The 144,179-nt window shown below is 38.2% G+C and overlaps 1 protein-coding gene across 3 annotated transcripts; it reads right to left on the reverse strand.

Annotated features, from left to right (window-relative positions):
- Positions 1–825: 825 nt before the first annotated feature.
- Positions 826–119,354, reverse strand: LOC120525109 (polyunsaturated fatty acid lipoxygenase ALOX8-like). 3 transcript variants are annotated; one of them, XM_039747127.1, is made up of 15 exons: positions 119,272–119,354; positions 101,254–101,329; positions 54,666–54,867; positions 51,066–51,147; positions 47,191–47,313; positions 46,897–47,000; positions 34,657–34,829; positions 33,696–33,839; positions 26,395–26,598; positions 25,591–25,677; positions 21,188–21,357; positions 15,425–15,546; positions 8,484–8,584; positions 4,804–4,974; positions 826–1,542 (listed from the first exon to the last, which is right to left on the reverse strand). In XM_039747127.1, exons 1-15 carry the CDS (start codon positions 119,298–119,300, stop codon positions 1,363–1,365), a joined length of 1,968 nt encoding a protein of 655 aa, XP_039603061.1. In that variant the 5' UTR covers positions 119,301–119,354; the 3' UTR covers positions 826–1,362. The 3 variants fall into 3 exon arrangements, with proteins under 3 accessions (XP_039603061.1, XP_039603058.1, XP_039603059.1); XM_039747124.1 differs by having other exon boundaries at positions 119,216–119,345; XM_039747125.1 differs by lacking the exons at positions 101,254–101,329; positions 119,272–119,354 and adding an exon at positions 73,702–73,900.
- Positions 119,355–144,179: the final 24,825 nt, after the last annotated feature.

The raw sequence follows: 144,179 nt of genomic DNA on the forward strand, positions 1-144,179 counted from the left end.
ACAACCAAATTTTGCATACAAGTACTAGATAAAAATGAATAGATTTCTAAAACCTTTTGGGCTAGTTCCGCTAACCGGAAGTGGTACTTTACCTTTTATTCATGCAGCTGCAGAGTCCAATTTATTCAACTGTATTTTTATAATAATCATTCAATATATTATTCATTTGATTTGATTTCTTCTTGATGGTTCTTCAATGTACATAATATAAAAATATTATTATTGTCTTGCGATTTACTCCTCAAATATTCATCCCCGTATCGGAGTATACGAGAAAGTCTAGGGGAGACCACTCCCGATTTTTCATTTAAGTGTTACAAATTTTTCTGTTATTAACATTTACAGTAAGTATTTTATTGCTCATGACACTGAATGTTAATAGAGCATATTTGGTTTTATTGTTTTGTTTTTGGAGGTTTCCTGTTAAAGACTTCAGAAATCCTAGTTTGGTTTTGGTCATTGTGTTGAATGTATCTGATCAGGCCTGTCTGACACTCTGATGATTGCAAAAGCATGACTGGTAAGTTGCTCTGTAGTTTAAGATTTCTTTGTGAGTAAATAGTTTAGCAACATTTTACAATAAGTGCACGTTATTGTTTACTTACTACAGTATATAATTCTGGTTACAACATAAAAAATTGTATAGGTTTATATAATATTATGTACCTCATTGCATAATTGCTTGAATTCAAATATATGCAGTTACTTCTACTTCTACTACAGATACACAGTTAGTACATAGTTGCAAACTTAAGTACAATATATGACATAAATACTATGTACTTACTTACTGTGCAACATAAATACATTTTATAATGCCCTGTGTTATTCATTTATCATTTCCTTAATGTTCTCAGTAGCTGCTGCCAAGTTTTTGATCTCTTCACATTTGAAAGCATTTAGTGCTTATTCTTCACGTTCTGACAGTTGTCATACTGTACAGTTAAACTGATGAAAGAATATTTTAGGCTTGGCCATTTCCATGTACTTATAGATGGGAGAAGCCTTTCATCCCAGATTCATCATAAGACATCTTGTAAAACTTGACTTAGATCCCCATCTCAGCGTTCTGAGTGGAGAGTGTTGCATTTTGACAGCAGAAAACTACCTAACCTGGAAAAATGTGAGGGGAAACATACAAGTTTAAATTATGACTTATACTTTTAGCATTTATTTATTTATGTAAATGTAACATCATTGTAGTCCTACCTACTAATAAATTGTGTATTGGTTTGATTTAATTCGATATAATATGGCTATAACAAAGAAACAATGACTAAATCATATCTATCTTTGACATATTAAGATTTGTTTTCTGTCTCATGATAATTAGTTACAGAGAGCACATATTTTGGCTTCATTTCAAATAGTAACACTGTTCTCGATGAGGTCCGGTAGCAGGTAAGTGTAAGGCAGCTCCATGCCCTCATTTCTAGTCATGATTTCTGAACTAAGCTCCTTCAGTTCTTTCTGGAATTCTGAGAAGAATGTCTGGGGAGTCTCCTCGATGAAAAAATTATCAGGATACTGGCCAAGTGTTACCTTAAGGGAAATTGGCAACAGAGAAAATAATTAGAGTGGGTAAGAAGCAGTGGAAAGAAAACTGAAAAACATCAAAGAAATATACAAACATTTCAGGTGCTTAACCTTGAAGTAAGCACCTTTTTAAGGCAACTTGTAATACTTGAATTTACACATTGCGGTGTTATTGCCTTGTGAAATTCTTTACACTTTGCCATGTTGTTATTCTACCTAGCAATACAATTCAAAATACAATGGCTTGACGTTCCTCACAACTGCATAGTCATTAGGCCCCTCCACTTAGGTCCAACATACAAAGTTACATTGACAAAATCTAGAGACGAACAAATACAAGATAAAAACAACACAATAGAACCATAAAGAATGTAATTTAAAAAATCAAAATACAAAATATCAGAAACAAGGAACTAAAAAAATAAAATGAATGAACACCAGTCTTGGCCAAACCTTAATATCTAACCCTAAAGTCTGGGAAAAGAATGGCTATATACACAAGTCTGAGATCATTACTGTATTCTGTGTGATGTTGCCTAACATCTCCCACTGGCGACCCTTAAGGGCTTCCAATTATTACTTAATGGATCTGACATGCCCACTGTGCCAACTGTCTATCATATCAGGTACAAAGGGGATACACATTATGGGCCTTGTTGGTGCTGTCTGTTACATTGGGGGACTCGTTTTCAAAAACCTAGTCGTCCACTATCATTGTCAGGTGGAAACAATTTTGTACATCTGCCTCAGTCAAGATCATTCACTGCCCGCAGTAATACAGTCTCTGTGGAGCCTAAGATTTCTTTTAAAGATTTACAGAAGAGGTCTCTTTCTGATATTGAGGAGACCGTGGAGTGCTGAACAGTTTCAACAGTATTCCTCCAACATGGCTTGTGTAGGAATTGGATGAAGAAGGGTTAAAGTGATATGATGTGCCACATAGCTGTAGCAGAGAAAGCCTAGGGGACACATTGCATACATTAGAAAAATGGTTTCCTAGTTTAAAGAGACCAAAGTCAAAAACTTGCATGGAGAGAGGCTGCAAAAACATATTGCGTTTGCTGAATATAAAGCATATAGCAATGAGGCAATGTTTTTGATTTGGAAAGACACATTGAAATAAAATACTAAACATACTATATACTGTTAAGTACAACAGTAATCATCACTTTCCAAAACCACACAAAGAACAACAATAAAAAACACACATAATTATTAAGTATAATATTTATTAGGTTATGTTGAATGATTTTTAAGGTGAAGATGTTGTATCTCACAACTTGTGGGCAAGTATTAATTGCATTGCAATATGTAAACATGGGCGGCACAGTGGCGCAGTGGTAGCGCTGCTGCCTCGCAGTTAGGAGACCCGGGTTCGCTTCCCGGGTCCTCCCTGCGTGGAGTTTGCATGTTCTCCCGTGTCTGCATGGGTTTCCTCCGGCGCTCGGTTTCCTCCCACAATCCAAAGACATGCAGGTTAGGTGGATTGGCGATTCTAAATTGGCCCTAGTGTGTGCTTGGTGTGTGGGTGTGTTTGTGTGTGTCCTGCAGTGGGTTGGCACCCTGCCCAGGATTGGTTCCTGCCCTGTGTTGGCTGGGATTGGCTCCAGCAGACCCCCGTGACCCTGTATTCGGATTCAGCAGGTTAGAAAATGGATGGATGGATATGTAAACATATATCCTGCAGTATTTTTGGATGTCTTTTGAGGCACATAGTTTCTCAATGTATGACCTTCCACAGAAGGATGAGAAGAACCTATGGTATCTTTTAAAGATCACTCATCCTTAGAGCCCTCACATTGCACTGTCGGTGACATATTCACATCTGTCCAAAGTTGTCAGGAAAAAGAAAGGTATGTCTTACTCTCAACTAGGATAGTCTGCACCACAGGTACTTGTTAGAAAAGGACAGATATTCTCATTTTAAAAAGTGCTTCTTGTCTCACTTCACAGAATCCTGATATTTTTTCATCTGTTGCAGATCTTCTTGCTTAAGTAGACTTCAGGAGACCCTAACTATTTGCTTGTATTTTCTATCTGTAACATAAACTTGAGGCTTTTTTTCAAATCAAGAAAAAGTTTAGTCAATAGAAATGTATACTGCTCCACTCTGACATATACTTATAGTGATTTTTTAAATCAGACAAAGAAATTAATGGGACGTGGCAGTTTATGCGTACATTTCAGAAATACTCCACAGACACCAGTAAAGAAAACCTGAACCAATCACATAGGTAATGTCAAAGGTATGCCAAAAGCATAACTAAATTCATATCAAATTAAAAAAAGAAATCGATTGGGGCATTTTTGTGTGCTTTGATTCTTTTTGATTATTGTTGTTAGTGGAAATTGCAGATTAGCTTTGTCTGCACCAGTATTGTTGACAGTGCACTCACTCAGTTTGAAAATTTGAGTCTTTGACATGTACAGTAGCTGGACCAAGAATATTAAGTGACTTACATGTGATGCATCCCAGTTTACCATTATAAACTAGCAGCCATTTGTAACATTTAAAAAAAATCAACCTGCTCCTTTGTCCAGCATTGCAGATGGTCACCTTGCTCCGATCTGGCATCATGTTAATTGTGGCTATCAGAATTGTTTTGCCATGATGAACAGAGAGAAGGGTATGATAAGGGATATGTGTGGTTCACAGAAATACTGTAGCTTGGTTCTACATCTTTATTCATTTTAGTTAACAATGAAATTCTGTTTCCATATGCAGAAGCTTACAGTACACTGCTGCAAACATGCTGAGCAATTCTACACTGCAAACAGTGTTTATCTCCCAAAGGCTAAACTAACCAATCTGAACTCTCCAGGCTTCTACGTTACCAGATTTTATCCATCTGTGAATTAATATGGTACTTACAGAATTATTTTTTTCTTATGTATCCTTAATAGATTTGACACACAAAAAAGGTGCTGTTCATTTTAAAACTGCAAGGTGCATAACCAGCACTAGGGGTATCATTGCGGGTTAGAGAGTAAGGAGATGGTATGAGGACACAAGGGCAAAACAGCAAGAACTGTAGAGCAGGACCTCATTCAAGGCTACTCCCATTTGGTTTTGTTAATTTCACATTGACTGCTGTTTAGAGGCTATTTAGAAAAGAACAGTCAAAGAGGGGATTCACTCATGAACACTTTCAGTAAGAGCTTAGTCTCTGATTGAGTGATTATTTGGAATGAAACCTTGCAGGAACATATTTAAACTTATTGAACAGCTATTGCTAAAAGCTCAGTTGATCAAGCAGAGGCACTCACATAATCCATGGATTTGCGTGTAAGCAGCCAGAGCACAGAAATTGCCTTGCAGGTACTCTTGATGTTGGCCAGACTGTTGAGTACATCCTTCTTGGTGATTTGTCCCTTAGCAGTAGGAGGCGGTCGACACATTGTGGGAGGAGCATTAGGCATCCAGCTGAAGAAGTCAAACTGCAAGAAGTGCAGAAGTGAAACATTCTTAAAGTGATGATAAAAAGAGAGAAGGACTAGGTGGGTGTCAGTTTTATGCTTTTACTTTACAATCCACACACCAAGCAGCAGTTTATTTATTGGTAGCTAATCAACTCCCAGATTGAAAAACTAAAGGTTGCAGATTAATTTACAAAAAAATGAAAAATGTCTTTGCCTCCTCCATACCTGATTTATATAACAAATGAAAAATGTTTGGCTTGTAGAATTATTTCAGTTTCAGGTTTCCTACTAGATGTTTAATTCATTGATTAGTTTCAGTTTACTCAAGAATAGGATTGAAAAATGACTGAATGATTGTGATACTGTCAATGTGTGCCATTCTAAAAGGCATTTTTGTTAATAGCACAGTACAACCCAAACTCCTGTTGTGTTATATTTCTGTGTTTTTTTCCCCAGCAGCAAGTTTAATAAAAGAGAATGACAAAGTATAAGACGCTGCATATGCTGATCAATTCTACTGTTATCTAAAGTACATTAGCCTTCCTTCTTCTTATTACTTTAGTGTTGTTGGATTGTGCCCTTTTCATAAAAACAATGAAAATAACTGAATGATCCTAGCATGACTTTTGGTTGAATCACCTGTCTGTGAGTATTAATGAGTCCTTTAATGTGCACTTTGTGCCACTGCATTACTTCCAGGCTGTTTTCTTGCACATAGGAAAGACTTCTGTGTTACTAGGAGCTTTAGGATCAAAAAATATTAATTTTTTATTAGGCTGCACAGCATTAATTTCTCTAATACTGAGGAGGAGGGAGTGGGTGGCTCCAGAATTGTGCCTGTTCCTAACTTTGTCATTTGACTTAACATTATAACCAACCATCAAATCCTCTAAAGCAGTGCTTCTCAAACTTGGTCCCGTGGCTGCAGGTTTTTGTTCCAGCCAGCTTCTGTTTTTAATTGGACTCCAGGGCTAATTAAGTGAATTGTTATTTCCCAAGTTCTGAGTTTTGGGAACAATACAGAAATTAGAAAACTAAGTTTGTAAAAAAAAAAAATTAAATGTACCTAGCGGTTATATGGGAATAATGTACTTTTTTCTTTTAAACAATGGTTTCATCTTGATTTTCATTCTACTTTTCTAGGTGTTCTAATTGTTTAATTAATCCTTTATTTATTAATTAGTGGGTCTGACGCTAAAGTAGTTGCAGCCTTTGATTATTCAGTGTTGTTTGCCTGGGTGTCTGCTCTGCTCATTTTTAATTGTCATTAATAAGCTACAATGAAGGGAAAAAACTGCTCAGAGAAAGGGCAAAATATAATGAAATGAAAAAAGAGAGTTAAGTATTTCAATCTATAGCAAAACCAGAAATATTTCTAAATGTCTTATAAATGTAAAAATTGTGTTGTTGTGCTTTTCTGAATATAGAATAAAAGAAAAATAATACCAGCTAATTAAACAAGCTCAGTGTTATCAGGTGTTGCCACTGATTAGGAATCTGGTTGGAACAAAAACCTGAAGCCACAGTGAGCCCCCAGGACTGAGTTTGGGAAACACTGAGCTAGAGTACGGGTGTCGAACTCCGGTCCTCGAGGGCCACAGTGGCTGAATGTTTTCATTCTAACCATCTTCTTCATTAGTGATCCATTTTTACTGCTAATTAACTTCTTTTGCTTTAGTTTTAATTAACTTGACTTGGGACCCTTAGTTGTCTCTTTTTCCTTAATTAGTAGCCAAACAATAATGAGACCCAAAACGAACCACCACATGACCAGCTCACCTGTGCCCATCACACAATATTTGAAAATAAAGAAAGGCGAAGGTTTCAGTAAGGTTGATCTCTCAGGTCACCAAAACATTTTGAATGTTTTCTTAGAAAAAACAGAAAAATCAACAGATTTGGAAATGTCTGCTCTGGCAGAATAAGAGCAACAACAAGCCATTGAATTAAATAACGGGCTTAATTAATGGCAAGAATCAGCTTCTCATTAAGAGACTGGTTGAACTGAAATTGTTTGGAGTTTGAAATCCTAGTTTAGCTGGTCATCTGTTGGCTCGCTTCATGTCTCATTTCTGTTTGGCTGTCATTTAATGAAAAAATAAATCAATTCAGAGGACTGAAACCTTAAAAACAGGGCTATTGAAATGAAGGGAAAAGAAGTTAATTAGCAGTGAAAAAAACTCACTGATTAGGAAAAGGGTTAGAATGAAAACCTGTAGCCACTGCGGACCACCAGACCAGGAGTTCGACACCCCTGCTTTAGAGGTTTATTTTTTCTAGGGATGCTGCTGACTGGAGTTTTTGTTTTCTTCTTGACATAGCTCAACAATAATATGAAAGGACATATGTTGTTAGAATCCACTCATGTTATTAAGGGTGAAATTGCTTTGATTTACAAATGAATTCAATCTTTATGTGTATGTATTATGCAATTAGTAATTTTTAAAGTTTGCAATAATATTTTGCTTGCAAATATGTTACAACACTATAAGCCTTCCCTCAGTGAAGGGCACTATATATAGATAAAATGTATTGAATTAAATTAACGTGTTCCTAAAAACAAGCATAGCCTTAGTTTATTGTTCCTGTTGAATTCCTAACATTAAATCTATACAGTATATATATATATATATATATATATATATATATATATACCCGATCTGCATACTGTCAAATAAACGAAGCACACGCCGTGGCGCAACTTAAGAGGCTTCGCTGCTGACGCCCGAGGTTCGATTCCCGAGAGGGGGTGCAGTGAGTGTGTACGCCTGATGAACCCAGAATTAGGGGGAAACACGTGTTGCATACTCTTTTGCATTATTTCACAGTAAAAACTATTTCAACCATTCTATGATCTGCTTCTTGCAACTGAAAGAGGGCACCGTGGCGGACGTTAGCCGACTTGCTGACCAACCACAAGCATTACCTGGCAGGTAACCACTCATACAATCGGATTGTGATTCAGACTACGAATGCCTTGAATGTAATTACCCCGATCTACATACTGTCAAATAAACGAACCACACGCTGTGGCGCAACGTGAGAGGCTTCGCCTCTGATGCCGAGGTTCGATTCCCGAGAGGGAGTGCAGTGAGTGTGTACGCCTGATGAGCCCAGAATTAGGACGAAACACTCTTTGCATTATTTGACAGTAAAAATTATTTTACCCTTATATATGTGTGTATATATGTAGATATATGTGGATGTATGTGTATATATATGTATATATATGTGTATATATGTAGATATGTATGTATATATGTATATGTATATGTATATATATATCTTTATGTGTGTGTGTGTGCGTGTTTGTGTGTATATATATATATATATATATATATATATATATATATATATATATGACAGCAACACTCATAACAGTAACAAAACAATTACATTGACAATTATGTTACGTTATTTTTAAAATGTTTCCTTTTCTTTTTCATTAATTCTTTAACACACTACATCTCCGCTGCGAAGCGCGGGTATTTTGCTAGTTATAAAATATAAGGCAAGGCTTTTCCCACCTGTCCATTGTTAACGGCTGCATGCTGGACTGAGCAGGTGAATATAACCATCGTAAGAAACTTGATGAGCTGCTGACTAGCGTCAAATCTCTTTGGTATTCCTGAAAGGAAGGAAAAGAATGTAGTCATGATAACAGGTAAATACAAATTACCTGTAAGTAAAGTTTATGATCTGAGGAAACATACATGCATATAGCCTTGAATTGTGAAGTTTTACACAATTAGAAAGACATCTTGAATATATTATTAAACAAATAGGGTGATACAATTGCAAAATGCCTCATAACCCAAAAACCTGGATTCAATTCAAAACCTAATCACTATCTGTGTTGGGTTTATATGTTCTCTTTGTTTGCATGTTTATTTATTTATCTATCTATTTTTTTCTGTACACTCTGATTTCTTCTCACATCTTAAAGATAAATGTATCAAGTAAATTGGCACCTTTAAACTGTATGCAACCTGTGATGGACTGTCATATCATATAGAACCCTGTAATGTGTATAGCAGAAAGGAGCTTAAAGGATAAGTTTGGAATTTTTCAAGTCAAAGTTGTTTCTTCACAAACATGGTACAGTATATATACATTTGCAAGGTGAAACTGTGTTATTAAGTTAAGCATTTTTATATAAATTTAAAAAAATACATAGCTTTTCCAGCCATTTTATAATGGAACCTAATGGGGCACAGTTTGACTGGAAATTTAAGTCTAATATCTTATCTAGAAAGCTGTCAAGCATTGATCCTAGTCTTGAGATTACAAACACATTGTACAATAGCTTATGCATATAATTTTGGAACAGAAAAAAACACTGCTTTGAGGTTCAGCCATTTTTAAAAGAAGACCAGCTGTGCGCACCACCTCAGTGTTTGTCTTTTTCTACAACAACGTTTCACTCCCAGGTTTGTGGTTTCCTCCCTTAAGACAAAATCACAGTAAACTGTTCATGCAACATACTTATAGTATTCTGTTGATTTACTTCCATATTTACAGTGGTGTGCAAAAGTATTCAATTCCCTAGAAAGTCAAAATGATTTTCTGCATGACAAAAGATTGGTACACATATTTATCCATTCAGCATTTATAATGTGAACTCTTATGCTGTAACAATATCTTCCAAAGTCAACATAAACCATTTTCTATAGATATTTAAGAAGGAAAACTCAAAGTTAGTGTTTGCATGAGTATTTAATGCTTTGTGTTTTGGAAGCTCCAGGTGAAAACACCTTCTACAATCACTACTGGTATCACACAATTGAACAGAAAACAGCCATACTTCAATAAAAATAGTACCAAGAATGTGTGATAAAGTCATTTCTAGATCCTTTTTGCTGTCACAAACATACAGCAGAGACACGGAGGGCATATTTTCTTTTGCCATTTCAAAGAGGATGTAATTAGTAAATGTTTAGGCTTTTGAGTGGTTACATTATAAAATGCTAGGACAGACAATATATATTTTTTAATTTATAAAAATTGTTCAATCCTAGAACACAATTTAGAGTGGTAAATGCATATATGCATTGTTTGTGGAAGAATAACTTTGATTTGAAAAATGCTGAAATTATCATTTTAAAAAGTTTATATATTTGTACAGTATGTATTGTATTGATAAAAGCAAAATGAGTCCAAAGTGGGAAGACACCACCAGGTTATTGCCTGATGTAGACAGGAATGACTTAAGCTGGAACAAATGTACATTTGGTCCACTCAAGAAAAACCGAACCCCACCTGTGATTGTTATTTTTTGTAATTGAGTTCATACAAGGGACGTTCAAAAAGTTTCTGCACTTTGTTTTAATTCTGTTTATTAAGAATTTCAAAAACAGAAGTGTGGTCTCGTCCATTGTGGGAGATGGACATCTGAAGTGGAGCTCCGTTAGCAGCGGTGTTATTTTTTCTATTTTTTCTTATTATCCCAAGGTATCCCGTATTTACCCAACCTGAGGAGGTTCTATTACAGTATATGTAAGCATATATAAACATGATTGGTAAGAGAGGAGCTCAGAAAGGAACGGAAAAGAAACCTAAAGCTACATCCAAGCCTAGACAGGCAAGTCCAAGTTCAAGGAACGGCCTTTTTTTTTTTTATTTTATTAATTTTATTGGAATCCATACAAAGCAATCAAGTTTTTACAAAAAGAAAAATTATGCTAAGAACAGATCGATCCCCACCCCTGAGAGAGAGAGCAAGCCAAACGGCGTAAAATTTAAGGCTTGTAAACATACCTAAATTAATAAATTCTCTGTGCCTTATGAACTTATTTTAAAATATTACTGATTAGATCCTGCCATGTTTTGAAAAAAGTCTGTACGGATCCTCTGAGTATATGATTTTTTCCAATTTCAAATAGTATAACACATCAGTTTCCCACTGACTTAAAAGAGGAGAGTTTGGGTTCTTCCAGTTTATCAGAATAAGTCTGCATGCCAACAGTGTAGTGAATGCAATCACAATTTGTTTGTCTTTCTCCACTTTAAGCCCCTCTGGAAGAACACCAAACACAGCTGTTAATGGGTTAGGAGGGATTGTGAGTCCAAGGCTGTCTGAGAGGTAATTAAAAATTTTTGTCCAGAATGATGTTAATTTGTTGCAGGCCCAGAACATGTGACCCAGTGAGGCTGGAACTTGGTTGCAACGTTCGCAGGTTAGATCATGCCCTGGAAACATTTTGGAGAGTTTTAGTCGAGACAGATGTGCTCGATATATAATTTTGAGTTGTATAATTGTATGTTTTGCGCATATGGAGCTCGAGTGAATTCTCTGCATTGCTACTTTCCACTTTTTTTTTGATATATTAATTGAGAGATCTTTTTCCCAGTGTCCTCTTGGATCTTTGAAAGGGAGGGATTGTAAAATGATTTTATATATTGTAGAGATGGAGTCTAAGGGCTCATTTATACTTCACGCGACGCGACGCATGCTGCAGCGGACGCTCCTGCTACGCAAGCGTTGAAGTGTTTATACTTGCGCCCGTACTTTACGTAAATCTAGAGGAGTCCACCAGGTGGCAGTGTGAGATATTATCACGGTGAGAACATGTTCGGCTTCTCTGTGTTGTGAATTGCCTAAAACACCTATTAAATTCCGATAACACCTTACCGCAATATCTGTGAAAAGGATGTTTATTGATTAAATCCATCAATCCAGGGATGTGTCCATTCCAACAAGCATTTGGCACGACTGAGAAACAATCCCTGGACGAGGTCTCCGCTCATCGCAAGGTGAATACAAGCACACATACACTAGCGTCATTTTAGCGGCACCAAATCCCCAAATCTGCTTATCTTTGGAAGGAAACCGGAGCACAGTGTGGAATACAAGCAGGAAATACCAGCAACGTAACTCCCTGCGAGACAGCAGTGCTATTGCTCCGCCACCGTGTCACCACCATGTGTGTAATTATTAACAGTATTCATTATTTAAATGAAATTATATGTAAAATGTAACATACACACTTCAATGCATTCCATCATGAAAGTGATATCAAGTATGAATCTAAAGATTCTAAATGTGCAGAGAGTTGGAATATCATACATTTAATTTGTTCTGTGTGGTGATCTTTTGCTGCTTGCCGCAGCTGTCAGGTCCAAGAAGCTCGTAGCGATTCAAAACTGGGATGACGTTTACGACCGTCTGCTTTAATGATAAAGTAAACTACGAGGTTAAAGTGGACATTTCGAGATTAAAGCCGAAATTTCCACTTTAATCACAAAATACACGTTTTCACCATGTCCTTTATTTTTTTCTCAGTGGTTCAAATATAACACTATACATTATGTTGCTGTTGTTAAGTTGTAAAAATAAAAAAATTAAAAAAGACGACACAAAAGATGGTATGTGAGACTTTTAAAATGTATCGTGTCATTACATTCGGGAACTATCAACATGTGACAGAAAGCCTCTATGCCGATCCTACGGGATGGATGCTTCGATGTGGTGAAGCCAAATGCCGACATACAAATGCATTCGAGGTGCTTTTATATTCAAGCGTCGCATATTCCCGATCGTAATGACACGATACATTTTAAAAGTCTCAGTGCCGTCTATATTTTTTTTTTTTGCAACTTCACATCGGCAACATAATGTATAGTGCTGTATTTGAGCCACTGAGAAAAAAATAAAAGACACGGTGAAAACGTGTATTTTGTGATTAAAGTGGAAATTTCGGCTAAATGTCCACTTTAACCTCGTAGTTTACTTTATTATTAAAGCAGACCATCGTAAATGTCATCCCAGTTTTTCATCGCTACGAGCTTCTTGTACCTGACAGCAGGTAAAGTAAAAAAATAAAAAATAGACGGCACAAAAGATGGTATGTGAGACTTTTAAAATGTATCGTGTCATTACGATCGGGAATATGCGACGCTTGAATATAAAAGCACCACGAATGCATCTGTATGTCGGCATTTTGCTTCACCACTTTGAACCATTCATCAAAACAGCAAAGCGCGCACATCGATCCCCGAAGGATCTCCATAGAGGCTTGCTGTCACATGTAGATAGTAAACAGAGACTCTGACGCCACGCTCCGACTTTTAGCACACTCGCCCCGACTTTTGCTGGTACTGCAACTCGCGCACGCGTCGCGTTAATTTCTGAAGACCTGCTCAGAGGACGCGTGAAATGAACGCTGGGAACGCGTGGCAGCCATGATGCGGACGCGTATGCGTTCTGAGCGTGAAGTATAAATGAGCCCAAAGTCCTTAAGATTGAGCAATATTTTTTCCAGCATGGATGAGGGTGCAAGATGAGGAAAATCTGGAAGGTTCTGTTTAACAAAGTTCCTGATTTGAAGATAGTGAAAGAAATGTGTAGCTGGAAAGTTAAATTTGGATTGTAATTGTTAATAGGATGCAAAGACGTTGTCTATATAAAGATCTCTAAGCAAGTTAATTCCAAATTTTTTCCAGATATTAAAAACTGCATATGTTTGTGAAGGTTGAAAGAGATGGTTCTCTTGCAGAGGTGCCACAGATAGAAGCTACTCCATCTTAAAATGCTTTCTAAATTGGTTCCAGATTCTAAGTGAGTGGAGCACAATTGGGTTATTTGTATATTGCCGATAACGTGTGTTTATTGGAGCACAGAGCAAGGAATACAAAGAAGTACTGCAGGATTTTACTTCTATTGCGGTCCATGCCTGTGTATGTTCTTCTATTTGTGTCCAGGTTCTTATCGCCTGTATATTTGCTGCCAAGTAATAAAACTGGAAGTTAGGTAGAGCCATGCCACCTTCTGCCTTTTGTCTTTGTAGGGTCGCTGTCTGCAGTCCTAACAGCACTAACAGAATTTCAAAAGATTTCTGGTCTCAGAATTAATTTGAATAAAAGTGTGCTCTTTCCAGTGAATTCTCAAGCATACAAAATTAGACTGGACACCTTCCCTTTTATCATCACAGGTCAGTTTAAATACCTCGGGGTAAACATCACAAGTAAACATAAAGCTCTTTATTAACAAAAGTTTGCCGTCTGTATGGAAAAAATTAAGCAAGACTTGCATAGATGGTCAACCCTTCATCTCACTCTAGCTGGAAGAATTAACATTGTTAAGATGAATATCCTTCCTAAGCTTCTTTTTTTATTTCAAAACATTCCAATAGACATCAATAAGTCATTTTTTAAGAAGTTAGATTCAACCATAACCTCATTTATTTGGAATTCAAAACATCCACGTATCCAAAGTGCAACCCTACGTTACCAGGGTAAGATCCAACCTGCGAATGCTGCAATCAAGTACTAGCCTCACTGGGTCACATGTTCTAGGCCTGCACCAAATCAACATCATTCTGGACCAAAATTTTTAAATGCCTTTCAGACAGCCTTGGTGTCACAATCCCTCCTAACAGCTGTGACTCCCAGATGGGCTTAAAGTGGAGAAGGACAAGCAAACTGTGATTGTCTTTACTACACTACTGGCATGCAGACTTATCTTGTTAAATTGGAAGAATCCTAACTCTCCTCTTTTAAGTCAGTGGGTAACTGATGTTTTATATTATTTGAAATTGGAAAAAAGCAAATTCTTACTTAGAGGATCTGTGCAGAAATTTTTCAAAACCTGGCAGGATCTAATCAATAACATTTTAGAATAAGCTTTTAAAGCACTGAGGAAGCAGATACTCTCCCCATTTTTTTTCTTCTCCATTTATCTTCATTCACTTATTAATTAATCTATTTACTTATTTTTACTAGCTTTAAGTTTTATTCTGCTGCCCATGCTCTCTTTCTCAGGGGTGGGGGTTGATTTGTTTTCAATCCTATTTTTGTAAAATTGATCTATTTATATGGAATGTTGTGTGATTTCAATAAAATTAATAAAAGTAAAAAAAAAAAAAAGAATTTCAAAAACAAATTACATCACTTTTCTACATAGTCACCTTCATTTGCGATGCAATTTTCCCAGCATCATACCAACTTTATATTGTCCAATTACTATTCCTCCTGCCCTCACCATTTCCAATCAAAATATAAAAGTGTGGAAACTTTTTGAATGTCCCTCGTATATGTGTCAGAGTGTCCAGAATTGGTCAAAGGATAGAGTCTAATATAAATCAGGATGTGGTAAACATTTCATGCTAAGGTAGATGTAGATGTTGAAATATAAGCCAGGCTATCTATTCAATCATTTTCTGAACAGACAAGGAATTGGAATCTACACTAGCAGCCTTAAATACACAATAGGGACCAGTCATGGATGGGAGTGCAGTCCAGAGCAAGACATTCACCCATCCATTCTCATTCATACCACACAACAGTAAAATTGTCAATCCACCAAGAAAGCATATATTTGGCATATGAAAAGTATCTTGAGAAAACCTATGTGAATACATAGAAAATGAGCTTATTAAATAAATGCCTAAATAAGAAGAGTATTGGTGATTGCCAGGACTAAATGCAGGGATACTGTTAGCAATAATGGATAGTAGCAATTGTATCTCACCTGTTTCACTTCTGCTTAGAAATCCCTCTGTGAAAATTTCTTTAATCCATTCTTGCAGCTCCACATCATGCACAATGTCAAAGTTACGGGGATAGTAAAAATTAACCATCTTGTCAACAAACCTAAGAAGAAGAAAAAGTGCAGTCACTCAAAAAATGTTTGGTAACATTTAGAAAATGAGAAGCATGGCAGGAGTTTGGCAATTTTCCAATACATCACCAACACACCTTCATTCATGAAGATCATTCTCCTATCTAGAAATAAGAATTAGATAAAAGTCATCCTAGTTTTTAAGATAAATTGAGTTTGTGCAATGACAAACATAAATCCAAACTGTTTCCTGCATGAGAAAAGCTTAAATTTAAGAATTAGAGGACAGGCACAAATCTTACACAATCCTGACTATATAATAGTTATTATAAAGTAATGAGAACAGTGGAAAGTCAGTACTTTGGTACTTTGAAGGAAGGTCACATGGGAAGATGATTAGAAGTCACCATTTACCATTTAAGTTTAAGATGGAGATGAGAAGTAAAACAAGGCAAGATTATCTTGCCTTGCCTGACCGTTGCCTCGAAAGCTTGCATATTGTAATCTTTTTAGTTAGCCAATAAAAGGGGTCATTTTGTTTGGCTTTTCTCTACATTCATCACGACTAACATGGTACAACACCCTTATTAAGTATGAAGAAATTCATATACAGTCACATAACTTTTTGAGATGGTAGACAGATTCTTACTCTACATGATGATGGCATGTGGTTTATTCTGTTGTCCCGAGGTTAGATAAATCAAAGGTTAACTGCTGGCATGTCATTTCCTATAAGAAAAACACTGAAAGTAATTTCAGAACATGGTATGTTTTGAACAATTTTTGATAATTCAATGAAATCTTTACATTATAGGTAAGGTACACCATCTAAATACATTGACCAGTGTAGTACTAACCACATTGGACTCTGAGGTTCGATGCCAGGAAAATTTGAAAATTCCCCATGAGAAAGCCATTGGGAATAGTAAAATGATTTTAAGACATAAGAAAACATGCACTTTTTGAGGTTCATTATTGTGTCTGGTAGTATTGAGGATAAAATAGCATTGGCCTCTTTGTTGGACTTGAACTTTGGCATGTTTCATTGTTGTTATTCTTTCAATGACAAGGCTTATAAAAGGTTTCAGACACTGTTTTTGAAAACCCTTCATGATGACAAAGTGAAATATTTAAAAATGGAGTGTATAGATTTTATTAGCACTATGTTGGTGTTTTGGTCAAGCCAGTGCTCCTTGTTCGATTTCAGAAAATTTAGGATATCCCAGTTTAAGATAGACAGATCGGTAGGTAGACAGTACATACTTTATTTGACTCAGGGAAAATTTGGCTTTTCACAGAAGCTCAATAAGTAAGTAAGTAAATATTTAAAGAAAGAAAGAAAGAAAAAAAAGAAAGAAAGAGAAAGAACAGGTAAATATAACCGTGATGACAAAGTCAATGAGCTGCTTAAGAGTGCTAAAGCTCTGCGGGATGCCTGTAATGGAGCAGAAAAAAAATAGTAGTACAAAATCTTTTGATCACACTTTGTTATGGTCATTCACTTTTTAGCTAGGATACATACACATACATGGACACCAGGATGATTATTTGTGCCATGGCTAATATATTGGTCAGCAGCTGTTTTTGTGACTGATGATTTAGTCAAAAGAATTGCATCTGAAGGGTTGTTGGGAACAGAGTGTCATCTGTTCAGCTTGACGTTTTTCAGTTGCAGCCCTCACCAGGGCAATTGCCTGGAATGTGAAGTGAAGTTGTTGTCAGAGGTTGTCGTAGAAGACAAGGGTTTGCTGGCATACCAGCCAGGATGGATGGTTCCTTATCTGGCTGGGATGCCTTGGTAATGGACGGTTTGAAGGAGACTGCCACCTGGGGCCATGTTCTCTATTAGTATAAAAGGTGGCAGCAGCTAACTGGTGATTCGCCTATATAGGCACCTGCAAGCCTGCATGGTAATTGGAGTTCCAATGGGCAGCCCTGCTGGGTCTTGGGAGCCACCAGAAGGAAGATGTGGGGATGGTTTTCTCATTTTAGAGAAGTTCCAACTGACTCAGAAATGCTTCCTGGACACCATGTGGTAGCATCGGAAGAGTTTGGTATTAAAGGAGGCACCTCCTTACATGGAGAGTTGAAGTCAGGTGAAGTAAAGACAAATCTCCCCTAAGAGAAGCGGAAAAAGAAAGAAAGAAAGAAAGAAAGAAAGAAATACAAGGCTTAAAAGATAAATGTTTCTGAAATTCAATGTGTGAGTGGATACTTTTTAGATAAACCTAAAACATGAGATGAAACACCTTATTAATGATATTCATGTTATATACAGTGAGTGCTTAACAGATAAGTATTGAGTGTGCAATTATCACGAGTTTGAATCCAGAAAATTAATCATTTAGTGTTGTATGTAAAGCGTAGAATATTAAAATAGTAATGTAGCTATTAAATCCTAACAACCAATGAGTCTCAGGAGTGTACACTTCAATAATCAAACAAACTGCAAACCACCTCCCAAAACTTCTATCACAATTTTTGTTGTACTTTTTAATAATTGCCAGTGCTAAGGGGTTGAATATTTTTCAAATCTTGATTCCTATTCAGGCTTGTAAGTTTAGTGTTTAGCCTATTTGTTTTAAAACAAAAAGGCTGAACACAAGGGATTTATTCCCATTTTCACTGCAAGAAGTTAAAAATGTTCTATTTTTACCTTTTATTTACATTTTTATTTCTTGCTTTGCTAGCCATTTAGCATATCTTTTGATTTTGTACTGTCTGGGGAGCTCCTCTTGGTGTTAATTTCTTGTAAAAAACCTTTTATTTTGTTGTGGACAAATATAGACCTTGGTAGGCAGAACACTGCTGTTAGTTCATGATGTCCACTGGACCTGGAACTAGCAGTGCCTCAAAAGATGGAATTATCAGTATATAGAATTTATTCTTTGTAGGTCATGTTGAGTAAATGGACTGTTGTTGTTAATGAGATGCTGTATTTTCTCGATGATAACTGATTACCTTAGCCCACATGTTATTTGCTGCTGTGTTCTAGTTCTGTTTTTCCATATTTAGTTTGATGTTTGTAGTGTGATGTACTACTTCATGTTAAATTTCTACAGGACGGTAGTGAGACCGGCTATGTTATATGGGTTGGAGACCGTGGCACTGACCAGAAAGCAGGAGACAGAGCTGGAGGTGGAAGAGTTAAAGATGCTAAGATTTGCATTGGGTGTGACAAGGATGGACATGATTAGAAATGAGTGCATTAGAGGGTCAGCTCAGGTTGGACTGTTGGGAGACAAAGTCATAGAGGCAAGATTGTGTTGGTTTGGACATGTGCAGAGGAGAGAAGCTGAGTATATTGGGAGAAGGATGCTAAGGATAGAGCTGCCAGGCAAGAGAAAAAGAGGAAGGCCTAGGAGAAGGTTTATGGATGTGGTGAGAGAGGACATTAAGGTGGTGGGTGTCACAGAGTAAGATGTAGAGGACAGAAAGATATGGAAGTAGATGATACGCTGTGGTGACCCCAAACAGGAGCAGCCGAAAGAAGAAGAAGAAGAAGAATGATGTAGTACTGTATACATTGAATCAGATGTTGCTGACAGGGCTGAGAACAATCCTTCCAATTTCTTTTGCTTGTCTGTTTTGTTTCCTTCCTTTTATTTTGCCCATCCCTCAGTATTCATGGACTGAAAGATAAAAAAACCCTTCTCCCTAGCAGGACCAGTAGAAGGAGACATTAGGGCAGTGCCTAAACATATACAGAAAAATTTCAGAGACATTGAGGCAGCAAAAATGGTAGTAGAGGTCTGCAGCCAGACCCTTAGCATAATGCTTGTGTGGGTGTAAGATACAGATGATGTACAGACTCACATTGAATATGTAGGTTTTTCTGATTTTTGGAGGAGGTTATTCTTTCATATTGTAGCAATAGCCTGTAAACTGCTTTTTGCAAGTCAGCATAAGGAAAACAGATAGGTTTTGATTATGGAAGTAGGGAACAAGAAATTAAAAACAGGAACAGGAGAAGGGAAGGGAACAGGAGAAGAATATCATTGAGGTTTATGAAGAACAGCAAAGTATGGGTAGTAACAACAACAACATTTATTTATATAAGATGTTTTCATACAACAATGTAGCTCAAAGTGCTTTAAAAATGACTAAAAGAAAGTTACAAGAAGAAAAAACAATCAAGATTAAGCAATAATGTAAAATAAATAGCAACAAAACAAGGTAAGGTCAGATGTCTAAAACTAGCAATTTTTTATACTTAAGTGGTTCTTTTGACAAATTAAATCTGATTCGAATTTATATGCAATTACAATATTTAACACCTTTTTTTAATTAGACGTGACACATTGTAGCAGGTTAATTAATAAAGTATCTATCTATCTATCTATCTATCTATCTATCTAATACTGCCACCGTATGAATCCAGTGTGCTGGGTTGAAATACCATGCAGGGTTATTGTTCTTGTGGGGCTTGCATGTTCTTCCTGTGGTTGTGTGGTTTTAATAAAGGTTTTCTAGCAGGAAAAAATGGCAAATCCAAAGTGGCCTGATTAGGAGACTGAGGATGTACGTAAGTAGGTCCTGTGATCGACTGGCCGTTCCTTGCCTTGAGTGCAGTGCTGTCAAAATAAGTTTCTGAATTGAATTAAGAAGGTCTGAGAATGTTATGTTATGTATGTTATGTGTAAAAGTTGCCTTTTGTGGTATTTTGAATTATTATTATTATTATTATTATTATTATATTAATATTAATATTATTGTTATTATATCCGGGCTTTATTTAAAACTATTATCCTGATTCCACACATTATTCCAAATTGAAATAAAACTACAGTATGTTTTTCAATTTGTAATTACATATTTATTGAACGGTTTTGTATACAAAAAGTATATACTGTATAATATGTGTCACTGTTTTGTATTTCATATTTTCTTTTACAAAAGAATATACAAAATAATCAAGTATATAGGATGGGGTCACAAACATACACAATGCTATGTAAATTATTAAATTTCAAAAATTTGTTCCAATCTAAATTTATACAAATGTGGCCTTTAGCTAATAATGAGACATACTTGTAACTGGGATTATACTGGCATATTTTTTATATTTCTTCAGTGCCGTTAAGCTTTGTTGTTATGGGTAAAACATAGAAGCCATTTTGTTCTGTTAGCAGAACATTTTTTTTTTTATTTGATTTAGTGAACAACCTAATGAAGAGTACTACAAAAAGGAATTTCGATTTGTGACCCTGCAATCCTTTCTTTCACACAGAACAATTTACATTCAGCAGCATTTTATTTCCAAAATATGCTTTGGAATAAAAATTTAAGGCGGTACAGTGGCGAGGTGATAGCGCTGCTGCCTCGCAGTAAGGAGACCTGGGTTCGCTTCCCGGGTCCTCCCTGTGTGGAGTTTGCATGTCCTTGCCGTGTCTGCGTGGGTTTCCTACAGGTGCTCTGGTTTACTCCCACAGTCCAAAGACAAGCAGGTTAGATGGATTGGCAATTCTAAATTATCCCTAGTGTGTGTGTCCTGCGGTGTGTTGGCACCCTGTCCAGGATTGATTCCTGCCTTGTGCCCTGTGTTGGCTGGGATTGGCTCCAGCAGACCCCTGTAATTAAGATTCAGCGGGTTGGAAAATGGATGGATAAAAATTTAAATTGTGAAAATATTTTTTTTGCTAAGAAATGAAACTAAAAGATGAAACACTATACCGGTTAATGATTCCCCACAGCCTAAGTCCATCGTCTCTGTAGTAATAGTTGGGGACAGTTTCCATATCACGATCCATTATGTCATCTGGCAGACAGAGGGCAGTGTAGGTCAAGGACGTAAAGGCTTTCTGTAGCAAAATGAAAGCTCCGCCACTACCGGTGCTGATAGCCTAAATATAAACAAATGGCAAAACTAAGACACAATCTTGGGTTTTCCATTTCAACAAATTGCAATAAAATGATAATCATGTGTTTAACTTTATTAAATCTGCTTTCACACCACAAATACAAGCAATTAAATGCCAGTAATGTTCAGTGACCACTATTCACAGTACCAGCCAATTCAGATTTCTAAAACCTTTCTCATTGCATCAGTAGAGATATCAGAGTACATGTTACAGAATAATTTATAGTTTTTAGGGGTAGAAGAAAAAAATATTACCTCTTAACACAAAAGGGCAGAGGCAAAAATTCCCCCAAAGTGATGGATAATGAAGAATTGAATATGTATTAATGTCACTTTCATAGCAGAACTCTACTTTGTCATTCTGATTCTGCCTAATGTTAGGCTTTTTTACCACAGAAATGGATGACTTTTGTGTTCTCACCAACTGCTGTTAAACCAGCTGCAAACTGAAACGTTACCACTACCACCAACGCAGCAGTCCATAACTATTAAGCAGTCTACCAGCTATTGAAACATGGAAGTTCCATTGACCTGAAACAAAATATATGCCGATTATATACATTAAAGTATTGCAGGGTCTTAACTTTCCCTCTCAGTAGACCTTTAAAAAAATGTATTTTTGCGGTGCCAGTCAACAAAGTATTACATGTGGGATGGTTAATCTCTTTGCTGATAGTTGAATGAATAGATTATTTAGGTAGTTAACAGGCTGGCTACTGTTATCTGAAATGTTTAATTACCAAAACAGGTTGGAAACTCTTATAAATGCAAGTCAAGCAGTCCATAAGGTGATAGTTATCCCTCTCCAGTTTTACTGATATCAGTCACTGTGCAGGTGTCACTCTTTTTTAAATGTATATTGATTAAGCTCTTAAATCTAAGTGGCCGGAGATGTCAGGCTGCCAGCTATTACAAGCTCTTCATGTCTGAGGGGTTCTTATGGATCACTGACTGAAATCCAAGGTTTTGAAATGAAAATACAGCAACATTAGAATTTTCCCATTTTTCAAATAAATCCTTTTAGTTTAATTAATTTCATAACTATAATCCAAGATTGCACTAACAAGTGGCTGTTGGTAATAGACATTTAATTATTTCTTAACTTGTATTAAATGAACAAGAGTTTCTGAAAAAATAAGCTATACAGTGGAAGACCTTGGGTATGACAGTATCGAAATCAAATACTCAAAGATGTTTTCTCCTCATGGGTTTGGGTTTGGATACAATGTATGCTTTTAGGAAAAGTGTGATATCTTTGAAACCTGAGGATTGATCAAATCATTGAAAAATGATTTTCAATAGACGTCTCTTCATTATGCTGAATTTAGATTTTTGTGAACCTCTGGAACCTCCTGATGAGACAATCTGAGAGACAAACAATCTTGACACTAGCTGGACTTGTGATTTATGTCTAACCCAAATGATGCATCTATTAAAACATTACTCAGGGAATAGGATTCTCCTCCCTCTTTTTTACTCTTAAAAGTTTCACACTGGCTGTTGGTCTTCCTCTCTTTGTCTTGGGTTGGGACTTTTAACTGGTACAAGTAAGCAAGAGCACATTACCCCAATTTTGGCTTCCCTTCACTAGCTTCCCATTCATTTTCGAATCCATTTTAAGATTTTTAAATTTGTTTTTAAACCCTTTAATGGTTGTGCTCCATTTTATTTGTCTGAACTGCTGCACCCTTATGTACCATCTCGCTCTCTCAGGTCAGCAGACTAGATGCTTTTACGCGTTGCTAAGACGATGCAAACTCCCAGGTGATCGGGCTTTTTCAGTTGCAGCTCCAAAACTCTGGAACAATTTGCAGTTGAACGTTAGGCAGGCTCCTTCACTTGCCGCCTTTAAATCTTATTTAAAAACACACTTTTATTCCCTGGCCTTTGACCCAGTGTGAGTTGTTGACTGGGACCGTAGTTGACTATCTGTGTACTTTTTTCTTATTATGAATTTCTTCAACTCTTATGTGTTTTTGTTTCTTTTACCATTTTGGTTATTGTGTGTCTTATATGTTGGGCTTCATTGTACAGCATTTTGGTCAGCCCTGATGTTGTTTTTAAAGTGCGTTATAAATAAACTAGACATTAAGCCCGTTACTATAATGGGCGCTAGAACATTATTACATAAACATTATTAGGAACAGTCTATATTAAATTGCAAGGGACCTTGACCTCATTCTGTTTGTTGTCTTAATTTTTTTGTTAAAAATATTTTTGCAAGAAGCCTAAAGTAAAAGTAAAATAATATTAAAAATAGAAACGTATATGACAATACAGTAAGTATAATTAATATTGCCTTAATGTAAAACTTTATAACAATCTGTAGTACACAGTATCTGAAGAAGATATTTAGGAAAATGTTTTTATTTTTTTACCTCAGGAAATTTTTCAATAAAATTTCATTATAGACAACATTTTTTGTAAACACTCTTGTTCAGGACCATCTACAACGTTGACAACAACATCTGTAAAACTTCTAACTCTTGATAATGCAACATATAACTGACCGTGGCTGAATACTGATTCTTGCAAGTAAATGGCAACTTTTTCTAAGGTTTGCTCTTGAGCTTTATTAATTGTTATGGCAAAGGGTAATGTAACTGGAAATTGTCGCCTTCTTATAGTAAAGGGTAAATTAGTAGAGGAATAGAGCCAAATCAATACGGGGAATATTCTGACGCTCATTTTCTTTTTTCTTCAATCGATCTATTTGCTCGTATTTTTCTTTGTCTTTCAGCCTTTCTTTCGTTGATGTTTACTTGCTGAGCTGACCGTTCTTCCAGGAGATGTTGCTTATATACGATTTGAGTGTGTCTTTGTCCTACTTGACGTGTCCTTTTTTTTGGGTGGCATTTTGTTAGTAGATAGTTAGTTAGTAAACATGCCCGGGGCAGTATGTGTGGCGTCTCCCCAGCAATGGATTTTATGTGCGCGGCCTTGACTATCCAATCAGCACGCTCCCCAGCAATGCTGTCCTTTATTTGCTTATCATGCGTGGCTACACCATTCACTGTGTGCCCAGCTTCCAGTGTGTGTGCGTCCACGATGCCGGTCGTGCGTGTCGCACCGAGCCTCACGCATGCGTACTTCACCAAAAGACATAGACACACACAGACACCTGGACGTACACAGGGGTTTTATTAAAGAGGATAATAAATAAATAAATAAAACTAATTTAGTTTAGTTAAGTTTAACTGTTTGTATGGAATGTTACTTACTTTTAATAAATTTAACAGAAATAATAAAAAGATAAAAGAAAAAAAAAAATAAAACATTACCCAGGGAAAACTTAAGCAAGCTTTCCTCACACAATAGGCCTTCACTCTTTGTTTTTATATTTGCTTGTGACACATTAAAAAATGGGCTCATATTTATATTGGGAAGCAGCTTAATGTTTTTTTTTGTGCTCAGAATATTGATGTCAAGTTCAGTAATCACAAAAAAAAAAAAACACTTTTAAAAATTAAAAGAGGGACAAGGACAGATTATCAACATCAGTGCAGCCCAAGGCACCTGACTGTCCACCCAATCCTGAAAGGGTTTCATTTCAGTTTAAAAACTACTGATGCCCACACAGATTGGTAAGAGAGGTCAGACAGATACAGTAAGACTCTGTGGAGAAAGGGAATAAGATAAACTGAAAATTAGGAATTAAGATTAGTGGCATGACACGGACCCCTCGCCAACCAGTTCTGAATCAAGTGCAGGGCAGTTTGTTACTTTTCTATATTGGATCCATTCATCTGCCCTGCCAAAGTTCAAGTTTGGTTAGATTAAAGACAGAGGACTTCCAGAAGTTTACAGAGAGTGAATCAGGAATTTCAAGCGAGAGGCTAAAATGAGTTGAGTAGAGATGGTATCCAGACAGAGTAACCTTCACTGGAGAAAGGACAAAGTAAAAGAAGAGAGATCCAGAGCAACTATGGATTTTGAACTTAAAACCTTTTGGCTTAATGCAGTGCTCACTGAGTCAGTGTAAGCCTACTTAATGCAATAGTGGAGCAAGCAATGTAATCATTTCCAGGATGAATCTGACAACTGCCTAAACAACAAAATGTCTGACCAGGCAGCACTTTAAAGGATCATGACCCATCACCCTCCACTTAATTTCTCATTTTCCCCAAACTAATCAGATTGTAGTTAGAGATATATGCATTCATTTAGGTGATATAGCTGCAGCACAATAATAAAGTAATGTGCTTGTGATTCTGACCTGATCAAAAACTCCACCCTTGCCCAACAAACGTTTCCTTGCTAAGATGTTAATCTGCAGAGTGTACCTCAAATGCGGCATCAGGAGCTGGAAAAAAAAAAAGAAAAATACACACAAGTGTTGTTTTCTTTAAACAGAATTATATAAAGTTGTCAATTAGTGAAACCAACATAATGCAGTTCTGTGCTATGAGATCAGAACCCTGCCTAGCAGCACTAGGAACAGGGCAGGAATCAACCCAGGACTGGGTGCCAATAATTCACAGGGAAAACTCATGCTCACACTTAACCACTCACACTGGGATCATCGAAAGCTACAAATAACCTAACATCTTTGGGTTGTGTGAGGAAAATCAGATTATCTAGAGAAAAAACAACAGAGATACAGGGTAATATGACATTAAAATATAATTTTAAAAGAAAGATATGCCCAGATAAAACTGAAGAGACTGCAAACACAATGCTGTTCCGTCTAAAAATAAAACAGTGAACTGAATGTTCATAAGGGCTGACTTTACAGTTAAAATTCATAAAGAGTGCAGCAGGGTTGTCAATAGTGTGAAAGACTAGAACTGTTATAATATAATCATATTAAGAGGTTTCATGTAAAGTGTATACACAAAAGAGGAGGCTTTCATCCATGACTTGAACATGATATTCTATGGGCTACCTTGGAAGATCCTAAGGAAAGATTACTTTATTTATAAAAGTGCTAGGCTGTGCTGATAGGAGACATACTGTAGCACTTACCTGACAAGTTCTGTACATGCCATAACAAATATGAATGTTCTGCTTGAATGCATACCTTGAAGAGTGGGTGAACAGAGGGAAGCTGGCGATACGTTGCCATACAGAAGACCTCTGCCAGTAGGTGAGTATGCAGCAGATGAGAGACCAGCTGGTGGTAGCTGAAATCAGCGGAGCGAGTGTACATTTTTGCAAGCATCCAGTCATGCTCTGGGTCAGATGGCAGAAACACTGGGTTCTCTGGACCAGGTCTCTGCATTAGCTGGGTTGAGTTGAAAAAAACAGAAAATAGTTTCAATTCTAATAACAGTGTAAAACATCAGATGTCTGGGTACGGAATGGCAACCAAATGAAGTCATGCATTTTTGCACACACTTTTTGAATCAGGTCATGTCAAAGAAAAATGAATTAGGTATTACTAACAGACAGATTGGCTTGGTTTCTAAAGAGCTGGCCTTAGATCATCAGGTTGTAGATATAATCTCCACATATTAAATAATTGTCGTTGTTCTCTTTACATATGGCAATATGACTACTGCTACTAGTAAATGTGCTTCTCATTGTAAAAAACATGTCTATGTTGTATGGAGTGGAACCATAAAGTGCGTGCACTTTAACAACCTGATTTGAATGTTCTAAAGTGAAGAATCTGTAAAATCTCACAGCATTTTAAAACTCCTTTTAAAAATGGGCTAAGCAGAATTAGTCTATTAACAAAATGGCCATTATTTAGCTCACTGTTGTCATGAATTTTACTTTTAGACTAGGAATAATTTCCATCCATCCATTTCCCAACCCGCTGAATTCGAACACAGGGTCACGGGGGTCTGCTGGAGCCAATCCCAGCCAACATTGGGCACAAGGCAGGAACCAATCCCGGGCAGGGTGCCAACCCACCGCAGGACACACATTCTCTCTCTCTCTCTGATCCCTAGCTGGCGTTGGGTCTAGATCAGCTCCTAAGCCCATATACTGCTGTGGGTGCCAATGGTTTTCAGATCTCTTTCACAACTCGCTTCCATGCATGATGATCGTTGGTGATTGTTCTGGCCTCGTCGAGATTTATTATGCGATTTCTGATGTCATCTTCGACCTGTTTTAGGTCCTAAGCCCAGCTGAAAAAGGAGGAGGGTGGTCGCCCTGCCGAAGTGACCAGAACCGGGAAACCGGGGAAAACAGGCACAAAACCAATGGTCAGTTCTGAATCAAATTCTTCTTTTAATGCAGGACACACACAAAGCCCAATTTAGAATCGCCAATCCACCTAACTTGCATTTCTTTGGACTGTGGGAGGAAACCAGAGTGCTCAGCGGAAACCCACGCAGACACAGAGAGAACATGCAAACTCCACGCAGGGAGGACCCAGGAAGCGAACCCGGATCTCCTAACTGCGAGGCAGCAGCGCTACCACTGCGCCACCGTACCGCCCAGGAATAATTTCTTCCTTATTATTGTTTATTTAAAAAAAACATTTTTTATAGTGTTATGATTTGTTATTATTTAATTGGTACCATCATTCCAGTTCCATCTTTGTTTCATGGTCATAACCATGTCCTTTGTGGTAACAATGCTTGTTTCTGGTCATGTGTTTTGCAATCAATTCCAGTTCACTCAATGATTTTAAATTATACTAAGTGTGCAATTCAGCATCTCCAATGTGCTAATTTTATCCAAATGTATATATATGTGGTTCATCATGTATGAATTATTATTTTAAAGCAGTTCCTCTAACTTAAGGCTGGACAGATTAGACCGGACCATTATTGTATCGTATTCTTTGAGAGCCCCTAACCTGGAAGGTGGGAATGGAATACAGCTACAGAAAGCTTTATTTTTGTTTAAATAAAAGTCATGCTCTTAAAATTGAAAATGTGACTCTTGTTATATTGGCCAATTGGTCTACAATTCAAAAGTGCGACCCTTTGTGAAAGGGATTACAAGGTTGTGGGTTCCTTTCATTTTACCAGAGGAATTGATTTAAAAATATTTTATTAAATAATTTATGCATTTTGCACATTTTGACTATACAAATGGATGATCTGAGGTGGATTTTGTGGCATGAGTAACTTGAGATGTTCTTTCATGGACGTTTTTGACTATGTTTGATGTCGTCCGGCATTGGTCACATCCCGCTTCCACTTAAGCATAAACTTCATTGCTCCATTCTGCATTAAAACATGAAATTACATTTTTTTCTTGGGCATCACTACACACCACATGGGGCAAGTAGTAACATTTAAAAAATATTATTTTTAACCCTCTAAGAGAGTCTAAATTGAATAAACATAAATTCATATCAAAACTCAATGTTTTTCCTATTATATCCAATCATGTTGCATTGACAAGTGTAGAAGAAACAGTAAATCGGTTGAGCCTCGGCTTAACAATGTCCGCCACCAGTACTGTTAGCCAAAAGGGTGCTGGCGGAAATTAGGCTACTGTTGGCCGAAGAAGAAGAAGGAGAAGAAGAGGGGGGAGACAAAGGCAGCAGTAGAGGAGGAAAGTAAAGAGAGTGGAACTGAGGGTAGGAACTTTGAATGTTGGCAGTATGACTGGTAAGGGGAGAGAGTTAGCAGATATGAAGGAGAGAAGGAAGGTTGACATATTGTGCGTACAAGAGACTAAATGGAAGTGGAGTAAGACCAGGTGGCTTGGAGGTGGATTCAAATTGTTCTATCATGGTATGGATTGGAGGAGAAATGGGGTAGGGGTTATTCTGAAGGAACAGTATGTCAAGAGCGTTTTGGAGGTAAAAAGATTTTCAGGTAGAGTAATGATTATGAAGCTGGAAATTAGAGGTGTGATGATGAATGTTGTTTGTGTATATGCACCACAACTTGGGTGAGAAAGAAGATATTTGGAGTGAGTTGGATGAAGTGATGAACAGTGTACCCAAGGGATAGAAAGTGGTGATTGAAGAGGATTTCAATGGGCATGTTGGTGAAGGGAACAGTGGGTACAAGGAGGTGATGGGTAGGTATGGTGTCAAAGAGAGGAATAAAAAGGTCAAAGGATAGTGGATTTTGCCAAAAGGATAGACATGGCTATGGTGAATACGTATTTTAAGAAGAGGGAGGAACATAGGGTTACGTACAAGAGTGGAGGAAGATACACACAGGTAGATTACATCCTATGCAGAAGAGTTGGTCTGAAGGAGATTGAAGACTGCAAAGTGGTGGCAGGGGAAAGGGTAGTTAAGCAGCAGAGGATGGTGGTCTGTAGGATGACACTGAAGATCAAGAAGAGGAAGAGAGTGAGGGCAGAGCCAAGGATCAAAGTTAAAAAAGGAAGACTGCAAGGTTGAGTTTAGGGAGGAGGTGAGACAGGCACTGGGTGGCAGTGAAGAGTTACTAGATGGCTGGGAAACTACAGCAAATGTAGTAAGGGTCAAGTAAGGGACAGCATGAAGGGTGCTTGGTGTGACATCTGGAAAGAGGAAAGAGGAAAAGGAAACCTAGTGGTGGAATAAAGAAATACAGAGCAGTATACAGAGGAAGAGGATGGCAAAGAAGAAGTGAATAGTCAGTGAGATGCAGAAAGTGTACAAGAGTACAAGGAGATAAGGCGCAAAGTGAAGAGAGAGGTGGCGAAGGCTAAAGAAAAGGCGTATGATGAGTTGTATGAGAGGTTGGACACTAAGGAGGGAGAAAAGGACCTCAACTGATTGGCTAGATAGAGTGACTGAGCTGGGAAAGATGTACAGCAGGTTAAGGTAATAAAGGATAAAGATGGAAACGTACTCACAAATGAGGAGAGTGTGTTGAGCAGATGGAAAGAGTACTTTGAGAGGCTGATAAATGAAGAGAATGAGAGAGAGAAGAGGTTGGATGATGCAGAGATAGTGAATCAGGAAATGCAATGGATTAGCAAGGAGGAAGTAAAGACAACTATGAAGAGGATGGAAAATGGATAGGCCATTGGTCCAGATGACATACCTATGGATGTATCTAGGAGAGATGGCAGTGAAGTTTTTAACTAGATTGTTTAATGGAATCTTGGAAAGTGAGAGGATGCCTGAGGACTGGAGAAGAAGTGTACTGGTGCGGATATTTAAGAATAAGGGGGATGTGCAGGATTGCAGTGACTACAGGGGGAATAAAATTGATGAGCCACAGCATGAAGTTATGAGAAAGAGTAGTGGAAGATAGGTTAAAAAATGAGGTGATGATTAGTGACCAGCAGTATGGTTTCATGCCAAGAAAGAGCACCACAGATGCGATGTTTGCTCTGAGGATGTTGATGGAGAAGTATAGAGAAGGCCAGAAGGAGTTGCATTGCGTCTTTGTGGACCTGGAGAAAGCATATGACAGGGTGCCTCGAGAGGAGCTGTGGTATTGTATGAGGAAGTCAGGAGTGGCAGAGAAGTACGTAACAGTTGTATAGGATATGTACGAGGGAAGTGTGACAGTGGTGAGGTCTGCTGTAGGAGTGACAGATGCATTCAAGTTGGAGGTGGGATTACATCAGGGATCAGCTCTGAGCCCTTTCTTATTTGCAATGGTGATGGACAGGTTGACAGACAAGATTAGACAGGAGTCCCCATGGACTATGATGTTTGCTGATGACATTGTGATCTGTAGTGATAGTAGGGAGCAGGTTGAGGAGACCCTGGAGAGGTGGAGATATGCTCTAGAGAGGAGAGGAATGAAGGTCAGTAGGAACAAGACAGAATACATGTGTGTAAATGAGAGGGAGGTCAGTGGAATGGTGAGGATGCAGGGAGTAGAGTTGGCGAAGGTGGATGAGTTTAAATACTTGGGATCAACAATACAGAGTAATGGGGATTGTGGAAGAGAGGTGAAAAAGAGAGTGCAGGCAGGATGGAATGGGTGGAGAAGAGTGTCAGGAGTAATTTATGACAGATGGGTATCAGCAAGAGTGAAAGGGAAGGTCTACAGGATGGTAGCGAGACCAGCTATGTTATATGGGTTGGAGACCGTGGCACGGACCAGAAAGCAGGAGACAGAGCTGGAGGTGACAGAGTTAAAGATACGAAGATTTGCACTTGGTGTGACAAAGATGGATAGGATTAGAAATGAGTATATTAGAGGGTCAGCTCAGGTTGGACGGTTGGGAGACAAAGTCAGAGAGGCGAGATTATATTGGTTTGGACATGTGCAGAGGAGAGATGCTGGGTATATTGGGAGAAGGATGCTAAGGACAGAGCTGCCAGGAAAGAGGGAAAGAGGAAGGCCTAAGCGAAAGTTTATGGATGTGGTGAGAGAGGACATGCAGGTGATGGGTGCAACAGAAAAAGATGCAGAGGACAGAAAGATATGGATAAAGATGATCCGCTGTGGCAACCCCTAATGGGAGCAGCCAAAAGGAGAAGAAGACAAATATACAGCAGTACCACAAATATTGATTTGTTTATTTTATAGAAAAAGATATAGTGCATAGGTGGTGAATGTTGTGATTGCAGAGCCTATATTTTACTGATCTTTAATTTTTTTGCCATAAAAAGTCAAAAGATGACAAAAGTGCAAAAACAGTTTTAGGAGGAAACCTTTCTATAAGGTAACATTTCACCCAAAAGTGAAAAATACCTCTTTGGTTTGTAAATAACATGCATAACACACTCCAGTGTGACAGTAACTTGTTAAAATCAGATAACAATTATTCTTTACAAGGACAAAAACAGCCAGTCCTCATATATTGGCTTAATTTATAGATGGTACATATTGTAACAGATATTATAAGCCAGTGCATTTAAAGATAGTACAGGTTGATAGTTTTCAGGTCATTATTGTCACATATGCTGAGTACAGTGAAATTCTTAGTTGCATGTATGAATAATCTGAAATGATTATTCAATTAAATTTAGTTCAGACTGTTTTCTGTATAGCACTCTGAGCCTACACTTAACAAAGAGTGCTATACAAAAAACAATCTGCACTGAATTGAATATATTCACAAACATAACAGTTTAAAACTGATTAACATAAATGGATCGAAACAATATATCTAAAAAATACATATAAATATATAGTGACACATGCGCATCAGTGGGTCACCTTGCAGGCTCTGCGATGTATGTAGTACCACCTGCCAGTGGATACTGTTGCTAACCTTATCACTGGTTTCTGCTTCCTCAGCTCATAGAAAATGCCCCCTGAGGGCAATTCACTCTGCCCCTTCCGAGACAATTCCTGTAAAGCTGCGTGTTTCTCATTGAGTCAAGCTAACTTTAAAGACGGAGCTCCCAATGTTTCCCCCTCGAACCCAGGTTAAACTACCATCTATCTATCTATCTATCTATCTATCTATCTATCTATCTATCTATCTATCTATCTATCTATCTATCTATCTATCTATATATATCTATCTATCATATCTATCTATCTATCTATCTATCTATCTATCTATCTATCTATCTATCTATCTATCTATCTATCTATCTATCTATCTATCTATCTATCTATCTATCTATCTATCCACACTTTACTACTAAAATATAGCCAGTTGACAGTGGAGAAGACAAAAACAAAACTCTCCACTAAGGCTCCACAAAGATAATAGCATTTAATATGATAACAAGAATTATAACAATACAGGGGGATTATTAACAATTCTTAGTATTTAAATAAAAATGATCCAGTAACAAATGGAAGTAATAATCACAGACACAAAATGAACCTAGTATATATAAATAAGCAAATATTTGGTTTAACATACTGTAGATCTTTTCTGTAATAAACAACATCCCCTTATGGTTTGCAAGTATGGGATATTTGTTCACATACATATTTCCAACACACGGAGAAATGTCATATTTATGGACTCATATGTGGTCTCACTGTACGTTAGTAATATAGTTCAGTACCTTAGCCAACCATTTATACAATGCACTATGTAGTGACTGACTGGCGGCTCAATGCCAGTAAAAGAAATCCTGGAGTAAAAATTTGTCAAATTATTGCTGTTACGTTGCTCATTCTTGGCATCACCTTAAGAATTACTGTACGTTTTTGCAGAAGGTAGTTATTAGCTTCACATAAAATATTTATAAGAGAAACAATGGAAAATAATATAAGATTTGTTCTCTTGAGTTATTATTTAAGCCTCCAGCATTTAAGACAAAAGCTGTCACCTCTCTCTCTTCATTGCCTACTGTTACTATATGTTATAATTGTGAAACATTACTCCAAACCATCATTCAAAGCCTATTATTCTTATTATTCTAATTGTCATTAATCTGATGCAGTAAGATAACTTCACAACAAGTTCAGATGAACATTTTTACGTATATAATGCAGGCAGCTTAGTGGTGTCATGAAGACAAACACAGTGAGGCACTGTGTCCAAATGCGTCTCCAAATGGCAGTTTATCAGACTGAGAAGTAGAAATGAAGCACATACCTGAATGGCAATGGGCAGCATCTGGTTATTTGTGTTTTTATATAGCAAACAGATTGGAGCTGGTAAGTACTGCTGATCTCTATTAATTACGTTTGCTTTTATGCCATCGAGTAGTTTATAATCCACCAAGAAAATATTACCTTTCTGTGAAACAAAAGAGAGCTAAGGACTTCTCTGACAAGTGCATGATAACTGCATTGAATACAACATTAGCATATAAAATTCAAGTAAAACACAAGAAAAGTATTATACACAGTAATAAAAGTTGTACAACATTAATAGTTTTTTTAGTTTTAGTTGTCAATATCTGTTTAAAGTTGGTGAGTATACTGTGTTCTTAATTTATTTAAATACAACAGGAAAGTTAGATTTGCAAATAGCAGCTGGGTTGCCAGACACCTGGAAATTAAATGAATTCAGGAGAAACTAGGCAGAATTCAATACTGGACAAATATTGTATGTTTCAAATGCAATTTAATGCTAACCATTTTTATGTTTTACATTTAGGAAGAAAACATTAGAAATTATTACATTATGTCAAGTGGACCTTGAAAGTACTTGTACTTATATCATTTTTGTCTTCAACCATACACTTTTATTAATATGACTAATATGATGTGGGGTTATACTGAATGATGGCTTGGTGACATGTACTTAATCAATTTTATAATTTAGCTAGCATTTGTATTTCGAAATCATGGGCCAATGTCCATCCTCAGAACTCAAAGAACAGATTACGATCATATGTGGGGAGGAAACTATGGTCAACACTAAGGCTGCAAGTTAAAGAATATGGAGTATACAAGCATTCACATTTAAATTACAATATATATGTAAATGTTATCAAAGAATGCATTTACTTCAAGTCTGGATAATGTCTCCAGTTTCATTTTGTTCAACGAAACACTTTTTTCAAGTGAAATTATTTGTCAGTAGCAGGATTTCATTTTATACAACTTACCTTTATCTCATCATGCAGTGATGTGCCTTCCTCCAGGAAAGGTTCCACCATTTCATGTCTGACACCAAAATTTGGTGGCAAAGCATTACACTTCTTGATAATAGTGGGGTTACATCCAAAGAGATACTGGCCACCGAAGAAGTCATCCTCATTCCAGTGAGTTTGCACATAGTCTGAGAGGTAAGAGAATAAAAGCAGTTAAAAAAAATCTCTTTGTATTAAATACAACTTGAATCGAAATGAGGTGACAGCAGTAACAACTAAATAGCTTATTTTTAAAATCTGCTAAGCCCATCTTTTTTCAATCTGCCAACACTAGGCCAACACCATCCTGCCGATCTTGCTCAGAATAAAGTGGATTTGGAATACAAATGGATTGATTTACCTCTTTTGGATGTGGAAAAACAACAGTATCAGAATGAACAGTAATGCAGGCAATGAGTGAACTGCTGTTCTTCCTATGTTGAGTATTCCACATCACATTAACCATTCCACTGCAACTAACTGGATAGCTAGCACATTGCCTTTGTAGATTTTGCAGGGGGGATGAACTCCCTAAAATAGGTTATATTACATTAAATCTAATGCTAATCCAAAAATACTCCCTTTAAACAGGAGGCAGAGGAATAAACACTTTAATGATGGTGGACAAAACACTTAGATTGAATTTTAATACTGATATATATTTTTGAAAAGAAATAAAAGAACAGATATGAAAGCAGCACATCAACCCACATCAACACCATCAAACAAGAGTTTCTGGGACAACAGAACTACTGCTCAAAATTTTGCTCAAGTTTTCACTCTTAACCTGTAACTAGGTGACCTGATTTATACCCAAAAGCTGGACCTACTGTATGTGTAAATATGTGAAACGTTCATATGTTTTTCCATCTATTCAATAATATCAAATAGGAAAGTATAGATGGGGATGAACATGTAATAATCATCGCGGACTTCAATTACCCAAATGTTAATATGGCTAATCTTACAAATTGTGGAGTACAAGAACAGGATTTTTTAGACAAATTGCAGCAAGTTATAACTCCAGCACTAACCGTAGTGTGTATAAGAGCATAAGGGCAGTCTTTACAAATGGTACTAGGGAAGGTAAAAGGCAGTTAGACGACTACAGAAGAAAAAGCAAAAGATTAACCAAAAAGATTCTTTCAGTATTTTAGTAGTTAAAAATGAGGCGGTGAAATGTATCAGAAGTACTCTAAACTTGTATTTTTCTGAAATGTTCACATGAGAAGTGGAAGCTGTAACAGGAACTACTGAGGAGGTACTGAGTGATTTGGAAATCATAGATGGAGAAATACTGCTTAGATTAAATAGCTTGAAATCCAACAGATCACCAGAGCCAGATAACATTTAACCTTGAGAGCTTAAGGAGGTTAGAGAGTGCATATATAAACTCTTGACACATATGTTTAGAAAGTCACCGTACACTGCAAACTATTTACTATTTGTAACAGCAAATATTATTCTTTTATATAAAAAGTGTCATCAAGCAGAACCAAGTAACTATAATTCAGAAAGCTTAGTGTGCATCACAGATAAATTAATGGAAGGAATTATAAAGGAAAAGGTTGAGCATCACATGGTGAGAACAGGAGTGAAATGTCAACATGGATTCAGACAGGGTGGCTGTGTTTTACTAATATGCTGGAATTCTATGAGGAAGCAACACAAGCATATAACTAGAGAGGTGCAAATGATATTATTTATCTTGATTTTCAGAGAAATTTGATAGGGCCCCACATGACAGACTGGGCATCAGACTAAAAGAAACGGGAAATCAGGGCATAGAGTGTAAACGTGTGCAAAATTAGCCAAAACACAAGGAAGCAAAGGGTTAGAGTACCAGACGATTTATCAGAAGTATGCTGTTATGAGTAGTGTCCCTTAGGGGTCAGTGCTAGGGATGCTTCTTCTTCTTTTGGCTGCTCCTGTGAAGGGTCGCCACAGCGGATCTTCTTTTTCCATATGCTCCTGTCCTTGCACCTTGCTCTGTTACACCCACCACCTGCATGTCTTCTCTCACCACATCCATAAACCTCCTCTTAGACCTTCCTCTTTTCCTCTTAAATGGCAGCCTCATCCTTAGCATCCTTCTCCCAATGTAATCAGCATCTCTCCTCTGCACATGTCCAAACCAACAAAATCTCACCTCTCTGATTTTGTTTTCAAACCATCCAACCGGAGCTGACCTTGTAATATCCATCCATTTTCTAACCCACTTAATCTGAACACAGGTTCACGGGGGTCTGCTGGAGCCAATCCCAGCCAACACAGGACACAAGGCAGGAACCAGTCCTGGGCAGGGTGCCAACCCACCGCAGGACACCTTGTAATATACTCATTTCTAAACTTATCTATTTTTGTCACACCCAATGTAAATCTTAACATTTTATAATTCTGTCACCTCCAGCTCTGTCTCCTATTTTTTGATCAGTGCCACTGTCTCCAACCCATATAACATACAGTGGCTTGTATCACTACCATCCTGCAGACCTTCCCTTACACATTTTCTGATATCCATCTCTCAAATTACTCCTGACACTCTTCTCCACCCACTCCACCCTGTCTCCATTCTCTTTTTCATCTCTCTTCCACAGTCCCTGTTACTCTGTACTATTGATCCCAAGTATTTAAGCTCATTCACTTTTGCCAACTCTTCTCCCTGCATCCTCACCATTCCACTGACCTCCCTCTCATTTAAACACATGCATACTGTCTTGTTCCTACTGACCTTCATTCCTCTCCTCTCTAGAGCATATCTCCATCTCTCCTGGGTCTCCTCAAACTGCTCCTTACTCTCGCTACAGATCACAGTTTCATCAGCAAACATCATAGTACACGGGGACTCCTGTCTAATCTTGTCTGTCAACCTGTCCATCACCACTGGAAATAAGAAAGGGCTCAGAGCCAATCCCTGATATAATCCCACCTCCACATTGAATGCATCTGTCACTCCTAACGCAGACCTCACCATGGTCACACTTCTCTCGTACATATCCTATACAACTCTTACATACTTCTCTGCCACTGCCGACTTCTTCATACAATACCACAGCTCCTCTCAAGGCACCCTGTTGTATGTTTTCTCCAGGTCCACAAAGATGCAATACAACTCCATCTGGCATTTTCTATACTTCTCCATCATCATCCTCAGAGCAAACATCACATCTGTGGTGCTCTTTCCTGGCATGAACCCATACTGCTGCTCACTAATCATCACCTCCCTTCTTAACTTTGCTTCCACTACTCTTTCCCATAACTTCATGCTGTGGCTCAGTAATTATATCCCCATGTAGGTACTACAGTTCTGCACATCCCACTTATTCTTAAATATCGGCACCAGTACACTTCTCCAATCCTCAGGTATCCTCTCACTTTCCAAGATTCCATTAAACAATCTGGTTAAACCTCCACTGCCATTTCTACTAAACAACTCCATGGTCCCACAGGTATGTCATCTGGACCAACGTCTTTTCCATTCTTCATCCTCTTCATAGCTGTGCTTACTTCTGCCTTGCTAATCCATTGCACTTCCTGATTCACTACCGCCACACCATCCAACCTTCTCTCTCTATCATTCTCTTCATTCATCAGCCTCTCAAAGTACTCTTTCCATCTTCTCAACACACCCTCCTCTCTTGTGAGTATGTTTCTTTCTTTATCCTTTATCACCCCAACCTTCTGCATATCTTTCCCAGCTCGGTCCCTCTGTCTAGCCATTCGGTACAGGTCCTTTTCTCCCTCCTTAGTGTCCAGCTTCACATTCAACTGAACATAAGCCTTTTCTTTAGCCTTCGGCACCTCTCTCTTCACCTTCTCTTCTTGTACTTTGTCTACTTTCTGCATCTGTCTCTGACATTCCCACTTCTGAGCCAACCTCTTCCTCTGTATACTCTCCTGTATTTCCCCATTCCACCGCCAGGTTTCCTTTTCCTCCTTCCTCTGTCCATATGTCAACCCAAGCACACTTCCTGCTGTCACCCTTACTACTTCTGCTGTAGTCGCCCAGCTGTCTGGTAACTCTTCACTGCCACCCAGTGCCTGTCTTACATCCTCCATGAACTCAACCTTGCAGTCTTCCTTTTTCAACTTCCACCATTTGATCCTTGGATCTGGCTTCATTCTCCTCCTCTTCTTGGTCTCCGTCATCCTAAAAACCACCATCTTATGCTGCCTAACTACACTTTCCCCTGCCACCACTTTGCAGTTGTAGCGACTGGCCTGGACACAAACAGGCAGACACGTTCAACTCGCCCAACACATGTTTATTTGTGAACTCCATTATATACAAGGTGCACCACAAACCGCACAAGTCCCCAAAGTCCTTGCCACAGCACCAATGCCTTGCTTGAGACTGCCTCCTTCTCTCTTTTCCAGCTCTAGTCCACTCCTCACCCGACTCCAGCCATCGTATGAAGGGAGGTGGCGCCTTTTATACACACCCAGATGTGCTCCAGATGCTTCCCGGCAATCTCCCACCGACATGCCCCCGTGTGGCAGAATTGCCGGCTGCATACCCAGAAGCAGTCTTCCCCCTGGGCTCCAAAGGCACAGGGGTGCACCCTGGCGGTGACCACGGGCCCCTACAGGGTTGAGCTTCTAAGCTCTGTACCCATGGCCCCCAAAGGAACCAGGGCGGTCACCCCCACATGGTCTGGGGAAGGCATAAGCCCTCTTCTGGTCTTCCGAGGCGTCCCGGCCGGGTCGCCACCCCAGCCATCTTTGACACAGTCTTCAAACCTCTTCAGATTAACCCTCCTGCCTAGGATATAATCTACCTGTGTGCATCTTTCTCCACTCTTGTACTTAACCCTATGTTCCTCCCTCTTCTTAAAATACAAATTCACCACCGCCATGTCCATCCTTTTTGCAAAATCCACTATCCTCTGACCTTCTTCATTCCTCTCCTTGACACCATACCTATCCATCACCTCCTCGTCTCCTCTGTTCCCTTTACCAACATGCCCATTGAAATCCACTCCAATCACCACTCTCTGTCCCTTGGATACACTGTCCATCACTTCATCCAACTCACTCCAGTAATCATCTTTCTCATCCATCACACACCCAAATTGCGGGGCATATGCACCAACAGCATTCATCTTCACACCTTCAATTTGCAGCTTAATAATCAGCACTCCTGCAGTGGGTTAGCGCCCTGCCCAGGGTTTGTTTCCTGCCTTGCATCCTGTGTTGTCTGGGATTGGCTCCAGCAGACCACTGTGACCCTGTAGTTAGGATATAGCGGATTGGATAATGGATGGATGGATAATGGATGGATGAATGTACAATCATCACTCTGTCTTACTCTTTTCACCTCCACAACGCTCTTGACATACTGTTCCTTCAGATTAACCCCTACACCATTTCTCCTCCCATCCACATCATGATAGAACAATTTGAACCCATCTCCGATTCACCTGACTTTACTTCCATTCCATTTAGTCTCTTGCACACACAATATATCAACCTTCCTCCTCTCCTTTACATCAGTTAACTCTCTCCCCTTACCAGTCACACTGCCAACATTTAAAATCCGTACCCTCACTTCTACTCTCTTTATCTTCCTCCTTTCCTCTTGCCTGTGGACATGACTTTCCTACACTTCTTCTTTGACCAACAGTAACTCAGTTTCCACCAGCACCCTTGTTATCCTGGGCCTCGACCAATCCTATATGGGAATCTGTATTGTTGTCTGCATATTTCTGGCAAAATGTTTCACTGGATGGATGCCCTTTCTGATGTAACCCTCCCTCCCATCAAGAAGGCTAACAGAATGTAAAGTTATATAGCATGATGTGCAGAGAACAAGTTAAAGAAGATTATGGTTAAGCTTTATAACACATTGGTGAGCCTTCAAACTAGAGTGCTACTGTATGTACAGTTTTGGTCTCCGAACTCCAAAAAACACACAGCAGTGCTAAAAAAGTCAAAAGAAAAGCAACTAGGCTAATTTTGAGACTGAGATGTATGAGCTACGAGCAAATATTAAAGGGGTTGAACCTTTTCAGTTTAAACATCCCCAGTGTGATGGGTGTCATGATTCTGAGTTTATTTTTAGTTTTATTTTGTAGCTTTAAGATTTATCCATTCAGGTTAACACACGTTGCTCTTGGTTTTCTCATTGTTACTTGGTTTTCTCATTGTGAAAATCACCATTTCACCATTCTATGTTTCTATTTTGTTTGCAAGTTAAGCCATTTTATGTGGTCTTATCAAAGGAATAGCTGTCTTGTTTACTGTTGACAGTGCTGTTGCTTGTCAAGTGACACAATTTTGTCAGCTGTCCTATAAATACTATAACACCAGATTATGTCGCTTGCAGAAATTCTCAAATGATTTAACACTTATGGGGTGTACCAATAAGTGGGCTGAGATATAGGAGGTATAGGATTATAGGAGTGAGGTGGAGAACTTTGTTTCTTGGTGCAGCCCTGTGGTGTGCTGGGCTGGTAACATCATTTCAAGAGAGGCTCACAGAATCAACACGTTAATTAAAAGGGCAAGCTCAGTTATAGGATGAACTCTGGATCCCAAGGAGGTAGTAGCAAAGTAAAAAATTAAAACAAAACACAGTGCCATTATGAAAAATGCTGCATATCTCCTATCTGACGGACTAACAGTGAGGACTTTTAGCCAATGAATCATTCAGCTGAAGTGTGTCAAGAAATGTTACTGGTGCTTCTTTAAACCAACAGCAATATGCCTACATAATGCCTCAATGGGACTTGAACTGCCAAATCAGAAGTTTTCCTTTCTTTCTTTTTAATTTTCTTCCTTTTCAGTTATTATGATGTATGTTCAGACTATAGTGTGTGTGCATGTATGTATAGATTTATTTATTTATTTTAAGCAAAATTTCACCCTGGATACAAAGTTCTGCCTAGTTTGTATTTTGGCTTTGATATTTGGTTTCCTGAGCCAATCTTACTTTTTTACCATGATTATTTTTTGATCTTTGCTATTTTTTTTTAATTGTATGCCCATTTTTAGTCAGCTCCTATATTTAGTTTTGCCCTTGAAGACTAAAAATAAAATTAGTAAATCTTTTGCTTTTGTAAAATTTTATACAAATCCTAAACTTTCTATCGACTTCGTATTAATTCATTTCTATGTACTTATTTGGTTGATGCCATTATCCATGGTGACTAAAAACATTTAAGATATGATTTGTTACATTTCTTTTGGTTTTCCAATTAGTACACAGGCAGGTGAATTGATTTGCTTATGGCTATAAAGTGTCTGTAGTGGGATGTGGCAGAAATTTTAAGTTATAAGCTTTACCCACTGCACAACACTGCTTGATTCACAGCAGCTACTGAAACAGTCAAGCAGAAGCTTTAAATGTAGTATGTGATACACACAAACACACACACCCTCATTGAGGGGGGTGAGGGATGAGGAAAAGCGAATGCAAGTGAGCTGTGATGAAAATTTATATTTTATCAAAATACACTATACACAGGGAGACTTTAACCTAGAGAAAAATGTATAAATTCAACCAGGGAGGTCTGGTCAGGTCAGAATGGCTCACCCACTATACAACAAAATAGCTCAGGATCCCAGTTGGCAACCCCTCAAGCAGACATATGGTCCAGTCCCACCCTCTGGAAATGACCATCTATCTGCTGCAGCCAGGTGTTATTTGGGTGTCCCCTTGGCCAGGTCTAGTTGCTCAGGTCCTCAGCCCTGCGAGTTCGATCACCCTCGGGGAATTGCGCTACATGACCATAGTGCCCTAACTAATGCTTGCTCATAATGCAGGTAATGTGCCTCATTCGGGACTCCATGAGCAACTGCTCGATCTTTTGTAAAGATAACGAGAGTGCCACACATCCCTTTCTAATGACTTCATAACCCCCCTCTCTCCCAAACCATCTACTGACGTCATAGGAAGAGTCACCAGAGACATGAATTTCACTACCGAGGTAAGTAAACGTCTAAACACGGTTGACACTCTCAGACACACTGCGGAAGGCTATGTCCAAGAGGTAATTAAAGGCTTGTAGTTTTTATCCTGGGCATTCACAAGCCCAGACACTCAGACTGTTCACTCAGTCTCTTGAGAGCCCCGATCAGAGCCTTCATGGACCCTGCAAAGATCACAGCATTGTTGGCAAAATCAAGATCAGTGAATCTTTCTTCATCAACAGATGCCCCACAGATGGTGAACCTCACAACCCTGCCCAACACTCAGTCCATGCAAGCATTGAACGGGGTAGGAGCAAGAACACACTTCGGTGAACCACAGAATCAACTGGGAAAAACGCAAAGGTTCTGCCTCCAATTTGCACAGCACTTATAGTACCAGTGTAAAAGCTGTCCATGACATCCAGGAACTTTGGGGAGATGCTGCAAAATCTCAGGGCAACACAATCAACTGAGTTGCTTTACAAAAATCAATAAAGTCTGCAAAGAAACTTTGCTATTATTTGCATTTGTGCTCAATGAGAACCCTCAGTGCCAGGATGTGGTCGATGGTAGACTTCTTGGGCTTAAAATCAGACTGCTCTGGTCATTGTTAGGTGAACAAATGATCACAGACTCTATTGAGGATGACCCTAGAAAGTTGCCACAATCTAGGTGATCACCATTCCTTTTCCAGATAGGGACGATAAGTCCCATTTTGCTTTTAGCTAGTATGACACCCATCTCCGAAATGGAAGCAAAGATTACTTGCAATGCCAGGAGGACAGCCTTACCAACAGCCTGGAGAAGTTCTCCCTGGATACCACAGATCCCGGCAGCCTTCCCTATACTCAGTTGGTTTACCACCTGTGCAATCTCATTGAGATTGGGTGGTTTACAACTACTTGGAGGATCAAAATAGAACCGTGGACCCAGAGATGCCCAATGTCCCACGAGGAGGATCAGCTTTAAACAGCTGTCCAAAGAAGCCAGACCCAGTGAGTCACAACTACAGTGACATAAGTAAGGACTGTTCCATTACCTGCCCTGACTGCAACTCTCTGAGGAACAGATTCGGATGTGCGTAATGTTTTGATTCCTCTGTAAGCAGGATGTGGGTTACTAGACCATAGATGGTGTGTCACTTGCTCAAAGATTCCTCTAACAAATGCTTTCTTATTTGCCCTCAGAGCCCTTGCAGCTGTCCTTCTCGGTTCCCGGTACAGATCGAAGTTGCCATCAAGCCATGCACTGAGACTCCTCTGAATAAAATCCAGGAGATGAAAACCCTCCTTCTAGGAACACCTGCAACACTAACACAAGACAACCTTCAGCAACCTACAGGGTTTTGTCACAGAAGGTCTCCCATATCATATTAGGATAGGCTGTCGCAACCAAGTCTGCAAATTATACTCACAAACTGCATTCAAATTCATTAGAAACAACCTGATCTGTGAGTCTTGTCAAGTCCTCCCTCATTCTCCTACTAGGTGGAAGCCCACTGGACCTAATCTAGAGTAGTGACAAGTCTGTGGTCAAAAGTCATAAACCCAGCACTTCTGTAGACCCTGCAGTTCTGTAGGAGCCTCCACCATCTGCCTATAAGCATGTGATCAATCTCCTTCGCCACACCACTAGTCCAACGATACAGCACAGGGCGCTGGAACCAGTATCCAGCGATCTGCAACCCCTGACCTTTTGCAAAGTCAAGGAACAAGGAGATACTTTCACCACAGTCTCCAGGACCATGGGAAATGACACAGTTCTCATAGCCAGCCCTTTCAGTGCCATTGGTCACATTAAAGACACCGATGACCAGAGCATTGTAACCTGTGTTACATAACACACCATTGGAAGGAGCTGATCCACCACAGCAACAGCTACTCCTTAAGTATGACAGCCATCAGAGCAACCAGAACAATAAAAGGTGTACCCACCTACAAAGATCTTTCCAGTCCCAGGTCTGCATACCTCAGAGAGTGCAGTCACTGAAATGCAGAGTTTATGAAGCTCCTCTGACAGCAGAGGAAGATGGTCATCATGCCGGAGAGACAAGACGTTCCACACGCCTACACGGATGGATAATTAGGACCCATGCGCTGCTGTGCAGTGAGTGACACCTCAGCACCACATCAGTTCTGATCCCCAATAGGCCTGACCCTATTGGTTTTCCAGCAGTTTTGACTATTCCAGGGGTGAGGCTCCCAAGGGCTTTCCCTTATCCCCTTCATAATTCAAGAAGCCTTCCTGTGAGTGGCTGCAGCAGAGCTACATCAAGCCAGATGAATTTAACTGTCATACCCAGGACTAAGGACCAGAAATTATATAAAAGGATCTACAAGCCAGCACCAAACAAATAATGTTACTTTGGGGAAACATTCAGGTGAGATTAAGATTGTTAAATATAATAGATAAGTTTCTATTCATTTTTGGCTATCCTTATGAATGAACTGCTTATTTTGTTTATTACAGTAACCATATCAAACCCACTAAAACAGAAAAAGAAAGTTAATTTGTGTGCACTTTTACCAGTTTATTTGTATATTGAATTTACAGGCAGAGCTGTATCACAGTAGTATAACTAAGGAATTGAGAATAATTTTGTTAATGTATATTTTAGTACTACTTTATTATGATCAGACACAGATCTCCACATTTAAATATTAATAAAAAAATAATAACATAATGCTTTTCTTCTTTTTTCCTTTGCCATGGGAAACATTTTTTAGTTAAAATTAGGTGTAATTTTGCTGATTGCTTTATAAATGTAAGCAGTTTTCAAAGGCTTCATATACTGTAATACAGGGTGAATCAAAATTATGTTAACATTTGAATGGCAGAAACAATTTACTCACAAAACATACTTCATATGTGCAAGATGTTTTACAGGAATATCTCAACCTGTTCACCATTATGTTCAACACATGTACCATATGTGGCACATAAATTGTCCACAGAAATTGTATGTAAGTATATACATAGCAGTACCATTAGTGTTAACATAATTTTGACTCACCCTGTATTATTAAATGAGGATTACCCTTGTTAGTTAATTTTTTCCCATTTTTGTTTAAATACATTGAGCTTTAATGAATCAACAACAAGTTAAGCTCCCATTAATTTATTAATTGGTTCCATGGTTATGGTGGTCCCTTTGTACTGCAAAAGTCCTACAATATTTTGAAAGGGCTGACATTTTTAACCAAATCCAGTCCAACACCCCTTGTGAATGAAATACGATATTTACTTAGGGCATGGTTGGCTAGCTTGAGTAGACAGAAAACACACAGATCTCTTGCCAGACTTGTACTTCATGGCACATTCTGTATGCTTTTTTTCTAAATGGAGTTTTTCGATAGACTACCATTTAAACATTTCAGGGTTAGAAGTAAACTGAGTATGAGCAGTTGTTTTGTTCTGTAGGGATTTCTAGGACAAGGTAATTGCCAAGATGGCACAGAGTAGGGAATTATCTTAATAAATATCTCCACAGGAGACAAAGTAAGAGGGTACCTAGACTTGAATCATAGGCGGTTGTAAACCTTGTCTGTAGGAAATTTGTCTCAAAAGTAAAAATTCAGGAAAGATCAAAGCAAGGTTGAGGCAAAGAGCGCTGGCTAAAACCACTGAATGATGGGTAGCAATATGCATTTCTCAGCCAAAAAAGCTGAGAACAAGTTTCCCCTTTATGTGTGACAGAAAACAGGATACTAATAAAAATCTTTCACTCCATTAGGTTGTAGCTCACTGATTTTGATGACAATAGATGAGATTCTTATATGGTTTGCAGGTTGAAGGGCTCAGGGATGACAGAGCATGCTTTGGCCAATAGAGAGTGTGAGAAACTCACCCTGGCATTCCTATACCCATTAGATGGTCCTTGATCCCATAATGTGAAAATCAGAGCTACTTTGAGTCAATAGTCACAAAGAAAGTTGGGACAATAAATCAGATTCAACAGAGCTTAAAGGTGAAGATGAGAAAGAAAATGACTCAGTTGTTTTGGTGTAAAGAGGTGGAAAAGTGGGGAAGTCACTCTAGTTGTCAAACAGAGTAATCACCTGTGAAGGTGGGGAAAAAAGGGTAAATGGGGTTTCTTTGTGGGTGTTCATTTCATGTATTGTGATCTCCCTCATCTGACACCTTCATTGCGTATACTTGATTTACAACCTATAAATTTCACTTTTGATACATTTGGACTGGTTTTGCAAAAAAATCAGCTGTTGAGAGAAGCTTTGTTACTTGATATAGAATCCAGTTTCTAAATTCTGATATAAAATGTCAGATTTCTAGTATTTAAGTCCATACCTGACACTGAGGTCTTGCTATGTGAGAATATTTGGCCAATATCCTCCAGGTTTTTCCAGGCTGCACTGCGTTTACTCACACGTGTCAGGTTTAGTTCTGCTAAACTAGAGGATGTGTACAAGAAATAAACAAAGAAGTAAAAGAATATGAAGCTAAATTCATTACAGGACAAATAAGCTGAAGGATGGTTATTTAGAATTGTGAATAATGGAAAGATACAGTTTTAAACCAAGTCTATAACAAAATTACATCATATGATGGCAAGAAGCCTCCAGAAGATAAAATTAGCCTTACGCAGACTTTGAATTGAAGAAAAAAGCCATTGATTTGGTAAATGAAAATTTCAACTCTGATGGAAGATCCATTGGGTTTTCACTTTGGATATGTCCTGGTATGCCAGGTGTAGCATGGCTCCACCTTTTAAGCAAATAAACAGAAAACAAAATGATCAAAACAGTTATAAGTTATATAATAATAATAATAATAATAATAATAATAATAATAATAATAATAATAATAATAATAATAATAATGTACCAAAGAGGTGAGAGATATAGCCAATTAGAGACATGGGGCATACAGTGGGTCAGAATGACTAGGCCATGGAGGACAATTTAGCCTGGACATTGGGATACACTCTGCTCTTTAGGAAGGATGCCATGTAATCTTTTATGATCATTGAGAGTCAGGGCCTCAGTTTTACATCTCATCCAAAGGATGGCTCCATTTTTACAGCACAGTGCCCCCTTCACTGTACTGGAACACTAGGGTCCACAAACAGACACCAGGGTAAATGCAACCTGATAGCCTCATCTAAACATCTTCCAGCATCAAACCATGCTTTTCCTAGATGGTCTCCCATTCAAGTATTGGCCAGGCATGAACATGCTTAGTTAGCATCAGGTGGATGACCTGTTCTAAAGTGCACGTTGTAGGGCTGCTGGAAAAATTTTCATGTATTAGTTTGAACAGTGAGAGTTTCTTAAACCCAAGGTACTCATCCATGTTTTAAATTTAGATGCATGAGTCTTCACCCAAAATATCCAAAGTGGGTGTGAAGCCTTCAGACATTAGCATGACTCCAACCAGCCAGCCCAGATAAAATGCACCAAAAGGCAGCCTACTTTGCACATGAGCTGTTGGCTTTGGCCTGTACAGGAATAAAATGTGCATAACTCTCAAAACTCAAAAATACACTTTGAATTGTCCCAAAGTACACTCATAATGTTTCACTAGTGCTAGTAGAGACCAAGGCAACAATAAATCTTATAAAAGAAGAATTCATAAACAAAAGTATTAAATGCATAAAAAGAGGCAATCCTAAGCAAATACAACCCTAAACATTATTCAGAAATCAGAATCCAAAAAACAGAAGCAAAAGAGTTGAAAAGCAAGTAAATATAAGGAACCAACAATAATCAAAAGAAAAAAAAACCCACCCACCACTATGTGCACACAGTGTGTTGCAGAAGCCCTGCAATTCTCATGAGTCTTTAAGGGGCTGGGAGCTGACTGTCAAAGGCAATTGACTGGTGGCCCAGCCTCTTGTGGAACAACCCACAAAACACAAGGGTCATGGCAGAACAAGCATCCACACAAAGAAATCAAACAATAAGCAAAACTGACATAAAGACAATGTTAAAGTAAATTATAATAACCAAAGGACCAAATATTAAAAAAGAACACAAAAAGGGAATTTAAACATAAACCAGGGCTTAAACATCAACAGTAATGGAGAATAGATAGTGGATGTTACATCAAAAGGTTGCAGGTTTCTATCTTCACAGTGGGCCCAGTCTATGACTTTCTCCAGGACAATTGACCTGTCAACACATCTTGACATCTTGTAGACATGGGGAATTTATTTCTGATTTATAACATGATGTGATGTCAGCTAAATATAAACATACATCTCTTGGAGTTTTATGACACAATTAATGGATAATCAAAACAATTCAAGTGAAGAGTAGGCCAGAAATTAAAAATGTTTTATTATTTTCTACCGTACATTGGCAAGGAACAAGTTCAATTTTCATTCAGTTTATCCATCCATTCATTATCCAACCCACTATATCCCAATTACAATCCCAGCCAACACAGGGCGCAAGGCAGGAAACAAACTCCAGGCAGGGTGCCAGCCCTTCACAGGGCATCCACACACACACACACACCAAGCACACACCAGGGACAATTTAAAATCGTCAATGCACCTAACCTGCATGTCTTTGGACTGTGGGAGGAAAACGGAGTACTCGGAGGAAACCCACACAGACAAAGGGAGAACATGCAAACTCCACTCAGGGAGGACCCGGGAAGCGAATCATCATTAGTATACAGCATATCACTATATATTTTTAACTCTGGTTATTTCTCATTCAGAGTATTTTTTTTAATTATTTTTATTAATTTTATTACAATCCATACAAAGCAATCAAGTTTTTACAAAAAGAAAGAAGAACAGATCGATCCCCACCCCTGAGAGAGAGAGCAAGCCGAACGGCGTTAAATTTAAGGCCTGTAAACATACCTAAATTAATAAATTTTCTGTGCTTTATGAACTTATTTTAAAATATTACTGATTAGATCCTGCCATGTTTTGAGAAAAGTCTGTACGGATCCTCAACCTGAGTATTTGATTTTTTCTAATTTCAAATAATATAACTCATTGGTTTCCCACTGACTTAAAAGAGGAGAGTTTGGGTTCTTCCAGTTTATCAGAATGAGTCTGCGTGCCAACAGTGTAGTGAATGCAATCACAATTTGTTTGTCTTTCTCCACTTTAAGCCCCTCTGGAAGAACCCCAAACACAGCTGTTAATGGGTTAGGAGGGATTGTGAGTCCAAGGCTGTCTGAGAGGTAATTAAAAATTTTTGTCCAGAATAATGTTAATTTGGTGCAGGCCCAGAACATGTGACCCAGTGAGGCTGGACCTTGGTTGCAACGTTCGCAGGTTGGATCATGCCCTGGAAACATTTTGGAGAGTTTTAGTCGAGACAGATGTGCTCGATATATAATTTTGAGTTGTATAATTGTATGCTTTGCGCATATGGAGCTCAAGTGAATTCTCTGCATTGCTACTTTCCACTCCTTTTCTGATATATTAATTGAGAGATCTTTTTCCCAGTGTCCTCTTGGATCTTTGAAAGGGAGGGATTGTAAAATGATTTTATATATTGTAGAGATGGAGTCTAAGTCCTTGAGATTGAACAACAGAGTATTTTTTAAATTAATAGAAAAACATATTTTACCATGGAAAAGTTTGGGAGAACCAGAGCCTGTAACAAGAAGATTGGATGCATGGCAAGAACCAAACTCCAGATGAGGCATTGATCCAAGGCAGAATACACTAAAGCACACAATCTACTCCCAGTAACAAAGGATCAGTTAAGAGTTGCCGGTACACATAAATCCACATGTTTTAGGGAATGACAGAATACCAGCATAACTAGGATAGGCAATGAGTCCAGAGCTTTGGATCTATAAGGCAGCAGTGCCAAACATTTGCACTTTTAAAAATAAAGGTGCCAGAGTGGCTCTTCAGGGCAGTTCCACGGATGAACCACTTTTAGTTCCCAAAAGAGACTCATTTACATGAAGGCTCAAGAAAGAACCTTTACTTATTTATATCTAGAACAGGCGCCTTACAGTAAACCATGAACAGATGGAAAATGATCTGTGAATAACAATATGTCATGATTTTAAAAGGACTGTCACTGCATACAATAACATAGGGTAAGTCCAGTTTTTCTTAATATGTTAGTGTCCTGCTAGGTAGCCTACCATACATCTCTTTTCTGCATATTAGGAAGTTTTTCAAAGTACAACAAACCACCTTCATAAGAAAAAGAACCCTTTTCAGAATAAATAGGTGCTTTGACAAGCAATGGTTCTATGAGGAATAACACAACCCAGTAAATAACTACAAAATGGCATAAAAGAACCATTATTTTAATAGTGGATCAATGTGCCATCTCAGTCAAGAAAATGTAAATAGTTGATTTTTGAGTGAATTATTTCTTTGAGGTCTTTTCCAGTTAAATATTTTTACTATTTGTAATATTCTCCTGCAATTAAGTCCATGCACATCTCCACACCAAGAATTTAGTGTAAACTATACTCAGATATTATGAAGCCACACACAAAAGACATTGTCTTGTTCTCTGACTCACTTCAGTTGGCTCTGGAGGTACATCAGCTCATGTTTCCTGTGTTCGACGAGGACTGGATTAGAGTCCTCTGAAATTTTCTTAGCTATAGAAGAAAAACAAAGTTAGTTTTCATGCATGAGAGTCTTTTTATAGTCTCACCAATGAAAGTAAGTGAAAGGCTTGGGTTTTAAAGGTTCTATACATTACAATGAATCAATTATAAATAGGACATGAAATACTACAGTATTCATTATTCAAATCACGCCTGAAATTCTCACTCATACAAATCAAGAAAGCAAGCAATTAAAAGATTTAATAGAAATAATCCCTGAAAGATATAGAGAAATATCAAAGGAAAGCAGAGATTCATCATGCTTAATTAGCTGAGTAAAACCTTAATAAATATCTATGAAATTCTAAAAAGGTTATGGGTGGTTTCTCGGTAAATGACTTTGCTTTTTTTAATTCTAAGTAAAATAGGACATGAGTTCCTCATTGTGTTATGGAATGCAGTTTAGGATCCTTTCAGCTGAGTAAGATAAATTGATATGTTAATAATGTTTAAGATACCACGACAGATTGTACATTAAGCAGTGATGTCCCATTGAGTGTTCCCCAAAGCAGAGCTATTAGAGAAGTTAGGATTATTATGTAGTAAAAACTGTTAGAGAAATAACAGAAAAATGAATTCTAACAACATCTAACCATGGGACATTCCCAAAACATTTGAACAAGTGAAGCATTTTCCTGGCAACAATATTCACAATTACAGTCTTGATTCAACAATGTGAGCAATGTATAATTTTAATTTAAATTAGACCATGTTAAATAAAGAAACCAACAAGTGTATTTTATCAGTATCAGACTTATTTCCTACCTGACGTTGTGATTGAAATCTCTCATTTCCCAGCACAGCTACATACTATTTAGAGGACAGTGTTTTTTAAGAAACTGTTTTTTTGACACTACTATAACTTCATTGATACTAAATAGTATGCTCACCACAATGGATATTGGGTGAATGTTCAGACATCAAACTGGTTTCTAAAGTCTACAACTTAAATGTAATAAAATTACTTAAATGAAAGGTTATGTCTGAGGGGTGCAAACATACTGTCAGCAAAAATATCTCTAATTGTTCCAATACCAAGTACCTTCATTGTTTTAAAAATATTAGACTTTATGGATGGTGGAAATGCATGAATCCTGTATAAGAAATGAAATTAATAGTGTTATCTCAGCCTTTATACCAAGTTCTGAGTGAGCAATGAGCCATTAAATTTCTCCTTAGTTGACTTCAGTTGATGGCGACTGGTATTCTAAGAAAAGAAAACATCTATGAGTTAGGGCAGGTTTTTCTCTTCGTGGCTAACCAAGATAATTAACACCAAGTTTATAGAGAAAGTTGGTGGACTAAGGAGGTGAAGGAAACAGTTAAAAAGAAAAAAGATATGTGAAAGGGTGCATCATTGGCAGAAGAGAGAAAGATACAGTCCAATCTATGCATTCTAGAAAACAAAAACTAAGATGGAGGTAAAACTCACAAGGCAGGCAATGAAGAAGGAATTCAGTAGAGTTATAGAGAACATATATGGCACAAATTATAGAATGTTTTGAAATGTAATTAAGAATTTGAAATGAAAGTCTGGCAGGCAAGTGAAGATTAATAAAGAGTAATACAGACCAGTAAAGCATGAAAATAAAGTGCAGAAAGGCAGAGAGAGTTTAAGAGTGGATTGTTATAGAATAATAAAAGTTGTTGGACAGCCATGGAAATAATGACTAGGAGATGAAAGTATGTTAAAGGCAGATAAATGAAACATGGCTAGATAATATGTCAGAATCACAGTAACCAAGAAACTGTCAGGACAGTACATCAAAATCAAAGCGCTAATCTAAAAACAATGATCAGTATAAGCATTGCAGTCAATCCTCACACCAACTGGAAATTCTTCAGTCAATCACAATCTCTAAAGATTATTGAATGCTTTTACCTAATTGAACCACACTTGTGATGGCACAACTCATTGTGTGCCATTATCTTCTATATCATGGCCACCATGATGTCTTTACCTTATCTTATTTGTCTGATGCATTTATCCAAGGTGACTTACAACATTTATGATACAATTGGTTACATTTCTTTTCCAATTGGAGCACAGGCATGTCATGTGACGTGCTCATGGTCACACAGTATCAGTAGCGGGATTTGAACCCACAACCTCTGGCCTTAACCACTACACCGCACTGCCTGCCACAGGTGATGTCACAGATCACATGATTTCTATATGGAGTGCCTAAGAACAGTTAGGCTGTAAACAACAGAGTTGTGACTATGGAGAGAGTTACAAAATGGTGGTAACCAAAACACAAAATGGTTCTGCTGTATTAATGATAAAATTAATAAAAAGGTTGATATAAGCATAAACAAATTCCAGAAATGCAATAGATTGAATCAGCACTGTCAAAAAATATAGATTGAACACATGGACAAGAAGGTGAAAAAGAGATAGTAGCAGGAGGGTCGGAGTTTGATGCAAAGTATAAGAAGAAGAACAGGAGGTGGGGAAATGGAGAGGATAGACACAGATTAAATAGAGAGGAAATGCAAAGCCATTTGAAGACTGACAAGGCAGCTGGACATTAATGCTGCCCTTGAATATGATTTGCATTTTTTCCAGTTCCATCAGATGTCTCTGATGAAACATAAAATATCAATTTGCATGGAAATAAATTGAATGTAATTTTCATCTGACAGTAATAAAGAACTAAACTAGCAACTGTGAATTAATTCCTTAGTGCTATATATTCCATGTTTCAGAATATTTAAGGCATGATCAGAGTTAACAATGTCATCATCACTGCAGTGTCTGATGGAGGAAAAGAAGTTGTTATAAATAATAAAGTAATCAATTTCTAACTATGATATACTGAAGAGAAAACAATGCTTATGATTCTGAGAATTAATTTAATGGATGTATATCTACAGTACAATAAATAAATGTTTCCTACCCGAAAACCAACTATATGTGTTGCTGATAAACACTCAACCCTTCCAACCTCAGTCTTTCCTTCCTAACCTGAAACAATGCTATTCAATGTAATGTATCTCTCCACTACGTAGTGTACCTCTACTAGATAAGAATGTTTTACTCTCCTCATTTATGAAATGCCAACAGTCCCATAAAGGAAAAGTAAGAATTTTGTTAAATATTGTAGGAGGTATAACTTAAAACTGAAGATAATTGATGAACACAAGTGAGAGCTTTGGCACATTTTAAGTGGTAGCTGTGGTATGCCACCTCAACACTTGTTATATTCTACAGACATGCATTTCAAGGCAAGGATTTTTAACTTTTGTAAAGCTCACTTATTAGTCTCTTTGAGAACCTTACAATGGGCTAAGTTAGAATGTTTCTTAAAAATAACTTGTTTGACTTGTCATCTGTCCGGCTAGTCAGCTGATAAGATATGGAACAATACTGGAAGTCTATGTATGTTACTCAGACCATGAATGATACCATATTGACACGGTATGTGTGGTCTTATTCATAAAATCATCTAAATGTGGTACTTTCAGAGTGAGCTCAGAGAATTAAAGCCAATATTGTAAATACTAACCTGATCCCATTCGCAGGTCATAAGTATCTTGTTTCACCATCCATCGGTGATATGGGAAATGCTGTTGTCTGCCACTAGGGGCTTCAACAACTATTTCTTTGCAGAACCACCCACTAGAAAAAAGGAGGCATGGGTGCTTTTCCAGCCGCACCAGTAAAATGTCTCCCAGGTCCGTTTCACAATTCAGTTCATATTTTACTTTCTGCCAAAAAGGAAAAAAATTAAGTGCAATTAGCAAGTACAGCATTGTTATTTTTATTTTATTAAAAGCAAATAACATTAACCCAGCCACAGGGGATGCACAAACCAGTGTGTTTCTTCGTGCCGGTCCCAAGCCTGGATAAATGGGGAGGGTTACGTCAGGAAGGGCATCCGGTGTAAAATTTTGCCAAATCAATATGTGGACAATGATACAAATTTCCACACCGGATCGGTCGAGTCACAGGTTAACAAAGACCACCACCAGTACTGTTAGCCAACAGGGTGCTGGTGGAAAATGGGGCCACTGTTGGCCGAAGGAGAAGAAGGAGAAGAAGAAGGGGGAGACGAGTCCGGAGGCAGGAGGAGAGGAGGAAAATAAAGAGAGTGGAACTGAGGGTAGGAACTTTGAATGTTGGCAGTATGACTGGTAAGGGGAGAGAGTTAGCAGATATGATGGAGAGAAGGAAGGTTAATATGTTGTGCGTGCAAGAGACTAAACGGAAGGGGAGTAAGGCCAGGTGGATCGGAGGTGGATTCAAATTGTTCTATCATGGTGTGGATGGGAGGAGAAATGGAGTAGGGGTTATTCTGAAGGAACAGTATATCAAGAGTGTTTTGGAGGTGAAAAGAGTGTCAGACAGAGTAATGATTACGAAGCTGGGAATTGGAGGTGTGATGATGAATGTTGTTAGTGCATATGCACAGCAAGTTGGGTGAGAAAGAAGATTTTTAGAGTGAGTTGGATGAAGTGATGAACAGTGTACCCAAGAGACAAAAAGTGGTGATTGGAGTGGATTTCAATGGGCATGTTGGTGAAGGGAACAGTGGAGACGAGGAGGTGATGGGTAGGTATGGTGTCAAGGAGAGGAATGAAGAAGATCAGAGGATAGTGGATTTTGCCAAAAGGATGGACATGGCTGTGGTTGATACATATTTTAAGAAGAGGGAGGAACATAGGTTTACATACAGGAGTGGAAGAAGATGCACACAGGTAGATTACATCCTATGCAGAAGAGTTGATCTAAAGGAGATTGAAGACTGCAAAGTGGCAGCAGGGGAAAGTGTAGTTAAGCAGCATAGGATGGTGGTCTGTAGGATGACGTTGGAGATCAAGAAGAGGAAGAGAGTGAGGACAGAGCCAAAGATCAAATGGTGGAAGTTGAAAAAGGAATACTGCGAGGTTGAGTTTAGGGAGGAGGTGAGACAGGCACTGGGTGGCAGTGAAGAGTTACCAGACAGCTGGGCGATTACAGCAGATGTAGTAATGGTGACAGCAAGAAGGGTGCTTGGCGTGACATCTGGAAAGAGGAACGAGGAAAAGGAAACCTGGCAGTGGAATGAGGAAATACAGGAGAGTACTGTATACAGAGGAAGAGGATGGCAAAGAAAAAGTGGGATAGTCAGAGAGATGTAGAAAGTAGACAAGAGTACAAGGAGATAAGGTCCAAGGTGAAGAGAGAGGTGGTGAAGGCTAAAGAAAAGGCTTATGATGAGTTATATGAGAGGTTGGACACTAAGGAGGGAGAAAAGGACCTGTACCGATTGGCTAGACAGAGGGACCGAGCTGGGAAAGATGTGCAGCAGGTTAGGGTGATAAAGGATAAAGATGGCTCATGTGTGGTGAGCAGATGGAAAGAGTACTTTCAGATGCTGATGATTGAAGAGAACGAGAGAGAGAAGAGTTTGGATGATGTGGAGATAGTGAATCAGGAAGTGCAATGGATTAGCAAGGAGGAAGTAAGGACAGATATGAAGAGGATGAAAAATTGAAAGGCTGTTGGTCCAGATGACATACCTATGGAAGCCTGGAGGTGTTAGGAGAGATGGCAGTGGCGTTTTTAACCAGATTGTTTAATAGAATCTTGGAAAGTGAGAGGATGCCTGAAGAGTGGAGAAGAAGTGTACTGATGCAGATATTTAAGAATAAGGGGATGTGCAGGACTGCAATGACTACAGGGGGAATAAAATTGATGAGCCACAGCATTAAGTTATGGGAAAGAATAGTGGAAGCTAGGTTAAGAAGAGAGGTGATGATTAGTGAGCAGCAGTATGGTTTCATGCTGAAAAAGAGCACCACAGATGCAATGTTTGCTCTGAGGGGGTTGATGGAGAAGTATAGACTCCTAACGGGAGAAGTCAAAAGAAGAAGAGATTTTGCTTACCATGGCTGAGTTTGACATTTACACTGTTAGATAGATAGATAGATAGATAGATAGATAGATAGATAGATAGATAGATAGATAGATAGATAGATAGATAGATAGATAGATAGATAGATAGATACTTTATTAATCCCAAGGGGAAAGCAAATAACATTCCATACACTCAAGTTAAGCTTAACATAACTAAATTCAACCCCCGCCAAAAGAAGGAGAGGAAGGCCAACAACCAGAGAAAAACTTTAAAAGTAGGAAATTGGGATGGAAATCATTTTCCTCAATATAAATGTTTATTCTTAAATGTTATTGATTAGATCTTGCCAGGTTTTTAAAAAATTTGCATATATCCTCTAGGTGAGAATTTATTTTTTCCAATTTCAAATAGTATATAACATCAGTTACCCACTGACTTAAAATAGGAGAGTTAGGATTCTTCCAGTTGAGCAAGATAAGTCTATGTGTTAGTTGTGAAGTAAAGGCAATTACAGTTTGCTTGTCCTCTATTTTAAGCCCATCTGGGAGTACACCAAACACAGCTGTTAATGGATTAGGAATAATTGTGACTCATTTATTATGTATTTAAAAATTTTGGTCCAGAATGATGTTAATATGGTGCAGGCCCAAAACATGTGGCCTAGTGAGGCCGGAACTTGATTGCAACATTCTCAGGTTGGATCTTGCCCTGGAAACATTTTGGACACTTTTCAATGAAATAGATTTGCTCAATAAAAGTGTTTAAGTTAAATAATTGCATGCTTTGCAGATACATTAAGTAGCTACTGTACAGTGAATTCTATACCTCCTTTTCCACTCCTTTTCTGAAATATCGAGTAAGAGATTCTTTTCCCACTGTACTTTGGGATCTTTGAAAGGAAGGGACTTTGTTTTTCTTTTTTATAAAAGTGCTGTCTGAGTCTTCAAAACTGATCAGTATTTCTTCTGGAAGAGAAATAGGTGTGAGGTGAGGAAAATCGGGAAGATTCCATTTGGCAAAGTTTCTAATTTGAAAGTAGTGGAAAAACTGTGTTAATGGGAAGTTAAATTTGAAGTATAATTGTTTGTAGGATGCAAAGACATTATCTATATACAAATCTCTAAATGATTTAATCCTGTATATTTTCTAAACATTAACAACTGTGTAAGTTTGAAAGGGTGGAAAAAGGTAGCTATTGTGTAGAGGTGCCACAGATAAAAGCTTCTCTATCTTGAAGTGCTTCCTACATTGGTTCCATATTCTGAGTGAATGAAGGAGAAATGAGTTGTTAGTATTTTGATGATGACTTGTATTTACTGGGGTACAAAGCAAGGAATATAAAGAAGTACTGCAGGATTTTATTTTATTTTTGCCGACCAAATTTGTGTGTGTTCATCAATTTGTGTCAATGTCCAGACTGTATATTTGTTGCCCGGTAATAAAATTGAAAGTGAGGTAGTTCCATACCACCTTCTGCTTTAGGTTGTTGTTGGGTCACCCTTTGGATGTGTGGATGTATTGAATTCCAAATAAGCAGAGCAATCTTAGATAAAAGGAAGACGGCAGCTCTCATAAACAATTGCAGCAGATGGTTATCTAGAACGCAGGCACTTGGACTAATTTCTTTTATTCTCTCGAGACAAAAGTTGACCATTTTAATAGAAACATCTTAATTCCATTTCATCAGGCAATTTATTTGTCTAAGAAAATATTTTTTATCTGTTAAATTTAAGGTGTTAAAGTACCGCCATTTGGTACTGCCCATTATAAAGAAATAAAGTTTATATTTATTATCATGTGTACATAGTGCTATGAAATTCTTACTTTCATGTCTCTTTCAGACTAGTGATAAAAGTACAATGCAAAAAACCGACAATGAAAACAATGCTGACAATCAGTATAATCTTAAATAAAACATCAGACAATATATAGTACATATGGTCGGTAAATCAATAAATATAATTATCAATAAAATTTCACTTCTCCACTGAATCTGCTAAATCCAGTTTCTGGACCATGAGAAGCTGCTGTCTATTGCTGCAGTACTGGGGTCAAAGCAGAAATTAACAATACCAGTTCATTCAGATCAGGTCACCACTCATCTAAACCTGCTTATGCTTTGGACATAGAAGGAAAAAGAAAAGATAAAATCTAAACGGGTTTGTGGATAATGAGCAAGCTCCAGACAGACAGTAACCTGGACTAAAATGCAGCCTTCTGTAGCTGTAAGATAGGAGTGCTAATCATAGAGCTAATTTGCTATCCCAGTACAGTATATCAAAACTTTATAAAAAAAAATACTGATTGCTTTTCTAAAATGTCTTAAAGAATGCAAGATCTGACTTTTCCATGGTCTTCAGACATCCTGTTAAAGCAGAACTCCAGGCTGTAAATCTGACATACTTGTACTGTAAACATAAGGTGAAAATCTATGAAAGTTAATTACAATTAAAATAAAGCTAAAAGCACCTGGAAGTGGCAGTGTTGCTGCTTTGCGGTAAGGACACTAGGGTTCACATCCTGGGTGCGCCCTGTGTGGAGTTTGCATGTTATCTCCATGTTTGTGTGGGGATGTTCCAATTTCCACCCGTTGGTATTGCTATGCTGACTGTAGTGTTTATGAGGATTTCACATTGCAATTGACTTTTTCATGCCTTGTGCCCATTGCTTGCCGGGAGGCTCCACCTTCACTGTGACCCTTCCCTGGATAAGTGGGTTGAAAAGATAGATGGATAGATAAAGCTAAAAGAAATACTTCATATGCTGAGTCATATTTCATTTACAGCATAAATGAGGACCATCTGTGACTTGTTTTTTTACAGTCAATATGACTTACAACAACCGACTTAACTTGAGGTGATATAATGTGTGTAATGTGTGATAATATGTGCCAATAATGATGTTGGATGTGCTGGAACAAATTTGCAAATATCTTGGAGAACTAAGTGAATGTTATTTCTTTTCCTCTCTGCCTCATAGTTTTAACTAAAATGTGTATGTGGTGTGAGAGAAGAGAAAAAAAAATGTTACAGAAAACAATGACACATTGCAATTACATTATTATATATTTTTTGCCCAAATATTACCCATGCTTTAAACATGTTGAAAAGATACAGTTCTCTAACCTTGACAATCATCAGTCTCATTGAGAAAAAAAAAAGAAAAATTCTGTAACATTCTGTAACATTTGTAAGTATAAGTGCTATCACTATATCAAGTCTTAACTCGAGCCATGCATTAAAATAGCTCAACCAAAATAGCTCAAAAAAAAACTCCACCAAAAAAAAAAAATACAGTGAATTACAGTGAATGAATAGAGAACTGGCCTCTGGCCACATATATGAGTTACACATCCTTTCCATTAGATAGTTGATTTAAAGGGACAGGTTACAGACCTTTATCATAAGTTAACAATCTACACAATGCAATTCTCAGTGTTGCATGGTCAGTCATACATGTAAAGAGGAAGTTGGGTTATGTTAGACAAACTGGACTCATTTGATCTTTCTGATGATTTTAAATTGTACAATGGCAAATGTTATCTTAAATAAGTTAGTTAGCTATTACCAGCTAATGACTTAGCAGCATGTTTGCAAAAATCATGCAGCTGAAGGCTTTTGTATTTGAATCATACATTTAACTGCCAATGCTGTTTCGGCCCAACAATCATTGTTTGCTAATGGATTTTTTGAGTTTTTAGGTTAATATGTTTTAAAATGATATTACTTGGTGGCAAATTTTCCAATAGGGCTGATGTTTGGGTGGAGTTTGACATTATGATGGATAATTTTATATTACATGGATTTGCAATCATTACTATTCTCTGATTTCTTCTCTGTTTTTTCTTTATTGGTGTTTTGTTCTAACTCCACCTGATGAATGTACTGTGATAATTGATAGAAGGTGGGTGCCCCAGCTGTCCACAAGACCCACTGCTTCGAATCATGTGGGGCAAGAGCCTGGAAACAATGAGGAATGACTTGAGCATATTTATATTGGGCCTGAGTGGTTTTATGATTGTGGATCCCCTGCAGATTTTTTTTTTCTCCAGCTTAGCTTTGCTGGGCCCTTGAGCAAGGCCCTTAACCTGCAATTATTCCATCCTGGAAATGATGTTAACCTGCATCAAGCCCTGCAAGCAGGTCCTCCAACTTGCATGGAAAACTTTGGAACTGGTGCCATGATTGACACTCCAGCCACTGTAAAAACCTCACACTGTTCCATTCAAACTAGTGTGGTGTTGAGGTGTCACCCATTATAGCGGTCCAAATTTGGGATCCTGAGGTGGTTCATTGTGTGGTGGGTGCAGCAATTCACTGTATCAGTGCTCCCAATCTCCCCGTTTCTTATCTTTGTTAGCTGAAATGTTTTTTTCTTTCTGTCCACTTGGTCATCTGACGTTAGTCTTGTATTCATCCTTGCAGACTTAGATTACAACACCATATATAAGGACTCTACCTTTCTATTTGTTATAGATGTATTTTATGTAAGTCTGTATTGATATATTTTTGTTAGTTTTTCATCATTAATCTTATCTAATTTAATCTGTTTTTTTCTCTTGCAACAACTACTTCTTTGACATTTTGTAAAACACTTTGAGCTAAATCCTGTGTATAAAACTGTGCTATTGAAATAAATGTTATTGTTGTAGTGAAACTGCTGTATTTTCTACCGTTAAAGCAATATTCATATGTTTCATACATGCTCCTCTTATTTCTTTTAGCACACTTTGCTGTTCAAGTCCCCATAGCATGAAGTACCTATTTTTGGGACCCTCTTGTAATTTCCTGCACCACAGAAGTGAACTCCTCAAACAGTGAAGACTAACCATCTGAACCAGTAATACTCTGAACGAATATGGTACCCGTTAAGCTCACTGAGATGTTAATCTGTGTAGGCAGCCAGGCTCTGAAAAATGAAAGACAGTTCTCCCATGAAACTATAAGCAAATTTCCATCCTTTCTGGGACAGATGGTGCCATTCACAGAAAAATAAATTAATAGTCTGCTCTGCTTTAGTACAGATCAGCCTGCAGTGCTAGAGATAGCTGGGTCTAGGCTAGTTTTCACAGAATTGAAACAGATGGCACCCTGACCCAGGAAGAACTCTGTGAGAAGATGGTACCTACAAGGCAAAAACAGTCAAACAGCAATTGTGAGTGATGATTGGCCTAAAAACCCTAAATCCCCCATGCTCATGAGCTCTTGAACAGCTGCTACTCAATCAACCACAGTTATAATGGGAGTTAAGACACATGGCATCAAAAGTGTAGTGCATACTGCAGAATGGCAAAACATTTAAGACTCAGACTGCTATACCCAGACAAAACAGATGTGGATGACTTTGATGACTTTGGTTATTAGGTTATCAGGACATAAAAGAGCAGTACTATGAAAGTTTTGAGGCCACCTCAATTGTAAACCTTTCCCATTTATAGACACCCTTCTGAGACCATGCAAGTAAGTAGCTGTTAATCTAACTGATGAAATACCTAATATGAGACAGCAGGTGAACAACCTAAAATGCAGAAAAACCTCAACATCAGTGGGAAGCCAGATGATAACATGTCCAGCCAGGTACAGCAACCTGATCCTATATGACAGGGACCAAACATTGTGCCAAGTGAACTCCATGTCAAAGAGGAAGATTGAAGCACTTATTTGCCACAACATAACACATTGCTTTATCATATGTAGCATCTGTTAACAATATGTCAGTGTGTATATCTATGTAGCCTCCCAATTATTGAGCAGAAGGGTACAAAGATTGGTGGACTTCACCAGCAAGCCAGTACTTGAAAGAAGGTGGAGGTGTGCATTGCAAAAAATGTGCAGTTTAAGATATGAGAAGTTGGGCCTTCACCCTCCTTTTTGTGTGCTAGCTGCACATTTGTGTGTGCCTGTTCACTATCACAGAAAAGCTCTTCTCAGGTAGTCACGAAGTGATATCAAAAAGGCAGAAAATGGTTCTAGGAAGTAAAATGAGTAATAAAACCAATCATATTTGATATATTTCATTAAAAGGGTAACATACACACCATAGCTTGTTTGTAGATGTGGGGAGTATGATAATGCAAAAAAGAGAAGTAGTTGGGCAATGAATGTACACGAAGGCAAGAAGAAACATCAGATTACAAAACTGGTTGAAGAAAGAAGCTGACTATAGATACAGAGGCCCCCAACATGAATAGTTTGATGGAAAGGCTGAAATGAACGTCTAGTTAAAGAGACGGACAATCAGTAGTCAGTGAGGACCCCAGTCAAGGGTTTGAGTGCTAGTCTCCCAGTTCATCAAAGGAGTACTCACTGGAGAATTGAAATTTTTCCAGGTTTTCAACTCCATTTACTGAAGCCATTTAATGAACCATAGCTTTATGTCATTGTGGTGCAGTATTTCAAGTTGCTGTCTCCCATTTCCAAAGTCTTGTGTTCAAAACCAAGCACTCAGAAAATTGTTGCAGGAAGTTTGCATGTTCTTCTGATGGATATTACTTTATGCCTTTACTGAAAAGATTTGTAATATGAATGAGTCGGCAACAAAGCTTTTCATCTACCTTTGTAAAAATTAAAACTTGGTGTTGTTAATCTACACTTTGATCCTTCTTTTATGAGCAGATCTTTTTTAACTTAAAAAATAGAAGTGTTGTCTTGTATAGGATGATTATCTACCAGGAGTCACTCTAAGATGGAACAAAATATAAAAGGTTCATTAAATATTAAAATAAAGGGTTTACTTTCCTAATGCCATGTCACATTAGACAACTTCTCCCGCAGTTTTCAGTTGTAAACTTCATTTACATTATCTTAGAGAGTCTGAGACAGCTGGCAATGTGCCCGTATGAAACATTTTGCAAAATGTGACATGCCCAGAGATTCAGTCCAAACTAGACCTTGACTTGCTGCCTTAAAATCAAGCAGGTTTTATTTTGTCTTTAGTTGTAGGGGAGAGCTCTGTATGTATCAGAGCTATCAACAAATGAATGGTCATCTGGAACTGCAATGCATATCATGCAGCGACGAGGTATAAGGAACACAAATATTTCTGATCTCACAAACAGAAGAGAAGCTTGTCTGTCTGATGTCTCCTGTTTTTGTACCAGAACAGAATAGAAAAAAGAAAAGGAAAAAGACCAAGATTTCGGATAAGCTCTTTGTACCTGTTAAAACTGCTAACCCTTTGGCTCTATCAGGCAGCACATAGTTAGCTGTCACAAAAAGGGAAAAGTGCTGAAAAAAATGCTGGAAAGTCAGCACATGATTGCCAAGTGTCATATGCCCATCAATTTTCAGTTATTTAAAATGACATGGTCCAGCAACTAGATCTGCTTTGTAGTCACTAAGTCTGACTTACACATTGACTAGAAGTTGCATAATGTGACATTGGCTTTAGCTCAACAGAAAGATTACTTTATGGAGGACACAACTTAATCTTCGAAGGTAGTGTGTAGAACAAAACCCTTGAGTCCTCCCCAAATAATCTAACCCTTATTTTGTCTCTTTCTGTCTGGTGGGGTGACTAGGATAGTCATTTTGTGTTTTGGATGGAGTGCCTGGTCCACTTCCCATCTCAATCTCACTAACATACTCCTTTCTCTTACCTCGCTATTGACTTACATACTCCTTGATGCTATAGGTAATGAAGGGGCCTAGCCTTCTGATGATTTTCAAGCCAATTTTACTTGTCAGCCACTCTTTTAATTCCACAATTAGTTACATAACCCTCCACATCATTTATCTATATTTTTCTAGATCTGCCCTTTTGGCAGAATCCTCCTGGATTTTTAGTAAATATTTTATTATGCACTCATACCTTCAGTAATTCTAATATTTTGCCCCAGCCATCTGAATCTGTTACTTCTTCCAACCACCATATCTAGTTGATTGTCTAGGTCCTAAAGCTTACTGTTCTTTCTGGTTCTCCATTTTCCTTCATCATTTTTGGGGCCAATAACTATCTTAAATATCTTCCTGTTCCATCTGCTTAAGAGTTCCTCATTGATAGTGGTTTATTGCTCATATTTATGTGCCATGGGTCACTACTCGTCTCACAATTGTTCAGTATGTGGTCTTATTTGAAATGATCATGCAGATCTGGGTAGCTTCTGTTACTTGCCTCAGTTCTAGCTTTGATCTCCATTCTCATTTTCTTCTGTAATCACTTATCCAAAAAAAAACTTTAAAATTTGGCATTGTTTTTAACTGGTTTAATTCAGCTACATAAACTGCCTATTTTTATTCTATTGCCATCTAGATGAGTACATGTATTGTGTTTTGAATCAATTAGTCTTCAGATCATTGTCTTTTATAAATTCGTGACTCAATTTTGGTTTTACACATAGTCTTCCTGAGGGTAAGACCTTCCCTGATATTCTAGCTCCTTCATGACCTATTACATTTGTCCCTTTATCACACTATTATGCTAGTTTGAAGCTGATAAAACAATTGCTGAACATTTTCATTGTATTCATAACAGTTTTCTAAAATGTGTCTCACAGTAAAAATCTGATATATGGCATATCAGTTAGCACAAATGCCACACTGGTAGTCCCCTAAGATATAGTGCACAGTGCTGTCAGCCTTTTGGTCAGTATTTTGAAAAAAATCTTACACTCTATAGAAAGAAGGGCTATGCCACAATATTATTCACAGCTGCACTCTTAAAATTAAATTTACCCAACTGGTTCTTCAAAGAGATGTCACAGGCAAACTATTTATGTTTCCCAAAATCCCATGCACATGAAGGTTCCAGAAATAACTTTTATTTATTTTGATTCACAATAGGCTTCATACAGTAAATATCCATTAACAGATTTGTGAAATACAAATGGGTCAAAATTTTAAAAGGACACTTGTTGCATACAATAACATAGGCTAACTTCAGATTTTCTTAATCTGTTTATAGGCTGCCTATCATATTAAAAAATCACTTTTTCTTACATTTTAGGGAGATTTTCAAAACACAAATAACCAACTTCACATGTAAAGAAACCTTCCTTGAATGAGGAACCACACAACCCGGTACAGTGTCGTTAAAGAAACATTATTTATAAAAGTGTGGATTTGTTGTCATGAATTGAACAGAGCATCACTGCGTTCCACTACACTGGCACTGAAATTAGGCAGTGTTTATAGAAAATTACCTTTCTTACCTTGCATGCCTTTTTCGCAGACCCGTGGAATTCTTCCTTCTTTTTCTAGTCAAGAGGTTCTGCACAATCCTTACAGCTCATTCCTAACTTTAGGCGTAACTGAAAATGAGCTTTTAGAAACTTGCTAAGGAGATTTCCATTGTCAGGAACACCCTTTGAATTTCCTGGGACTGAACTTCTAGAATTCTTCATACTAACTCCAAGTGTCCCTGCAGTCCTGAGCCTGTGCACACATTCAACATGACAGACAATCCTGAGATAGTCTGTCTGCTACCTGTGCTTTAACCTGTTAGTCTGGATAAAATCCAATTTAATTCCAATTAGTTCCCCATTGCTACTTGGCCACTTCTGTGCACCTGGGACACTTCCAGTAAATCAGCGTTTCTCAACCTTTAAGTATTTGCGACCCGTGTTTTCATAACAGTTTTAATCACGCCCCCCCTAACATTTTTTTGAAATGTAGATGCATATTTTATTATACCTACTTAACTTTTATCGAAATTTATCTAACTCTATATTTATTTTTCTAGTATCAGAATGTAGTTTAAGTTAGTTTGTTTTGGTTTCAACAGATTTTTGTTCATATTTTTGATTCTTGTTTTCTTTTTTCACATCTTCATTCCCCCTTTTTTGTTACTTCACGCCCCCCTAGGGGGGCCCGCCTCACAGGTTGAGAACCACTGCAGTAAATATATGACTTGATGCCTCCTGCCATTAGCGCTACATTGACTGAATCACAATATAGGTTGTTTCAGTCAAACTTCCCTTTCTTGTCATAGTCTTATGGCACTCTGCTCCTTTTTTCCTAGCATCCCTGTCATACAGAGATGGATCCCAAATCACCTGGGCCTTGCAAGACATTGTGCTAAGGGACACTCTCCCAAACACAGTAACTGAGAACTGTAAGATAACTCATCTACATTATAACACACAAGGTCAGCATATACTGAAACAAATATTATTTCTGATGCTCAGCTGCTTCTATGTGTTGTAGGACATGAGAAATTAAATCTGACCTACAAGGTACCAGAATTTTTTTCAGTTCTCCAACATCATCTTAATCAAAGATGTTTAAATATTTAACATTTAAGAGGCATTTATGCATTAATTCTAGAGTTCTGAGCTGCATGAATATCATGTAAAGATTACCATATGCATTTTAACTTTAATTGTATCTTTTTTACTGCTTTGTAATGAACAAATTATATTTTAGTTTAGTCGTCTTGTATTCTTTTACCTTCAGTGAATTTAAAATTCTAATGGGGTGTAGCTTTTTTGGTGTACTAACATCACGTATTACTTTGAAACAACCTGCTGTCATTGAACGTGCAATCTCAAATTCTGCACATGCACAAAAATGCTGATATGCACTGACAAACCTTGATGATCCATCCATCCCGCTATATCCTAACTACAGGGTCACGGGGGTGGGGTCTGCTGGAGCCAATCCCAGCCAACACAGGGTGCAAGGCAGGAAACAAACACCGGGAAGGGCGCAAACCCACTGCAGGGTATACGCACACACCAAGCACACACTAGGGACAATTTAGGATCGCCAATGCACCTAACCTGCATCTCTTTGGACTGTGGGAGGAAACCGGAGGAAACCCACACAGAGAGAGAACATGGAAATTCCACGAAGGGAGGACCCGGGAAACGAACCCAGGTCTCCTAACTGCAAGGCAGCAGTGCTACCCACTGTGCCACCCAACCTTGATGATGAAAAACTTTATATCACAATAAAAGTACATTTTTGTCATGCTTTTTATATATAAATATCAAATCAAAAACTTAATTTTTAACACAAATAACATGTTTCTCAGAGTAATTCTAAAATTTTCTAGTGTTAGGACAACCTAGTTAAGTAAGATATGAATGTGAGAACACTGGCTTGGTGCCTCAATGGTTTACCTAGCCTCCTCACAGCTCAGGAAACATGAGTTAAGTAGGCATGTTCTTGTCTTGTCTGTGTGAGTTTCCAGGCCATCGTGAAGCATTTATTGTAGGTTGACTGGTGGCCCCATGTGACCTATGTGTGAATCAGTGTCTGAGAAATGATTTGCTGGCATCTCATTTGCGTTTGCTACTTATTTTGCTGTATGAACAGAAATCTCTTACAAGCAACCTTGCAATAGAAAAGAGACTCATTAAAACGAATGAATGTATAAACCTCACTCAAAAAACGAACTATTGGGGCTGTTCACTTTATGTATCTAATTTAGGTTACTTTAACTTAATTCTGTTTGTTTGCATTACTTAGCTTTTTCTAGTTAGATTGATTTCACTTTGTCAGTTGTCAAATTAGCACAATTAATTTATGTTTTAACAAAGCAGTTTGATTATTTTCTTTCAAGAGAAGCCATAGATAGATAGATAGATAGATAGATAGATAGATAGATAGATAGATAGATAGATAGATAGATAATAATCTCAAAAGGGGAAATTCACATACTCCAGCTGCAGCATACTGATAAAATAATATTAATTAAAGTGTGATAACAATGCAGTGCAGTGAAGAGTCGCATAGTGTGGGGGAGGAATGATCTCCTCAGTGTGTCAGTGGAGCAGGATGGTGATCATTATACATTTAGGGAACTGTTGTCATTACTCAGTTATTTTATGAATATCTTAAAATTAACACCTTTTTAATCCTCAAAACATGCTATTGTCATTTTCCCTATGCACAGTTAAATTAAGTACATTTGACTTAAAATAATCAATATTTATGTACGTGATTAACCCATGTTTGCATAATGTATGATATTTTGCATAAAGACACACTCCTTTTGTTGTGAACACTTTTTGAGGGATCTGCATATTCCTGTATACTTGGAAAGCAAGTTGAGAGTTTTTAGTAAAACATTTTTTTTTTCAAAATGCCATGGGTTTTATGGAGTTGTGGGTTTATGATACTTTTTTTGACACAAGTTGCCCATCTTACATCAAAAAGCATTTTTTTCTTTGTTTCCTAAACAACAGTGTAATTAGTGTTAAGTTTACATGAAAAATGCAAGCAACCATTTCTTTTGAGAGTGATGCTGTAACTGGAAGGAGATTTGAACAGGTAAAAGGTGCATTGTATAATGTAATATGTATATAAAGTTTATTTTAATCTTCTTCTTTTGGCTGCTCTATAAACGTTTTTTTTTTTTTACCTCATGCAGTAATAAATGAACCACTACACACAATACTAACATAGTCTAAATATGAATTAACAATGTATGTACCAGGTTTAAATGTAATCTTAACAAAATTTTCTGTATGTGGTAGAATTAATTTCAATTCATTAAAAAAGTAAATATACTGAGTAAACACAGCGTATTATTTTTACGTTTAATTTATTTAGATGTAAGAGTTGACATAAAAAATAACTACAAATCCAAAGATTATTTTGAGTGTGAGGGTATCACCAAAGATAATTGACCAATGTAGGGCATCTTCAGTATTAACTGTATGGGGTGTTAATATTTTCCTCATCCATTTTCTGAACCTGCTTTATCCCAGTCAGTGCTGCAGTCAGCTGAAGACTTTCCTTACAGAAATCAATCCAACACTGTCCAAATTCACACACAAAATAAAACCATTCATTCATTTTTAAGCCAGTTTCAGTAAGAAGATAATGAGATGACAGAATGTATACACTGACAGCACTCTGTGCGTAGTAAGAATTAGCCTTGGACAGAGGGTATGTGTTAATCGGAGGCCAAGTTCCAAATCTGTTCACCCAACCATCCATACAGCTATACACTAACTGGAATATCCTTCCATCCATACATGCATTTTTCTCATTTGCACAATGCAGGGTCATGTCCAGGCAATAAAAAGCAAGACCCTGTACTCTCATGTCAGTCAAACACTAGAAGCATCTCTTTGGAACAGTGTAAGGAGCTCAAACACTTGAGCACATACTATGAAAAAAATCCAGTAAAAGTGCATTACATTCACCATTAATTGTCATAGTAAAAAAACCTGACTGAATAGATAAAAACATGCACATTTAAATTTAAGCAGTGTCTAGCTCTAAATATCATTTAATTGTTTATCCCAATGTGTGAGACATTTTTAGGATTTGTATAGCTGTTGCTTTGCAGTAAACTCATAACAGTACAGAATTGTAAATTTGCATAAGGTATGTATATTTGCATACAGGAACGCCTCCTTTTAAAACCCTTAATTTTGCACTGTGAGAAACAAAAATGTTTTCACGGTTAGCAAAATACATTTTCAGTGTGTTCTGATTTTTTTTTTTATTATAGAAGCTTATTTATACTGAGTAATTTTGATATACTTGCCAAACTGTAGCACACTCTATATTAGAAAACCAACATTTCTTTCTCCAATGAACAACATGAATTGTGCTATGTAAACATTAGATTATACGCAATGACTTAGTTTTGAGGACTCAGACAGCATTTCTGCAATATATAAAACCATTTTACAGTCCCTCCTTTTCAAAGATCCAAGAGGACAGTGGGTAAAGGATCTCTCACTCAACATCTCAGAAAAGGAGTGGAAGGTAGCAATTTAGAGAATTCACTCAAGCTCCGTATGTGCAACGCATTCAATTATTCAACTCAAAATGATATATCAAGCACATTTGTCTCATTTAAAATTGTTAAAAATGTTTCCAGGACTCAGATCCAACCTGCGAACGCTGCCATCAAGTTCCAGCCTCACTGGGTCACATGTTTTGGGCCTGCACCAAATCAACATCATTCTGGACCAAAATCTTTCAATGCCTTTCAGACAGCCTTGGTGTCACAATCCCTCCTAACCCCTTAACAGTTGTGTTTGGTGGGCTTCCAGATGGGCTTAAAGTGGAGGAGGACAAACAAACTGTAATCGCCTTTACAACGCTATTGGCACACAGACTTATCTTGCTCAACTGGAAGAATCCTAACTCTCTTCTTTTAAGTCAGTGGGTTACTGATGTTTTATATTATTTGAAATTGGAAAATCAAATTCTCACTAAGAGGATCTGTGCAGAACTTTTTCAAAACCTGGTAGGATCTAATCAATAACATTTTAGATGAAGCTCATAAAGCACCTAGGAAGTAGATTCTCTTCCCATTTCTTTTTCTTCTACATTTATCTTTATCCGCTTATTAAACTCATCAATTTACTTATTTTTTTACTAGTTTTAAGCTTTACTCTTTTGGCAACGCTCTCTTTCTCGGTGTTCTGGGGGCGGGGTGCGGTGTTTTGGGGGGTTGGAGGGGGTGGTGTTTGATTTGTTTTCAATCCTGTTTTTGTAAAAATGTATATATTTGTATGGAATGATTACAATAAAAATCAATAAAATTAAAAAAAAGATCATATGCAATGACTTAAATATTTCTCGGCAGCCCATTTTATATTTTGGTATTATTACGTTATCTCATACAGCTAAATGAATTGCGTATTATAGGTGTTTTTATATTGGTGCCGTTAAATTATCACCAGCAGCAAGAATATTTAAATAACACAAAACAACAGCACTGCAGGAATAGAATAATGGTCCACAATGCATTGCTGCATATTTACTGTATGTCTGATGTTTCGCAAGGAAAAAGTACTTGAGTGTGATTAGCTGACAAGCGTTTGACACCACGGAACAGACCTGAACCCGAACCAACACTTGGTCTGCTTAATGCACGTCTTACGATTGTAAAATGAATATAAAAGACAGAGTGCGCCCGCAACTTTAACAAGAGAATAAAAAGTAAAGAATCCTAAGCGCACAAAAACACAACACCCCTTCTGTATTATAAGGTAGTATGGGTTTATTTTTCTTTGTTACCGATTCATTAGTACTCTCACTAATCTTGTCTGTTGTTCCTTTTCTAGTAACTTTCTCTTTGACACCTTGTTAAGCTATAGAAAGCTATAGAATAAATGCTTTTTTTGGCTAAATGCTGCATTAGATAAATGTTCACGTTTACAAGAATTTATCAAGTCATCGAATGTCTCAAGTAAAACGTACGGCAAAACATTCTTAAACATTCTTAAATATCTGATAAACAGAAATCAGTGTGAATAATAATAATAATAATAATAATAATAATAATAATAATAATAATAATAATAATATGAGCAGGAAAGGGACATTTCATTTATAAAGTTCGATTGAAAGCATAAATAAGTGTCTTAGCGGCCGTTGAGGAAAGAACATATTCAGACTTAAAAATGAAATTTCATTCATGGCTGATAATTAAAATGTACTTTTTTCTTAGATGATTTCAAAGTGACTTCGGGTAGACAATTAGGTAAAAAATGTGCTTCATTCACCGTATAATCCGCTACATTAAAAATGCTGATTTTTAATGACAACTGGTTGCCTGTTTGAGCAATTGTTTGAAGAAGAACGATTTCATTCTGTACTTTGTATATGACATTATTTCTTTCGGCTAAAGGAAAAGAATCCTATGTTGAAAAAACAGAAATATTTATTATACAGTCGGCTACCTACAGTATAGCAGGATACTGCCATACAGTATCTATTAAACCTGAACTTAGTCCAAGTTACTGTATGCAGCATAAGCCATTTTATAAGTATGAGCTTATTGGTATTTGATAGATCTGTTATCATTATGATTTCTGGAGCCTGTTATGTATCAACATTAAGAGTTCTTTCCGGAACCCTCATGCGGATGGTTCTTTTGGGAACCAAAAATGGTTATCCTTTGGCATGACTCTGAAGAACCGCATCGATACATTTATTTTTAACAGTGTGGACCGCCGGAACCAATCTTGTCGTAGCCGCAAGGTTGGAAAAAATTTCTGGATGGAACCCGTTTGGACCATCCCAACCACCAACCTGCTCTCATACAGCGCCAGTGCATGTCGCCAGTCAGCATATTGCATTTCCAGGGTTTAGAGTGAAGGAAGGACGTAATTTAAAATAAATAAATAAATAAATAAATCAGATAACGAATGAACATGAAAAAATAAGGGTTATCAGGTCATACGTGAAACCTCCAAGCTGCTGTGTTGCATGTTAATGTATGTATTTAACTGATGAAAAAGAATCAGTTGTTGTAAGATTGATATTGCAGTGTTTTGCTCTACTGTTTCACAGATACATGTATTTAGATTTGCAGGGGCATAAACATATTAGGATGGCAAATAAGAGACAATTCCGTTCATCAGGCTCTTCACTATATAGGCTGCAACTCAGCTAAACTATAGGCTTTAGCCACCTAAAACCCTGCACACTCCTCTTAAGATTATCTTCTCCTTATTAACCTGTTCAACGCGCTTTGCAGACTGACGAATGTAAAGTTAATTTCAGATTTAAAATTAAACCCACAGGATTTGTTTAGACGCACGGTGTACACTTTCCCCGCTTTAATGCTACACACTGTGGAGCCCTATGCAAGTGTATTATTACATTTACAAATAAGAATGCTACAGCTGTCCATATTTCAGTTATGACACAGTTAGTCATGAAAGCAATATAATTTCTGTCAGAATATATTTTAAGCAACACGTCATAAAAGCAAATAAACACCAATAATAAACTGCATGAAAAACATTTTGTTGCAGTTACTGGTCAGTGTGTCTCGATGCACTTACACTTCCAGTGACGAAGGCTTCTCCACATTTACTGATAAGGAACTTGGCGCTTTTGCCGTTAGTGCCGATCAAGCTTATTGTTATCGTGTCAAAAATGCTGATTCCAGTAGACTGTTCAGTCGACAAGTAGACCTGATAGGTGCCCATTCCGTTAGTTAATGTACCCCACAAGCGACAACCAAAATTAACAAGCGTGATACACAACAGTTGGTCGGTGACTATGTGGTTGATGTTAGTCGGGCTACATAAAGGGGCAGGGGGCGGGATGTGGGTGGTTATGCACTTCTCGGTTTCCTATACGTCTACAGTATTAGGCTTCTTAAGATGGCGAAGATATTTTTGGATTTCGAAAATGCAAGAATTTTGAATATTATAAAAGCTGCATATATTGTATAATCGCAATTAATTATTTTTTCCATTTGCTTTACTGTAAAACCATGCAGTATAATGAAGTTGCTGTGTGCATAGCGACACATTATCAGCACAAAGGCATGGGTCCGGTGAGACTTGTGCAGAACCAATAATAAATACGTAAGTACATGAATAAATAACTTAAAAAGCTGACGAGTCTATCTATCTATCTATCTATCTATCTATCTTGAAATGCCAAAACTATAAATCAATAAAATGTATGAAGCAACATTTCTTAAATGACGTCTCCTGCGGGCACAAGCAAATCATCAAAGATAGAATACAGTGTACAGGTCAATATTTTATCAGAAATGAATTGGAAAATGTTTAGTAATGACAAACCTATTATACAGCACAAATAAATAAATAAATAAATGCAGACCTACAATTCATAGGAACGAAGGGTAGTGGAATAACGAAGAGTATAGAAAACACAAATTGTTTCAGAAAACGATATTTGTGCCGTCCTTGAACCTCGTATTGATGATATCCTATTAAATAAATGTCCGTGTTTTCTGCATTCCCTTAACCTTTAAAAGTAGATGCCCCGACAACCTTTTTAAATCATTTGTATTATAATATTTTTATATGCAATCCATGGGGATAGGTGCATTTTCCTAGTAATTGGATGTTATTCGTTTTATTATTTAATTGTATTATTTACTGCATGTTACAGCACATTGGATATTACACTTTAAAAAATAATGGTCGCCCTCTTTGCCTGCTGAGATATACTCCAGCTCCCCATGACCCTGCTCTGGACTGAACAGTATGGTATGGTATGTCCCTTTAAGGACACTTTACTGGGTTGTGCAGGTCCCCATAGAATCATTGTTTGACAATGGACCCTTTTTCCTGCAAATTAAGAAGATTTTTCAAAGCAGAAAGAACCAGTTTCATATACAAAGAACCCTTCCCAGAATTCCCTGTGCCATTAACAAAAAAATATTTTTAAGAGTGGAGTTCAATACTTCCAACCAATGAAAATGTAAATGCAGACCCATCATTGCCTGAAAGTTCTGCTTAAGGAGGACAACCCACCAATAGGAAATTAGAAAATCTGCAGGCATCATTGTTAGCATTTATTGACACTGGCATTTTACTTGTAAAAGAACATTCAAGAAGGAAGTGAAATGTATTAGGAAGAAGTAAGGTCAAATTAAAATATGGTGACAGTGAAATAGCTAAAGCTCTAAATTCACATTTTTCTGAAGCTTTCACATGTGACAAAGGTGATAATCTCCCAGCAGATACATGGACTACTTGGAAGACATAAATTCATTTGGAGATGGTAGAGGAAGAGGTGCTGCTTATATTGAAAAGGCTGACGTTAGCAAATTGCTGGTACCACATAACATTTTTCCTTGAATGCTTAGGAGGGTTAATGGATATAAATATATTAACTCTAGATGTGCAGGTCGCTGTACACAAATTCCTGAGGACTACAAGATATAGCAAATGTTATCCCATTATATACAAAAGTGATAGGGCTGATTCAAGTAACTGCAGGGTAGTAAGCTTAATATGGATTACAGCTAAGTTAATGTAAGTAATTATTAAGGAAAAGATTGAGCATCACAAGTTAAGAACAAGTGTATGAGTCAATCTTGGGTTGGATCCTGAGTAGCTCACAACAATGGAGAGAGTTTGGCAGAAGGTATTGCCACTGATCACAGATTAGTAGTGTGAAGCAGAGCTGGCTGCATGTTGATGCTGGTTGATGGAAGTTTATATGTTATGAACTGCTTTCATTTTTAATTTTTGCAGTCATTATACTGTGTCATTTTTGTTATTTCTTTATTCTTTGGAGGTTTGAAATATGGAGATTCCATTTTTTACGTTGAAATTCACCTAGATGAAATCTTTTTTGCATCTTTCTCAACACCATTCTTTTTCGTTATGGACACCACCATTTCCTTAGTATTGATACAGTGTTACTAAGCATGTATGACTAGAAGAATGAGGTAATCTACCATACACCAGTAAAATCAATTTTATTTATGCCTCTCATTCAGATTGTTGTGGCAGATAGCAGTGCATTTTTTAAAAATGTGACATCATTTTCATTCAAAGACACACCAAAATGTACCATTGTGCACATTACAGTGTTTTCTTTGTAGGAAATTTCACTATATGGAAAGATACAGTATATACCTCTCCAAGTACTCCTCTATTGCCTAGCAATTGCTCTTTCTCTTTATTTATTCCTGAGGATGAAGGTTCTCACAATCTAGTTTTCTTTCTGCCTTTGGTGCATATTTAGGATCACAATCATCAAAACTGGAAAAATGGGAATGTTCTTACAACATCGCGCACACCCCACATATGATGGCTCAACAAACTGTCTACACAAAAAGGAAAGGAGTATGTTTTTTCTTTTCTTTCACTATATCTTTATTTAAATACTAAATGACAGGCAGATGCATGTGGAATTTAATGTATGAAATGCTTCCAGAGAGGAAGTAGTAGACATTTTTCTTATTGTGTCAATGCCACAAATTTTCTTGAAAGTGAAATGCCATTTGTTTTACAATTTTTTGCTTGCTGAAGCAAAACACTGAGTTTCACTGCAAATTCAGGTTCATGCAAATCTTTTCCCTCATCACTAATTACAGCCTTGCCGGCGTGCAGAATGTAAACTTTTCAAATCTAGTGATTTCAGTCCAAACACCTCTGCATGAAAGTAAGTTGGCAAAGGCAAACCTCAGCCAAGAAAATGGCATGATTACCTTGTGATCCTTATAGGAGCTTGATATCCTTTAAAGGGTGAAAGTGCAATAGAAACAACCCACAGAAACGTCTCCTGTCACATCATCCATTATCCAACTCGCTATATCCTAACTACAGGGTCACAGGGGTCAACGCAAGGTGCAAGGCAGGAAACAAACTCCGGGCAGGGTGCCAACCCACACACACTAAGGACAATTTAGAATCGCCAATGCACCTAACCTGCATGTCTTTGGGAGGAAACCCACACAGACACGGGGAGAACATGCAAACTCCACGCAGGGAGGACCCGGGAAGCGAACCCGGGTCTCCTAACTGCGAGGCAGCAGTGCTACCCACTGCAGCACCGTGCCGCCCTCTGTCACATCATATCACATCAAGTAGAAAAGACATTTTCCTTCACAACTGAATGTATTTTGTTTGCATTGTAATAGTTTATTACCGGGGAAGATACAGTAGGTAATGTTTATTTCTACATTGAAAAAATACTACAGTCACATGTTTTCTTCTGTTTGGCCTTCATCTCTCAGGAGAAAAAGAAGTTGACACAAATTCTTTGAGGAGAACAATCTGTTTAGCTCAAACAGCATACAACGTCTCCATTTCAGATATTGGAAATGTTTGGTGACTAAATTTGAAGGTCCATAATGTGTGGTTTTCTTCTATGCTGTTTGGTAATTTGTCCCATGTACTGTGACCTACATGATGAGACTGAAATGTATGCAAATACCCTTAAATGAAAGAATGCAGTGTGCATGTTAATTCCCACTGAATTGCTTGATTTGTAATTTTAGACAGTGGAGCAGAGAGTTAAATCAAGGGAAAAAAATGTGTCTTTGTCTCAAACAGCATAGAATTTATTGTACATTATCTGTAGTTCTCTACGAAGAAATATGTATAAACATTTCTGTGAAAGTTAAGGAGTTGTGTGTATATCACTTTGAGCTACATTTTTTGTATGAAAATGTGCTATATTAATAAATGTTGTTGTTGTTTTCTTGAATTAACCTCTTAGGTGTTGCCTTGAGTCCACACTGCTTTGTTTTTCATAACTGTAAAAAATCAGTTGTCGCAGGCGGCTGGGGGTGGAGCCAGCCGGGACGCCCAGGAGGACCGGAGGAGGGCTTGTACCTCCTCCAGACCACGAGGGGGCGACCGCCCTGGTTGTGTTGGGGGCCACGGGTAGAGGGCTTGGAAGCCCAACCCTGTAGGGGCCCGTGGCCACCGCCAGGCGGAGCCCCGGTGCCTGAAGAAACCTGGAGCCCAGCACTTCCGCCACACCAGGAAGTGCTGGGGGGAAGAAGACAGGGGACACCCGGAGGGCTTCCGGGTGCGCAGCCAGCCCTTCTGCCACACTGGGGCGTATCTGCGGAGGAATGCCGGGAAGCAGCTGGAGCCCATCCGGGTTCCTATATAAGGGGCTGCCTCCCTTCATTCAGTAGCGGAAGTCGGGTGGAAGAAGGATGGAGCTGGAGAGAGGACTGGAGACGGCCAGGAGAAAGGCAGTTAGACTGTGAGGCCTGGACTTTGGGGTATCGGTGCTGGAGGCACTGGGACGTGCACTGAACTGCAAATATAGTGTAAATAAACGTGTGTTGGGTGCGACAAAAGATGTCCGTCTGTCTGTGTCCGGGCCAAGTTTCACACAGTTTACAAGAAATGAAACTCCTACAATATTTCTCCTTTCGTCCACATCATGTAATTCTTTCTTTTGTGTTATCATCCTTGTAATGTGAAAAGCAATACTTCACACAGTGACTACTGATGCATTCTTAAGCATAAATTCACTTAACTGATACTATGCAAAGTGAGCAGCAGTATCACCTTTCAGGTCTACTTTCCTGGTTTAAAGTCCTGTGCCTGGATATTGTCTGTGTGGCTAAGCCCATTCTTCTCATGTCAATATCAGCTCTTCTCCAGGTACTCCAGTTTTCTGCCCACAACACAGAGCTGTGCTAATTGGTTTAATCTGTAAATCCAAATTAGACCAATGCGATTGTATGTGCATTGGTGGGCACTGTGATGGGCTAATGCTCTGTCCAAGGCTGTTTTCTACTTTTTAAAGTTGGGCTCTCTTCAACACGCAGCATGGACTCTGGAACCAAACTCTTGGAGAGAGGCTGGAATCTATTCTGCTCTGAAGTTGCCCAGGGTAAGAGGCATCAGCTTGGTACATGTAAATTGGAGTTTACTCCAGTGAATGACAGGGTCATCTCCCTGTGACTTTGAGTTGGGGATAGGGCTCTGACTCTTGTCTGTGCTTATGCACCAACAATTGGGTCAGAATATTTGGCCTTCTTGGATACCTTGTGGGTAGTGCTGGAAGGTGTTTCCCCGAGGGATGCTCAGGAGGGGGAAGCAGTGCTTCACCCGTGTGGTTTATAGATGCGACGGAGTGCTGATAACCTCACCTGGGGTTATATTTGGGCGGTGGATGGAGCACTCTGAGGATCTCCTAAATACCACCAAAATGCCTTTCTTTGAGGAAGCAGAGTCAGGACACTGAGGGAAGGACACATTCATCACTGGAGCTGAAGTCACTAAGGTATCTAAAAAACTTGTTGGTGGCAAGGCTACAGGTGTGGATCATATTTGCCCTGAGTTCTTAAATTCTCTGGATGTCATTGGGCTGTCTTGGCTCTCATACCTCTTCAATATTGAGTGGAGATTGGGGATGATGTGTCTGGATTAGCAAACAGGTGTGGTGGTCACCATCTTTAAGAAAAGGGACCATAGGATGTGTTAAGGGGATTACACTCCTCAGCCTCCCTAGGAAGGTCTATGCCAGGGTTCTGGAAGGAAGGATCCAGCTGCTTGTTGAGCTACAGATTCTAGAGGAGCAACACAAATTGCACCCAAGGTGCAGAACCCTAGATTAACTTTTAAAATCACAAGGATTTGGGACAGTTCATGGGAGTATGCTCAATCAGTTTACATGTGTTTTATGAACTTGGAAAAGGTATTTTATTGAGTTCCTATGGTGTCCTGGGTGCTTTGCAAGTATAGGGTACTGGGCCAGTTGTTGCACATTATTTCATCCCTATACAACCCGAGGTAAAGCTTGGTTCGCATACCCCGTAATAAGTGAGACTTGTTGCTGGTGGATGTGGGATTCCACCAGGGCTGCCCTTTTGTCACCGATTCTGTTTAAAATTTTAATTTTTTTTCTGAATTTGTAGGTGCAGCTAAGGAGTGGAGGAGGTCCAGATTGGTGGTCTCAGGATCACATCTCTGCTTTTGAGGATGATGTGTTCCTCCTGGCTTTATCAGGCTGAGACCTTAGACAATCACTTGGATGATTTACAGCCAGGGAGAGGGTCACACATCCAAATATGAGATCACAGTTCTCAGCTGGAAAAGGGTGGAATGCCCTCCCTGAGTTGAGGATGAGGTCCAGCCTCAAGTAGAAGAGTTTAAGTTGTTCACATGTCAGGGAAGAAGGGAACAGGAGATTGACAGGTGGATCAGAGTAACATGCACAGTCATGTGGAAGCTGTTCTTGTCAGTTGTGGTGAAGAGAGAACTGAGCCAAAAGGTGAAGCTCTTAATTCACCAGTCGATCTACATTCTTACCCTCACCTATGGCCATGAGTTGTGGGTAGTGATCAAAAGAACTAGATCACAGATACAAGCAGCAGATATGAGTTTCCTTTACAGGGTGTGTGGGCTCAGTATTAGAGACAGGCTGAAAAGCACAGACATTCTGGAGGAGCTCAAATACTGCCGCTGCTTCTCTGCATTTTAAGGAGCCAGTTCAAGTGGTTCAGGTAACTGATTAGGAGGTGTTTCGAGCATGTGCAACTGGAAGCAGACATTGGGGCAGACCCAGGACACACTGAAGACATAATATCTGTTACCTGGCCTGGGAATGCTTCACTAACCCTCCAGAGCAGGTGTAGTAGGTGGTGGGGGAAAAGAGATATCTGAGCATCTTTGCTTGGACTGCAGCCCTCACAAGGACAGGATAAGCAGCCAAAAATGGATAGATGGTATTGCCCCAGTGGTATTTTAATTATATGTAGCTGTTTAAAAAAATGATTGTAATGTACTTGCATTATGTTTAAACCAGTGTTTAATTCATAACATTTGACATGGATATTTGTTGTATGATGCTTTATTGAAGCTATCGGCAAAATCCATTACAAGGAGACATTGATGTGAAATCGTAAACAGGCTGTTGCCTCAGACTTGTTCAACATTTTAATACTGGCAAGTATGTGAACCTGCGGTGGGCTGACGCCATGCCCAGGGTTTGTTTCCTGCCTTGCACCCTGTGTTGGCTGGGATTGGCTCCAGAAGACCCCCGTGACCCTGTAGCTAGGATATAGTGGGTTGGATAATGGATGGATGGAAGTATGTGAATGGATTTTACTGTTTCCCTCATAGTCACTCAGGGATTTTTTGCTTCCTCATGTTTCCAAGCATCATTTATAGCTGAAATGTTTCATCATAGCATCCTCTGATGAGAGGCAATCTGACTCCTACACAAGACGCTATCAAGAAGCTTGCTGTCAGATGCCCCCAAAAGAAAAGTGTGAGATGGAATATCATATTGTGCAACTGTCTAAGAACGCTTAATCCTGGGCAGAGTTGGGTTGGGGTCTGAAGCCTATCCCAGAATGCATGGGGCACAAGGCAAGAGCAATCCTCTGGGCAGAGTACCAGTCCTGTAATAATAATAATAATAATAATAATAATAATAATAATAATAATAATAATAATACATGATTATTATTATTTAATATATAGGCACCTTTCAAAGTACACAAAGACACCTTACAAAATGCATTAATAACAACAGTCACAATATAAAATTAATAAAATATTACAGTACAAGAAAACCAGAATACAATAAAAAAATTAAATTTATCAACTAAAATTTCAATCAAACAGAATATGCCATTTTAAAAAATATTTGTTTTATGTTGAGATTTAAAGGTAGGAAGAGAGTCAGTACAGGGTATTGTGAATATGTTGTGGGGGGAGAGTCCCAGAGGTGAGGGGCCACTCGGTTGAAAGCTCTAAACCCCATGATAGTCAAGTGAGCAGGAGGTGTAATAAGATTAGTAGAGGAAGAAGAAGATCTAAGAATGGAAGGAATGGACATATGAAGAAGATCAGAAAGATAAGGAGGTGCAATATTACGAAGGGTCCTGTAAGTAATAAGCAGAATCTTAAAATCAATGCAATATTTAACAGGGCACCAGTTAAGCTGCTGAAGGACAGGAGTAATGTGTTCAGCGGAAGGGGTTCTGGTAATAATATGAGCAGCAACATTCTGGACCAACTGAAGTTTGTAAAGACGTTTGTGAAGAAGACCAGAAAGGGTAGAATTACAATAATCAATAAGAGATGTGACCAGAGCATGAACAAGAATAGCAGTGCTGGTAGCTGAAAGATGTGGGAGTAAATGGCTGATATTAGTCTGAGTAATATTATTAATATGCACCTCAAATTTTATGGTGCTATCAAAAATGACACCTAAGCTCTTAACCTGGGAGGAAGAAGAGATTAGAGAATTATCAATAGTCAATGGGATATTATCGCATTTGCCCAAAACAGATTTAGTTTATACCAGAAGAATCTCTTTTTCATGACTATTTAATTTAAGCAAATTAGCATGGGTTGAGATGGAATATGCTTTTTAATAATATTTTTTACTTACTTATCACTGTTCTGTTTTAATGAAAAAAGCAGCAGTTTTTCATTGCAACTAATTTCTTTGGATTGTAAGTGAACTCATTTTTTGGCTGATTTTCCTGTTTCATGTACAGGTGCCGATCATAAAATTAAAATTCTAATTTTATGACCGGCACCTGTAGTTGATCATACATTTTACTCATGTGAATTAAGCCAAGTGTTTTATTAATATTTTAAACACGTTGGTGCACAAGTGCTCATTCGCTCTTGTTTCCTTGTTAGGTATTGTATTAGTAATGTTTTAAACTACATACAGTTTTCATTCTTCAACAGGCCTAAGTAAGGCGACTGTCGAGGCTCTGCACAAATACCTGTGAGCTTGAATAGTACAACTCCATTTAAAGACCGCTACCATTAACCAGCAAATCAAAAAGGCATAATACTGCGGCTCTATGAGCTAATATTCTTGAGATTACACTCAAGTTGATTAAACACCCTTTGACAAGAAACTGCAAAGTATTAGGTCAATGGAAGACTGAGAAATCAGGGTTAAATTAATTTCTTAATTTCAAAAGTATCTTAAGAAATGTTACAATGAAAATTGCAAGCATCACAGCCATCTAAAGTTGGTAAAGTTTGTCCTGGTTATCTTGTTGTTGTTGACACATTTCTTCAAATGGAAAATTAAAAACTACGGAAAGCTCTGATTAACTTGATTACAACAAGGTCTGCTTTTTTGTACAGTGGATTCAGAAAGTATTCAGATCCCATTACATTCAGCACACTTTATTATGTTGTCAAGTTAATGTTAAATAAAGTTTTTTTTCCATTTTGCCCATCAACATACACTAAAAATCTATAATGACAAAATGGAAACGTTTTCAGAAAGTTTTATAAATGTATTAAAAAAAAAAAAAATGCTAAAAACAAATCTACAACATAAGAAAGAGTGCAGAAAGGAAACTGAATACTTTCTATCTCTCATGTAAAAAGAAAAGATTAAAAGGCACTTGGCTTTATTCTCGTCTAACATTCAGGTATTAATAATGCATAAGTACATAACAGTTAAGGAAAGGAGCGAATAAACCTTGATATGAACCTTTTTACACTAGATCCAGAGGTGTAAAATTTATAGACATGAGCAAGTGATAAAAATATAACTAAGAAAAGTATGACGTTTTATAAAGAAAACAAATATTTTAGTATATTAGCTTTTTGGTGTTGGTATTTTTCTTCTGAGAATCGTTCAAGGGGCTCATTGAGGAAAATACAAACTACAACCAGAAGAGGGCACCGGATACAGTAATAATCAGTAACAAAAATTAAAATAAAAACAAAAAATAGTACAGTCAGACCTCCATATCTGTGGGCGTTTTGGTTCCAGATTTTGATATCAAAATCCGGGGATACTTAAGTCTTTTTAATAGAGAGTATATATAGTATATTTTTAAAATAGCATTGTATTTGCAGATTACTTACGCACTTCCTCACGTATACTTTAAATCACCTCCAGATCATTTAAATACCTAATACAATGTAAATGCTATGGAAATAGTTGTTATACTGTGTTGTTTAGAAAATAACGACTTCTCAAAAGATCTAACGTTTTATTTTCTTAGCGAGAAATAGCACTTAACGTTCCCTCTTATCCTTTGAGGGAGTACTTTGACCAACTAAGTGCTGTTTATGAACAATTTTTATAAATAAACACGCAATATGATACCAAGGTCCTCACAGCGCCATACAGTCAGAGGTGCCAACTGGCTTTTGTATAAAGAAGCACTGGGCAGCGCTTGCCGCTGTGTGTGCGGGTGGGCGTGTCTCTTTGAATAACGGTTTCGTCAGTTGAAATTGTACTATTTAATTTGCCGGGTACCAATTGGTTTCAGGCAATCCCAAGATGTTTCGAGTCCACAGAACGTTTTGTACGCGCACAAACTGCGTATAGATAACGGGCATTTCCCAAGATTATAGCAAGTGCCCTGATGGACGGACTCAATTCGTTTAGCTTCCGAGGGTCAGGAGTAATGTTTTATAGAAGTCCGATTTCAGTTTACCTGAAAGTGATTGTTTAGTCGTCTTTAAGTATTTGTATTTTTAGGAAGATGTGTATGTCTGTTGTTTTTTGTTTTAAAAATCTGTACAACTGTGGGAAGTGTGGAGATGGGAAACCGTTTCCCACGTTGGAAATTGTTAGCGCCGAGGCAGGATTGGTAAGCGCGAAAGTGCCTTCATTTTATGAAAGAAACAATTGCCGGAGAACAGTGTCGATTGATCAACAGAGTAAAGCAAATGCGATTACTGTGAGCGCATTTAGCCAACTGAGGAGCAATGCGGTGACTCAGCATTGCCTGCAATATTGAGGCTGTAACCTAGTATGGGTGTGTCTAAAAATCACGTCATTCGCGTGGATTCTGCATATGTTCGCGTTGCGCGGAAAAATCGGGTTTTTTCTTTTTGTAACTTCTCAGGTATTTTTAAAAACATTTTCGATTATAGGTGCTACATTTCTCAAGTTTATTGTCATATCTATGTGTAATTATTACTTGACCCACAACCTGGTCGTGGGGTCCAGCGTCTGGCGAAGATTCGCTGATCTTGACTTTGCTGACGATGCTGTGATCTTCGCGGAGACGATGGAGGCTCTGATCGGGGCAGTCGAGAGACTGAGCGAGAAGTCTGAGTGTTTGGGCTTGCCAGCGTCCTGGATGAAAAAACAAGATCCAGGCCTTTAAAGACCTCTTAGCCTCAGCCATCAGCAGTGTGTCTGTCTGCGGAGAGAGTGTCGACCTTAACGTGAGGTTTACTTACCTTGGCAGTGACATTCATGTCATATCTCACATCCCTTCCACATAAGTATGTAGGTGTGACGCCTTAAGCCTGTAACTTCTCAGTATTTCAGACTCACCCTCACCAGCACTAACTAACATAAAGGTGTCCCTGAGGCACAGGGAGGCTTAACACCCTACTGCTTTTATACTACTTGCCATCTTATGGGGGGTCGTACTTCTACTGCACTCGTTTTTCAACCAAGGTGGGACCTCTCAGCCATGATAACCCTGTGGGCAAGAAAGTAACAATCTTCCCACACTAAGTGCCTAATATTTACTTCAAGACCTTAAACACATTGTTTGTCCCGGGGTAATTAGGATTGGAATTGACAAACAGGCTGAGAAAGGCAAACACCGATTAATTATTCTTTTAAATACTGTTAATTCAAGGTGAAGTTAAGCTTTTAAGTTTGGGTGTATGCTGGGCAAAAAAGAAAGGAAGACGAGCAGAGCAGGAGAGAGGAGAGCCAAGATGGAGAAGAACTCAAATAAATCGATAAGGACCTCTGCAGATTGAACACCAATCTGAAACAACTCTGCGTCCGGATTTTAAAAGACTCCTCTTCCATCACCTTAATTTTCGGCAAAAGTATTTTTAATAAGACTCTTTTTCATATACATTTTCTTAACCTTTAAAGTCTCTTTTCAAATATATTTCCTATTTTTTTTATTTTGCTTCAAAATGATATTAATTTTACACTGATTGGGTCAGGGTATGTCCATGTGGTGTGGGTGACTGTCATAATACCACAGGGGTTAGCAGCTGAGAAGAGATGTCTTCAATACAAAGCGCTTCAATGGTGAGTCGCACTGGTGTAGCTCAGGTCTGAAGCCAACTGTTTGGTCTGCGTGTGCAGGCAAGTGAGACTCTTTACTTGAGGCAGCTGTCCACATGTAGGTAAGGCTGTACATGTGAGGTGCTATGAAGCAGGTACCTAACTATATTATTTATATTGTGTTAACAGTAACTGTAGTGTAAGTGAACCAAAATAACAAATACAGTACAGGAATCTTTCTAATAAAATATTCAAGGTATAGTTAATAAGCATCTGGTGTAGATGCCATATTCCTAAAGGGGTTTTCCATCAGTAGCAGGGCGTCGAGTGTGCAACTGCTTTGGTGATGCTGATTGCACTGGTGTAGCTTAACCATTTGGTCTGCTTATGTTAAGCTAGTATGTTTCTTTTCATAAAGCAGCTTACAAATGGGACTCTATACATTGTTATATTAAGGCAAAATTCCATGATAATGCAACATTAGACATACTGAATTGAATGGAATCATTTATTACAAGGACATCTAGCCAAAGTCTTTGATCCTTTAAACACCATTGCACTATTTTCTGTTCCCAAGTTATAAACTAACCGAAACAGTCCTTGATCCTGTGGCACCTGCACTGTTTTCTATTTTCACCAGCATTAAGTTATAAACCGTCTGAAACAGATGCATTTAAACTTATAAACTCTTGGTGTAATACAGGGAGAATGCTTAAGACAGCAACAATTTCAATGTAAATGTCCACTTAGTGAAATTGCCTTAAATTCAATTCATCCTGGTTCACTTGAGCAAAATTAAAACTTAATATAACCAACCTGTAATTTCAAAATATGATTTTACAGTCCAGGACAATGACACACACCAAAATTATCACAGGTTCAGCCAATGGGATTTTTAGAAGTCCTATAATTTGTTTAGTGGAGGTCACCTATCTGTAGGGTTACAGTATAAATGCACCTCATCTGGAAGGGACAACTAAAGTGACCTAATTTATACAACAAAGATAAAAAGAACACTCCAAGCAACTCTGTGAAATGGTGTTTGAAAAGCACAAGTCAAAATGGATACAAGAAATATCCAAGTCACTGAATATCCCTTGGAGTCCAGTTAAATTTACGATTATGAAATGAAGAGACTATGGTACAACTATTACATTGTCTAGAACAGGCTGTTGCCAAAAACTGAGTCATCAAGGAAGAGGAAGACTATTGAAAGAAACCACTAAGAGACCTATGGGAATTTTGAAGGAGATACAAATTACAATTTCTAAAATTTGAGAGACTGTGGTGACACAATGGTTACCCAGGTGGTTCACCAGTAGTAGCTTCATGATAAAGTGGTTTTAAAAAAACAAAACAAAAAAACTAATTAAAAACAAATCCACATCTCAAGCAGAGTTTGCTAGAAGGCAGATGGGATACTTTGAAGTCAGCTGAAAAAAGGTTCAGTGGTCTGATAAAACTAAACTTGAGCTTTTTGGCTGAAAGCCAAACAACTGCACATTATCAAACACACCATCCCCACTGTGAAGCATGGTGGTGGTGGCAGCAGCATCATATTATGGGGGTGTTTCTCTGCTCAGGAAGGCTTGTGGGGGCAGAAAGGGAAATAAAGGCCAAAAAAAAAAAAATGTGCACCTTGGGAGAAGATTAATTTTCCTGTGAGACAACAACTCCGATCATAACGGCAAAGCTACACAGGGGAGGCTTCAAAACAACAGTGTTAATGGCCTGGAGTCAGAGTCCAAATCTCAGTCCAGTTAAGAATGTTTGGCTGGACTTGACAAATGCTGTTCACTCATGATCCCCATACAACCTGACTGAGCCTGAGCAATTTTGCAAAGAAGAATGGCGAGAAACAGCCAGATGTCCAAAGATGACAGAGACCTATGCATACAGACTCAAGGCTGTCATGGCTACCAAAAGGTACATCTACTAAATATTGACTTGACGGGTGAATACTTATCTGATCTGTTACTTTTTGTTTTATATTTGTCATTGAAACCTGGCAGAGATATCCTTTCACTTTGACATTTAAGAAGTATTTTTCTGTTGATCAGTGTAAAAAAAGCCAAAATAAATCTACTGTGATTTAATAATAAAATGTGAAACCCTCCAAGATGTACTTTTTATATGCACTGTAGGTGATGCTTTAATCTAGAGTGACTTATAATGTAGAATATACTTATACGTTCTGATCGCTTGCAGATTATATGACTTACTCAGGCTCAGATATTGCAAGAGTAGTGTAAGAGATAACCCTTAGTCAATGGGGCACATGAAGAGTTAACAAAGAACACAGCAGCCTAAGAACTTCTTTACATTTCTTGGTTCAAATGCTATAAACCTCGTTGCCTAGCTTTAAGTTTGAAAGAGACCAGTACACAATTTAAACACTTCAAAAAAAAAACAAACAGGACACAGATCAGGTGAATACACATGTGGGATTCTACTGAAGCAAGAATGTCTAGTTATACTGCAGACTGGATAAAAAATATTAATAGAAACCTGAAGCAGTGAACAGATAAACTCAAATGAGACCAGACTAATGGAAAGGTGAAGATTGTTTTAATCAAAGAAGGTAAATCATTCAATACTAGCAGGTCCAATGACTATGAACTGGTTCAAATAGGTTCAGTAATAAATGGATGAATGAATACTGAAAGGTCAACAAATAGAGCAATACTTCGTTAACATGGATTTTATATGTACATTTTGATAGATTATTAAAAAAAAATAGCTAAACAGGACAGAAGGTCAAGCACGACTGTATATCATCACTGTATTTTGCAGTATCTTCTTCATATTTGGTTTATGCCTTCTGGTTCTTGTTGTGGTAAACTGTTCCACCACCTTGACCTTGCAGAATGTATTCATTCAGTTATTTGACAAACACATATATGCCAAAATGGGGCCAAGAGAGGCAACAGTGTATTCTGTCAGCACTGGGCACAAGACACCAATTCAATGCCAACTTGTATTAACCCAACTTTTCTGGCTTTCAGATATGGGAGGAATTCCAAAAGCCAAGAGGAAAGCCTAAGCAGATATAAAAAGAAAATGCAAAGCGCCTGATCGTGACCCAGACAAGATTTAATTCCTTGTAAATGCATCCATTACCAAACCTGTTTATTTCAACTCAAAGTCTTGAGAGACAAGGCAGGAACCCTTGACAAGATGCTAGAACATTTTAGTGCCCACTTACACAATTTAGAATCACCAACTACCCTAACATAAAGATGCATGACTTTGTGATCAGGAGGAAAACCCGTGCATACCTGGAAGGATATGCCAAATCCAGAAACAGTGAGCAAGCCAGGATTTGGTTTCATAATATTGGATCCATAAAAAGGCTGCAATCTCCACCATGCTGCACCATCAGGAAAGTATAACTCAGTTTACAGTTTAACAAATTTTATAACACAGCTCACAAAAATTGTTTAGAACACTGACTGTGCCATCATCATTTAAGTTTGTGTTTAAACTGCTTTGATGGCATAATAAAACAAAACATTATTACATTGACAGTGGATATATGCATAATTCATATATTAGACCTGATTGGTGTTGAGAAGAAAAAATAAGTTTGAATGTTTTATTTTTACAAAAATAAAAACTCTTTAACAAATTAATTTTTTATTAGATTTTTAAGTACATAAACATTTTGTTTAAAAAAACAAAAACAAAACAAAATTCACCAGCAACACAATATTTAAGGTGTGGGCTGCAGTTGGCTTTGTGCTTTAGTAGATGTAAAGAACCAAAAATGGCAAAAACATTAAATGATCAATGTTATTATAATAAAAATTGTTCTATAATCTGAAGGTTTCTGGATATTTATTATTGTCCAACAGCACTGCCTCTTTCATTATTCTGGATGCACATTTGTGTATTTGCTAGGTTAATCCACATTGTATATGAAAACTTTAAATAAGCATTTTGTCAACCATGATTAAGAAATCACACTTAAGTGGCCTTATTCGAGTTTTAAAAAGATACACGCTGCATTTTTATACTTAAAAATAAACACCACTGAAAATATATTTATATATAAATGGGTTGGATAAATTGGGGATTTTAAAAAAGGGAAACTGATATATAAAATAGCTCATTCCATGTCCTCCAACTGTAGATATTAACTTTGTACATTTACAAGTTTCACTCTGAACATTATTTAGTGTAACAAAATGTGAACCTAGCAGACCAGGCTGCTTAAGATGGCAAAGTGTCAGTATTAGTAACAATGCAGTGTGGAAGGCTTCTTTGAATCAGATTTATGGTATCGTTGCCTTCAAGATGAACACTGTTTAGATTTAGTTTCTTTAAAAATGGCAATGCAGCACAAACTGCAATAAGAATGTTAGGACTGAATGTGAAACAGCCTTGAATATCCAACTGTTCTAGCTTGGTAAGCTGATCCAGGCAGCTAAGACCTGCATCAGTCATAGACATAACCTTTCTGAGGTGCAGGACTCTGAGTCTTCTCATGTGCCTTCCCACAAAGAGCAAGAATCCATCAGTAATACTGCTGACATGTGTACTAATACTAGTATTACCTTCCATATATAAGTGCTCCAGGTCGCCTAATCTTTCTGCACACTTCTCTATTCCATGATTTGTTACTCGATAGGTGCCCAAAAGTACCAGTTTCTTCAGTTTTACTTGTGACGTTAGACTTTTCAAATGAGAGTCAGAGAATGCTGGAACATTTTTCATAACCAAGGCTTCAAGATGGGGCCAAGACTGATTTTTACTGTTGGATGAGTGGACTCCAACGGGTTCAGAGAAAAACTTTGATGGAATCTCACATGTGACCATTTCTAATGTCTTTAAAGACGCAGGTAACTCGTTATAGTTACTGACACCCTTCAAATCTGTTTTAGTCAGGGAGAGTACCTCTAGGTTAGGGCATTGTTTCCGCAGTCCCGATAGCAAAGCCTTTGAAAGGAACTCCTTGTTTTTTTGAACAGAAAAGAGCAGGCCTTGCAATTTCAGGGTTCTCAGTCCAGTGTTAAAATGGCGCCTTAAGAGATGCCAAAGTACTTTTGAAGTCACCTTAACCCAAAAAAACAAAAAGAAAGAAAGAAAGAATCAAACTTGCTTCTACTTAGAAAGGTAGCTCAAATATGTTAATTTTTGCCACAAGAGAATTTTAAGAGAGCACACTGAATTAAATAAGGACATAGTTTTAAAGAAGTCTGAGTCAGAAGATATAATAATTTAATAATAATAATATAACAAAACAGTTCAGTGGGCAAGTTATGAATGCAGGATTTGTTCAACAATCTTTTCTTTAAATTGGACTCTTACCTCAATTAAGCATTTCTTTCTGATTTTTAAGTTTATTCTGTCAATCCAGAAAATACAAGCTAGTTATGTTAATGTTTTACTAAATCAAGAATTCATTACATAGGTAACAATTTACTCTTTTTTTGTTTATTATTTTTTTATTGTTTTGCAATGTCTTGATGATTTAAGTCATTACTTACTAATAGACACACAAATATATAATACTGATGTAGCTTACACTTTTCTCAATGCAAAATAAGAAAAGGGGGAAAAATAATATGTATGTAAATGATGAATGAGTGAAAATGACTCACTCATTGTGAAATTGGATTAAACCAAACTCTACAAAAACAGATGCCATGTAGGATATGACTAGATATGATCAATGTTGAAGGACTGTTATTAACAAACCATAATTTTTTAAATAGGTGCTATTAAGCATTTTCATCTAACAAAAATATGAACTATCTTGAAAAATGTGAATTGGACACATATTGTTTTCAAAGTGTATTGGCTTTTTGGGGTGTTTTTGATATTGTACTACTCTGCATGACAATAAAGAACTTGTACATTTAAATTATGCTTCAGGCAGAATAGGAAAGCCAAGTCCATGAACTTGATAACACACACAGGTAGTGTAATGTGTATGCATTATTTCATTAAAGGGACATAAAATGGAACATTTCCTATACTTTCCTCACTTGACACTATGAATGACACATTACCCTCCAGTCTTTAAAGGAGTATCATTATCTTATATGGATGGTTTCAAACTACTGTATTAACATGTTAGGTCACCTAATGTAATCCTGGCCACATATTAACTTTACAGCTATGTACAGTATATGCACACTCCCAATCTGACCCAAATCAAACTAATTCCAACATAACCAGTAAAACTGGAGCACAGCAAGAGCACCAATCCAGTACAGTATAACCAAACCTGTCAAGGTCTCAACATTATTGCAAAGGATGCAAAAAAGTAATGAGAGGATGTGTGTTTGTGTGTTCAAATACTTCATTTTTGTTATTAATTATATGTTATCGCATTCATCCATTTCAAACTCATTCTTCCTGGTCAGGGTAGAAAGAGCTTCTCCCAAAGCCAAACAAAGTAAGGTAGACAGTCACCTGAAATGACACTGCAGTTTACTGCCTTCAACAAAGTAATGTAGTCTCTCTTACAGTATACTCAACAAACCTCCGTTTTTTTCTGCCACAAGCTTTCTTAAAAAAAAAAAACAAACCCAATGTGAACAGAGATAAATAAAGTTCATATAGAAGGCTGTTTTTGTTTGATGCATACATCTACTTTTTATCTTTTTTAAATTAATTTTAATTAAAAGCAAATAACAATCCATACAATCAAATCCAACTTAACAAAACACAAATTCAATCCTAACCGAAAAGAATGAAAGTGAGTAGAGCCAGCCAATAAAGCTAATCTTTGGAGCAGCAAGGAAAAAAGAGCATCCTTTCGCCCAATATAGAAGATTATTTTAAAATGTTATTGATTATATCCTGCCATATTTTAAAAAAGTTTTGAACTCATTCTCGGAGTCAAAATTTTATATTTTTCCAAAACAAATTTCCATACCGGATCAGTCAAGTCCCAGGTTAACAACGACCACCACCAGTACTGTTAGACAACAGGGTGCTGGCGGAAATTGGGCTACTGTTGGCCAAAGAGGAAGAAGAAGATGGGGGAGACATGTCTGGAGGCAGGAGGAGAGGAGGAAGGTAAAGAGAGTGGAACTGAGGGTAGGAACTTTGAATATTGGCAGTATGACTGGCAAGGGGAAAGAGATGGCCGATATGATGGAGAGAAGAAAGGTTAATATATTTTGTGTGCAAAAGACTAAAGGGAAGCGGAGTAAGGCCAAGTGGTTCAGAGGTGGATACAAATTGTTCTATCATGATGTGGATGGGAAGAGAAATGGAGTAGGGGTTATTCTGAAGGAACAGTATGTCAAGAGTGTTTTGGAGGTGAAAAGAGTGTCAGACAGAGTAATGATTATGAAGCTGGAAATTGGAGGTGTGATGATGAATGTTGTTAGTGCATATGCCCCGCTAGTTGGATGTGCAATGGATGAGAAAGAAGATTTTTGGAGTGAGTTGGATGAAGTGATGAACAGTGTACCCAAGGGACAGAAAGTGGTGATTGGCACAGGATTTCAATGGACATGTTGGTGAAGAGAACAGAAGAGATGAGGAGGCGATGGGTAAGTATGGTGTCAAGGAGAGGAATGAAGAAGTTAAGAGGATAGTGGATTTTGCCAAAAGGATGGACAGGTTTGTGGTTAATACATATTTTAAGAGGAGGCAGGAACATAGGGTGATGTACAAGCGTGGAGGAAAATGCATACAGGTAGATTACATCATATGCAGAAGAGTCAATCTAAAGGAGATTGAAGACTGCAAAGTGGTGGCAGGGGAAAGTGTAGTTAAGCAGCATAGGATGGTGGTCTGTAGGATGACATTGGAGATCAAAAAGAAGAAGAAGAGAATGAGGGCAGAGCCAAGGACCAAATGGTGGAATTTGAAAAAGGAAGACTGCAAGGTTGAGTTTAAAGAGAAGGTGAGACAGGCACTGGGTAGTAGTGAAGAATTACCAGACAATTGGGAAACTACAGCACATGTAGTAAGGGTGACAGCAAGAAGGGTGCTTGGCGTGACATCTGGACAGAGGAAGGAGGAAAAGGAAACCAGGTGGTGGAATGGGGACGCACAGGAGAGTATACAGAGGAAGAGGATGGCAAAGAAGAAGTGGGATAGTCAGAGAGATGTAAAAAGTAGAAGAAAATGTGTATGATGAGTTGTATGAGAGGTTGGATACTAAGGAGTGAGAAAAGGACCTGTACCGATTGGCTAGACAGAGGGACTGAGCTGGGAAAGATATGCAGCAGGTTAGTGTAATAAAGGATAAAGATTGAAACATACTCACAAGCGAGGAGAGTGTGTTGAGGAGATGGAAAGAGTACTTTGAGAGGCTTATGAATGAAAAGAACGAGAGAGAGAAGAGGTGGGATGATGTGGAGATAGTGAATCAGGAAGTGCAATGGATTAGCAAGGAGGAAGTAAGGACAGCTATGAACAGGATGAAGAATGGAAAAGCAGTTGGTCCAGATGACATACCTGTAGAAGCATGGAGTTGTTTGGGAGAGATGGCAGTGGAGTTTTTAACCAGATTGTTAAATGGAATCTTGGAAAGTGAGAGGATGCCTGAGGAGTGGAGAAGAAGTGTACTGATGCCGCTATTTAAGAATAAGGGGGATGTGCAGGACTGTAGTAACTACAGGGGGATAAAATTGATGAGCCACAGCATGAAATTATAGGAAAGAGTAGTGGAAACAAAGTTAAGAAGGAAAGTGATGATTAGTGAGCAGCAGTATGGTTTCATGCCAAGAAACAGCACCACAGATGCGATGTTTGCTCTGAGGGTGTTGATAGAGAAGTATAGAGAAGGCCAGAAGGAGTTGCATTGTGTCTCTGTGGAACTGGAGAAAGCATATGACAGGGTGACTCGAAAGGAGTTGTGGTATTGTATGAGAAAGTCAGAGAAGTATGTAAGAGTTGTAGAGGACATGTAAGAGGGAAGTGTGAATGTGGTGAGGTTTGCGGAAGGAGTGACGGATGCATTCAAGTTGGAGGTGGGATTACATCAGGGATCAGCTTGGAGTCCTTTCTTATTTGCGATGGTGATGGACAGGTTGACAGACGAGATTAGACAGGAGTCCTCGTGACCTATGATGTTTGCTGATGACATTGTGATCTGTAGCAATAGTAGGGAGCAGGTTGAGGAGACCCTGGAGAGGTGGAGATATGCTCTAGAGAGGAGACGAATGAAGGTCAGTAGGAACAAGACAGAATACATGTTTGTAAATGAGAGGGAGGTCAGTGGAATGGTGAGGATGCAAGGAGTAGAGTTGGCGAAGTTGGATGAGTTTAAATACTTGGGATCAACAGTACAGAGTAATGGGGATTGTGCAAGAGAGGTGAAAAAGAGTGCAAGCAGGGTGGAATGGGTGGAGAAGAGTGTCAGGAGTAATTTGTGACAGACGGGTATCAACAAGAGTAAAAGCGGACGGTAGTGAGACCAGCTATGTTATATGGGTTGGAGACGGTGGCACTGACCAGAAAGCAGGAGACAGAGCTGGAGGTGGCAGAGTTAAAGATGCTAAGATTTGCAGTGGGTGTGACAAGGATGGACAGGATTAGAAATGAATACATTAGAGGGTCAGCTCGAGTTGAACGGTTAGGAGACAAAATCAGAGATGCGAGATTGCGTTGGTTTGGACATGTGTAGAGGAGAGATGCTAAGTATATTGGGAGAAGGAAGCTAAGGATAAACCTGCCAGGCAAGAGAAAAAGAGGAAGACCTAAGGTTTATGGATGTGGTGAGAGAGGATATGCAGGTGATGGGTGTAACAGAACAAGATACAGAGGACAGAAAGATATGGAAGAAGATGATCCGCTGTGGTGACCTCTAACGGGAACAGGCGAAAGAAGATGAAAAAAAGAAGTAATGAGGTAAAGGCAATTACAATTTGTTTGTCCTTCTCCACTTTAAGCATTTTTGCGCTTTTAAAGATTTTTGTACAAAATAATGTTAATTTGATGCATGCCCAAAACATGTGCCACATTAAGGCTGGAGCTAGATTGCAACATTCACGGGTTGAATCTTGCCCTTAAATTTGAAGCTTAATTGCTTGTAGGATGCAAAAACATTGATGTACAAGTCTCTAAATGTTTTAATCCCAGACATTCTCTGAGCGTTAAATAATGTGCATGTTTGAGAGGGTGGAAAAGAGTGGTTGTCACATAGAGGTGCAACAGACAAAAGAGTTTATCTGTCTTAAAGTGCTTCCTAAATTGGTTCGATATTCTGAGTGAATAAAAGGTAATTGGATTATTAGTGTATTAATGACAATTTGTATTTACTGGCCCACTGAGCAGGGAATATGAATGAGTAGTGCAAGATTGTAATTCTATTGCAGACCAGGCTTGTGTATATTCATTGATTTGCATCAATGTCCAGGTCATTATGGTCTGCATACTTACCACCCAGCAATAAAATTGAAATTTAGGTAGTGCCATGCCCCCTCTGCTTTAGTTTGCTGTGAAGTCTCCCTTTGGATGCGTGGATGTTTAGAATCCCAAATACATGAAGTTATGATTGAATCTAATTTCTTAAAAAAAGATTTGTTAATATATATAGGGATGGTTTGAAACAGGAAAAGAAGCTTGGGAAGGATTTTCATCTTAACAGTGTTGATTTTACCTGCTAATGTGAGATGGAGGGTGGACCATCTACTCACATCTTGTTTAATGCTTTCCATACAGAAAGCAAAATGTTCTTGATAAAGAGCTTTTTATTTATTTGTCATATGTACACTTAGATATATAAAGTGATCTTTCAAGATAAATGGGAATATGTCCAGTCTAGTATTGTGTGCTAGAGAGAGTTCACTGGAAAAAACACATTTTATTCAAATTAATTTTAGTCCAGATATCTTTTGAAAATCTGCTACTGCTTTTAGGACTGTTGGTACAGACTTTTGTGGGTCAGGTATATACAGTACCATATCATCTGCATATAATTATATTTCCTGTTCAAGTCCTTTTCTGAAAATCCCCTTCATCTCTGATGCATTTCAAAAGTAAACAGCCAATGAGTCAATGGCAATTGCAAAAAACAATGGTGATAGGGGACACCTTTGTCGAGTACCGCATTCTAGTTTGAAATAGTTAGAAATAAAGTTGTTAATACAAACTGAGGCTTCTGCACTTGCATAAAGTAGTTTGATCTATGCATATATGTTTGGGCCATACCCAATTTTGTGCAATGTCATGAATAAGTATTCCCATTCACCCATGTCAAATATTTTTTTTTTTTACATCCAAAGACAGTGTGGTGTTAGATTTAATGTGTGAATGTATTATTTTGAACAAACATCGAAGATTAGAAGCTAAGTCAGCCTTTAATAAATTTGGATTGGTGTTGTGATATTACATAAGGAAGCACTTTCTCAGTCCTTCTAACTAGAACTTTGGAGAGTATGTTAACATCATTATTCAGGAATGAGACTGGTTTGTATGATGCACCTTGTAGTAAGTCCTTATTTTACAAGACAGAAATTAATGCTTGTTGAAAAGTTTGAGGTAGAATTATGATGTCTTTAGCTTTTGTAAATGTTGTAAATAATAGTAGACATAACTAATTTTATTTATTTATTTTTTTTATAAAATTCTACTGGATAGCCATCAGAGCCATATACTTTCCCATTCTGAAGTGAGTTTACAGCATCTAGTAATTCTGAGAGTGTCAGAGGATTATCCAGTTCCACAGCACTAACAGTATTATGCTGTGGTATCTGTAATGAGTCAAAGAATTCAATATATTGTGTGTTATCTTCTTTAGACTGACTGGAATACATGTATAAGGACTTCTAGTACTCTCTAAATGTGTAGGTTATATTTTTATAGTTTATGATTTTATCTCCTTCTGTGTTGGTAATTGCTGTTATTGCACTGTGGACTTCCTGCTTGTGGATTTGTTGAGCTAAAATCTTATTTGCCTTCACTCCATGTTTAGAATAATGATCATGATTTAAAGATGTGCTCTTTCATTTCTTTAGTAGTCAAGAGGCTAAATTCTGATTGTAAAACTTGTCATTCCCTATAAAGTGCCTCATTTGGAGACCTAGTGTATTTGTTCTATTCTGGTAATTTTGCTAATTAACTCAGACGCCTTCTTGGTTTCCAATTTATTTTTGCGAGAAAGATATGAAATAATCTCTCCTCTTAAAACGCCTGCCTTCAGAGTTTCCCTAGAGTATACCGGCAGCGACCTATGGGGATGTATTTGTCTCCAGAAAATAATCAATTTTATTGGATACGTGTTCTGTACAGTGCTCATCAGTTAATGACTGGGGGTTAAGGTTCCAGCTATGAGATGAGTGTGTAGGACATAGTAAGTTAAGCTCCATGATTAGAGGGGCGTGGTTGGAGATAACAATAGTGTTGTACTTACACAATTTGATATGAAGAAATAGTCAATTTTTGGGTAACAATGATGAATTTGTGAGAAGGAATATGCTCAAAGATTGATTTAAAAACCTCCATGGGGCTGATAAGTTCTGATCCATTACAAACTGTGTAACTATTTTTGCAATATTAGAAGTTATTGATGCTGTAGCTGAAGACCTATCCATATCTGGATTTAAAACAATTAAAGTCTCTAGCCATTATAATTTTATGAGTGTTCACATCAGGAATAGACGTGAAAACAGTTTGGATGAAACCTCTATCATCCATGTTCAGTGCATAAATATTTATCAGAATCACTTTAGTATCAAATAAACTGCCCATCACCATGACTTATCGACCTTTAGGATCAGATATCACATCTGACTTTACAAATAGGATAGTTCTATGTATTAAGTTTCCCACACCAAGAGTTTTCTTTATATGACCAGAGTGGAAAAATATTGCCAATCCAATACCTTTGCAACCAAACTTGGTCCTTACTTATCATGTGTGTCTCCTGTAAAAATACTATCTTGGCATTTAAACTTGTTAAGTGAGTGAATACTTTGTGTTTAATTCATGATCAAGACATTCCTGCTCACAAAATTCATCGTTTTTTCATAAAAAACATTGCTTCTGAACTTTTGTTGTCATTTTGTAGTCTTAAGTTAAGGTAGTACATCTTTACATATGATAGTTTTGAACTAGATAACATATTATTGCAAGATGTTATAGCTATGAAACCTATTGTTGTGTTGGCATTAATGGTTCTTGGGGTAGAAAAGAAAAATAAGAAATAGCAAAGCTCTTGTTCTCTGGAACCCATTTTGCCTCCCCATGTGAGGAAGACCACACTTCAAGACGTTGTGGTTCTCTGACATGCCAAGAGAGACAGAGCACGTCCAGAATAAAATGACCCCATCCAGCAGAGGTGTAGAAAAGGTTAAAATAGAGGTATCTTGAAAGTACAGTCCCAATACAAAAAACCCAGGGAACGATGTTAAATAGTTACCATGGAGAATGAGAAAACGTATGGTTGTACATTCCCAATACAATCAAGGATATGAAGTGGGGGAAAAAAAAGTTAATTTGTAGTTGCCAATAAGTAGATATATTCATTGAAAGAGATTCCAATATAATATAATCAATGGGGAGGAAAAAAAAAAAACAGCAAATGTCGCATTACAAGTAGACCAAGTTGCAAGTAAAATCTTCTTTGCCTTGTCTGATCGTGTTTCAAAAGGATGTTGGGATCAGCCTGCTGAACTCTTTTTCTGCTTCATTCAGAGAGGTAAAGATGTAAACTGACTTTCAATATTCACTTTTAATTTGGCAGGGTACAAGAGGCTGTATCTGATATTAGCACTGCGTAGTAGATGCTGTTTAATACTGTAGTGTGTCATGTTTAACAGATGTTGTAGAGGAGAAATTTGTGAAAATACGAATTCCCATTTTTCAGGGAGACCTCCAATTCTGATATTGTTCCCTCCATATCTATCTTCCAGCGCAGCCAGTTTGTCAGCAAGCACTTTGCATTCTGATTTTGCAGCCATTGTCTTGTCATTAGTGATGGAACTTGATTGTTCAACTCTTTCAATACTAGTAATAAACATCTGTTTAACATCTTCAAGCTGAACAGAGAGTACTCTAATTTTACACTCTAACTTACTCATAATTACCTGTACTTTTACATCAATTTTTCCTAAAAATTCTGTAAAGTCTGTAGTAAACTTATTACTTAAATATTTCTGCAGGTCTTTTATATGTTGATGCTGTTTCTCACTCTTCTTGTTTAGGTCTATTATCTCTTTCTTTACATCCATCTTTATATCACTCTTTATATCATTTATGTCACCCCAAGTGCAGCAGTCATTTCCTTGAGCTGGAAAAGTGCATTGCAGTCTTCTCCACACTCACTAGGCAGAGTTGAGAGTCCAAGTGGTATTGATGCTGCCAATTAATATGGGGGGGAAGGGGGGGCTGGGTTTGGGATTAGGGGGGTAATTAGCTGCGGTTGACAGCAGAGATGAAAGGGACATACTGAGTTCCAATAATCCTCTTGGAATCACCAAATTCTTCTTGCCTTGCTTGCAGTTTCGGTCACCACTTTCACTTTTAGCTGAAGGCGATGCTGCAGCGCAAGGTCCTGGTAGATCACTTCCTTCATCCATCTGTTCCAGGTTAGTCTCTAGTAGGCAGTGACCTTGAGGCCAGTCTTGACTTTGATGAAAGTTTAGCAAACTTATCTTTATCCTTTTCTTTCTGAACCCTTTGTTTGTTGCTCATGCTTATTTATACTTGCAAATAATGTAAATACAGTATATATTGGGATAATAGTAAAGAAATGAGTAAAATAATACCGCTGTTAATGGAGCTAGGCTCTAGCCGTCCATCACACTCAAAGGACGAGACCAAAACTATTTTTTTAATTATTTTTTTTTTAAATATAATTAATACAAATTTGTTTTACATTAAGGTTGTAACATACATATATAAGCCCAAGAAAGGCTATGTACCATATATTTCATGGCATTTCTGAAGTAAAACTTCAAGGTTTATTTTTTTATATTGTACTACTAAACTGCATAGCAATAATGCACCTGTAACCTTATTAAAGTTTATTAAACTATCACGAAGAAACAAAAAGTTAAACAGAACTTTATTTGTCCCCAGGGAGAAATTTATCTATCTATCTATCTATCTATCTATGAGAGGGCCAGAAAATTGGTTGTGCTGAACTTATCACCAAAAGTGTTTCTTTTGACACCCATTCTTAGTTTCTATCATATATAAAATATTTTTCTGTTAACATTTCCTTTTTAGTATATTCAAATGAAAACCATGCTTACTGATGAGTAAGGCGTCAAGTCCACATGAACCCACAGCTTCTTATCATAGACAAGCCTACGCCATTTCTTACAAACCCTAGTATAAAAGAAAAGAGAAAAGATTATGACTGAATTGGGGGTGGGGTGGATTGACACTTAGCAGCAGGTGCATCCCCTGCAAAGTAGAAGTTCCAACTGAATTTTTTATTCTACACAGATGTATAAAAGAAAAAAAAAAATGACATGACTCTTAGTGACTTTAAAGCTGTGTGTTGAAATGACCCTCCTGAAACCATAACATTCCAGCACTTAGTGCTTATCATGGACATTTTACCTAATAAACACTAAAGAAACATTTAATGACGCATGCTGGTCAGCACAATACACTGTTTCATCAACAATAGGTTATCTTTTAAATATTTTTTTAACTATTTAATCATATGTACTTATATAGTAGTTGTGAAATTATATCTTCCCATTAAACAAGACAGTTTGGCATTGCACATATATATACAATCAATCCTTAAGAGCTTCATTTCTGATAGCTTTGACAAAAATTATTTATTCAAAATATTAATTTCAAAAAGCAAACACATATTTTTAGTTAACTAGCTTAATAAAATGTAATGTTTGTGTACACACAATTTAGTTCCAAAATTAAAAAAAATGTTTCTAAAATTGCCTGTATTAGTGTGTGTGTGTGTGTGTATAATGAGCCGTCAACCCAACCATAATTTGCTCTGGATGCTGCCAGATAGTCTTTTACTTCTTACAACCCCATAACTGGAATGAGAAAATTTATAAAATGGACTAGTGAATATATAAAAAAGGGAAAGAAAAAAAAAGTAACCAGTTCAGGATGTGAAATTTTTAAGATGAAGTCCTGTATTTTTGTAGGTAAAAATCCTAACCAGCAACTACAGTACATGTAATTTGGCAGCAATTTTACGTCCTATATATGCAGGAAAGGAAATGCAAAATGTTGAACAGAACCCTACTTTAGCATAAAGTATCCAATTCGGAGCAAAATTTAGAACCATAATGTAGCTTCATGCACTTTGGTTGTGGTAAGATATACCCATGTCAAGCATAATTTGATCATCAGAGGTGACTGTGTACAGAGGGTGCAGACCTATAAATATCTGGGAGTGCAGCTAGATGACAAATTGAACTGGACTGCCAATACTGATTCTCTGTGTAAGAAAGGTCAGAGCCAACTATACTTTCTTAGAAGGTTGGCGTCCTTCAACATCTGCAATAAGATGCTGCAGATGTTCTACCAGACGGTTGTGGCGAGTGCCCTCTTCTACACAGTGGTGTGCTGGGGAGGCAGCATAAAGATGAAGGACGCCTCACGCCTGGACAAACATGTTAAGAAGGCAGGCTCTATTGTAGGAATAAAGTTGGACAGTTTAACATCTGTAGCTGAGCGACGGGCATTAAGCAAACTCCTGTCAATCATGAAGAATCCACTGCATCCACTGAACAGTGTCATCTCCAGTTAGAGGAGTAGCTTCAATGACAGACTTTTGTCACTGTCTTGCTCCACTGACAGACTGAGGAGATCGTTCCTCCCCCACAGTATGCGACTCTTCAATTCCACCCGGGGGAGTAAATGCTAACATTACTCAAAGTTATTGTCTGCTTTTACATGCATTTTTATTACTATTTAATTTAATATTGTTTTTTGTATCAGTATACTGCTGCTGGATTATGTGAATTTCTCCTTGGAATTAATAAAGTATCTATCTAATTCACTAACAGGTCCCCTCCAAATTTGAGATTCACAAATCTCTATGTTGTATGTAGTTCCCTTTTAAAGCATGCAGGCGTGAATGTATGTGCAAAGCAGTGCTTGAAGCAGATATACATTAAGTGCCAGAACCCTGTGTGTTACACTGATGCATTAACATTGAGATTCAAGCAGTACTATTTAAAACCGACATTGATCCCTTGGAGTTTGTAGCATTGCAATCAAAGAACGCCATAATCTAAGAGTAGGGTGGGTGGAGGGTAGGATTTCTGACGCACAAAAAAGGGGGCTACATGTTGATGGAGTTGAACCGATAACCAAGATGAGAGCTAGTATGCATCTAACAGTGCGAGTAGTGAACATCAAAAAACAGCACTTTCTAACCATTGAGCTTTGCACCTTGTGTAATCTTCACAGAATTTTCCATTTCCATTCAGAACATGATCAAATCTATTTTTTCCTGTCTAGGACACCACCCTGTCTTCAGTAACCAATCCACCCTATTGGTTTTTGGTGTTATTCGTTTGGCCTGCCAATAACTTCTGCTACATCCTTCATTTGCATAAAGAATGCCCTTAGTGCAGAGAACAGCAAATAAGTTAGCATAAGATTAATAAATATCAATAAATAAAAAAAGTGTTGGTTAATTTTCTTTTTTCTACAACATTACAAAATTTCAATCAAACTGTCAAGGGATTTTTGAAATTTTGAGGTACTGGGAGGATTTGCATCTAAATATTCATATCAAAATGTTCTTTCTTAGCAGATACCTACTGGCTTAGCTGTGCAATCCTGTCAAATTTCAGCTTTTTAACTAAATGGGAAATATTGTTTTTGTTCAGGAGTGTTTTTTATATATATAGATATATATATATATTTATACTAATAAAAGGCAAAGCCCTCACTCACTCACTCACTCATCACTAATTCTCCAACTTCCCGTGTGGGTGGAAGGCTGAAATTTGGCAGGTTCATTCCTTACAGCTTCCTTACAAAAGTTGGGCAGGTTTTATATCGAAATTCTACGCGTAATGGTCATAACTGGAAGCAGTTTTCTCCATTTACTGTAATGGAGATGAGCTTCAACGCCGTGGGGCGGAGTTTAGTGTGACATCATCACGCCTCCCACGTAATCACGCAGTACATAGAAAACCAGGAAGACCTCAAAAGCGCTGAAGAAAACATGCATTATATAATTGAGAAGGCAGCGAAACAATAAGAAGCGGCGAGTGACATATACAACCATATTCATGAGTTCTGCTACTTGAAACAAAGCACGATGTAAACCTACACTTTAAATTAAGTTCATAGACAGGCTGCGCTGGCGTTTGTAATTTAGTGCCTGCCCATATAAGGCCGTCCGTCAGCGGCAATCCAATAGCAAACTGCCACGGGTAAATATTCACGGGTGAAGGACTGTGCTTATGGAGAGGAAGATGAGATGGTCAGGGTGGTGTTTGACACAAACTCAGCGAAACTGCGAGAGAAAGTTTTAAGTGCCAGGACTAAGGTAACATTAAATACAGCCATGGACATAGCAGGAGATGGCACCAGCACAGCTGGGAACCTTCGATGCATGTACACGAGTGGCTCCGTGAACTGGCGCAGTGCACAGATAAAAGCAACAGTTCCAAAAGCGCTGAACAAAAACTGAATTACACAATTGAAAAGGCAGCAAAAAATATGAAGCGTCTCATACATACAAGCATATTCATAAATCCAACTACTGCGGAAACAAAGCACACGTTGGAAAAAGTCAATGTCCCTATAAGGAAGACAGTGTAAAAAAAACCCGTGCATGCAGTGTGTCAGGTCTCAGATAAAGAAGAAGGCGAGCTGTTTATTGATGCAGTAAGAAGCGAATCGATGAATGAAACCTGTCATCTTTACAGCGATTGACAAACACGGAATGTAACTTGAACACAACACATCCTACAAATACGAACCTGATTGAAAGAAATAATGATAATCAAATCCTTGATGACAGCAACACTCAGTAACACTCACAAAACAAATACTGTATATTGACAGTCATGTTACGTTATTTTTAAAATGTTCCCTTTTCTTTTTCTAGCTTTTTTAACACACTACTTCTCCGCTGCGATACGCGGGTATATATATATGTATATATATATAACCCGATCTACATACTCGAATAATGGATACTTTATTTGCCATCAATGATTGTTTTGGTAAAGCCATACTCAGTGTATTCATTAGATGAGCGGTAAAAAGTAAGGCGAGGAGGATGACTTATTGAGGCATGCAGGCTGTAGTGCGCGTCAACTCTATCTGAATTGCGATCACATTTGAAAAAATATATCTTTTCAAGTTCTATTTAGTCCATATGTGTCAAACTCAAGGGCGCGGGCCACATCCGGCCGCGTGTAATTATATCCGCCCGAGATCATTTTATATACTGTATTATTGTTATTAAAGCCGGGTATATGAAGCGCTGGTAACACAATAAACTACAGATCCCATAATGCAGCGCTTCAGCTGCCTTGCCAACACTTACCGCGTTAATCAAGTCTACCTTATGATGCTGCAAGTTATTGCGAAGCTAGCTCACAAGATGCTGAAGAGAAAAGTTGATTCTGAAAATAGAGCCTTTAAAACCGACGGGAGGCTGAGTATATGTTTACTGAACCCGTGTGTCTCATTTGTGGAGCTAATGTGGCTGTAATTACAGAATTTAATCTAAGACGGCACTATAAAACAAAACATCAGGGTAACCTGAAAGACCTGAATGCAATGCAGAAGATACAGAAAGCAGAAGAATTAAATAAGAATCTGACACTTCAGCGGACGTTTTTACCCGTGCACAATCACAAAGTGATTTCAATTGAGGCTGCTTTTATGGGAGACAACAACCACTTGCCCCACTTTCCCTGTTATCAAGTAATGTTAAACCAAGTCGTCACTACGGTGTTCCCAAATACGCACTTTGCTGATAAAGTGAGCGCACTGAGTTTGCACGGCGCTTTGGTGACTTGAAGACACACTGAAGGCAAAGTACGATACTGCAGGGCCCGCACAGTTTATTCACTCCATTCCCGCAGAAATGCTCCAGCTCCGTCTACATGTGGCTCGAACCTTGTGCATGTTTGGTAGCACATATCTGTGTGAGAAGCTCTTCTCAGTGATAAAGACTAACAAAACAGCACACAGGAGTCGCCTCACTGATGAGCACCTGCAATCCATCCTGAGAATCTCCACAACACAGAACCTCACACCAAACATAAACGAACTTGTTGTCAAAAAAAGATGCCAGGCGTCCAGCTTTAAAATGACATATGAGCAAAGACAACCGAATGATTTGATTTGTTATTGCTGAAAGGAACACATTTTATTTATATTTCCAGGTTTTGTTATGCAGCATGTTTATATTTGAATTTGTATAATTTTGACAGGATATATTTTTATGGAGAGCAAAATCTTTTGGGATATTTAAAATCTAAGTTTATTTTTATAAAATATAAAATTACATAAGAGTAAAGAAATTTGAATGTTTGTTCTTTTAATGTTTACTTTATTTCTAACTTGTATAATTTAGACAGGATATATTTTATGGAGAGCAAAATATTATAAGTTGTTTAAGGTTTGAGTTGATTTATTCAGGAATAATATTCCTGTCTGTTTTTACCATTCCTACCAAAGATATTTCTGTCGACTAAATAAAAATTCCTTCTATTTAAAATTTAAATAGAACTTGAACAAATCGATAGTTCATAATATCCGCAAACTTGCACGTAAGAGCGGGTGTCATCCGTTTTAACAAACAGCGTATTGCACTGATCTGAAATAGCTGTGTGTGTATATATGTAGATATGTATGTATATGTATATATATGTTTATATATGTGTGTGTGTATGTATGTATATATATATGTAGATATATATATATGTATGTATATATGTGTGTGTGTATATATATGTGTATATGTATAGATATGTATATATATATATATGTTTGTGTGTGTGTGTAAATATATATATATATGACAGCAACACTCATCACTCACAACAGTGACAAAACAATTACATTGACAATCATGTTACGTTATTTTCAAAATGTTTCCTTTTCTTTTTCATTGCTTCTTTAACACACTACTTCTCCGCTCTGAAGCTGGCATTTTACTAGTATATATATATATATATATATATATATATATATATAATTTATTTATTTATTTATTATACACACACACTTGCTTTGCTCGCCAACCCCCATGCCTGCGCTAAGCGCTAGCCTCTTTGCGGTTTTGTTGCTCGCATATGGGGAAGCTGTTGTACAATTTAAAAATTTTCATGGGAATTGTTACATATGCATAATAGAACTATTTTACATTACAGCGAGTAATTATTCATATTAAAAAAAGAGTAAAACGTAATAATCTGAAAGACAATTATGCTTCATGTTGCATTAGAGTTATTCGTTGATAATACAATTTCGTTCTGTTCAGCTTTGAAATTAACATTCAAATAATTTTTAAACTTACACTTTTACTGTAAAATTTCAGTAAAAAAAATTTTTGAATAAAATTTTCTTCAATATCGCATTGAATTTTGATTATGTGTTTGGAGTTTCCTCGTGAAAACACAACGTATAACTGGCCGCGGTTGAATTTCATTTCTTTTTCTCTGTTAAGTAAAATGACTTTTTCACGTTTGGCTCTGAGATTTGTTAATTGTCTCTGCAAAAGCTATTCGAACAGGAAACTTAACGTTTTAATATGAATGGCATATCACAAACTCCTTTGTAGTCTAATGTTATCCCCTGAAGATATACTACATTACTTTCTTGGATACATCCTTCTTTCTACAGTAATTTGTGCGGTGGAAGACCGGACGGCGTTAACAGTTATAGTTATTCTTTTTTTTTTTTTTATTAATTTTATTACACTTCATACAAAGCAATCAAGTTTTTACAAAAAGAAAAATAGAGTTAAGAACAGATCGATCCCCACCCTTGAGAGAGAGAGCAAGCCAAACGGCATAAAAATTTTACAGCTTTTAAACATACCTAACTTAATAAATTCTCTATGCTTCATGAACTTATTTTAAAATATTACTGATTAGATCCTGCCATGTTTTGAAAAACGTCTGTACGGATCCTCTAACTGAGTATTTGATTTTTTCCAATTTCAAATAATATAACACATCAGTTTCCCACTGACTTAAAAGAGGAGAGTTTGGATTCTTCCAGTTTATCAGAATAAGTCTGCGTGCCAAAAGTGTAGTAAATGCAATCACAATTAGTTTGTCTTTCTCCACTTTAAGCCCCTCTGGAAGAACCCCAAACACAGCTGTTAATGGGTTAGGAGGGATTGTGAGTCCAAGGCTATCTGAAAGGTAATTAAAAATTTTTGTCCAGAATAATGTTAATTTGGTGCAGGCCCAGAACATGTGACCTAGTGAGGCTGGAGCTAATTTGCAGCGTTCACAGGTTGGATCATGCCCTGGATACATTTTGGAGAGTTTTAGTCGAGACAGATGTGCTCGATAAATAATTTTAAGTTATTAAGTTAACAGTTATAGTTATTCTTCGGGATATTGTAATTTGGTGTTTTCATCTTCCGCACGATCACCACCAACTGTTTCAGTATAGTCTATTGATATGCATTTAAGCAATTTGCCCTGTAACCGATAGACATTTTTGGCATTAATTCGTTTGACTTCGTCGTTTCTTGGTGCTAGGACTGCCCGTGTACTTATTTTTTCTGTTGATAACCCTTCATGATGAAATTCCTCAATAAGATTTGGACATAATATGTCTTCTTTAATTGGGAACAAAGTGAGGAAAACGTTAAAATTTATAAGCTGAGAAGCAGAAAATCTGTCAAAAGCATTCACACGAGTGAAAGGTGAGATTACTGTGTGCATGTTTGAAAATGGTTGAGAGGAGGACATGACTTGAAAAAAATCTCATGGCCAAGGTCTCAACTCGCGGGTCTTGAAAAAAATATTCTAAAAAGTCTTGTCTCATCGCAAGATTTCTTCTTATATAATGCGCTACCATGGCTGTCTATTTGTCTCTCCAGGATTTTAAATCACTTGAACTATTGACCTGGCATTTGGTAAACACATACTACGGGACATCTACTATCCGCTTTCAGGGTGATGATTGACCTCCAAGGTTATTTTTATTTTATTTTATTGTAGAATCAACTCTCGGCAGCGGCCATGTGGTGCATGCGTATGGGTGCCATTCTCATCCCACCACCTTCGCCGTCACTTCCCCCACCTCTTCATATCTTAAATCATTCTTGAGGCAGATTGAAGACTTAGGTTCCAGCTTCAGTGAAAAATTAAGGAAGACGTACTAATTAAGGAAAACGTACTAAGTAATTGCAACACAAGCACTGAATTAATCAGTTTTAAAGTGAAAAGTTGCCAACGAAAGAAAAGAAGCAGCGGGCCATTAGTGTGGAGAAAAGAAGAACTGCTCAGGAAGCAGCAAGCACATCAACTTCTGACCAAATGAATACTAAATGCACAGAGAAAGAGTATGAAAACTATGAATGCTCAAATCAAGTGTATTCTGCACCATTACTGGTTTTTATTATAATTGAGATTATATATATATAAATTTATACACATACTTGCTGTCTGGCCAAAAAAAGTCAACACCTGGATTTAACTAAGCAAACAGGTAAGAGTCTTCAGTAGAAAAAGTACTACAGTGATTAATATTTTTCAGGGGGGAAAAAGTTATTTATCCCTAACTAATGTGGTGAGTAGCTTCTAATTTCTTAAACAACCATGTCGGAAAACTTACCCTTTGGTTGTGGAAAAGATGCTATGCTATTTTGGAAGGGTTATTGCCCTGCATTAAGCAAAGAAAACAACTAAGGAGATGACTGAAGCTGCTAGTATTGGGTTAAGAACTGTTCAACATGTTATTAAAACCTGGAAGGGTAGTAATGATCCATCATCTTCGAAGAAAAAATGTGGTTGGAAAAAAATCTTGAATGACTGATCACTTAAACATTTGGTGAAATCAAATCATAAATATCAACAGTAGAACTCACGGCTATGTTTAATAGTTAAGGTAAGAGCATTTCCATACATATCATGCAAAGAGAACTTTGGGTTGGAAGGCTTCAATTTGCTAGGGAGCATAAAGATTGGACTCTGCAGCAATGGAAAAAGGCCACGTGGTCTGATGAGTCCAAATGTACCCCAGAGTGATGGGCGCATCAGGGTAAGAACAGAGGTGGATCAAGTGATGCACCCATCACGCCTAGTACCTACTGTACAAGGGTTTTCCATCAATGGATTTTTTCTTCCCTGACAGCACAAGCATATTCCAAGATGACAATGCGAAGATTCATCGGGCTCAAATTGTGAAAGAGTGGTACAGGGAGCATGAGACATTTTCACACATGGACTTGCCACCACCAGACCTTAGCTCCATTGAGTATCTTTGGGATGTGCTGAATAAAACTGTACGCAGTGGTCTGACTCTCCCATCTTCAATACAAGATCTTGGAGAAAAAATAATGCAGCTCTAGAAGGTAATAAATGTTTTGACATTGTTTAAGCTTATTGAAACAATACCACGATGAATGCATGCTGTAATCAAAGCTAAAGGCAGTCCAACTATATATTAGAGTATAAGCCTGGATAAAAATATTGATTTTCCGATTGTTATTTTTTATTTTAATTTATTTTATTGATTTTATTGTAATCACACAATATTCCATATAAATAGATTGATTTTTACAAAAATAGGATTGAAAACAAATCAACCTGCACCCCTGAGAAAGAAAGCATGGCCAGCAGAGTAAAAACTTAAAGCTAGTAAAAATTAGTAAATAGATAATAAGTGAATAAAGATAAATGGAGAAGAAAAAGAAATGGGGTGAGAATTTGCTTCCTCAGTGCTTTAAGAGCTTAATCTAAAATGTTATTAATTAGGTCCTGCCAGGTTTTGAAAAAGTTTTGCACAGATCCTCTAAATGAGCATTTTATTTTTTCCAATTTCAAATCTTGGAAATCAAAAAATCAAAAATTTACCCACTGGCTTAAAAGAAGCAGGTTAGGATTCTTCCAGTTTAGCAAGAAAAGTCTACTTGCCAATAATGTAGTAAAGGCAATTACAGTTTGTTTGTCCTTCTCCACTTTAAGCCCATCTGGAAGAACACAAAACACAACTGTTAATGTGTTAGGCGTGATTGTGACACCAAGGCTGTCTAAAAAGCATTTAAAGATTTTGGTCCAGAATAATGTTAATTTGGTGCAGGCCCAAAACATGTGACCCAGTGAGGCTGGAACTTGATGCCAGCGTTCGCAGGTTAGATCTTAGTCCTGGAAACATTTTGGACAATTTTAAACGAGACAGATGTGCTTGATATATAATTTTGAGTTGAATATTTGTATGCTTTGCAAATTTGGCGCTTGTGTAAATTCTCTGCATTTCTACCTTTCACTCCTTTTCTGATATGATGAGTGAGAGATCCTTTTACCACTGTCCTCTGGGATCTTTGATATGGAGGAACTGTAAAATGGTTGTATATATTGCAGAAATACTGTCCTCAAAACTGAGCAATACTTTTTCCAGTATAGAGGGAGATGGGAGGTGAGGAAAACTGGGCAGGTTCTGTTTAACAAACTTTCTAATTGGAAGGTAGTGAAAGAAATGTGTTGCTGGAAAGCTGAATTTGGAATGTAATTGTTTGTAGGATGCAAAGACGTGGTCTATGTACAGATCACTAAGTGATTTAATCCCAGATGCTTTCCAGACATTAAAAACTGCATATGTTTGAGAGGGCTGAAAACGGTGCTTCATGTGCTGAGGTGCCACAGATAAAAGCTTCTCTATCTTAAAATGCTTCCTACATTGGTTCCATATTCTGAGTGAGTGAAGCACAGTTAGGTTGTTAGTATATTGGCAATAACTTGCATCTTTTGGGGCACATAGCAACGAATATAAAGAAGTACTGCAAGATTAATCATTATTTTATTCACAAGATGATATAGATATTTTATAAAGTAGATGCCATTGCATTGTATTACAACAATGAACACCCCCCATAATATGTGTGGACTCTGATGTGCCGATACATATGTTAGTTAAATTACGGTGAATTTTGAATGAGTGCAGTGATGTGAAAAAGTTTTTTTTGAAAAGTGAAGTGAATATGTAGACACCCTACAAATAAAGTGTTACTGAAATTTGTCACATTATATCAATGTTCTCTATGCATGGTTAAGTAATCTCTTAAAAATATATCAGTGAATGCTAATTCAGTCAAGATAAAATTGATATTGAATAGAATTGAAACATTGTGAATCAAAAACGAATCAGGACTTCAGTGCCAATACCCAGTCCTATTAAGAGTGTGTGATCATAATACATACAAACATTCATTATATATTTATAATATGAGATATATATATATATATATATATATATATATATATATATATATATATATATATATATATATATATAGTTTTTCACACCACTGTGTGTGTGTGTATATATATTTGCCCCTTCCTGATTTCTTATTCTTTTGCATGTTTGTCACACAAAATGTTTCTGATCATCAAACACATTTAACCATTAGTCAAATATAACACAAGTAAACACAAAATGCAGGTTTTAAATGATGGTTTTTATTATTTAGGGAGAAAAAAAATCCAAACCTACATGGCCCTGTGTGAAAAGGTAATTGCCCCCTTGTGAAAAAAATAACCTAACTGTGGTGTATCACACCTGAGTTCAATTTCCGTAGCCACCCCCAGGCCTGATTACTGCCACACCTGTTTCAATCAAGAAATCACTTAAATAGGAGCTGCCTGACACAGAGAAGTAGACCAAAAGCACCTCATCATACCTAACCAGCTGATCAAAAAACTCTATGCACTAGGACTTGTCCATATGCAACTGGTTACTGGATTTTCTCACCAACCGCCCTCAGTCTGTCAGGATGGGCAAACACACATCCTCCACCCTTACCCTGAGCACTGGTGTGCCGCAAGGATGTGTACTAAGTCCCCTTTTCTATGCACTCTTCACCCATGACTGTCAACCCATCCACCAATTAACATTATTGTTAAATCTGAGGATAATACGACTGTCATTGGGCTTGTAACAGACAACAATGAAGCTGCATATAGGGAAGAGGTTCAGAATCTGACAGCATGGTGCACCACCAACAATCCGGTCTTAAATACCAAAAAGACTAAAGAAGTTATTCTGGACTTTACGACCACCAAAAAGACCAATCAATGCAGATGCTGTGCAGAGAGTTTCCAGCTTTAAGTTTCTAGGAGTCACCATCTCAGAGGACCTGTCCTAGGCTGACAACAACTTGGCTATAATAGGCAAAGCACAACAACACCTCTATTTTCTCAGGAAGCTAAGGAGAGCTGACCTCCCCCAGAAGCTGCTGGTTAATTTCCATAGATGTACTATAGAAAGCATCTTAAATAACTGCATGATGGCCTGCAGTTATAACAGCTGCACCAAGGCTGCTAAAGAAGCCCTGCAGCGGGTCGTAAAAACAGCAGAGGCCATTACTGGGACTGAACTGCCATCACTCGAACTCTTGTATAAGACTTGCAGTGTGAGAAGGGCCAAAAACATTCTCAAGGACAAAACTCAACCTGGAAATTCTTTGTTTGAGCTCCTCCCGTCAGGAAGACACTTTAGGTCGATCTGTGTGCGCACAAACAGACTAAAAAATAGCTTTTTCCTCTCTGCCATAAACTTTCTGAACTCTAAATCTTCTCAGTCTGAATTTTTAATTGAAAAATATACTAATGTAATACAATATACAATATGTAATGTACTATTCAGGTGCAATAACAATTTATGCTTCTGTACTTTGAGCAATAATAATTTGCTCTGGTTACTTGATCACTTAACACTGTATACGACATATTTGGAATTACTTGACTTTTCTTTAAATGCACCTTGGGGCTGACACAAAAAGTAATTTCATTGCGTTACACAATAACAATAAAGTGCTTGAAATCATTAGATGATAATGTCTGCTGAACAAACAGGTATCGCAATCTAAGTGGAGGCAAGGTATGCTCTAACACGTGGCAAGAGGAAGAGCGGCACGAACGGAGGCTGGTGTGTGAGTGAGGATGGCACCGCCCGGTTCCATACACCTGAGCCGGTCTCTCAGATTTGTGCAAACAAATTGGTGCTGCAAACCAAACTATGATTGTTTGCACGATGAGAGAAGTCGTACAATCAACCAGAATGTTCAAGCAAATTATAGAAAAAAAAAGGCTGTAAATCGTTATATAGCGTTATGTTAAATGCTTTTAATAACTGAAGTACAGGTAGGTTATGCGACTAGCTCAGGATCAAAAACAAGTGAGGTGTGAGGACTAAATCAGCAATCTTCTGTTTAACAATCTAACACTACTGCCTCTGGGCTACACGGCCTGAAATGCTTGGCAAACTTGAACAGAGCTGTACCTTAATAAAAGAATAATTGAAGGATGAAACCTTGTAGAATTAATTAAAATGTTTCTTCCACTCTTTTTTGAATCTTGTAACTTGTGTATACTTCTGTGATAACTGTTCATTCATTTTCTCAAGCTGCACAGCAGCCAATCAAAACCGTTTTGAGGTAGCCATCATTACCTCTTTTAATATTCTTTTTTAGCACCATTAAACTCTTATATTTGGATATGTACAGTACAAACTGCTCTTTCCAGTAAACAATGCAAAACAGTAGTTAGTGGTTTAATTGTAAGAGGAAGAAATAGTAATAGCTTTTTTTAGTTCTAATGTGCTTGGCAATGTGTTTTAGCAAAGAAATATAAAATTATTCTCACTTTATGACCAGCCTTATTTTAAACATCTCTGATAAGATTGTAACTGGTATTGCAATTATAACTTGAACACCAATTTTCACAGAAAAATGAACAATTTTTATTGTATAACAGTGTTGTTAATTTCCTATAGTTTTTCATTATACTTTCAATCCTGTAATCTGACAGACTGCTTTGCACTGTAAGTTTACATGGTTTTTAGAACATACTGTGATTAAGCTTGCTGCATAGAGAACATAAACTTTTACTGATATATCATATTTTAAAATATAAAATTAAATAAGGTTTTACACAGTACTGCATCTTGCACCCCAGTGAATTCAAAGCTAAAGCACTGCTACCAAATTATACAATTTCCATAGCTAGCCCACAGAATATCTGATTCTCAGATCAAATCAGAACTAAAGCTGCCATATCTTTCACATCATTTTTATGTGTATACAAATTAAGCTAATGTTACATAGAATGACTTCTAGATGGAGGGAATGCCAGACTTGACAGTAGCTGCAGACCTTATCACTAAAAGGATGTCAGATTACATTACTATTCTTGTCAAATTAGAGGTCTCTCTAAGGACTTTCCATCACAATATTGACACTTCCAAAATATTGTAAACTTGCCTCTTTTTCTGACAGTAAATAATGTATTGTAATGCCTGACAGAGCCACCTGTCATATGCAAAGGGTTTTTATAAATATGATGAGTTCACATGCAATCTTATTCCCATTGTTCATCTTTTCTCCATCCTACTTTGATACATAAAACACAACATGTTTTACACACAAACCTCTCATGTGTTTGCAAGGTCCAAACCACCTGTGTTCTTTATTCCTCGTGTCTGAATTACATGCACTGTACTTTGAAATTAGTGCTCACTGGATGTTAGCTCTCATGCACACACAGCCCACTGCTACAGCTGTAGGTAAGTTGCAGATTAGTTGGACTGAGTTGCTGGGTATGCTGTAATATGTGATGGGATATCACGGACACCTTCTGCCTCAGAATCCCTAAAGTTATTTAAATGAAGTCTGCAACAGAAAATTGCTTGAAAGATGTGTAATGTAACATGGCCTTTAAGTAAATGCCCTTTTAAAAATGCATCACCAACTTGTTATCTTCTAGAAGAATAGAAATCTCTCTTGTACCCATAGAGAAGATAAGTATTTAAAAGATAAAAGAGAAGATTTCATCTGAAGTGACTGAGAAAATAACCTAAAATGTCATAGGTCTGTACTTGTTAAATTACTGCAGTAAGTAATTTAAACTAATAGTTAATTTCAGTTTAATTTGAATAATTTACATTTTAATAAAAGCATACTGATCAGTTCATTAAAACAAATTTTGATAGTGAGATCACTATAATGCAACATATAATCTTGCATCGTTAAACATACTCACTGACAAGTCCAACCATAAATACGCAGGGTGAATGTGCAGACTCCGTACAGTCAACCTTGCACTCTGTGCTAGCACTCTGTCTATAGTTAAATATCTTTATTAAACATCCTAAACTCTAACCTGATTAACACTAAATACCATATATGTTTATAACATTATTTCAAAATGAATTGTGTGTTTAATGTGTTTTTTCTTGTTGTATAACAGGGGCCATTCATTCAGGATCAAACACTAAGGACATCGCTCAATGTAAGAATTTAACTGATCTGCAGAACTAAATTCATCATTCAACCAATGTTTGAAATAGGCCAGAACTCCCCAGTACTCTGTACCAGCACGTTAAGAATACCAGCAAAACTCACAATCTATGTCTCGCTATAAACCAACATGTACAAAGTAAAAAATCAAGTCTATCCTTTCATCAAACTTCCACACTTTCAAGGAGACACCTCGTCTGCACTACAAAACAGTTTCTGTATATCAGAATGTAGGAGGTGTATGGGATGACAGCATAAACTGTCAAACATGGAGGAGGAAGTGCTATGGTCTGGAGTTCTGGGGGACTGGCACAGAGTGACAGGCATTTGGAATGGAAAGGGTTACCACAGTTTGACTGTTATATCAGCAAAAGGTGGCTATTTTGATTAATCAAAATTTAGAATACAATTATGTACAGTTAACGATTCCTTGACATTTTACTTTACTATTGTTTATTTGCTCTATGCAGGGCTGTGGAGTCGGTAGATAAATACTCCGACTCCTTAGTTTCTGGTACTTCTGACTCAAACTCCAACTCCTCTGTATTTAATATGCTAATTTATTTTCCATGTTGATTAAAGGAAGGCAACATACACATCATTTAATCAAAGAACAGTACTGGCTAGGAAGCTAACTCTCTACCGTATTGGCCAGTTTAAACAAAAGACAAGAACCCCTGAACACACATCAGGCCATAGCACACACCTACACCTACATCATTACACTTGTTTACACTCAAATGAACTTGTTAAACACATTATATCTGGAATAAAATGAAAACACTTTTTGTACCATAATCCAGATTACAATATGTGAATGTCAGGTTGTATAATAGCTCAGCTGAACTTTACAATAGTAGTAACAGAACTACTGTACACACTGGGCTTTATTCTTACATCAGATAAGTACTTAATTATGACTGTTGTTTGTGAATTGAGACATTTGAACTTGACGTATTTTTTTTCATTACAATTTAAACTTATTAGGAGTCCTACCCCGACTCCAGGTACCCAAAATTCTCTCCGACTCCAACTCCACAGCCCTGGTTCTATGCCTTGATTCCATTAAAAATGAAGACATTAAACTGCATGCATGTCCATAAAAATTTAAAAAGATTTGACTGGTATTGTATAATGCAGCAATGAGGAGTAAAAACAATGGCATTTTGAACTTTGCAAACATAAGAAAAGCTTGTGTGTGTGATGTCTTGTATTTTACATACGACAAAACTGACCAAAAAAAAAAAAAAAAGACTTTTCAAAAAGAGACTGTGCCTGGACTTGCCATACCTGCTAACCCTTCAAACGTCATTGGTCCCATCAGGCAGCATGTTATTAGCAGTCAGAAAAAGGAGGGCATACAACTGTTCTGGAGCGTTGGCCAATTCATAAATATGACATGACCTACAGGTTTCAGCCATTCAAATTGTCATGGTCGGGAGATAAGATCAGCAGATGGCAGATCTGACTTACTGAACGACTAGAATTCGTGTAAGGTGACAACGGCTTGCCAGAACATTGGAGGCTGGATAGGGAAGGCAGCAATAAAAGATAGGGTCGCATGCCTGTGAAAATGTTACAGGACAGTACACTCAATGCTGTAACCCCATCTCACTATTCCTCATCCTCCCAATATGCTGCAAAATTTGAACCCAATTCCATATTTAGCGATTCCCTCTAATCTCTGTTCAGGTGGAAAAAAAAAGAAAATAAACAATTCAAAAGGAAGAGAAATTGCTGCAAAATGTCCTGCGCAATCCTTTAGTGACAAAAAAAAAAAACGTTTTACGGTAAAAGTTGAACCTTAACTCACTCTCAGCACAAGGTTAAATAACAGTACATCACTACTCTCAATCCTGTAACACGTCTCTTCAATTCTTTCTACGTTTTATTTAAATTCGAACACTAAATATTGTGGTGTAATATAAGAGGAAAAAGTTATGTACTGTCATACTAATAACAACCGGGTAATTATAACAAGTGTCCTGTGCCATTTGAGGACCCATGCTGCACCTTAGCCCGGTGTCCTTTTGCATGAGTGAATGCACGGCAATACCCTGTAATACGGAGCAGGCTATTGGACTGTGGGCGCGGGCCACTTGTAGATGAAAACGTAAAATTACATTACACTCTGTGTCCCGGATCCCGCTCCATAGTTGGCAGTACTGCAGTTGCACATTTTTCAAGCACTGGTCGTCATGAGCCCCAATACCAGCCTCGCGCTTTTAATTTTGGTTGGTGAGGCCACAGATGCTGCAACCGGCAAGAATTAACAGGCGCTTTCCACATGGGAATGGCGCTATATACACACAATGTATTATTACGACGGTAATCTACGCTGTGACTGCGTTGAAAAACGGCAAAACATAAAACACATAGTGCACGAATGCCCGAATAATGCTTTACAAGGATTTCCTTTAGACCACGTCAAGACTAGATTTCGGGAATGGATATTCAGCTCTGATCCAAACTATCTTTTATTTGACTGACTTATGTTTAACATATCATATACCCCTTGATGTTTGCAAACATACGACAATAACTTGAAAACGTACTTATGGGAACAATAGAGTAACTCTGCACCGAAAAAGAGCGACAACAAATACCTTGCCATACCAAACTCAAAATCACCTATGATTTGCCACTGCCAAAAAAGAAAGTCTACATGATCTCTTCCATCAAACTTTACCTGGTCAAGGCACAGAATTGCTTTGCAGTCATTTAAGAATAAACTCGGAAGCTACGCTACTCCTTTCCCCCATATTTCTCACCTGCTTATCCTTAGCAAATCTCGCACGGGAAGGAAGGAGAATATCTCTATAATTACATTTTCAGGAACAGTATCGAATCCCGCATCTAGAAAAGCTGCCATCATGGACGTTACAAATCCTTGGCATCACCGGCGCAGGTCCACCCTGCGTGATTCCTATTGGTCTCATCTAAGATCCGTCAAGGAGAGTGACGTAACAGATACCGGAAGTGTGAGTTCTCGTAGGAAGTTTTCTTGTTTCTCAATTAAAACGGGTGAGTTCACGGGGTTGAAGAGATAGCCGTGGAGGAGTTGGTTTCTTGTTTAAATTTGTGTTCCGCTTTTTGGCAGGTCACACAAAGTTTTCGTAATGCTACCTCTTTTCTCACTTCTGTGTGTGGTCGCTTTCTCATGCCAATGTACTTTGATTTACATATGTTTTGTTACTAACATATTTTTTGTTCTTCTGACATCTGGATTTGTGGAGCGAATTCAAATTGGTTCGAATATTCTGTTTTTCTTGTTTGTTTCACAGTTGGTCATATTTATTGTCTGAATTGGATGTCCGACACGAAAATACGGCTAACAATCCAACACAGTGCCTTGTCTTTTTTTTACTTTGAAAACAGTATCCAGATGAATAATAATAAAAAAATCAACTGTTTATTCGCACTTTCAATACTACATAAAACCAGCCCAGAATCTAGCATATTTACAAATTCCGGTAGGTAGCCGCAATACGACTGGTATAATAAACTCGTATATCTTGTAAATAAGATCATTGTGCACTGGCCATTTCTGCAATTTGACTTTTGGATTAAAGTCCTTTCTATCTTGATTTATTAATCATTTGAGTAAATTGTCAGCAGTTTTATTTTACTAATTAAATTTTCGTAAGTGTTACAAGTATTCTTGCCACATGTATTAAATGTTCAAATACGTATCATGTTGCTAAAACATTAGTATCCAACACTTGTCACTGTCACTGAGCTGTACTTTCTGAGGGTTTGCCAGATTATCAAACACAAATTTGCCCAAGTCCACATGTATACAGTTATATTGTTGTTTTTGAAGTATAAAATGTAAAGTGCTATGGAGTTTGACTAATTTTAAACCATGCTTGTGTGAGTTAAATAAAAGCTGTTAATAGAAGTTGTAATCCTTCTAAGGTTTTGCAGCTAAAGTAAATTATGAAGCGAATGATGTAGAAATACAAATATGAACTAAGTAAAGTCAGTTTAAAAGTTAGGGAATCATCTTATTTCATGATTAGATCAATATCCTGCGGATGAGGTTTAAACAGAAGTCACTATTATTGTTGACTGGCAAATACATTTCATCCATCCAGCTCTAAATCAAGGCCATATAAATACATTTGTTTTGGTAAGTGATTCTTTCAGGAGCTCACTCAGACTAGCGATTTGTAAGTAATAATTTATAAATGTGTTTCTCAACCACTGATGTGTGACTGACCTTTTTTTAAAATGCTGTGTAATATTTATCCCTGTTTGTATCTGCAGACACTTCATGAACAGGGACCTATATCCCCCTACCGGCTCTTCCATTGCTGGTTGATACACCAAGAGGGACACTCCTCCCGCTCTTATATTCGCACTTGTTTCACTAAAGGGGTCCTCCTTTTTCTCTTAGGAATTCATGATTAATTCATAAAAGAGGACACTTTCCACCCTGCAGATCTATTTGCACTTGTTTCAACAAGTGGGACCTCTTGTGGGCTTTCATTAAACTTCAAAAGTTAAAAATCTCGGGTGTTCTTCACTCGTGCTTCTCATATACGTAGAGATTATATAATAATTGTATGAATATGTCAGCTTGTAAAACAACACATGTACCTATTCAAACTTCAAGTTTATTTGATAGTTATTTTACCTGATTAGATAAACTTCCAATTCTGGTGTTATTTTGTGTTTGTACCATGTAATTTCTTTGCATTGTTGATAAGTTAAATAACAGTTAAAAGTAATAATACTTGCAACATAGTTAATAAAATGTTACTAAATAAGACAAATAATTAGATACTCCCAAAATGATATATTATTCTAGCCCTGTCTTTAACTCTTTCATTCTATTTATATGAAAAATTAGAGCATAAATGTGTATGCAATTGATTAATTGTCTTCTACATTTGCAATACTGTTTGCTTTTTAACTCTCATCTTCAAATAATAAATGTAGGTAATAAAAAAAAAGTTCAGGCAATCCAAAAAATACAGAAAATGAGAAGAAATTAAATTAATTCACAAACCGTACAAATTTGATAAAAGATCAAAACATATGAGGTACAATTTGTGGAATTAAACGTAAGGACAAAGAAGTAAATGCGTAATGCAAATTGGAAAGGTACGCTATGTAAATTTCAAAATTTTAAAGAATATCTATACTGTAATTAAAATGATTCAAAATTTTAAAGAATATCTATACTGTAATTAAAAATGATCTCTTACCGGAAACTTGCCAACTGTTAATGTTCATATGTAGACAATCATACATGATAAGTATTGAACACAAATACTAACACTAAGTTGCCTAATTTCAACAACGAATTAATAACCTTTCGTGGAAATTCAGAACCAGCACAATGAATTAAATTTCACAAACACTATAAAATACTGTACTTTTAGTGATTTAAAGCACAAAACCAAAAGAGCAAAAAGTGAATTTCAAAAAACCACAGCTCAAAACAATTGTGGAAAACAATTGGCCTTAAGAAAGACAGTAACAAGTACCTAAAATATGATAATTTGTTTAACAGTTAAACCTGCTTCAACAATATCACATAATCAGCTGTCAAGAACGCATATTGCAATGTTGTCAGTCAATTGGAGCGTTGGGATAAATTCTAGAAAATCCCTAGTTCTGGGTAAAAAATGTAGACGCAAATTTGATGCCCATAAAAACGTCAATCCTACGAGGCAATAACCTTTTATTTTACCTGGTGTGTCACAATGATCCATGTCAAACGTTGTAAGTATACTTCCATATACTAACTATAGTTAGTTATTTTGTTAAGAGTATTGATGAGTGCCAATTTGCCAGTCTTTTGTAAAGCACCACATGTAAAGCATACAAAATCTGGATTGTTCTCCACTCAGCTTTCCTTATTCCTGTTCAGGTAAAGTAGATACCACTTCTGGTTGTCCGCTTATAGTGAAATGTCATATTTTTGTGTTTCTTACAAAATTTCAATCAGTTATTTTTGTTTATAATGCATGTTTATATGGCAAAGAACTACTTCTGGTTACTCGATCAAACTGAAATTTCAATCTAACTGTTATTTGCGGTCAGTAATATACCACTTCATTCACCTGATCAGGGTAAAATTTTATATCTAACAATAAGTAATGAATGTACAAAATTTTAATTATTTATTTATGGATATGGTGAGAGAGGACATGCAGGTGATTGGTGTAACAGGAGCAGCCGAAAGAAGAAGACGAACAACATGTCTTTTTATATAGTGGCAGCAATGCTTATGTAATAGTGCTGATACATTGTAAGATATAATTTCCGGTTATCTGATTAAGGTGAAATTCTATATCTACTGTATGTGTTTCTTACCCTAACTAATGACAATATAAATTTTCATTTATTTATCTCTTCTTGTAGTACTAGGGTGTTGTACCGTGTTAGCCATTATGAATGTAGAGAAGAGCCAAGCAAAATGACACCTTTTATTGGCTAACTAAAAAGATTACAATATGCAAGCTTTCAAGGCAACTCGGGCCCCTTCTTCAGGCAAGATGATCTAAAAAAGGCAGAAAATGATTTAAGGAACTAGAAGATAAAACATAAAATAGAAAACAGACACAACTGCAAAGACACACACTGTCATTAAGTGGAAAATCAGAACCAGAAATCATGGTCAAAAATATGTTTGCAGAAGATTTGTTTGCCACAAGCACTATGTGAAGGATAACTTGCTGAACTTTTTGTTTTACTCCCGAGTAAGAGTAAGTGCTCTGTGGGGCCTTTATACCATCTTGCTAATGATGTCAGTTCTGGATTATCTACTTAGCAACATGGTAGCAACTACACACAAAAAGATGATGTCGTAAATAAACAAAATTACATAAAAAAGCAAAAATAATTCAACTGTAACAGACGCATTTTGAATGAGAAAACAAGAATCATAACAGAAATAATTTCTGGAGACACTAAGGTGTTAATTACTATAATCTGCTGATACGTTGTTTCAAATTTACAGAGTTGACTGTTGGAGGAGGCTCAGATTTTATCAGTTTATCACATTGCACAAAGTTTAAAAGTACAAAGGTTTTTGGTTTAAATGAGATCCACCTGGAAGTGCTGGAAATAGAACATTTTTCTATATATACAGTATATATGACAGAATTTAATATTGAATTATACCGCTATAGGCACATTAATAAACCTCTTACATAATAATGTGAAAAATCAAAATCAAAGTCTTCATAAAAACGAAACCAACATCCTACCTGCAGTCTAGACTGTTAATGCAGTGGTTAGCTTGATGTTTGGCATTTGCCATCATTTCACATTTTCGTTCATTTCAAAGATTTTATTATTTGGCCGTTGCAGTATCCACTATTTTTAGTACACATTTTTGACATTTATTTTGAAATAGTAACACTAGGAAAGCCTTTGCTTCACAGTTTTTTTTAGTGCTTGAATCCTTTATATCACTTTTTACAACTTGTCAAAGTTAACAAGACTATGTAAAATGGACTGGGGGCTTTCAGTAGACTGAAATTATCCAGAAATTATACAATATTCTATTTTCTTTTTTATTTCAAGTTTCACAAAATGTCAAATATTGTACAGTACTTCTTTGCATCCATATGAAGTTATATTACATACATGTTTAAATAAAGATATAGGAATCAGATGTTGAATTCATAACCTCCATATAATTTTAGTTGGGATGTGTCAGCTTTTACTGTTTAAGAAAAATAAAAAGAAAGATTCATAAATTTCCTGCAGGTGGCAAATTCAGGTACCACATTTACTATTTTTAAAGCAATTTGAATGACATATTTCTCTCTGTTATACTTCCACTTCCACTTGGTTTAGACAAAATGAACAAACGAAAAACAAGCTTTGTTTGACCACAGGGGAAATTGGCTTTTAACAGAAGCTCATGAAATAAATAAATAGACATTGTCAGGGATGCCAGGGGCCATGACCCGGCCGGGCGCCAGGAGGGACCGGAAGAGGGTCAGAGCCCTGCCTGGACCACGTGGGGTTTGCCTTCCGGGTTGCTTTGGGGCCACGGGTGAGGGCATGGAAGCCCTTCCTGTAGGGGCCCGTGGTCACCGCCAGGAGGCGCCCAATGCCTTGGGACTTGTTTCCCCAGCACTCCCGCCACACCAGGAAGTGCTGGGGAAGATTTATGACGGCGCCGGAGAGCAGCCGGAGGACAGCCGGCACTTCCGCCACACTGGGCGTGGCCAGAAGAAGATTGCCGGGAACACCTGGGGCTCATCCGGGTCCTCCATAAAAGGGGCCGTCTCCATTCATTCGGGGCTAGAGTCGGGTGGAAGAAGGACAGGCAAGAGGAGTTGTGGGCGCCCGAGAAGAAGGCATTGTGGCCAGGACTGAGTGACTGTTTTGGGGTTTGTGCACGTGACTGGGTCTGTGTGACCAATGAACTGGGGTCTTGGTGACCAAATTATTGTAAATAATTTGTATAATAAACGTGTGGTGGTTTGACAACAACATGTCCGCCTGTCTGTACCGGGTGCCGTTCACAACATATATCTATATAGTATATAAACTGTTTAAAAATTGAACACTTTGAAAACACATCAGATCTCAATGGGGAAAAAATCATGTTGGACATCAATACTGATATGGATTGGGTAATGTGTTACGAACGAAGGGATGCCACATCATTTGATTAAAATTAAATTATCAACCTACAAAGGGCTGAATTCGAATACACCCCAAAAATCAAAGTGATAAATAATGATACGGCAGTCTAGTCCATTTTGCCGAAATTTCATTGCAGCAACTCAAAATCGTACTCCGTAGTTTGTATGGCCCCCACAATGTCGGGGCATGATCCTAATGAGACAACGAATGCTGTCTTGGGGTATCGCCTCCCATATCTGGACCAGGGTATCACTGAGCACCTGGACAGTCTGAGGTGCAACCTGGCAGCGTCAGATGGACCGAAACATAATGTCCAGAGGTGTTATATTGGATTTAGGTCAGGTGAGGGTGGGGGCTAGTCAATGGTATCAATTGGTTCATCCTCCAGGAAATGCCTACTTGCTCTCGCCACATGAGGCTGGACATTGCCGTGCATCAGGAGGAACCCAGGACCAACTGCACTAGCACAGGGTCTGACAATGGGTCCAAAGATTTCATCCCGATACCTAATGGCAGTCATGGTGCCGTTGTCTAGCCTGTAGTGGTCTGTGCATCTCTACATGGATATGCCTCACCAGACCATCACTGACCCACCACCAAACCGTTCATGTTGAACGATGTTACAGGCAGCATAACATTCTCTGTGGCTTCTCCAGACCATTTCACGTCTGTCACATGTGCTCAGGGTGAACTTGCTTTCATCTGAGAAAAGCACAGAGCACCAGTGGTGGACCTGCCAATTTTGGTATTTTATGGCAAATGCCAATTGAGCTCCACGGTGCTGGGCAGTGAGCACAGGGCCCACTAGAGGACGTCGGGCCACCCTTAAAGTCTGTTTCTGATTGTTTGATCAGAGACATTAACACCAGTGGCATGCTGGAGGTAATTTTGTAGGACTCTGGTAGTGCTCATCCTCTTCCTCCTTGTCCAAAGGATCAGATACCGGTACTGCTGATGGGTTAAGGACCTTCTAAGGCCCTGCCCAGCTCTCCTAGAGTAACTGCCTGTCTCCTGGAATCTCCTCCATGCCATTAAGACTGTGCTGGGAGACACAGCAAACCTTCTGGCAGTGGCACTTATTGATATGCTATCCTGGAGGTTGGACTACCTGTGCAACCTATGTAGGGTCCAGGTATCGCCTTATGCTACCAGCAATGACACTGACCGTAGCCAAATGCAAAACTAGTGAAAAAACAGTCAGAAAAGATGAGGAGGGAAAAATGTCAGTGCCCTCTGCCTGTTAAACCATTCCTGTTTTGGGGGATCGTCATATTGTTGCCCCTCTAGTGCACCTGTTGCTAATTTCATTAACAACAAAGCAGCTGAAACTGATTAACAACCCCCTCTGCTACTTAACTGACCAGATCAATAGCCCAGAAGTTTCTTTGACTTGATGCTATACTCTGATTGAAAAGTGTTCCTTTTATTTTTTGAGTATATATAATATACACCGGATGGGGAGCAGTGAGTGCGCCTGATGAGTCCAAATATGGGTGAAACACCTGTCACGTACTCTTTACCAATCACATGCGTTACCTGGTAGGTAACCACCCATAAAATCAGGTCGGGACTCAGGCTACAAATGCAATAAATATACTCTGATCTACAGGCTGTCAAACAAAATGAACCACACACTGTGGCGCAGCGTAAAGGGACATCATCTCTGATGCTGACATCCGAGGTTTGATTCCCGCAAGGGGAGCAGTGAGTGTGTATGCCTGATGAGCTCAAATAAGGGTGAAACATGTGTCGCGTACTCTTTGCATTATTTGACAGTAAACTATGCAACATATATATATCAGAATAACTAAAGAAAATTAACAAAAAATTCCAACTTGCCAATTACCGTTCCAGTTAGTTATTATACAGCCAAATTGCTGTGGGTATAAGGTAGTGTTTCTTGACACACTTATGCAGCATTGTTCATTATGGCACTCAGTTTTGTTTTAATTCAGTCCTTCACTACTACCTTCAGGACGTCAATTGCATGTCCAATAACTAAGCCTGCTCATTTAATTAACTTGTTGATTCAGCGGGCCTCTCCTGAAATGATGTCACCAACCCAGGACAACACAGTGTAGAAAATTGTACTGGCCATCACAGAGTTGTAGAAGATGTGAAGGAGGCCATTACCCACATTCAACGAACACAAGTCTACTAATGAAAAAGTGCATACTCTGTACTTTTTTTATATAGCACCTCTGTGTTACGAGACCAGTCTAGCCTGTCATGGATTAATAAAGTATCTATCTATTCTCTGTGCGTTTAGCATTCGTTTGCTCAGAGATTGATGCACTTGCTGCTTCCTGAGCAGCTCTTCTTTTCTCCACCCTAGTGGCCCGCTTCTTCTCTTCTTTTGTCGGCATCTTTTCACATTAAAACTGATTAAGTCAGTGTTTGTGTTGCAATTACTTAGCACGTTTTCCTTAATGTGTCACTTAACCTGGCACTTAAGTCTTCAATCTGCCTCAAGAATGATATAAGATATGAAGAGGTAGAGGAAGTGTTGGAGAAGGTGGTAGGGATGAGAATGGCATCCATATGCATGTGCCACATGACCGCCCTGCTAGCCACTGCCGAGAGTTGATTCTACAATAAAATAAAAGGTGACTTGGTCTCGTCCGATGCAGAGATGGACGTCTGAAGTGGAGCTCCGCTAGCAGTGGTGCTATTTTTCATATTATTTGCTTATTATTCTGAGATATCCTGTATTTATTCAACCCGAGAGGGACCGCTACAGTATATGTAAACACATATAAACATGGCCAACAAGAAGGGGGTCGAAAGAATCAAGACTAAAGCTACATCCAAGCTGCGATCAGCAAGCCCTAGTTCGAGATACGGCCTCTCAGAGACAGACCTGGATCAGATGGGGAAAGTACAGACTCCTCGGGACCACGGTCCGCTACATCGCCGCCGCTGAGAGCGAAAAGGGGAGCGAAGGTGCGATCGTGAGTGCAGATGTGGATAGCTCGCCGATTGGAGAGGATTACCTGAAACTGGAAAAGGCCGGGAGGTCCGGGCTTCAGTCACGCAATACGCGGGACTGGAGCAGCAGGGACACCGGCTTCAGCAGAGTCTGCTGCTTCATCTACGGTACAAGAAGGCACATTTGAGCTATCTGAACTGAAAGTGTTGCTCGCTGAGCTCAGGCAAGATATAAAGAAAAGCGAGAAGGCTAATGAGAAAGCAACGGCAAAGGCACATGAGAGACTGAAACAGGAATAAAACAGGAATAACAGGCAATGAATGCTGCGACAGGAAATCCAACAGGCAAATGAAAGGCTGCGTCAAGAGGTACAACTTGAACTTCGACAGGTGCTGGGTAAAATTGAAGAGCGCATTGAGAAAAACTCGCTAAACTGAGCACGCTTGCTGATCGATTGGAGCATCTTAGTGAGACATTCACGAATCGGATCGAAATAGCGAACATCTAGCTGCCAGTGCCGAGGAAAGAGCAGTAAATGTCAGTTCGGAATGTAAAAAACTCGGAGAAAAACTTGGAGACAGACTGGCTGCTTTAGAAGATGGGAATAGAAGGTATAATGTCAGAATTGAAGGCTGCCGGAGAATCGAGAAAGTTTAAACCCGGTGAAATTCGCAACTGAACTTTTTCTAAAATAATCGGGGGCGACTTTAAAGCAGAATCTGAGATAGCAGCGGCTTACCGCGTACGCGGATCAAACACCGTCAGACCCCGACCAAGATCTTTTATAGTTCGTTTTGAACGATTATCATTTAAGTTAGAGGTGATGGAACTCCTCAGGAAAAAAAAGGAAGATATTATATATGAAGATTGCCACATTCGCGCCTTCCCTGACTTCTCTCCAGCAACAGCTATAAAGCGCCGCCTTCTATAATATTAAACAGCGGCTACGGCAAGCCAATGTCAAATACGGCCTCCTGTATCCGCAAAACTGAAAGTGGAATGGCAGGGTCATTTCTATGTTTTCGCTAGCAAGGAGGAGGCAGAAAATGAGTTAAGAAAGCTGATCCCTGGACTATTCTGATACATAATTGTGAGTCATGGCGGTAAATGATAAAGCTAGGATTAATAATCTACTGTCTGATCTATTTGTTTTAAAATACGGGTTTTTATCAGCATATATTCTCATATTCTTATATTATTATTACTTACTTATTACTTATCATTACTTAGTATTACTAGGGCTAAATGTTTATGTTTTATTGTGCTTAATTACGTTTTCCTCCTCTTTTTTTCTTTTCTAATTATTTCATGTGTACCCTAAATGAGACTGTTCAATATCATACCCTTGGTTTGCTGTTATTGCTATTACTGCATTAAGACTTGTTATGCTTGTTTTGGACACATCTTTAACACCATCACCTGGGTTTATTATCTGGGGATATCATCTTAATGCACTAAAATTGATGAAGATTATATGTATATGTATGTGTATATGTATGTATGTATATGTGTGTATATATATATGTATATATGTATTATATATGTATATATATTAAGTGCAAAATTCTTTTCTTTTTTTCTTTTTCCTCTTTTAAAGACTATATTGGTAACAGATATCTCTATCTTTTAACCTTAAAGCGCCACTGCATGGGGGCTTGATGTGCTTTGGACGTGCTCTGTCTCTGGGTATGTCAGAGGACTGGGACTGCATGAAGTGGGTTTTAGCCTCACCTGGGGAGGCAAAAAGGGAGGGTGGGGGTTAAGGGGAAGAGAAAGAGAGCAGGCTTGATCTATATCTAATCTATCATCTCAATCTTTATAATTATAACTATCAACGTAATAATAAGCTGCATGGCAACAACTCTTGGGGGAATAGGAAATTAAGACCTAAACTATTTCACTTCCAGTTAAGACTATAATATGACACCAAAAACTCAGAATCAGTGTCTCCATGATGGGACAGTTAACTCGTAAGCTGGAATGTTAAAGGCCTGAATCACGAATTAAAGAGAAAGAAAGTACTTTCTCACCTAACAGGTCTAAATGCTAAAATAGTATTTTTACAGGAAACCCACTTACTAAGTAAGGATCAGTTCCGCTGCAAAAAGACTGGACTGGCCAAATGTTCCATTCTAGTTTTACAAAGAAAACTAGAGGGGTGGGAATTCTCATACATAGAACAGTACCATTTGTAGCATCAGATGTAGTATTGGATCCTGAAGGGAGATATGTGATGGTCATGGGAGACTTATCTAACTGTAAAATGATTTTGATAAATGTTTATGCACCTAATGTTGATGATAAGGAATTTATACAAAATTTATTTGCATCCATTCCCAATCTGAACACTCATAAACTTATAATGGCTGGGGACTTTAATTGTGTTCTAAATCCACTTTTAGATAAGACTTCCTCCACAGGGGGAACGGCAACTAACACCGCAAAGATAATTACAAAGTTTATAACTGATCACAACTTATCAGATCCCTGGAGGTTTTTAAACCCAAATTCAAGAACATATTCTTTCTACTCACCAGTACATCATTGCTACTCAAGGATTGATTACTTCTTTATAGATAATAACTTCTTGCCTAAGATTAAATCTTGTAAATACGATGCTATTGTTATTTCAGACCATGCTCCGATGATCTTGGAGCTGAAATTACTAAGCCCCATACACTCACCCCAGATGGCGTCTCAATCCGCTTCTATTAGCTGACGAGAATTGTACTGAATTTATATCCAAACAAATTGAATTCTTTCTAGAGACAAATACATCCCCTGAGATCTCTGCAGGAATACTCTGGGAAACTCTTAAGGCCTTCTTAAGAGGACAGATTATCTCATATCTTTCCCACAGAAATAAATCCGCGAAGAAAGTAGCAGAGATAAAAAGCGAAATTACTAAAATAGATGAAGAACATGCCAGACTACCAAGCGAGACTCTACATAAGAGGAGGCAGGCTCTACATTCAGAATTAAACCTCTTGACAACTAAAGAAACCGAACAACTAATTTACAAATCCAGACATCATTATTATGAACATGGAGAGAAAGCTAATAAGCTTTTAGCAACAAATTCACAAGCAAGATGTGCAACGCAATCTCGTAATTACTAACACGAATGGAGATAAAATCATCGAACACAAAAATATAATGTACACTTTTAGAGACTACTATAAATCCCTATATACTACTGAGTTTAAAGAAGACAATATACAATCTAATGCATTTCTGGATAAATTACAGATACCACAAATTGACGCTATTAGTGTGGAGGAGCTCGATAAACCTCTGTCATTATCAGAATTACTGGATGCTATAAAGTCACTCCAAGGTGGAAAAGCAGCAGGCCCTGATGGCTACCCTGCAGAGTTTTACAAGAAATTCTCCGCTCAGCTAGCTCCCTCCTATTAGCAACATTTACAGAAGCCAGAGATAACCAATCTCTTCCACAAACCTTTCGCCAAGCACTAATCACTGTCTTTCCAAAACAAAATAAGGACTTATTACAATGTGCATCATACAGACCAATTTCACTTCTGAATAACGACGTTAAAATACTCTCTAAAATCATAGCTAGAAGGATGGAGAAAGTGCTACCCTCAATAATATCACAAGACCAAACTGGATTTATTAGGGGCCGACACTTATCTTCAAATCTTCGACGCCTGTTTAATGTAATATACTCACCAACTAAATCAAACACCCCAGAAATATTATTATCATTGGATGCAGAAAAGCATTCGACATGATTGAATGGAAATACCTTTTACTATTTTGGAGAAGTTTGGGTTTGGCCCAACATTTGTGCATGGATTAAATTACTGTATACTAACCCAGAAGCTTCAGTTTGCATCAATAACATTTGCTCAGACTACTTTAAACTAGAACGTGGCACAAGACAAGGATGCCCTTTGTCACCATGCTGTTTGCAATTGCCATTGAACCACTGGCAATACATTGTCGAAATACTGATCAGATAAAGGGGATTAGCAGAGAAGGACTGGAACAGAAAATCTCATTATATGCAGATGACATGGTACTGTATATATCGGACCCAGAAAATTCTGTGCCTGCAGTCTTAGCAGCACTCACAGAATTTCAAAAGCTCTCTGGTCTCAGAATTAATCTGAATAAAAGTGTACTCTTTCCGTGAATCGCAAGCATATAATATTAGATTAGACACCCTTCCTTTTATCATTGCAGAACAGTTTAAATACCTCGGGTAAACATCACAAGTAAACATAAAGCTCTTTATCAACAAAATTTCGTCGTCTGTATGGAAAAAATTAAACAAGACTTGCATAGATGGTCAACCCTTCATCTCACACTAGCTGGAAGAATTAACACTGTTAAGATGAATATTCTTCCTAAGCTCCTTTTTATTTCAAAACATACCAATATACATTAATAAATCGTTCTTTAAGCAATTAGATTCAACAATAACCTCATTTATTTGGAATTCTAAACATCCACGCATCAAAAGAGCGACCCTACAAAGACAAAAGGCAGAAGGCGGCATGGCTCTACCTAACTTCCAGTTTTATTACTGGGCGCAAATATACAGTCGATAAGAACCTGGACACAAATAGAAGAACATACACAGGCATGGACCGCAATAGAAGTAAAATCCTGCAGTACTTCTTTGTATTCCTTGCTTTGTGCTCCAATAAACACACGTTATCGGCAATACACTAATAACCCAATTGTGCTCCACTCACTTAGAATCTGGAACCAATGTAGAAAGCATTTTAAGACGGAGAAGCTTCTTTCTGTGGCACCCTGCAAAAGAACCACCTCTTTCAACCCTCACAAACATATGCAGTTTTAATATCTGGAAAAATTTGGAATTAACTTGCTTAGAGATCTTTATATAGACAACGTCTTTGCATCCTATGAACAATTACATTCCAAATTTAACATTCCAGCTACAAATTTCTTTCACTATCTTCAAATCAGGAACTTTGTTAAACAGAACCTTCCAGATTTTCCTCATCTTGCACCCTCATCCACGCTGGAAAAATTATTGCTCAATTTCAAGGAGTTAGACTCCATCTCTACAATATATAAAATCCTTTTACAATCCCTTCCTTTCAAAGATCCAAGAGGACACTGGGAAAATGACCTCTCAATTAATATATCAGAAAAGGAGTGGAAAGTAGCAATGCAGAGAATTCACTCAAGCTCCATATGCAAAGCATACAATTATACAACTCAAAATTATATATCGAGCACATCTGTCTCGACTAAAACTCTCCAAAATGTTTCCAGGGCATGATCCAACCTGTGAACGCTGCAAAAGCCCCAGCCTCACTAGGTCACATGTTCTGGGCCTGCTCCAAATTAACATTATTCTGGACAAAATTTTTAATTACCTCTCAGACAGTCTTGGACTCACAATCCCTCCTAACCCATTAACAGCTGTGTTTGGGGTTCTTCCAGAGGGTCTTAAAGTGGAGAAAGACAAACAAATTGTGATTGCATTCACTACACTGTTGGCACGCAGACTTATTCTGATAAACTGGAAGAACCCAAACTCTCCTCTTTTAAGTCAGTGGGAAACTGATGTGTTATATTATTTAAAATTGGAAAAATCAAATACTCAGTTAGAGGATCTGTGCAGACTTTTTCAAAACATGGCAGGATCTAATCAGTAATATTTTGAAATGATTTTATAAAGCACAGAGAATTTGTTGATTTAGGTATTTTTAAAAGCCTTAAATTTTACACCGTTTGGCTTGCTCTCTCTCTCAAGGGTGGGGATCGATCTGTTCTTAGCATAATTCTTTTTTTTTTTTTGTAAAACTTGATTGCTATGTATTGATTGTAATAAAATTAATAAAAAAAAAAAATAAATAAAAATAAAATAAAAGGTGGAATAACCTTGGAGGTCAATCATCACCCCGAAAGCAGATAGTAGACGGCACGTAGTGTATATGTACCAAATTTCAGGTCAATAGTTTAAACAGTTTTTTGAGATACAGGTGATTTAAAATCCTGGACAGACAATCGGACAGCCACGGTACAATACATTAGATTCCTGTTAATCGGACCACATCGGGACGCAATCATTTTGGTCCTAATAACCGGCTGGTCCGATTACACGAACATGCCCTATACATGTGCAACCAAGACGGGAAGTGCTATAAGAAACATATTAAAATGTCTTTATGACTTTTATTGTGCTGCACACGCGTATGGCGAACGTACAAACGAACTACGTACATGTACATGTTGTACGGTTGCTTACAACTTTGTTTATTGAAAAAGAAATCTACACATTCTTTGAAACGATCTACAAGACACTCAGCATGCGAAGCACAATAAAAAAGGTTACATTACCAAATTCCAGTCAACGTTTAAAGAACTTGTCTAGTGTGATCTGACACATTCTGTTTACGCGCTACACTTGTTTACGCTCGACTTCATGTCACCGGCTACTGGGCGGTCCGTTTTAGGAAAGAAAGGACAGGCATGTTCACCCCCACTGGTTTGCACTTTGTACAAATTTTCCGACTTTCTGACCTTTGATAAAAGCATAAATTCTCCTGGGGAGCTCAGGGATCCTCCTGATGCCGCTGACCCGCTTTACATACACTTTCCGCGGGCGACTTGTGGCTTCTTTTTCTTATTCTCTGTCACGTTCTTTGGTCCGATTAAACGGAATTTTGGTCCAAATAAGCGAACAATATTAGGCTTATGTAATATGATCTGTTTTGGTTCTTTAGGATTCAGTCCGAATAAGCGACTGGTCCGATTAACCGGTGGTCCAATTAACCAGAATCGACTGTATTATATATAAAGATTTTCATCTCTATCCCTTTACCATCACCGGGATCTGTAGAAATGTTAAGCAAGTTGTGTAAAGGGAAACAACAACAACAACAGCAACATTTATTTATCTAACACATTTTCATACAAATGATGTAGCTCAAAGTGCTTGCAACAGATTGATAAATAAAATGCATGCTAGGTATTCAAACACAGTCACCAAAGTCATTACTTCAAAAGTAATATATATGGCATTTTTATTCCATTACAAATCACCACTCCCTACACCATCTTCATGATGATTTAAGTGTTATTTAACAATTTGTGAAAGTAACATAAAAGATTGACAGATTTTTTGCAGGTTGTAAATTCCATATTAGACTTAAGTTGTAAAGCACCGGAATGATATTTGATTTCTGGACCTGTTTTTTTCTATTGTAAAACTCCATTTGCCATAATACAGTTGGGATTTGCATATTTGACAAATTTTGAAACCTGAGATAAAAGATTCATGAAGCTAACTGTGCCTTGTGAATTTATAATCGGGCACTTAATTCACTGTTTTAAAATGAATTAGGACAGTGTGTCATTTTGGGAAACTTTAACTCTTGTGGCGAACAGCCACTGGGGGAGAGAGCATTTTCAACCCTGTTGGGTTCTGCGGGTGCCACCAGGAGATGCTGCAGGTACTGCTGAGCCCTTTGTTGCAGTACTTCTGCCACACCTGGAAGTGCTCCCTGAAAAAGGTCACCGGATACCTGGAGCACCTCCGGGAGCCCTATAAAAAGAGCCAGCTGTCACTACTCTGGAAGCTAGAGTTGGGAGGAGGAGTGGAGGGGACGAGAGAAAAGAAAAAGGAAGAAGAAAAATGAAAAGAAAAGAAAGGACTGAGAAGTTATTGTGCTTGTGCGTTGTGCTTTGCTGCTGTGGGGAGTGAGGAAAAAGTGCTTCCCCGTGTATAATAAAAGTGTTGTGTGTGGCAAAACCGTCTTTGTCTGTTTTGGGTGGCAGGAGTGCCCCCTGCAGGCCACACTCTATAGTAAAATTTGAGTCCAAACATTCGATGGGTTGTAAAAAATTCAATAAAACTTACAAATGCATGTTGTTACTCTAAATTGCTGTATGAAATGAAATGAACATATTTCTTTCCTGGAGAACTTTATTCCACTAAAAATTCCCACCACCTATAATTTTATACAGATATACAGACATTAAACTGTAAATGGTGGTCATTATATTGTAAATCTTCCATCCCTGTATCTTCATTTTGTTGTGTATGTTTGACATTTATGAAAAAAGTGCAAGATTTAATAATTTCCTGTGAGTTGTGCATTCTATGTCAGCTTAGTTACTGTTTCAAAAGGAATCAGAATGATGGTTCACTTTTGATTCATTTTATTCCACTATCAAACTTCAGTACAGATACATTCATAGGCTTGTATGTAAGTGCAATATTTGACATGTAGTGAAAAGTGAAATAAGAGCAAAAAATATAAGTGATTATAAATTCTACTTTACTGTTTGAAAGGGAACTGGATTTTTTCCATGAGAATGTATGCAATCATAACTATAAGTTATGAATTCAAGTAACAGACTTGTAAATTAACTGTGTAGGTTGTCAATTCAGGATCTGGTACCTATGTTACTATCCATGCATTTCCTTAACCCACTTATCCATAGCAAGGCTACATGGAAGCTGGAGCTTATCCCAGCAAGCATCAGGCACAAGGCAGAACAGTCCCTGGACATGTTGCCAATCCATTGCAGGTTGAACACATACATTGGTCAATTTAACAATGCCAGTCCAACTAACTTGCATGTCTTTGGACTACTGGAGATGTGCAGGAGAATTTGGACTGTGGAAAGAAATCCAAACAGACATGGGGAGGACATGCAAACTTCACTCAGGAACCACCAAGGATGTAAACCCCAGTCGTATTGTTGCCAGACAGCAGCCCAACCACCGCACCACCCATTCTATACTAACCATTTTGTGAAAAATTACAACAATAAATCGTAGCTGAACAATTTTATTCCATTTTAAAACCACTGTCTTTATGCTTTCATGAATATATGTGGATGTATAATATTTGACAAGGTGTAAGGAAAAAAATGTAATTATTTACCACTTAAATAAAGATTATAAGTTCAAAATTAGTTACTCTTTGAAAAATGAATTAGAATATGTCATCTTTGTATACTTAGGACTTCTGTCCACTTCAAAGGAATGTATGAATGTGTAACTTGAAGCAAACCATCAACAAAATAAATGCATGTTGTGAAATCAAGATCAGGCAACATAGGAATTCTCTATGCTCTAGCCTCTATGCTCTCATCAGCATTTGTAGTTTTGTAAACTTTGACAGATTGTGAAAGGTATAATAAAGGAAAGCAAGGTCTTACCCTGAAGTTACTGTTTACAAAGAAAGTTGAATGATTTGTTAGTCCTGGACACTTTTATTCCTTTTAAAAGCTGCAACTTCTACTGTATTCATATATCATATAGCCCACTATTATCTTATAATTATCTTAACTTTGAGATGTCTACCTGCTATTTGAGAGCCACCATTCACATTGCTTCTATCAACATTGCACAAATGTACATGAGTAGGCTGAAAAATTATTCCTCTATCCATAAATCTATTTTATTAACCTGCTTATCCAGGGCAGGTTTGCAACAAAGCTAGAGCCTATCTCAGCAATCATCAAGCACAATGCAGGAACAACACCTAGACAGGGCGTCAGTCCATCACAGGGTTGGAAAAATTATAAATAATTAATTAGTAATAATGTTGTAGGATGGCATGATGGCTGGGAAAAACAACTTTTTCTCATTATTATGGTGCTAAAGCCTGAACTAACAACATTCAGTGCAATACAGGAATAAATGGGGAGCGAATCCATCACAGACATCACACATCTGCTCACTTGCATGCACAGACAGCCAATGTAAGACGACAGTCAATTTAGCCAGCATATTTTGGTGGTAATGGCCACAGAGCTGAAGTACCTAAAGAGAAAGATAAAATAGACCAGGGATAAAACACTGCAATGGGAATAGGACGCAAGTCCACATCCTTAAAATTAATGATTCTTTAATGGCACTTTATGGGTCTTTACTTTGTTGTGTGGTTCTTTGTAGAACCATTGCTTAACAAGGCATCATTTCTGGCAATGGTTCTTTTCAAGTAAAGTTGGTTCATTTTGCTTTGATAAACTTTCTAATAAGTACAAAAAAACTAAAACCTTTAGTGTATGGTAGGCTACCTAGCATGGACACGAACAGATTAAGAAAATCTGAATTTAGTCACCCCTCCTTGAGCTGTCACCTTATCGTGGTGGAGGGGTTTGCGTGTCCCAATGATCCTAGGAGCTATGTTGTCCGGTGCTTTATGCCCCTGGTAGGGCCACCCAGGGCAAACTGGTCCTAGGTGAGGGATGAGACAATGAACGGTTCCAAACCTCCAATGAAGAATAAAAACTGTGGACGGCGTTTTCCCTCGCCCGGACGCGGGTCACCGGGGCCCCCCTCTGGAGCCAGGCCTGGGGTGGGGCTCGATTGCAGCACCTGGTGGCCGGGCCTGCACCCATGGGGCTCGGCTGGGCACAGCCCGAAGAGGTAACGTGGGTCCTCCTTCCCATGGGCTCACCACCTATGGGAGGGGCCAAGGAGGTCGGGTGCAGTGTGAGTTGGGTGGTGGCCGGAGGCAGGGACCTTGGCGGTCTGATCCTCGGCTACAGAAACTGGCTCTTGGGACATGGAATGTCACCTCTCTGAAGGGGAAGGAGCCTGAGCTAGTGCGTGAGGTTGAGAGGTTCCAGCTAGATATAGTCGGACTCACCTCGACGCACAGCTTGGACTCTGGAACCAATCTCCTTGAGAGGGGCTGGACTCTCTACCACTCTGGAGTTGCCACCGGTGAGAGGCGCCGAGCAGGTGTGGGCATACTTATTGCCCCCCGACTTGGAGCCTGTGCGTTGGGGTTTACCCCGGTGGACGAGAGGGTGGCTTCCCTCCGCCTTCGGGTGGGGGGAAGGGTCCTGACTGTTGTTTGTGCGTATGCGCCGAACAGCAGTTTGGAGTATCCACCCTTTTTGGAGTCTCTGGAGGGGTGCTAGAGGGCATACCTTCTGGGGATTCCCTCGTTTTGCTGGGAGACTTCAATGCCCACGTGGGCAATGACAGTGAGACCTGGAAGGGCGTGATTGGGAGGAATGAACCCGAGCGGTGTTTTGTTATTGGACTTCTGTGCTCGCCACGGATTGTCCATAACGAACACCATGTTCAAGCATAAGGGTGTTCATATGTGCACTTGGCACCAGGACACCCTAGGCCTCAGTTCGATGATCGACTTTGTGGTTGTGTCGTCGGACTTGCGGCCATATGTCTTGGACACTCGGGTGAAGAGAGGGGCGGAGCTGTCAACTGATCACCACCTGGTGGTGAGTTGGCTTCGATGGTGGGGAAGATGCCGTGAGACCTGGTAGGCCCAAACGTGTTGTGAGGGTCTGCTGGGAACGGCTGGCAGAGTCCCCTGTCAGAAGTAGCTTCAACTCCCACCTTCGGCAGAACTTCGACCACGTCCCGAGGGAGGTGGGGGACATTGAGTCCGAATGGGCCATGTTCCGTGCCTCTATTGTTGAGGCGGCTGACCGGAGCTGTGGCCGTAAGGTGGTCGGTGCCTGTCGCGGCGGCAATCCCCAAACCCGCTGGTGGACACCGGCGTGAGGGATGCCGTCAAGCTGAAGAAGGAGTCCTATAGGACCTTCATTGATGTGGAAACTGACACTTTTAGCAAATGTTTTACTTATTTGTTAAATTCAGTAGGATTTTGTCAGATTGTCAAAGGTTCAACTCATAATCATAACCATACATTAGATTTAATTATAACTTACAAAGTTGAAATTCAAAATTTAAATATTACTCCATTAAATGTAGTTATTTCCGATCACTTCTTAATTACGTTTGATTTAGTTCTGCCCATGCCAGCGCACTCGAGATTAAAACAAAGACAGTGCGACATCTAGATTGTAATTCTGCTTCAAAATTTATAGATACCTTGAGTAAGTCGAGTGTAATTGTGGAAAACCATTTAGATCAGTTAACATCAAATGTAAACGTGGAAAACAATTTAGATCAGCTAATATCACATTATAATGTGACCTTGAGAGATGCTCTGGACACAGTGGCTCCCCTAAAAACAAAAGTGATCAAAGCACATAGAAACTCTCCCTGGTTTAATGAAAACACTCGAGCTCTTAAATTAGAGTGTCAAAACTGGAGCGCAGATGGAGAACAACAAACCTACATGTCTTTCAAATTACATGGACAGAGAGTGTAAATAAATATAAAAAAGCCCTCTTTAAAGCTCGCTCAGAATACTATTCTACATTAATAGATAGCAATAATAAAAATCCTAGGGTACTTTTTGGCTAAATTAACAAATGGGAATTCAGATCAACAGTGCAAAATACCAACAGATATTAGCAGTACAGACTTTATGAACTTCTTCAATGAGAAAATTAAAAATATAAGATCCCAGATCTCAGCATCACAGTACAAACCAAATACTAGCTTAGCAGACCCTGCCGCACATTGCATTCAGCACTTTAATAATTTTAATCCTGTAACTCACCAGGAAGTCTTAACTTTAATTACTAAAATGAAGCCCACTACTTGTTCCCTAGATCCAGTGCCAACAAAACTAGTAAAAAGTGCAATGGATGTTCTTGCAGCACCTATTCTAACCGTTATCAATAGTTCATTACTGCATGGCACCGTACCTGATGCACTAAAAGTGTCAGTCATTAAACCTTTACTTAAAAAGTCAGACCTAGACCCACACATACTAAATAACTATAGGCCTATTTCAAATTTACCATTTCTCTCTAAAATACTAGAGAAAGTAGTCGCCAGTCAGCTTCAGTCACACCTTACGCATTACAATTTATTTGAGAAATTCCAGTCTGGCTTTCGTGACTGGTCATAGTACAGAAACGGCACTAACACGGGTTGTAAATGACATTCTGATATCCTCTGATGAAGGAAACTCCACTGTAATTATGTTGTTGGACTTAAGTGCAGCATTTGACACCATTGACCATTCGATTTTACTGCACAGGCTAGAAAACGATGTTGGGCTTACAGGCCCCGTGCTCGCTTGGTTCAGTTCTTATTTATCAAATCGATTCCAGTATGTACAGAAATGTGCAGACAGTACTCCATCATTATACACAGAAGTTCAATATGGTGTCCCGCAGGGCTCAGTACTGGGACCTTTACTGTTTTCACTTTACATGCTTCCACTGGGATCTCTCATTAGGAAACATAATGTTAATTTTCACTCGTATGCAGATGACACCCAGTTATACCTTTCATTTAAATCAAATGAAGTTTCTCCGATGTTGTCTTTAATTAGTTGTGTTAGTGAATTAAAGGAATGGATGAATGAGAACTACTTGTCTTTAAATACAGATAAAACAGAGATGTTAATTGTTGAGGGAATGACGCTGATCACAGCAATATTTTGTCGCCATTTAACTCAGTTGGAATCCCAATTAATTTTACTGAATCATCCCGCAATCTAGGTGTTATCTTTGACTCTAGCATGTCATTTAAAGCGCATATTACAAAGTCGTCCAAAACATGTTTTTTCCATCTTAAAAATGTTAGGAAATTAAGGCGCTTTCTAAATAAACAGGATTGTGAGAAATTAATTCATGCATTTATCTCTAGTAGGATTGACTACTGCAATGCGGTGTTCACTGGCTGTTCAAACTGTTCTCTATACAGCCTCCAGTTAATCCAAAATGCCGCTGCAAGAATTATTACAAGAACAAGAAAATATGAACACATAACTCCAGTTCTTAAATCTTTACACTGGCTCCCAGTTAAGTTTAGGGCAGATTTCAAAATCCTCCTTTTAACATATAAAGCATTAAATGGCCAAGGTCCGGCTTACTTGTCTGAACTTATCATGACTTACAAACCTGAGCGCACATTAAGATCTCAAGATGCCGGCCTGCTTAGGATTCCAAGGATTAATAAAATAACAGTGGGAGGTCGAGCTTTTAGTTACAGGGCCCCTAAACTGTGGAATGGTCTTCCTGCTTCCATAAGAGATGCCCCTTCAGTCTCAGCCTTTAAATCTTGGCTGAAGACTCACTACTTCAGTTTAGCATATCCTGACTAGAGCTGCTGATTAACTGTACATACTGCATCTCTGTTGTTAGTCATTAGCACTATAACATAAGTAACATGATAATTATATTTGAATACTAACCCTCACCTATTCTGTTTCTTTTCTCGGTACCCAAATGTGGCAATTGGTGCCACGCCCACTTGCCAAGTTGTTTGCCTGCCTATGGTAAAGTCATCCCTGATGGAGGATCACAGGAATCATGGGAAAGAGGGGTTTCAGCCGTGGCATGGCCAAATGGGGAGGCAGCTAGATGGATGAGGTCTCCAGGACTCTAAAAATATCCAAACCTGTTCTGTTCTGTGTATTGTATTGTATTGACCCCCTACTTTTGACACCCACTGCACGCCCAACCTACCTGGAAAGGGGGTCTCTCTTTGAACTGCCTTTCCCGAGGTTTCTTCCATTTTCCTAAAAGGTTTTTGGGAGTTTTTCCTTGTCTTCTCAGAGAGTCAAGGCTGGGGGGCTGTCAAAAGGCAGGGCCTGTTAAAGCCCATTGCGGCACTTCCTGTGTGATTTTGGGCTATACAAAAATAAACTGTATTGAATTGTATTGTATTGTATTTTTGTCCTGTGGGTCTCTGGAGGCAGCTGATAGGTACCGCAGGCCAAGCGAATGCAGCTTCGGTTGTTGCTGAGGCAAAACTCGGGCATGGGAGGAGTTTGAGAGGCCATGGAGAACGACTTTGACGGCTTTGAGGAGATTCTGGTCCACCGTCCGCGCCTCAGGAAGGGGAAGCAGTGCAGTGTCAACACTGTATATGGTGGAGATGGTGTGCTGCTGACCTCACGCTGGGCGTAGGGTCGGTGGGGAGTACTTCAAGACCTCCTCAATCCCACTAACATGCCTTCCATCGAGGAAGCAGAGCCTGGGGACTCTGAGGTGGGCTCTCCCATCTCTGGGACTGAAGTCACCGAGGTGGTCAAAAAACTCCTTGGTGGCAGGGCCCGGGGTGGATGAAATACCGAGTTCCTTAAGGCTCTAGATGTTGTAGGACTGTCTTGTTGACACGCTCTGCAACATCGCATGGACATCGTGGACAGTGCCTCTGGATTGGCAGACTGGGTGGTGATCCCCTCTTTAAAAGGGGACCGGAGGGTTTGTTCCGACTATAGAGGATCACACTCCTCAGCCTCCCTGGAAAAGTCTATTCGGGGATTCTGGAGAGGAAGGTCCGTCGGATAGTCGAACCTCGGATTCAGGAGGAACAGGGGGGTTTTCGTCCGGTCGCCGGAACAGTGGACCAGCTCTACACCCTTAGCAGGATACTGGAGGGTGCATGGGAGTTTGCCCAACCAGTCTACATGTGCTTTGTGGACTTGGAAAAGGCGATCGTGTCCCTCGGGAATCCTGTGGGCGGTGCTCCGGGAGTATGGGGTACTGGACCCCCTGATAAGAGCTGTTCGGTCCCTGTACAACCAGTGTCAGAGCTTGGTCCGCATTGCCGCAGTAAGTCGAGCCCGCTTCCAGTGAGAGTTGGACTCATGCCAGGGCTGCCCTTGTCACTGATTCTGTTTATAACTTTTATGGACAGAATTTCTAGCCGCAGCCAGGGTGTTGAAGGGGTCCGGTTTGGTGGACTCAGGATTGGGTCACTGCTTTTGCAGATGATGTTCTCCTGTTTGATTCATCAGGCCGAGATCTTCAGCTCTCTGGAGCGTTCGCAGCTGAGTGTGAAGCGGCTGGGATGAGAATCAGCACCTCCAAATCCGAGACCATGGTCCTCAGCCGGAAAAGGGTGGAGTGCCCTCTCAGGGTTGGGGGGGAGATCCTGCCCCAAGTGGAGGAGTTTAAGTATCTCGGGTCTTGTTCACGAGTGAGGGAAGAATGGATCGTGAGATTGACAGGCGGATCGGTGCAGCATCCGCAGTGATGCGGGCTCTGCATCGGTCTGTCGTGGTGAAAAAAGAGCTGAGCCGTAAGGCAAAGCTCTCAATTTACCAGTCGATCTACGCCCCTCACCTATGGTCATGAGCTATGGGTAGTGACCGAAAGAACGAGATCGCGAATACAAGCGGCTGAAATGAGTTTCCTTCGCAGGGTGTCTGGGTTATCCCTTAAGGATAGGTGAGGAGCTCAGTCATCCGGGAGGGGCTCAGAGTAGAGCCGCTGCTCCTCCGCATCGAGAGGAGTCAGATGAGGTGGCTCGGGCATCTGATCAGGATGCCTCCTGGACGCCTCCCTGGTGAGGTGTTCCGGCTACGCCCAACCGG

The sequence above is a fragment of the Polypterus senegalus genome, chromosome 3 (genome assembly GCF_016835505.1).
Source record: "Polypterus senegalus isolate Bchr_013 chromosome 3, ASM1683550v1, whole genome shotgun sequence".
NCBI lineage: Eukaryota > Metazoa > Chordata > Cladistia > Polypteriformes > Polypteridae > Polypterus > Polypterus senegalus.

Coding starts and splice junctions, on each gene's coding strand:
- LOC120525109 (XM_039747124.1), bottom strand. CDS start 119,319: ATGATGGCAGCTTTTCTAGATGCGGGATTCGATACTGTTCCTGAAAAT. Junction 47,314..51,065: donor TACCTCCAGAGCCAACTGAA/GTGAGTCAGAGA, acceptor TTTGCTTAAAAG/GTGGAGCCATGCTACACCTG. Junction 33,840..34,656: donor CACTGCATGATGAGATAAAG/GTAAGTTGTATA, acceptor TTTGTTTCACAG/AAAGGTAATATTTTCTTGGT.